This window comes from Hippoglossus stenolepis, chromosome 22, assembly GCF_022539355.2.
Source record: "Hippoglossus stenolepis isolate QCI-W04-F060 chromosome 22, HSTE1.2, whole genome shotgun sequence".
In the NCBI taxonomy this organism is placed as follows: Eukaryota; Metazoa; Chordata; class Actinopteri; order Pleuronectiformes; family Pleuronectidae; genus Hippoglossus; species Hippoglossus stenolepis.
The window spans coordinates 17,968,234-18,111,935 of NC_061504.1; the positions used below are offsets into that span (position 1 = coordinate 17,968,234).

The following is a 143,702-nucleotide window of genomic DNA, read 5'->3' on the forward strand; positions in this document are numbered from 1 at the left end:
CACACACACACACACACACACACACACACACACACACACACACACACACACACACACACACAGAGACACACACAGACACACACAGACACACACACACACACACACACACACACACACACACACACACACACACACACACACACACACACACACACACACACACACGATGACTGCTCTCTCACCCCCTCCTGCACCTCTCTCATGACATGCATGAGTGTGTTATTTGTGTGTGTGTGTGTGTGTGTGTGTGTGTGTGTGTGTGTGTGTGTGTGTGTGTGTGTGTGTGTGTGTTTGTGTACACATTTAAGCCTTAACATATTCAATCCATACACACAATGCATATTGTAGATATGTACAGAGTAATGTACAGTGCTGTGGTCAGTTACAGTCTTTAGCCTGTTGGTGGTGCTGTTGAGGTTCTGAGGTCAGAAATCAGAATTTATATTTATTAATTATAATGAAGTGTTTGATATCAGCTAATTCATTTATACTTAGTCCACTGACCAGAGGGTCGGGGGTTTGATCCCGGATCCTAACCCTCCTCCGCTGCGTGACAGTGTGTGATATTCAAAGTGTTGTGTATAGAATCTGTGTCTATACGAGTAAAAAGAGCTTTAGTCTATGTCAATACATTTATCATTTGAACATTTGTCAGGATCCTCGTCTGAATCAATTGATGCTTTATTGGGTTAAGAGCCAATAACACAATGAGATCAATGAGTGATTGTCTGAGTGGATCGATAACTGTCTTCAAGCAGCCACTTAAATGATCAATATGATGAAGAACTGACTTTATTCTTCTTCTCTTTATGTTTGGCTGTGTATGGAAGCCTGGAGGGACAAACACAACCAATTACCAGAACATCAGGGTATGGCAGATAAAGAGTGACTTACATCATCTCAGTGAACACAATGATATTTATTATGTTTAAAACATCCATCTTTTATATTAAATTTCCTCTCATAGTAGAAACAAAAGCTAAAACATCTCTTATCATTTCATATAAAAGCTCATGTGTGGTTTCTTCTTCCCATGAAACCTGAGGACCAGTAGATCCTGAGTGGTGGGAAACTGGGATGAAGATCTGGTGACCTGCTCCTGTGACGTACGAATCAGAAGCTCGGACTAAAAGTTTCATCATGTTTGAGACCGGAAACGTTACGAAACGAGGTGAGAGCGTGTGAAATGGTTCTGAACATATTTAAATCCGTGTTTGATGTGTGATGATGTGTAAGTTTGAGTTTGTTAGAAACAGGACGTGATGGTCGAGTCCCCCGAGGTTCCACATGATGTGAAAGAGAAATTATATAATGACTCTGAATGCAGCCGGAACACAGTGAGAAGAAAGGGAGGCTAAACCTGTGAGTGTGTGTGTGTGTGTGTGTGTGTGTGTGTGTGTGTGTGTGTGTGTGTGTGTGTGTGTGTGTGTGTGTGTGTGTGTGTGTGTGTGTGTGTGTGTGTGTGTGTGTGTGTGTGTGTTCTCACTCTGGTTGTGAATTACATTTGCAGGACAATGTTTCCTCATGCACAAAAAATCTGTGCTTCCTTTTCTTGTTTCTCTCCTGGGGTGTGTGTGTGTGTGTGTGTGTGTGTGTGTGTGTGTGTGTGTGTGTGTGTGTGTGTGTGTGTGTGTCTCCGTGGGCTCTGGAGTCATTTGCCTAAACGGACTCTTTAACTTCACATTTGTAGCTTTAAATGTTTTATGATCTTATAGATTTTCAGGAGCAGGTTGTGAAGTTATAATAATAATTATAATAATATTATATAATCATATGTTTCTTACCCTTTCAGCTCCTCGTTTCTTCTCTTTCACTTGGTTCAGTTTCACTGTTTAATAACAAACGTGTTAAACGTGATATTTATAATTTTAGAGTCTAAAAACGGTTATTGATGAAATTATGAAGTTGAATCACAGATTCTAACAACACACACAACAGAGTGTGAACAAAGATGGACGACATCATGGCTCCCAAAGTTAATCCAAAGTGTCTTGATCGCCCCCTGGTGTCTGGCTGCAGTATAGGTCATAAACCCCGCCTCCTCCATGTCAGCAGATGATTTAAAAACGTCCAGGATCAATTCATCTCTGTAAACGTAGAGTCGGGCTCATGTCTTCATTTAACGTTGTATATGAAACGTGTTCCGTCACTGAACAACGAGCCGTCTGCAGAGGTCAGATGTTCGTGGTCCTGGTTTGTTGTTTGTGGGCGGGAGCTGAATTAGTTTGAGAGGAGCCAGCAGGAGAAGACTGTCCTACTTTATCTCTCATTAAACAGGTCAAACATCAGGGACGTGACTCAGTTCGGGGGGCGAGACGGAAGAAAGAACAAGTGAACTGGACTCAAACGGTTGTAGCACCAAACGCGGCCCGGAGGATTTTCTTGGCCTTATTTTTAACAACCAGCGTCTTTGTTTTTTTTATCAGATTGTATTTTTCTTATCGTCTATAAATACTCCCGAACACCGGGGGGGATTTCTCTCTTCCATCGTTTCACTTCCTCTCTTATCCGTCGTTTCTTCACTGTTCGTTTTCTCCTCCCTCGGTCTTTTGACATCTCCGCCTCTCTTCCTCTCACCGGTTGGTGGGTTACCATGGCAACACACAGTAGCATTTGCCTGTTGCCAGGGCTCGTCTCCATGTGAACACAGCATCCCCCCCACGGTGAAGGATTGTGTGTTCCAGAATGTCTCTGTGTTCTTTCATAGAAAACGTCAAGGTGTGGTGCTGAGGAGCGGCCACAGGGGGGAGCCGGAGGCCTGGTGGTGGGTTTGAGGGTATTTCATTTATGTGTTTATTTAAGATCAGATCTGACTTTATCTGTTTGAATATTACTTTATTTAAAAAAGAGCAGTTTGACATTTTGGAGAATATTAGATTGTGTTTGATGTAAATTAAACCTTCTTGTGGTGTTTTCAGACATGAACTCCTCACATGTTCCTGACATGTTCCTGACATGTTCCTCACGTGTTCCTCACATGTTCCTCACATGTTCCTCACGTGTTCCTCACATGTTCCTCACGTGTTCCTGACGTGTTCCTCACATGTTCCCTACATGTTCCTCACGTGTTCCTCACGTGTTCCTGACGTGTTCCTGACGTGTTCCTCACGTGTTCCTGACATGTTCCTGACATGTTCCTGATGTGTTCCTGACGTGTTCCTCACATGTTCCTGACGTGTTCCTCACATGTTCCTCACGTGTTCCTCACGTGTTCCTGACATGTTCCTGACATGTTCCTGATGTGTTCCTGACGTGTTCCTCACATGTTCCTGACGTGTTCCTCACATGTTCCTGACGTGTTCCTCACATGTTCCTGACGTGTTCCTCACATGTTCCTCACGTGTTCCTCACATGTTCCTGACGTGTTCCTGACGTGTTCCTCACATGTTCCTTGTTCTATTATTTTAAAAAGTGAAGCGTCTCATTTGGACGACCTTCCTCAGCCACTGACTCAGTCCTGTCCTCTGCTGACGTTAAGGTGACACCAGCTCATTCAGCTCTTCTGTCCTCTGAAGACAATCCTCCAAACTGTCCTTTTGTCCTGAAGACCATTGTTTTGACGTATTATTCATAGCAGCTATTTTTAGACTTCTGTCTCCGGCCTTAAAAGGCAGTCAGATTCTTACAGTATGTGCACTTACACAAGCAGAAAGCCAGTAACCGCTGTCAGTGCGAGTTAAAGACACGTCGTCCTGTCCCGTGGACGGCCTCGCTGCAGGGCGGTGAGACAACGCCAAGCAAACCAGAGACAGAGGGTAAAGAGGACAGGCTCGTGTCCAGGACCTGGAGGCCGGACGGCCAGAGGACGAGGTGAACGCACCGCGATACACTTTCCATAATGTGGTCGTTAGAAACTCAGGAATCAGGAATAACCCAAACTGAATCTGCATAATCGATGACAACTGTTAGATAGAACATAAATCTGACATTTATCAGTTATTGAATTTTACAAACACAAGATGTTTGATCTATTGAAAATAACATCATGTTCTTTGTAGAATGAATAAAGTTTTTCTTGCTCCACATATGTTCAAATACAAAAAAAACAAATGTTCCTGAATGACTTGATGAATCTTCATCTTCAAATCGTGTCTTTATTCATGGGAGTGATATTATTCATTGAAGCATTTGATTCACACAAGACATCAAGTTCTTTGTTTTCCTGAACAAATGATATCATCAATATCTCAATGTATTTAGTATATTGAAGCTATGGTGATGATCACAGTTCTCCTCACTGTAATAATCTCAATCCTCCTCTTGTCTCCATGTTTACTTCAGATTGTGAATCTGGATTTTCTCCAGGGAATATCTGTGCCTCATCTGCCCCCTAGTGGACGAACTATGTTCGCACAACTACAACAGTAAATTCCTCTCTTTTTATTTCCGTCTCATCTTCTCACACACAGTTTGTTAAATGTTGTTCTGCAGGAAATGTTCTTAACTCCTTTTATATGTTGGTGCTCGAGTTCATATTAGTGTTGGACTGTTGTTGCTCAGTAAGCAGCTCTGAGTTTGTTGTGTAACTGTGTCGCAACAAACACACAAACACACAAACACACAAACACACAGTCTCAAGTGACTGAATCAGCTGTTGGGTTTTGCACTTTGCACCTTGTAACTGGAGTGTGTGTGTGTGTGTGTGTGTGTGTGTGTGTGTGTGTGTGTGTGTGTGTGTGTGTGTGTGTGTGTGTGTGTGTGTGTGTGTGTGTGTGTGTGTGTATCATCCATCATTTAAAGGCCTGATTTAAAGAGCTTTGTTTGGTATCAATCATTTAGTCTCGTCCTGCCGCCAGCGGACGACTTCCTGATCGCTGCTGAGGTGTAAAACCACAAACACACGACACACGACCCGGACGCCGAGGAGGCAGCGTCTCCACACGTGTGTGTGTTTGTCAGCAGGATTACACAAACAGTCCTGAAGCAAATCTCTGACACACCTGATGGATGAGAGGTCGGAGATAAACTCGAGAATTCCTGGAGCAGCTGCAACAAATATCTCGGTGTAAAAATAAGTTTGTACAGTTTGATGCAGATCCTCAGCCTCCTCGGTTCATATGAAGTTCATATCAAGCTGATGACAGGTTGTGAATGTGAGACTCGTGTTGTAGAAACTAGAGGAGACGACCGAACGCTCATCTGCTGCTGACGAATCTCAGGTGAAGACGATCTGATGGCAGCAGGTGAAACATCAGTTTGTATCTGTCACTGTCGCTGTTGTGTTTCCTGTTTGTCGCTCAGTGTCCTTGTCGTTCTGTTTTCATTATTAAAGCATCTTCACTTCCTCTCTGTCTTTGTTTGTGTCTGAGTTTGTTCCAGAAATCACTGAACTCTCACACAAAGGAAACCTGACACAGGAATCAGAGCCAGGAGCTGAAAGGCAGTTTAGGGTCCAGACGTCCAGTCGGCTGAAGGTCGCTGACCCTCTGAGACGTCTCCTCTTACTCTGCTGCTACAGTCCAGGACTCAAGAAAGTGCAGATGTGAATATTTAATGAGCTCATATGATCCATGACGGGAACAGGACACCAGCAGCTCCGTCCACCAGGCTGCCCACTGACTCCAGCTCCTCCGCTCAGGGGTCCGCTCCCTGTGGGACGCTCCTGTCCACTTGTGTTGCTTTTGTTTGTCTGCACACACGTTTGTTCCTGTCGCCTTGTGTTAACGTCACCGAGGGAGGGATGGAAACACAAATATTCCCTGTGCTCCTCCGTGAATTAACTCGTTTCAGTGTTTTTAAAATGAGAGGATCTGGTTTGACGTCAGGAAGAGGAGACGTGTCGTCCATCTTTATTTACAGTCTGTGGAAAGAGATGAAGCTGACGTCTGATCAGTTACTGACTCGTGTGGCTCCACTGATCCCTCACACAGCCACTAGAGGGCCTCGTCTTCTCAATGTGAACATGTGCTCTGAACAATGGATGAATGATGTCATATTAATATGTGCTGTTATCATCACTGCTGCGAATAACCAGTGAAACTGTGGGTTTCATCTTAGTGTAGAGGAAACTGTTCCTGACCTCCTCTCTCTCTCTCCCTCTCTCCCTCTCTGTCTCTCTCCCTCTCTCTCTCTCTCTCTGTCTCTCTCTCTCTCTCTGTCTCTCCCTCTCTCTCTCTCTCTGTCTCTCTCTCTCTCTCTCTCTCTCTCTCTCTCTCTCTCTCTCTCTGTCTCTCTGTCTCTCTCTCTCTCTCTGTCTCTCTCTCTCTCTCCCTCTCTCTCTCTCTCCCTCTCTCCCTCTCTCTCCCTCTCTCTCTCTCTCTCTCTCTCTCTCTCTCTCTCTCTCTCTCTCTCTCTCTCTCTCTCTCTCCCTCTCTCTCTCCCTCTCTCTCTCTCTCTCTCTCTCTCTCTCTCTCTCTCTGTCTCTCTGTCTCTCCTCTCTCTCTGTCTCTCTCTCTCTCTCTCTCTCTCTCTCTCTCTCTCTCTCTCCCTCTCTCCCTCTCTCCCTCTCTCTCTCTCTCTCTCTCTCTCTCTCTCTCTCTCTCTCTCTCCCTCTCTCTCTCTCTCTCCCTCTCTCTCTCCCTCTCTCCCTCCCTCTGTCCCTCAGAAGCCTCCTGATCTGGCCGTGGCCTCTTCACGCTGTGAGTCCATATGGACGCAGGCGTTGCCCCCAGGTAAGAGTTGGAACGCTGCAGTGGAAAATGAAACTCGAGGAGACGGCCGGGCCGTGAGGTTAGACTGTATGAGCGAGATGGAGGATGATGCCTTGCACGTGGGCGGGTGAAGTGGGTGTTGGCAGCTTGTGCCAATGATGCATCCACCTGAACCCAGTGAACGATTTCCAGCTTCACAAACTCAGGTGGTGTCGCTGAGCATTGAGCAACACACAGATTCCAAATGTGTTACCAGCGTTTGTTTGTTAGTCAGCAGCATCACACAAAAACTACACAACAGATTTCTACAGAGCTGCTGGAAGGATGTGACACAGGTCAAAAGAGACACGGACTCAGACATTTGTTCTAACATACAGAACCTCCAGAACCTGTCAGGAACACGTCAGGAACACGTCAGGAACATGTCAGGAACACGTCAGGAACATGTCAGGAACACGTCAGGAACATGTCAGGAACACATCAGGAACATGTCAGGAACACGTCAGGAACACGTCAGGAACACGTCAGGAACATGTCAGGACTTCAGTGCAGGTCTGAAACAGCTTCTCCTCCTCTTCCCGTTTTCCTGATCTTTCTGTGTGTTGTGTTCTCGTCCACCCACACTCACCCAACATGCTCTCTGCCCTGGGCTGCCTCTCTCATGAGTCTCACTAACATCTACTGTAGCACTGCAGTGCTGCAGCAGCCTCACTATGATTCATACAAACAAAAATCCTCCCTGTGAAAAACAGAAAAATCAACAGGATTCAGATGCTGAGGAGAGAACTGAGAACAGCTTCACACGTAGATGAGAAAGAACTGTACAACATGTGCATGTGAGAAACCATGAGGCGTGACGCTGCTGCAGCTCATACGTGTGCAGCTTCATTCTTTAAAAGCCTGGTCTCCACACGGGGAGAAGCTGTGGAGCCGTGCTGCAGAGAACACACTGAGTCACAGCAGATTCTCCACTGAGCTAAGAATACGACGGAAACAGCTTCAACAGACACAAGAGCTGCACAACAACACTGAGAGGCCTCACGCTGCATCGCCGCGCTGCAGCTGCCTCCACCAGACCAGCGAGGGGCCGAGGGCCCCGGAGAACCGGAGAACCGGAGAACCGGCCCCTCACCACACTGTGGTTCAGCTTCGTGACAGAAACAACCTCCGTCCACTGAAACTCACCTGGGAACACGTCACATGACCTCACAGAGTTCCAGACAACATCCAGAGCAACACGTCCTTAACTCCGCCTCCCCTTCTTCTTCTTCTGTTCTTTACTTCTCTACTTCCTCCTCATCCAACAGGGACGTGTTGAGGACGACTCAGTTTCTGAATAATTGATGGTGGAAGCTTAAAGAATCATTAATGAGTTCTTGGTTCTTTGACTGGATCAGAAACTGATCTATTTATTTTCCACATTAGAGTCTGTTGCTCTTCCTGTGGCGTGTCAGTGATCATGCCGGTGCAGTCGGCCCGGGTCAGCGTGTCCTGACACCGAGCTGCTTCACATGCCAGACTATTTTAGTAAGGTCACATTTACACGTGCTGCTGTTGTGCTCCAGCGTTTGTTTGCTCCTGGACTTCGACTTGGTGTCGTCCTGAAGCGTTTCTGCATCTAATCAGAGGAAAGTGTGAATCTTCTGCTTGGATTCTGTGAAACACCTTTTCCAACCTGCACAGATTGTCCACGCAGGTCTTTGTCTTGGATTAAAACACGACGACTGTTGTTGCACCTGCATGAAGAATGTAATTGGATGGTTGTTGACCACATGACAGTTCAGGTGTAAACACACAGAATCACAACAGAGGGAACCAGCTGACCAATCAGAGCAGGGCCTTTCAGGAGGGGGGGTCTTAAAGAGACAGGAGCTAAGACCTAGTGAGACAGAGGCTGAAGAGAGGAGCTGCAGCGACGGACAGTCTGAGGACATGTTTGATTAGAGCATGAAAACATTTTACAGTTACAACAGTTTCCACCTTGAACCTTCAATAATCAACAAACAGCAGAGTCATATCTTTCAAAATTTATTGAAACTGTTGTAATATGATGACGTCAGAATGGACATAACTTGTCGACTAACCTTGCATAGGTTACAGACGATGATGCCTCACCAACAGATGACAGACACTGCGCACGGCAGCGAGAACCATGAAGAAAGAGAGTGGACTGCAAAGTGAGCGACTCCGGGGTTTTAAACAACCCAGTGATGAGCACATTTCATTTTTTACATATTCATTTATTCTCTTTTCTTGTTTCAGTCGTCGTGGTCAGGACGAGACTTTGGCTTCTCACGGTGAGTTCGGACGAGAGGGAACAGACGAACTGAACCAGCGAGTCCCGAAATAAACCTCCGGCTAAAAATAGAGCCTTAAAAAAACGATGTTCTGAAGAGAGAAACCGTGGAGCGACGATAACACTGATGATGACGTCTCATCGCAGCAGCGCTCATTTATTTTAATGATATGATCATGTCCCTCGTGCACGATGAGACGTCACTTTGTCTTTGCACCTCAAGACTATTTTCATACCTGAAATTCGTCTGTGCATCATCATCATCATCATCATCATCATCATCATCATCATCATCAGAGTTGTGACATTTAAAAAAACTTCACTTTGAAAACTTGTGAAACACGATGCACAGTTTCTTTTTTTCAGAATTTCTCTGAAATGCTGAAATAAAAGTGTCAGTTAAAGCTGCACTAATCTTTTTTACTCTTATAGTTTTTCAATTGATTGATGAATTTCCCGGTTCTTCCATTTACAGGTTTGCTAAAATCAACTAATGCAGCTTTAAGTGATTTAAGTGATTCCTACAATCTTTTCTTCAACTCTACATTGATCACACATGTCAACAATGAAAAATGATTTTCCAAATATCCTGTGAACAGAACACGTGTAGGAGAAGTGGTTGATATGCAGCCGATCAGAGATAAATCACACGAGGAGAAATCGATTCAGCAGTTGACACTTGGCAGTTGAAAGCTTGTAAAATGACAATATTCTGTGTAAATAAAAATCCTGGACTTTAATTTGAAAGGGCCAGTGATTTCCCCTGTTTGCTGCATATCAAACAAAATGATTTTCTAAAAAAGAAATGACACACGAGCGTCCATCTACAAAACGGTTCCTGTTTTGTGAATCTTCGTCCGTTGAGCTGCTCTGATGATAAGAAACGACTAGAAAACATTATTTGGTCCCTTCAGTGTTCTACAGTGAAAACACCACGAATGTGAACAGACAGAAATTAAAACCACAAGACGGCCGACTACCCTGATGTGGATTCGAGTCACGAATTTGAAAGAGTTGTCAAGAAAATGTGAAGTTTCTAATTTGCCCTCCTGTGGAACGTGTTGAACACGTAGCACCTGGTTTTATTCTTTACTTCTTTGATTAAAGGGATTTTTTTCATCACACGTTCAACAGCAGTTTGTAGAATGGGCCTTTTCAACAGGTTGATGACACACAGCTGATTCTCATTGCACTGGCCAGTAAAACCAGTCAAACCACACGTCCCAGTTGAGATGAACATGCACGATGACGTCAATCACTCACAGCAGCTTCACAGGATTTACAGATTTCACAGGATGTGTGTTTCCATGGTTACGTGACAAAACGTGGTTAACGTTGGGAAACAGTCGCGGATACACAATGTCACCTGACTTCCCTCTTTGCTCCTGTCATAACAACTGCAGCCACTAGGGGTCACCAAACAAAATACAACCATTGTTCATAATAAGCTTCCGCACAGACAAGCTGCAGGACGGATCCAGAGAGAAGTGGTCCTCCAGATCTTTTGGACCCTCTACATGAGGTCATGTGATAATAGTTCTGTTACGGAACAATTCAAATCCTCAGTTTTGTATCAACTTCAGCACAGAAAGAATTATATGACACCACTGAAAAAACCTCCAGGAGCAACAAGTCATTAGAGCTCATCTTCTTACTAATCCGATAGGTTAAGAAATAAAGATGTCCTCCCTGTAAACAAATCCCTACTTGAGTTTAGAGAAGTCAGAGGTGAATTAAAAGGTCACGTTGATAAAAGTGAGCACCATGAAAATGTGGAACATTCAGGATGAACACATAAGAGACAGTTTCACTCCAGCAGTGATTTGCACAAAATGGAAATGTAAGACACTAAAGCACATTCAATGTGGATTCCTTTAGTTCACGTCAGCCTCAGTGAGCACTGAGTGTCTCAGCAGCTTCAGGGTCAGTGATTCCATCGTCTCGTCGTCCACAGGAAACTCCCTCACACAGACATGTGCTCCGCTCTCACTGCAAAACAACACAGCAGCAGCAGCAGCGCCATTTTGCAGGCGTGTAGAGAGACTAGCGCCTGTGGTGATGTTCAGCAGCTCTGCAGAGGAAACACCGACCCTCACGTCCATCACATCTCTGCACAGCAGCAGCATCCTTCAAATCTCTTATTGTCTCATTTCTTCAGCCTCGATCGCTGAGCTGCCGAGTCGGGATCACACGTCACTGCAGCTCTTTCTGAGAAGCAGCAGCAGTGAGGGAGATGAACCACAAAACAGCTCGTGACTCAAGACTCGTGTTTGTGACCCACACATATTAGCATGTGTCCAGAGGATTCTACAGAGAGCAGATCTGATATTCAGCAGAAGATATTGGTCCCAGTAACCAGACAGTGGCAGTGTTGAGAGCAGCCAGGGGGCGCTGTTCAGCTCAGCTCACAGTCGCCTCCGGCAGCGAGAGCAGGAGAAGCTGTTGCTGCTGATTACGCTGCAGATCTGAGTCTGTCTCTAAGTTTGTTGAGCTGAGGACGCTGAGGTCATGTGCAAGTTTTTGCAACTGACAATATTTAACGTTAAAAAATATAAATCTGGTGACATTTCAAAACATTCCTAACATTTTAAATGTCGTGTACAGAGTGAAATCCAGTACAAATATCAGAAACACAGATCAGTGATCAGTGACATGCTCCTTCATCACCATGAACACACACACTGCTGCTGCAAATCCATCCACCACTGAAAATAGTCCCCAGCACCATCAGCAGAATGACGTACTGGGCCAAGGTCTCCAGAGCTCTCCAAGCTAACTCCCATTAGTCATTTCAAATTGTCCAAGTGAAGTAAAGACAGTAATTAGGAGCCTGAATTAGCTTCAGAACATGATCTGAACCATGTTAATCCAAACAGCTCAAAGGACCCAACACTCAGCTGCTGTCACAAACCACACAAAACCTCTTAAGACTTTTAGATTCTGAGTTTTACTTCTGTTCAAACAGAAATCTGCTGTCAATCAAATGTTGATCATGTTAAAAGCTACCGGCTCCTATCAGCTTCTAGTTCAGGGGCTAATGTCGGTTTCTACTTTGGCCTGAAGTCAGTGACAAGACTTTAAATTGGTAAATTGCCAGATGGCTAATAAAACAGCTAGCTTCATTAGCCAATAACCAGATTTCTCAGTAAATTGCTTCGCAGTTAGCATCTGTCAGCTACAACAGCTGATCCAGCAACTGACTCATGTGTCTGCTTCAGTTTGGACGACATGATTCATGTAGAGTTTGAAGTTGAAAGTATTCGGAGGCTCCCGGTGTTTGTGACACACTTTGCTTCACTGACGTTTACGACGTCTCTACCACGATGATGGTGACGTGTCATCGTCACAATTATAATACTGAAGGAAATAAACAGAGAATCTCCAACTCACACATGTGAGAAAACAACCTTTGTCTTTTCAACTTCCTGATTTGAAAGCATCGGTCTGTTAATCGTGCTCCGCAGCCGTGTGTCATCAACCAGGAGTTAGGTCCAATAACTGTGGCCCATGAATAAGGAATATTTTCATAGTGTACATGGACCCCTCTTGTTTTCCAGATGTGCAGGGAGTAGTGCATCTTGATGGCAGGAGAAGTGAAGCTGCACACTGTAAGCTCTTTGTCTTCTGTTGTAACGGGAGGCACTTTAGTCAATTCAATAATGAGACGGGGTTGAAGGCACTAGAAACTAATTTTAGATAATATCTCTGAAATTTGTTAAACACTACTGCTTTCCTTCTTGAAACTTTTTAAATAAAAGATCAAATGGCAAACGAGGTCACAAATCACATCAAATGATCCCATGCACTTCATCGTCAAAGATCAGAGCTTTAAACAAACCCAAGAGGAGGATGTAACTTCTGAAATGTCTTTTTTTAAAGAGATTTGTCTCTTGTGATTTTTTTGTTGTTGTTTTTCTCTTTTTTGTCCCGTCCGGCCTTCAGCTCCGTCATGCACCATATCCTGTTGTTAGCTTGACAATAGTGAGGAGCAGGATCGTCCCCAGCTCCGAGGTCCCTCCACAACTGCAAGCAATTAAATACTGACATCATGCATTGAGTATACGTAGCTATACCATAGCTAATTAGGCCATAATGCTTTAGTATTCTGACATGCCGTGATCTTCGAAAAAGAAGTGTTCCTGTTCCCATAATGATTTTTAACATTCAACACTTAAATGCTTTGAAATAAATTAAACAATAATAAATAGCAGTGCACTTTGGTGAAAACAAATGAGAGAAAAAATCCGAAAGGAGAAGATGAAGGTCAAAGAAGAAAGGACTGTAAAAATAAAAATGAGGTAACATCTTGTGCATGCCGATATAAGAGAGAAGAGAGTCTCCACATGCTTTTATATAAAGGAGCGTTGCATGGCATCGTACAGGGAACCTCCAGCCGACCTGTAGCAGCAGTGCAGATAATCCTCCGCTCGGCACACGTCTCCTTTGTGTCTCATAAGGTGCCTGAAACACTTCAATCAACATCTGGCGTCGAGGTAAAAGTTCCCTGGATGTGCCGCAGAAGAACACGTGTCCACTGTAATCCACTGCAACGTGTCTCCTCCGGGAGTCGTCCTCCGACAGGTTCCTCACTCTCAGCTGGGCCTCGTTTCATTAGCACGTCTTCTTATCCTAAAGCTCCAGTCTGTGGTACAAAGCCAGGAAGGTGTGGAGGAGATTTACTGATAAATTATTGTGTTCAACAGTGAATAAATTCATCAGACTCTGAATATTCAGATTCTCTTCCTCACTTTGGTCATTCAAACATTTAGTTTTTCTCTTTTGAATCTTCTAAATCACACAAACTTGCTTTTATCGTCTATTTTACTGTTGTTAAACCCTGTTTGTGTGTTTTTACGTCACTTTGTCTCTTGTATCTGCTCTTTATGCCTTTTTGTCACATGTAAAGCACTTTGAAGGAATTGTCTTCTCGTTAAGAGGCTGTGCAGATATACACTTGCATTATCTTGTCTGAATTGGTTCCTTCAAGTTTACTAGCGCTTGTTTCTTAAATGATTTATTCTGCTCCTTTTGGTGCATCTATCTGTTTCCACAAATAGCTGCAGAGAAAAGGAAATTGAGACTTTGACGCTAACACCAGGTTGTGTTCAAACACTCTAACTTTAAAGTAAGTCCACGTGCAACATGGCCAAAAATACCCTGTCCCTGGTCAAGGTCACATGACGTTATCAGGCTTCTTTCCTTAGGACTGACCTCTGGAGGTCATGGAAACTAACAAACTGGTCGTTCCTGTGCAAAACATGTTGTTCAGCTTTAATTCTTTTTGCAGAATTAAGGATTTCAAAGGTAAAAGCAACTAAATAAATAGAATAATTTATCAAAAATCTTCCCTGACACCTGCCGATCTTTGTCCTATTGCCAAACTAATCCCTTGTTAGTTTTTTTTGGATGAAATTACTTGTACAAATTTACCATGTGAGCCTGGAAACTATGAGTCTTCACACATGTTTGAATGTATCTATGCAAAAGAAGAGAATAAAATGCACCAATGGAGATAAAGCATCCAGATATTTCTACAGTATTTACACTGGTGCGACAGACGCGGCCTCACACGTCGGTGAGAAGTTTCCCCTTGTTCACACAGTTCTGGCTCGGAGCCGTGCAGTTGGCAGTTCTAAGGTTCGCTTCCCTAAAGTTATCGATGCTGTTGTTCATGTCCTCGTCTATCTCCATGTACTCCGACTTGCTGACCACCGACGAGCTGCGGCGACTCGAGTTGGTGTCCGACGCCAGGTTCTGGTTGCTAACGTTGAGCAGCTGGGCCTGTTCCTCGCCTTCCGTCTCCCGGTGGTAGAAGTAGTTGAAGTTGGACACGATGACCGGCACCGGCAGCGCGATGGTTAACACGCCGGCGATGGCGCACAGCGAGCCCACGATCTTCCCTCCGATGGTCACGGGGTACATGTCCCCGTAGCCGACGGTCGTCATAGACACCACCGCCCACCAGAAAGCGTCCGGGATGCTGGTGAAGAACGACTCCTTCTCCTCGGCCTCTGCGAAGTACACGGCGCTGGAGAACAAAATCACGCCGATAAAGAGGAAGAAGATGAGCAGGCCCAGCTCCCGCATGCTGGCCTTCAGAGTTTGCCCCAGAATCTGGAGCCCCTTGGAGTGTCGGGACAGTTTAAAGATCCTGAAGACCCTCACCAGGCGGATCACCCTGAGAATGGCCAGAGACGTGGCCTGCTCCCCTCCTCCTTTACCCTCCTTGTTCTCTTGGTCGTCCGCCAGCTCTGTGCCAAGTGTGATGAAGTACGGGATTATAGCCACAATGTCGATAGAGTTCATCATGTTTTTAAAGAACGCCGCTTTGCTGGGGCAAGCGAAAAAGCGAACTATCAACTCAAAGGAAAACCAGATGATGCACAGCGTCTCCACCACAAAGAACGGGTCCGTGAGGACGTTGGGTTTATAAAATACAGTCGTGTTTCCTACCACCTGCATGCGGCCGCTGGCGTCCTCCTTCAGCTCAGGTAGTGTCTCCAAACAAAATATGACTATTGAAATAAGAATAACCATCACAGAGACGATGGCGATCCCCCGCGCCGGGCCGGAACTCTCCGGATGCTCGAAGAGGAGCCAGATCTGCCGCTGGAACTCCTTCTCCGGCAGGGGGCGCTCCTCTTCCCGAATAAACCCCTCGTCCTCACGAAATTTCTCCATAGCCTCTGCGCCGAGTTCGTAGAATTTAATCTCCTCTGAGAACATATCCAGAGGCACGTTGACCGGTCTTCTCAGCCGTCCCCCGGATTGGTAATAATACAAGATGGCGTCAAAGCTTGGTCGGTTCCGGTCAAAGAAATACTCGTTTCGTAAGGGGTCGAAGTAGCGCATCCTCTTCTTAGGGTTCCCGAGGAGGGTTTCCGGGAACTGGGCGAGGGTTTTGAGCTGGGTCTCGAAGCGCAGCCCCGAGATGTTGATGACGACCCGCTCGCAGCAGTCGTGGTCATCGTGGTCGTCATCGGGCGGGTAGAGGTCCTGTGGATGACCCGGGAGGGTGGAGGTCTCATCCATGTTGTCTGTGGACACCACAGTCATCCTTCCTGGGGGGGTTGGGCAGACAGGAAGAGGAAGTGGTGTGAGGAAGTGGGGAGGGAGGTGGGGCAGGTCGGAGGGCAGAAGCTCCTAAAGAGACCAGGAGCTGTGCAAAGCCTCCCTCTCCATCACCATCATCACCATCATCACCATCATCACCATCATCTCCATCATCTCCGAGATGAACATCCTCCCCTCACAGCTTCATCTGACCTGGAACAAACAAACCATCAGTCTGCTGGTTCTCATTCATTCTCCTCCTGCTCCTCTGCAGAGCTTCTTGTTTGTCAGCAGCAGCAGAATCACGCAGCAGCTGCATCTGCTGTATTTTTACCGCATACATCAAGTTTGCGGGGCCGCTGCGCTGCTTCTGCGCGCACGTCAGGTTTCACTCATGCATCAAGTACAGTCCGGGCACATGAAGGTTTCACACATGAACACATGAATTCAGTCTAAACACAACATCCGATGCTCAAAGATGGAGACGTCAAATAAAAGCGTACCTGCGCTGAGGTGGAGAACAGGAGGTGGAACGTCCGCCCCGCAACTTGGCTTTAATTCTAATATCGCTTTACAGTATCTCTGAAATATTAATAGACTATGTTGTCTTGGTCAACATCCGTATCCTCTTGGTGTTGGTTTTCAGCGTCGAGCGGAGCAGCCCGCAGGAGGAGGAGGAGGAGGAGGAGGAGGAGAAGGAGGAGGAGGAGGAGGAGGAAGATCCGCGGCTCCGCAGCAAAAACCCGCACTGACAGCTTTTAATGAAAATCATGCTGGAGAGAAGGAGGACGCAGAGAGAGAGAGGGAGCGAGAGGAGCAGGATGGAGGGAGCAGAGAGGAGCGGACTCTGCAGCATCAGCACAGCTCAGCGGCTCCTGGGGTTTTCTACTCAAAACACCGAGAACCGGGGAAGAGGAGGAGGACTGCGATCATTTAGAAGCATATTGCAGGAGGAGAGGAGGGAAGGAGCGAAGGAGGGAAGGAGGGAAGGAGGGAGAGGGAGGGAAGGAGGGAAGGAGGGGGTTAGAGAGAGAGAGAGAGAGAGAGCGAGAGAGAGGGAGGAGGAGGTGGGGGGTTCGACGCAATGCAGACAGACTGTAACACAGTCACTTCTCCAGTCGCTTATATACGAGAGTGTGTGTGTGTGTGTGTGTGTGTGTGTGTGTGTGTGTGTGTGTGTGTGTGTGTGTGTGTGTGTGTGTGTGTGTGTGGAGCAGGTTGTGCACGATTCATCAAACATCTATGATAAAGAAGCTTCATGGTCACAAACATGATTCCTCTGCATCAGGTTATATAACGACGAGTTCAATATGTTCCTGCAGCTTCTGAATCTGGTTCTCCGGTTCTCCGGTTCTCCGGTTCTCGGTTCTCCGGTTCTCTGGTTCTCTGGTTCCGGTTCTCTGGTTCTCCGGTTCTCTGGTTCTCTGGTTCTCTGGTTCTCCGGTTCTCTGGTTCTCCGGTTCTCCGGTTCTCGGTTCTCTGGTTCTCTGGTTCTCCGGTTCTCCGGTTCTCTCCGGTTCTCCGGTTCTCTGGTTCTCCGGTTCTCCGGTTCTCCGGTTCTCTGGTTCTGATTGGCTGACTCTCTGACTCCTGGAATCTGCAGCAGGAAGTGGCTCACACTCTCTGTAATTGGCTGCTGAAGCACTTTGCCTGTTGGTCTAACTCTCTCCATGTTGCCATGGTAACGGGGAGAAAACAGCAGGTCCATTTTTTATTTTTTTTTAAGCATCAATTTGTTTCTCTGGTGTTAAAGTACGTGACGGGAGGATTGAAGTGAGCTTCAGACTGAAGGTGGATCAATAACATGATCAGCTGATACGAGGTTCAAGGTACGGAGGCCCAATGCTGCCAGAACAAAGGGAAACAGGACAGGAAATGTAAGGAGGGACTAAATTAAAATAAAAAGTCAAATCGACAAGACAACAGAGCTTCAATCAAACTCACTCATAGATATCAGTCCTCTGATTTACCTATTTCTATAATTAAGATGTATTCTTCAGAAATCAAGTAAATCAAACTAAGGCCACAGATTTACTTCCTGTTTCATAAACGACCAGAAGCAAAATGATGGTTCACATACCATCTACACATGTTACAGGAGTACTCCACTAGAGGGCGCACCACACAACGCGGAGCTGGATATGCACTTTGTGACTAAAAACAGTGGAATTCACGTCCGCCCCTACACTGCCCCCTACTGTTCCTGTCTGTATTGCATCTTGCTGATGTGTAGCATTAATTAATCGGATACACCAATAAAAATTCTTTGTTGCTCATATAAACCATGAATAAACGTCTGATGCAGCTTGAGTCCATATGTCAGGGTCGTCCACTTGATTTGAACACGCAGCCTCGTGTGCTGATAACTGAGATAACGAACTGAGGATTTACTTCAGTATAAAACTCAAACCTGGAGACGCTGCGAAGCTTCAACTTTATCTGAGCTTCTGAGACTCAGCGTGAATTCACAGGACGTTAATCTCACCTCTCTTGTGAGTCAGGTCGGACGAGTGAGCGCAGCTCTGGGATGTGACGCTCAAGTCTGAGACGCTCTGTTCACAGGAGATATGTCTTTTACTGGCAGAGGATTTATCAACCGTCTTCAAAATTCAGATACGGAAACTCGTGTGTTCACGAGGCTTAAAATAGAAATAAAGACGTCAGAGGAAAATCAGCAGGTTTTAGTCAGAAGCTTGACTTTCATTTAAGAACTCTCCTCTGCGTTCAGTGCAGCTCTGAAGCTCCTGTACAGAAGGAGTCTGGTGTTATCATATTATTTTCATACAACAGATTTATGGGCTCAGAGCCACAGACGTGGCTCTGAGCCCATCGATTCCTCTCTATTGACCCTGAAGACAGTTTTTACAAGGCTGCTTTAAATAAAATTAATATTCAACAACATCCTCATTAAACCTGGAGACAAGTTGAATTTGAGGATGAGGTACATTTCTTGTTTTACTGTCCCGTTTATGATATGAAGTGAATTCATGATGACTCCTGATGAGAAGCTGCTGAATGGAGCTCGAAGGGTTAAAGCAGAATATTAACGTGAGAGCTTATTGATCCGCTGTTCACTGAAGGTTTGAACATTGGGTTGAGCTCCAAAATAAAAGCAACACAATCTGTGTAAGAGTTTATTTTATTGTTTTTTTTTATTTTACAGAAAATCATTTAGTTTTTCCTGTAAAAATAAATCAGTGATGACAGAAGGAAGCTTCAGGAGACCTTTGACATTCAGCACCTCGGACAGCTCCTCCTCCGACGTCTCGTGATGGTTCAGTTTCTGTTCTGGTTCAGTTTCGTTCTGTCAGTTCTGTTCTGGTTCAGTTTGTTCTGGTTCAGTTTCTGTTCTGGTTCAGGTTTCTGTTCTGGTTCAGGTTTCTGTTCTGGTTCAGGTTTCTGTTCTGGTTCAGGTTTCTGTTCTGGTTCAGTTTTCTGTTCTGGTTCAGGTTTCTGTTCTGGTTCAGGTTTCTGTTCTGGTTCAGTTTTCTGTTCTGGTTCAGGTTTCTGTTTATTTCTGGTTCATTTCTGTTCTGGTTCAGGTTTCTGTTCTGGTTCAGGTTTCTGTTCTGGTTGAATCCTGGTTCTTCGGGCAGTTGGACATCAGCAGGTCAGAGCTGTTTGTTGGCAGCAGGAGTGAAGCTCAGCAGACGGACGAGCGGTCGGCAGGAAGTCGGGAGATCAGCAGGAACCGTCCCAGTTTTATTAATAACACAGAAACAAAGATGGATGAAGAGATTCTTCTGTTCAGATGATGAAATAACATCTTTACACCAAATGAGAGATGATTTTAATTAACTTCTGTAGTTTTATCAACCCTTAAGTTTGTTAGGCTTAATAAGGATTTTTTAAATGTGTTAAAGTTCATATTTAAACATTTTTTGATGTATTGATACTTTTTTACGAAAATAAAGTCAAAGCGCCTCCATCGCCCCCTGGTGGCTGGCTGCATTATGGGTCATAAACCCAGCCTCCTCCATGTTAGCAGATGGGACATGGACCAAAGAATCTCAGGGCCAAGCAGCCGTCTGAATAAAGGTTGAATGTTTTCTAGTTTCTTTTCGTTTCCCTGAATCGTTTGTTAAACCTCCAACGACTAGTTTGGCAACATTTCAAAACAAAGGTTCTTCTTCAAATTAAAAGCATCTAGCAGGAAAGGAACAGAAAAGGTAAATATGTGTTAAAGTGTGTTTTGTGTAACAGGAGTGTGTCCTTGTGTGTGAGTGTGTGGTGCAGATGAAGGTTGTGACTGAACTCTATTTGTAGTTCCAGTGTTAGTTTGTCACTGGGACTGTCCGACAGCTGGGAGACGTTCTGCTGCGCGGCTGCTCCAACCAAATGTCGTCTGCATGAAGTGGTGAATTCCTCAAAACTAAATTTAGTCCGAAGAGACGCCAGTGGAACAGAACTCATCTCTGAGTGAGCAACACACAAATAAAAGTCATTGAGGATCCGTAGTGTTTGAGACATGTGGAGTTCCAGGACTCAGCAGCACCTGTGAGCTGAACAATCCTCCACACGTTGGACCCCCGGCTCCAGAGTAGACGCATCGTGTAGTGAACAGAAAACAAAGGGCTTGGTGTTCGCTCAGCCGTGTGCAGCCAATCTGCAGAGAGCAAAGAGGAATGAGGAGCTTCAGTCCATATGTTTTCATCACCTTTGACCCCAGAGGCTTAATGTGCAGGATTATAATCCACTTTGAGCCAATGTCTTTGTCAGGAATCCCACAGATGTGGTTCAGGCTGAACAGAGGATGTAGAATCAGCTCTTTTACCAAAGGTCAGGAGTGTTGACTCCAGAGTCTCGTTAGTTCATCAGACGGCTGTGTCTCAGTCTGAGGCCGTGGACGAGAAATGTCCTGAAACTCTGCATCACTAACTGTCGTCTGGAGATCTGAAGAGAACAGATGCTGCTCAGCTGCATTATGGGAAATGTAGGTTAAAGACCTTTTGGGACTTTTGACCCATATTAGATATAAAATGTCCTGATATCTTGACCTCGGCTGCACATATTCTTATTTGTTGAGTCCACAAACTTCATATCATCATCACCTTTGCCAGGGAGCTCGTGTCTCTGTCAGTTTGCTTGTTTGTCAGCACGATTGCACAAAAACTACAAAACTGGATCAAAGTGCAGATCCAAGATCATTTTGTCTCTTCTTCAACATCGTGTGATCAGATGTTTTTCAACATTTTCACAGATTTCTTCATCTCAGTTCTTAAATTGATGGATTTTGATGAGAACAATCAGACACAGTCAGAGGACGGGCGTTTACGAGTGTGTGTGACTTGGTGAAGATCCAGAGGATTTCCATGTGGTTTCATCAGGAGACTTGGTGAAGGGGTGAGTTGTCCTGAGTGATGTTCTACTTGTCTCATTGTTTTATCCTGTGTTTGTTAGAAGAGTCACATCTGTGATCAACTGTCCACAGGTCAAAGTCCACAGTGAGACACGAGGGATTAAAGCAGCTGGACGACGTGTTGGAAACAAATGAAAACAACAACTAAGACGCAGGAAACACGACGGTGACGTGGACCAACAGCTGACGTCGTGCTGAACACACACATTCACACATGGTTTCATCCCTGTGGCGTTCCCTGAAACACGGCGCTGCCTGGCCTGTGTTTTATCTCGTGTTAGATGATCCGTGCAGAGCGCTGCGGCACAAAGGACGAGAAGCTGCCGCCGCCGCCGCCGCTGCTATAACCGGCCGGGTGTCGGATTACAGCTGCTGCTTCACCAACCCTGAAACTGAAGATGGAAGACAGAGCCGCACCGAAAATCCAAGTGGAAAGTTTAATGTGCACTTGAACCTTTGAGAGCGCTCTTAGCCCCTGTCCTCCATCTGCTGCCCGGCCAATCAGCAGCTGACGTTGGCAGTGAGTAAGCTCCTGAAGGCCTCAGCTTCCTCTGCTGGGAACCAGTGATTGGCACCGATGGGCGGAGGATTAGTTTCTTAATTTACACTGCGAACACCAGCGCACTGTTTTGAATTCCAGCTTGTTAGTCGGTCACTGAGAGTCGCTCTGTGAACTTCACCTGCTCACACCGATCCGCTGCTGATCACAGGGACACGAAGCTTTAGAGGTCAATCGACCAATCAGGGCGACTTTAAAGTTCTTATCCCAGACAAATTAAATCAACATCCTCTGTAAAAATGATCACGTGTTGTGGTTCATGAGGTTTGAGAAACTCTGACGTCAAGATTCACATGAATAATTAGTTTATCCCCAAAGACCTGAAGCGCTCGTCCTCACTCCTTCTGTCTGGTCAACACGGAACATTTCACTGAGTTCAGATGAATGTGTAGCTCATTAAATTCAGACGTTTTATTAAAGAGTTGTTTGAGTTATTTTACATTCAGCTTCTTTGTGAGAGTTGGATTAGAAACATGAGAGAAACCTTCCTGTGTGTGAGTGAAGAATCAAACTATGAACTGAGGAGTCTCCGTCCGTCCGTCTTTAGATTTTCTCGACATCTGATCATCTTCAGGTTTTGTAGCTGAGGACCTGAGGAAGTTTTCTGTCCGTGTGGTTCTCCAGAAACATCACACAACGTTTTCCTAAATGTTACTTCAGGAAAAAGGTGAAACCACTTTACAACGGCAGCATCCAGGATATTTGAAGTTGATTAATGTCCGGCGTTGGTTTGGCCTGAGGCACAACGATCAATCCTTTTATCTCATGTCGTCACGGAGCCGATAACTGACGCCATGTTTGAGACGCCTCATGACGTCCAACACAAAGACAAGCATGTCCGGCATTGACCAATAGGAGCAGCTGACAGCGCTCAGTCAGAGGAGAAGAAGCCGTTTCCTCTGGTGACGTCTTGCTCCTCGTAAAAGACGGGAAGCAGTGATTGGTCGGAGAACATCATGATGTCACCAGACCACAACACAACAATCTGTTTATTCTAAACAACTTTACACAGTGAACATCTAAACTGTTCAGTCTTCAGGCCGAGCTGTGGACTCTGGTCTTTATGCATCAGGGGAGGAAGAGGAGGAGGAGGAGGGAGAGGAGAGGAGGAGGAGGAGGAGGAGGAGGAGGGAGAGGAGGAGGAGGAGGAGGGAGGGAGGAGGAGGGCGAGGAGGAGGAGGGGACGAGGAGGAGGACGAGGAGGAGGGAGGAGGGGGACGAGGAGGAGGGGGACGAGGGAGAGGGGAGGAGGAGGAGGAGAGGAGGAGGAGGAGGGAGAGGAGGAGGAGGAGGAGGAGGGGGAGGAGGAGGAGGAGGGAGAGGAGGAGGGGGACGAGGAGGAGGAGGCGAGGAGGAGGGAGAGGAGAGGAGGAGGAGGGGCGGAGGAGGGAGGAGGAGGAGGAGGGGACGAGGAGGAGGGGACGAGGAGGAGGGGGACGAGGAGGAGGAGGACGAGGAGGAGGAGGAGGAGGAGAGGAGGAGGAGGGGACGAGGAGGAGGAGGAGGAGGGAGGAGGAGGGGGACGAGGAGGAGGGCGAGGAGGAGGAGGAGGAGGCGAGGAGGAGGGGGACGAGGAGGAGGGGCGAGGAGGAGGAGGACGAGGAGGAGGAGGAGGAGGAGGAGGAGGAGGGGAGGGAGGGCGAGAGGAGGAGAGGAGGGGAGGAGGAGGAGGAGGAGGGACGCCTCTGCTTCATGCAGACCGACACTCCATCCCCCACGGCAACACGCCGTCCTGTCATCTCCTGCTTCGTGCTCGTGCCAGAATCAGGGGCAACATACTCATTAAGCCTTCCTCCTTTCCACGGGCTCTTCATCGCTCTCTCCATCCTCCCCCTCTCCCCCTTTACTCTCTCCACAGCCACCATCTCGTCCTACATCCCTCTCATCTCCTCGCTCTCCACCTCACAGAGAAATCCTCAGGAGATGGAGAGAGAGAGGGAGGAAGGTGAAGATGGAGAAAATCTAATGTAACCACATGAAATATTAATCAGATAAACCCGCTGCTCCAGAACAAAACACTGAGACACGATTCAAACATCACGCACCTTCAGATCAGATGCAGCTCTGACAGTGGATTCATCAGTTCCTCTACAAATGTTCCTTCAGGTGAACTGCTTTGTTTTCTGTGGAATTAAGTATAAACAACAAAGTTCGTCTGAAGAGCTAAACAAAGTTTTCCTTCATATTCAGAGTTTATATCTATATTTAAAAATCAACACTGATTCAGCTTTCCTCTCTCCTGACGTCAGAGCTCAAGTTGTTTCTGAGGTGATGAAATGAGTGAATTGTATTTTCTGTTCTTCATATTCACACGTGGATGAGTGAGGGGGTGTTACAGCAGCAGCTGCAGGACTTATGAAGGGACCCGGCAGCCCCCCCCCCCCCTTCATGAACTCACAGGATGCTTATATAACACCTATGCAGATCCCCCTTCTTTCTCCACAGCTATTTATAAGTAGCATGCAGGGGAAAGAGCGTGGCCGATTCATGCAGTGCCCTTCAAGACCGGCACACGGCCCTTGGGGGCCCGACTTCAGGGAGCTATTATTAGAGTCACGTCATGGGAGAGCCGGCGAGGAGAAGAGGGAGTGACAGATGGGGGAGGGAAGAGATAACGGAGCCGAGCGACGCTGCTGATGATGGAGGGAATGTGAAAGTAAAGGCTGAGAAAACACTGATGTCATGTTTCAGGAATGGAGGTTTGAGCTGTGACCAATGAGAGAGCTCCAAACGCTTCACCTCATGATAACCCTTCTGAAATAAAAGCTCGTCCTCCAGAACCCGAGACAGATTCACCTCAGGTGTCGTCACAGCGGAAAAACATCGGTCAATGATTCCATGTTCGCTGGTTTCATATTCACTCTGGACCTCTTGGATGAAAACGCTTAGCTACAGGTTTGAAGTTGAAATGACACCAAACTCAAAAACATCTTAAAATATCGCATCAGTTTTGTTGCAGCCTCAAATCTATTAACTTTCTAAATGATGGTCAGAGGAGGTGTGTTTGATATCTGTGGGACGAGGCCCAGGGCAGCACAGGAACTGTTATCTGATTTATCTGCTGTCGTCTGGATGATTTATCATCTGTCATCGAGACGTGACAATCGTCTGAAGGTTCAGTGTAAATAAAGAAACATCATCTGACCACATCAATGTCCAAAGAGCAGTTTTATCTTCATAACATTGACCTGAGAGGGACACGTCGTCAATGAGCTGATCGATGGGGACGCTCGGGACGGCAGTAAGTCAGCGAGCGGAGCCTCGTATCCACGCCGGAGGAGACGAGTCTTCAGATAACTGCAGAGGAGGAAGAGCAGCGAAGAGGAGCAGCAACACAATCAAATGTCCATAATTATTTTACTCCAAATAAAGAAGATATTTCATCAGAGTTGTTGTAGATATTCACACAGAGAAGGAGAGACTGAGACGTGGAATCGTCCATTTTCAGAAACGTTCCACACTGAATAAAATAACATCTCTGAATTATTCAGGACCTGTGGCTTTAATATGGAAAATCCTCTTTTGTTCCAGTTTGTGAGACATTAGCGGAGATGAGATAAAACCGTTGTACAGATAAGCAACATCTAGTGCGAGATAAAGTCTAATACATCTTAAATTAGACTAAATGAGATTTGAATCTAAAAGTGAGCGAGTGCACGGCAGCGTTTGATGAGCTTCCTCCTGAAGGCTGCTGCTGGACCCCCCCCCCCAGCTGGAGGACAGGACGTATTAACACCATCATTAGCTCCTATAGGAGCGGAGGCTTCACACGGACACTGCAGCAGCTGGTCATAAACCACATGTATAGAGTTATATTCTATAACATTATACATACGTGTTATAAAGGTGTTGTTCTGTCTTGAGGACCAACAGGATGTGATTAGCTTAGCTTAGCATAAAGACTGGAAACAGGGAGGAGCTGTTCTCACATCTGGACGACGACGTGTAGACAGAACAGCAGGAAGCTAAATGAAACAGCAGCTGTCAGAGGCTTTTATTCAGAGGAACCTCGTGTAATCTGCGTCAGATATTCATTTCTGAATGTAAATCATTATCCTTATTATTATTATTATTATTAATATTATAAGTACATGTAGCCACTAGTTGTTTTTTGTACGTGTTTGCTCCTGTGTATGTTTGCACATTTCTTCTGACAATAAAGCACCAAACATGACCTTCAGGAATCCCGTGTTGTGTGTGTGTGTGGTGTGTGTGTGTGTGTGTGTGTGTGTGTGTGTGTGTGTGTGTGTGTGTGTGTGTGAGATCTATTTTTAGAAAGCTCCTCTTTCTTTGAGGGGATTCTGGCAGGTTGCACCATCTACCATCCAGTGGGGGTTAAAGCACCAGTGCATGAAAACGTATGAAATCAGTCCTGTGTAGGAAATCAGCTGCTGTCTGCGTACGTGTGCACGGTCGGTGAAGAAGCATGTGCTCGGCTGTACGTGCCCCCCCCCCCTGTTCACTGATGGTACGACCCAAAACATCCTAAGAACTAAGAGATCCCTGCAGTCTGTGTGAAGAGAGGAAGTGACCTTGATCTGCACCTGAGCAGTGACACGTCCTGTTTCCTGCTGAGAGACTCGTGTCATCAGGGATCTGTTCCTTATGTTTATATTCTGCTTTTATATGAAACAAAAAACATCAACTCTTTATTTGACTAAAAAAATTTTTAAAGTATGTAATTTGTCATAAATAACACAGGAAAATCTTATTTATGAGACATTCCATAGGAAATTTCAAACTTGTTTCGTAGAAAATAAAACAAACTGAATCTATTCTGAGGATATTATACGTCTGAAACATATTTACAAGTGAAAACATTAAATCTGCCAAGAAAACTGATTTGACAGATTTTCATCGATCCAGATATTTGCCTCGAAATGAGTAGAAATATAGTTTTGACAGGAAAAAGATCCGTGGTCGTCATGTGACCGCGAGTCCGCTGACGAGGAGCTTCCTCCGAGGCCGAAGAGAGCAAACGAGCCCCGGTGACTTCTGGGTAATGTGACTGATGAACTTTCAGGGCGTAACGCAAAGATGCTACGTGTCACAGCCGCTCGTACACGGACACAACCCCGAGAGGGCGTAGATAAATCTGTGGTGAAGCTGATCCTGATTATACTGATTGATTTAATGAAATAAGACTCAATGAAATTCAGACAGAAAGAAAGAGACTAACAGAGGCTGTATATAGAGACAGAGGCTGTATATAGAGACAGAGGCTGTATATAGAGACAGAGGCTGTATATAGAGACAGAGGCTGTATATAAAGACAGAGGCTGTATATAGAGACAGAGGCTGTATATAGAGACAGAGGCTGTATATAAGACAGAGGCTGTATATAGAGACAGAGGCTGTATATAGAGACAGAGGCTGTATATAAAGACAGAGGCTGTATATAGAGACAGAGGCTGTATATAGAGACAGAGGCTGTATATAAAGACAGAGGCTGTATATAAAGACAGAGGCTGTATATAGAGACAGAGGCTGTATATAAAGACAGAGGCTGTATATAGAGACAGAGGCTGTATATAGAGACAGAGGCTGTATATAGAGACAGAGGCTGTATATAAAGACAGAGGCTGTATATAGAGACAGAGGCTGTATATAGAGACAGAGGCTGTATATAGAGACAGTGACTGTATATAAAGACAGAGACTGTATATAGAGACAGAGGCTGTATATAAAGACAGAGGCTGTATATAGAGACAGAGGCTGTATATAGAGACAGAGGCTGTATATAAAGACAGAGGCTGTATATAGAGACAGAGGCTGTATATAGGGTGAGGGTGAGGCCCCCCCCGGCCTCACCCTCCTTAATGAAAAGTTAACAGTGCAGAAAATTCCACCTTAAAGAAGAACATAGGTTTCCACCTTAATAACCGTGGTTCACTGCTCTGCCCTGTGCAGTGATTCCTGCAGGTCACCAGGAGGACAGTGTCCTCACATTGTCCCCAGAGTGTCCTCACAGCGTCCTCACAGTGTCCTCACAGCGTCCTCACACTGTCCTCACATTGTCCTCACATTGTCCTCACACTGTCCTCACACTGTCCTCACATTGTCCTCACAGAGTCCTCACACTGTCCTCACATTGTCCTCACATTGTCCTCACAGTGTCCTCACACTGTCCTCACATTGTCCTCACATTGTCCTCATAGACACAGTGATTGGTCCTCTCAGACCTGCTGTATCTTCCTGTTATTGTCCCCTCACGAGAGGACAAGTGAAACCGGCTCAATAATGAATGAGCAGTGCAGCTGAGTTTCAGAGACAAAGGACGACAGCTCTCGTCTCTCAGACGGACGCTGATGCTGCAGAGCTGCAAGTTAACACAATGCATTGTGGGAATCTGTGATGAAACTTTACTGGAGATGTTAAAACAACTCAAATTCACATCTTGTCTGTTTTTACCGAGGTTCACTCTTTCCTTCTGTTGATAGAATGTGTGCTAAGCTAAGCTAAGCTAAGCTAAGCTAAGCTAACGTTGACCTTTGACATCTAATCAGTGCATCTGTGAGTCCAAGTGAATATTTGGAAGGATTCTCTGGAGACGTTCTCAAGGTAACGACATGTTTGTGAGGTCACAGTGACCTTGACCTTTGACCTTTGACCAATAAGAATTTAACATCTTTACCAGATGTTAAATTCCCTTCAGCTGTTCATTAGGACACATGACGCCTCCGGCCACTAGGGGTCAGACACAAAGTTCTATGTTTGAGCACAGATCATTTATTTATTAATCATAAATGTAGAAACATAAAGCCTCGTTAACTTTATATACATTATGTCATATGATACAAATCATTTACAACATTGCAGGACGTCACAGAGAAAGAAAAGGCCTCATGAAACACAACCGGTTTGCAGAATGTTGTGCAGAAACAGTTTGTACGATCCCAAACCAAACACACACACATATATATATTACTTTATTATTTAACTTTACACGCATCATACAGCGACACACACAGATATGACAAGTTACCAAAAATAAAATCTATCATTTGAGATTTTCAACACGAGCTGAGGTTTCACAGACGTAAAGTTATTTCGTTGTATCAGCTGTTTTCAGGACAGAAGCAGGAAGACGAACACGGAATCGAACACACGGGACAAACTGCAGCTGTTTCACAATAAGAGTCTTTATGAAGTCGACCTTGTTTCTTCTGAGTCCGACTTTATTCAAATAACATGATTGAGTTTGTTTTGGTTCAACACACTGACGTCGATACTTTCTACCTCTTTAACATCCAGTCGGAGAATTTCCTCTTCCCAGAGCTTTGATTTTCATCTCATGTTTCAATTCTTACTCAGGTTTCAACAATTTTTTCACGTTTTCATTTTTATTTTAGCGAGAGAGAAGAAGATGAATTGTACTTTTATGCAAATATACGTTTACTTATATTTAGATATTGTTAAAAAGAATAATCGGCCGTTATTTAACAACTGTTAAATAATGAGACCGATTTAAAAAGAATATGAAAATGCGATGAATCGTTAAATGACAGTGAAACCGGCAGGGGGGGGGGGTTCTTTACTCCGACCTACGGAAGCCCAGAAGGACCAGATTTCAGGAGCTCGATCCCAATATCACAACTTAATAATCCTGAGGAAACAGTTTCATCAAGATCATAGAGTCACTTTGTTTCAGGGTGTTTTTAAGTGTATTAATACTTATCAACACAAAATACTGATACTGGAAAGTCTGATTAAACTTTACGTGTTATTTTACAAAAGTAAATTCACCTGAAGATTAAACAGCGATGTAGCAACAGAAGAAGATTAGACTGTGAGCTCGGCCTCTCTGAGCTTCCGTAGAACAGTCGGAGGTTTTCTTTTCTCTTCCAGACTTTGAGCAGGAAGACGAAACGTTCAACACGTTAAAGTACGACACTATTTCTAAGCTCACAGTTCTAACACACAGTAAACACACATGTTCCTGTTCCACGCTCCGGTGCGTCACGCAGGTTATTCACTGATCACGTCATGTTTAAGGCACAGTGAACTTTTTTATGCACAAACAACTCAACACGTCACATTTGCTGATGATGCTGTATTTTTCATGCATTATTGCTTATTAATGAATAACTGAATGTCTCTGGTGACTTCTGCTGGTTTTCTTTCTGCAGCTTCACCTCACATGATGAGTCTCTTCTCCAACATGTCACACAATAGTTTTATGAAGAGATGCACGTCTGTAAGTTTGGTTCAGAAGTAAAGAACAGAAATATAAAAGAGGACAAACATTCAAACATTGATTCTCTCTGTCGTCTTTTATGCTTTGTTGTCTGAAATGATGATATCATGAAGAGAAAGAAGATTTCCTCTGGTTCTTTTATATTGACTTTTACCTCTGTCATTCTTTTGTGCCTCATTCTGGTCAAACGTTGGTTTCAAGCTGCTGGAAACTCGAGATCAACAAGTTCATCTCAATATCTTTGTTAATCTAGATATTCTCAGGATTGTATATTGGAAAATATCTAAGTGTTTTTATGTGGCTGCTCATTGAGACAAATTGAAAGTCACACACAGAATCCATGTTGGACCTTGTAGCAGCTGCTTCTGGGCTTCTGCCTTAAAGATGAAGACGATGAATTAAATCAATGAATGAATTAAACCTCAAAGACGTGGATGGTTGTTTCTTTCCAAACGATTCTGTTTGTTGCAGCTCTACAATCGTACCTTGAAGAATGTACATGAAAACCACCGTGTCGTTTAATCTCCTCATCAAGATCCTCTCAACTTATTATTACTTCATTTGTAGTTTAATTATATTTAAATATTAGATTCAGTACCATAAATCTTATTGTTCCCATGAAAACAGTTTCCTTACTGAACTCACCTGAAAGTTTATCAAACCATGAACAGATTGTATTTGGAGTCAAAAAGAAAAGGAAACTTTAAAACCTCCTTAAATTCACTGAGGATGGATGAAGGAAACACACACACACACACACACACACACACACACACACACACACACACACACACACACACACACACACACACACACACACACACACACAGATGGGAATGTCGATGAAAACACACAACAACAGAACAGGACTCATCATGTGCAGTCGTCTGAAACACATGAAGATCCAAACTGATCAGGATTGAAGTTTTATTTTATCAAAAATAGATCACAATTGAGGATTGTCAAAATAAACATGGCAATAATCAAAAGGTGGAAATGAAAACCAGGAAGCAGCTTCAGCTCCGAAGCTCAGGAAGCTCTCGCTCTATTGCTTTGTCTCGTCTCTGCATGAAATGAGAGAGTTTGGTGAAAAGGTCTGATGATGATGCATGAAAATAAGATGTGATGGAAACTGAGCGTAGGTGGATTTGTGGAAGTCTTTCATTATTATTGATATTATAATTAATGCACACACAGTATGCAGAACAACGAGCAGCTCACGTCCAGCGACAGCTCATCACTGCCTCCGTCAAACCTCCACTTATTATCACTGAGGACCAAAGAGAGGACGAACTAATGTTTCATGATGATTCAGAACAAAGTTCAACACTTTGGGAGAAGGTTGTGTTCAGATACAAGTTAAACACAACCTGGATATTTGAAGTGATTTCCCAAAATGTGAAACTTTTCCTTTAATTGTCTGAACTTTGTGTCTGATACACAAACCATCATCACCTTCCAACGTGTTCTTCTGAGTAAAGTGAAAAACCTTAAAACTGAATCTACACCATCGGTCGACTTTATGTTTCATTAAAGAATAAATCTTCTTAAGTTTGTGAGGAACTGACTCCGCCTCCTTGGTTCGATGGCAGGAAACCATCTGAAATACATTATTGCCTTTTAATTCAATATCACTGACATTCAATCACACTGACTTATTAAAAATAAGTTAATAAAATGTGCAAATAAAATATAAAACCCAAGTTTATACAACCCAGTTAATTTGATGATCATACATTTTCATTTTCTAAGTTACTAAATGGCAGTTTATCGATTATTCGACTTGATTTAGTTGCACCAGAAAATCACAGAGACATTAAAACCCCAGGTCTGACGACTGTGTTCAGATGACGTCATTAAAGCTTCTGTCGATAATGAGCAAACACTGAGGTAGATGATATTGATTTAACAGATTTTACAGCATTCTGATAAAAAAAGAAAAGAAAACACACAATCAGAAACATTCAGAATTATCAAACAAAGTGTCGGTGTCTGCGATGAATTTCATTCCAGCTGCTTCTTTCCTGTTCTCCAGCACATTCGTCGGTTTCATCAGGAAAAACACGTGTTTTCATCTGAGCTCGTTTGTTTTTACTGAAGCGAAAACATTTTTTTAATGCTTCTGCAAAAATGTACTAAATAATTCACAAGTTAACCGATTTCTCTCAATATAAAAAAATAACAGTATGATACTTTAAAAATATAGATTTAGAAACTCACCCCAGTGGTCGAACAGAATTATTTGAGTAAACTTGATATCGATGAGTTGATGTCGATGTTGTTGTTGTTGTTGTTGTTGTTGTTGTTGTTGTTGTTGTTGTTGTTGTTCCCATATTTCAGATCAGTGTTGTTGGGTTGAGCCGTCGACACAGAGTCCAACTTGTTTCCCTCTGTTTCCGTGCGTTACTTTCCAGACATGCAGTAACAAGTCGTGGTTTGAACACGATATGCAACAGACAGTTTCTCAGTGAAACATCTGGAACATGTGGACGACTCCGTGTTGTAAACACACGATGATTCAAGTAACGCTCGTTGTACCTCAGAGTCCTAACGTCGCTCTGTGCAAAGACCAGTCAGGAGGTCCTCTTGTCGGAAGGCGTCTCACAGCTGCGTGTTTCCTATGAGTGCGTTGTTTGAATTCACGTCCGTCAGTGGAAGAAAGATGAAGATGAAGAAGAGGAGGAGGGACAGAAGCAGAGGTGAGGAACTCGAGACGTGAAGACAAAGTGGAGGACGTTCTTCACCTGGAAACAAAAAAGAAGATCAGTGTTATTCAGAAGGTATTTTACTGTGTTTTGTTTTTATCTGTTGTTTCCTTTTCTATGATTGAAAATCACTTTGGCTCAACTTGTTTTTTAATAAATAATGAGGTGACATTAATCAATTATTAATAAGTAATCGACTGATATGAAAATTATCCCCCAGCATAACACGTGTGTTTATGCATTTTAAAGATTTACTGTCATTTAATGTTTATTAAAACATCACTATAACTGTTACTGATCAACAGCGCCCCCTGCTGACACACACACGGTGATTCATTCTGTTGTGGTTCAGGATTCTTCATGTTTTAACAGTTTCCTGCTGAATATTGGAGATAAACTCTGGTTTTTAATAACGTCTGAGTCTTTTGAACTGATCTCAGTTCAGCTTCACTCTTCAGCTGGTTGTGTTGAAGCTGTGACTCTGAGTCAGTTCCTCTGGAACCACATTCTGACTCTGACTCCATACGAGCTCATAAACGTGTGTGTGAGGAAAACTGATGTGAGAATCTGATACTTCAAGGTTCTAGAAGCAGGTTACAACATTCACAGTGTGGACATAAAGGACACAACTGGACTCTACACACACAGACACACACACACACACACACACACACACACACACACACACACACACACACACACACACACACACACACACACACACACACACACACACTCCAGGCCATCTTCATCACCACAGTCACACGCTGAGGAAGCTGCAGCCAAGGACACGACCAACCAGCGGCCGTCACTTCCTGTTTATTGTATCTTGATTGATACTGTACAACAACAACAACAACAACAACAACGACGACGACGACGACAACGACAACGACAACAACCATGAGAGTAAATATGTGTGTACATGAATAAAGTTGGTTTAATCAAAGTTTTAAATAATGAGAATCAACAGTTACAAACTTATTAAAGAGACATAAGAACAGAACCAGACTTTACACTTGAAACTCCCTCGTGTCTGAATCACTTCAGGATGATGTCATGTGGGTGTTGTGATCCCGTCACCATGGCGACCCGCGCTCAGCAGCAGCTGATGGTTTCATGTTTTGCTGCTCAAGGTTTTCTGGGATTCATCAAGTGTAAGTGACATAAGAGTCTTTAAATAAGTGTGACCTCTGACCTGGGGGAGCACGTCACATGGAGCTGGTGGACAGACACATGGACACATGGACACACAGACATGGACACACAACACACACACACACACACACACACACACACACACACACACACAGACACACACAGGTTGCACAGTGTGTGGAGACACATGCTCTTGGTCCACTCGAAGCTGCCGGACAGATTCTCTCATCGCTGACAAAGACGCTAACAACAGCTGTCAGAGTGAAACATGTTGACCTCGACCTGCGTCCCCACGTGTTCAGAGAGGACATGTGGGGGGGGACACGGTCAGGGACGCCGTCATGTCTCCTGCTCTCTGTTATGTCACAGTAACATGTAGGACGAGGAGCCGGTGGTTCCCTTCATGATTGTTTATGTTACTTATAACGATTGTGTTGTAACTGCTTCCTGTTTTATTTTGAAATCTCTTACCTGTTGTGTATAATGTCATTTTACGGCTTTCTCTACTTCCTGTTTGACTCTGATCAGTTTTGTCTGCGTCTCATTGTTCGTTCCTTCAACCTGTTCACGTGCACACACACAACCTGCACACACACAACGTGCACACACACAACCTGCACACACACAAGCTGCAAACACACAACCTGCACACACACAACCTGCAAACACACAACCTGCACACACACAACGTGCACACACACCCTGCACACACGACCTGCAAACACACAACCTGCACACACCCACACCCTGCACACACACACCCTGCACACACACAACCTGCACACACACACCCTGCACACACCCACACCCTGCACACACACCCTGCACACACACAACATGCACACACACAACCTGCACACACACAACGTGCACACACACAACATGCACACACACAACCTGCACACACACAACGTGCACACACAACGTGCACACACACAACCTGCACACACACACCCTGCACACACACAACCTGCACACACACAACATGCACACACACGACATGCACACACACAACCTGCACACACACACCCTGCACACACACAACATGCACACACACAACCTGCACACACACAACCTGCACACACACCCTGCGCACACACACTCTGCAAACACACAACCTGCACACACACAACCTGCACACACACAACGTGCACACACACAACCTGCACACACACAACCTGCACACACACACCCTGCACACACACAACGTGCGCACACACAACCTGCACACACACAACCTGCACACACACACAACGTGCGCACACACAACCTGCACACACACAACCTGCACACACACAACCTTTAGATCCTCACCTAAAAGATGCACAATCACTTTTAGGCTCCTCCCTCACAGGCTACTATAAAAAATACCTGTGTTTTTATTTTATATACAAACTTTCTTAAAGTTAATTTGTGACCGATAATAAAACTTGTACATCATCCTTCTTCGTCCTCCTTGTCTAAAACCAGATGTCATGCAGCTGCTGCCATCTGCAGGCCCGCAGTGGTACTGCTCCAGAGCAACATCAGGCCTGTTTGAAATGAGTGAACGAACATCTGGACACGTCCCCCACGAGTCTAGACAATAAAATAAATGAAATGTGAGTAACTGAGGAAAAAGATGAAATATGAATTCATACAAACATCAACACAACATGTTGATAAACCTTTTGTTGTGACTCACCTCAGTTTGGACGAGTCGTCGTCTGTCGTCCATCAGATAATAATCCAAACAGGAACATGTGACCATGTGACCATGTGACCATGTGACCTTCACAGTGGAAAAACGTCTGTTGTTTTTATTCCGTCAGTTCATTTTCAAAAATTCCATTTTTTTTATCAGCAGGTTTGGTTGAGTGATTTGTCTCTGGAGTCCAGATGTGTCCAGATGTGTCCGGATGAGGAAACCTCCCAGACGACATGTGACCTGTTGGTTGTTTGTGTGTTTTCAGTAAATTAAATCCTGAAGAAATGAACTCTTGGTTGATTGAGGCAGAAAATTAAGTTTGTGATTTTTGAGTGTTTTTAATTAATCGAATAAAAAGATAAGAGTGTAACTGACACATGAGCTGATTTGATCAGTTGTGATTGTCAGTATTTTTTTTGTCTATGGAATCAACATGAATTTTATAACTAAAAATTTAACATTGAACTGGAAATTTAAAAAATCGCTCTGAAATATGAACTTTGAAAACATCAATTTGAATTTTATGTGGATGTGATTCTTTATTTATTATTTAATATTTTCAACATCAGAGGCTGAATAGTTTAATCACAAAGTCAATTTCATTTTAACAGATTAAAGAATTAAGTTTGTCCTTATTTTTCTTCTATACACATACATATATATGGATATATAGAGTTTTCATGGTTATGAAGCTAAATATCAAAGTTGTGTTGCTTTTTCACTGCGTTTGAATTTAAATAAATACTTCATGTAAACATCTGAATGAGCTCAGTGTTTGTTTTTCTCACATCAACGTCTGTACAGTTCATATTAGTTCAGATCCTCAGATCCTGAATCACAGGATTTTATTTTTCTTATATTTGAATCCTGTTTGTTTTTTTCTACTAAAAACACAGGAATTAAAAACCTCAGTTTGATCTCTGTGATCTGTGATTATCATTATTTTTGTATCTATTTAAATCCTAAAACACAGATGATTCTAATATCTGCAGCTCAGCGTGGATCGTGTGTATGATTCATATTCTCCGAGTGAATAAACTGCAGCTTCAACACGTCGACTGTTTGTGAATATGACATTTGACGGTTTTCAGTCGACGGTGGAAACGACGTCTCGCTCCTCAAACAACATGGAGGCTTCCACAACATGGAGGTTCCCTGGCTCTTCCATCCTGCGTCCTCTCGCTCCCGTGGCAGACGATACAGACCCGTCTGGGAGGTTGCTATAGAAACTGCATCCGCCAGAAGAGGATGCAGGGTCTGTTCTCCTCCACGAGGGGGCGCTCCTGGATTGGAGAAGCTGCGCCTGGTTTTCATAACAAACAGGTTTAACCTCCTGAAGCCTGCGCACGTGCACGTCAACAACAGAGTGCGTCGTTAACAACAGCGTGCACGTCAACAACACAGTGCATGTGGCCCTGTTGTTGTCTCGCAGGCTCTTTGTGCAGAAGCCTGATTCGAACCCAAACATGGAGTCACAGGAGAACCGGTTCCGTCTGATCCGCCTCTGAGCCGGACTGGAAAGTACATGAGGCCGAATTAACAGGTGTGCATGTGCGTGTGCGTGTGTCAGCCTGTAGCTCCGGATGGAGTTGGTCCTCATGCGTCTCAGCTGCAGAGCGACAGGAAATCAAGTGTAAACTTTAAACCTCATCTCGAGGGTCCAGAGACTGAATTACTAAGAGAAAAGACAAAGTGCTGCACGTGGCGGGTCCGCGTGGAGGAGCGGGGTTCCGGTTCCCTGCTGGCAGAAGGAAGGAGCGGGACCAGAGCGCACGGGTGTTGGTGATGGCACGGACAGGCTCCCTCTGCGCGCCCCGGTGGCGCGTGCTGTGGGCTCGGTCACACGTCGGTGAGCTTCCCGGTGCACGCCTTGTGCGGGCTGCAGTTGGTGTGTTTGATGGAGTCCGCGTCCTCGCTGCCCCGGTAGTCGGACTTGCACAGGGACGGTTTGCTGTCGCTCCTCTTGAACTCCCCGAAGCGCGGCTGCTGCTGCCCGCACGTGACGTGCGTGTACTGCAGCTGCTCCTCGTGCTCCGTCTCCCGGTGGTAGAAGTAGTTGAAGTTGGACACGATGACCGGCACCGGCAGCGCGATGGTGAGCACACCGGCGATGGCGCACAGGGAGCCCACGATCTTCCCCCCGATGGTGACCGGACACATGTCCCCGTAGCCCACCGTGGTCATGGACACCACCGCCCACCAGAAGGCGTCCGGGATGCTGCTGAACCCCGACTCCGGGTCGTCGGTCTCCGCGAAGTACACGGCGCTGGAGAAGAGGATGACCCCGATGAAGAGGAAGAAGATGAGCAGGCCCAGCTCCCGCATGCTGGCCTTCAGGGTCTGCCCCAGGATCTGGAGCCCCTTGGAGTGTCTGGAGAGCTTGAAGATCCTGAAGACCCGCACCAGGCGGATGACCCTCAGGATGGCCAGGGACATGGCCTGCTGCCCGTTGCCCTGGTGCTCGGCCAGCTCCAGCCCCAGGGTGATGAAGTAGGGCATGATGGCCACGATGTCGATGGTGTTCATGATGTTCTTGAAGAACGCGGGTTTGCTCGGGCACGCCAGGAACCGGACGAGCAGCTCGAACGAGAACCAGATGATGCAGAGAGTCTCCACGATGAAGAACGGGTCCGTGAACGGGTTTGGCTTCTTTACGCGCGCGGTTCCGTTCACCAGCAGGTGCTCGTCCAGCGCCCGCGCCTCCTCTCGGAACTCCGGTAAAGTCTCCAGGCAGAAGATCACGATGGAGATGAGGATCACGAGCACGGACACGATGGCGATGCCCCGGGCGGGTCCGGAGCTCTCCGGGTACTCGAACAGGAGCCACACCTGCCGCTGGAACTCGTTCTCCGGCAGCGGGCGCTCCTCCTCCTTGATGAAGCCCTCGTCCTCCTTGAAATTCTCGATCACCTCTTCCCCAAGTTCGTAAAATTTAATCTCCTCCATGAAGATGTCCACGGGCACGTTGACGGGTCTGCGCAGCCGGCCCCCGGACTGGTAGTAGTAGAGGATGGCATCGAAGCTGGGTCGGTTCCGGTCGAAGAAGTACTCGTTCCTCAGCGGGTCGAAGAAGCGCATCCTCCTGCGCGGGTCCCCCAGGAGCGTGCACGGGAACTGGGCGAGCGTCTTCAGCTGCGTCTCGAAGCGCAGCCCGGAGATGTTGATGACCACGCGCTCGCAGCAGTCCTGGTTGTCGCCCCGCTCCGGGTCGTACACGTCCTGGGCGGACAGCGCGGCCAGAGCCACAGTCTCATCCAGGTTCTCCCCGGGCACCACTGTCATCTTCCCCCCGCCCCCCGGGGCGCCGCTCCCCGCGCCGCGGTCCGGCTCCTCCGCGCGTCTCTGGGAACCAGGCGAGCGTCTCCGCGCGTCCCCCTCTGTGTCCTCCCGGTGCCGGCGTCACGTCCGCGGGTGGACCGGTTCCTCTGACATGTTCGTGCCCCCCCACCCGCACTTTTCACGCTCACCTTTCCGTGCACACGCTGCTGTCGTCTGGACTCCGCTGTCACATTCACTGCATTTTAAGCAGGCTTTGCCCTCCCCGAGCTGACGTGTGTGTGCACGCTCTCTCACTGAGGGGGGGGAACAAAAACACACACGCACGCACATATGCTCAACATGAATCCGGTCCAGATATTCAGCAGCGAGCCTTCACAACACGATGAATCCATTTGAGACACGATATCCGCGGTTTGGAGACAGAGACGCGTCGTGCGTAATGAGCGTGTTGTCCCCCGCGTGGCACAGCCTCAAGGTTATCACATGTGCGGCTGTGGACGGGGACACATGCGGATGTGGACCTGCAGTTTCAACGCGTAAATGCGCGTTTGGAGACGTGGAAGAAGGATCTCGCATCTCCTGCAGGAATCGTCTGATTGAATCCGCGGTGAGAGGAGAACCTGTGGCTCCGGGCTCCGTCGCCTCTCTCACTTGTTTGTGTCACGCTGCAGCCTTTTCAACACCAAACCTTTCTGACGTCTCCACATCAGCCCCGCACGAGCCTGAGCGGATCCACAAGTGGTGCACGACTCACAGGATCCGGGTCAGATACACGATGTGCACGAGAAACAACAGGTTCGTGCTGGATCTCAGGAGTTGAAAGCAACGTGTCAGGGACATGAAGGTGAAGCCTGTGCAACAAGTCGAGGGAGCAGAGAAGCTGCAGGATGGAAACCAGGGAGAGTTTCTGGGCTGCAGCTCAGAGCAGTGACGTGTTTTCCTAAAATAGCTGGATTTCTCCCAGGGCCGCAGGAAAAGTTTCTTTTCCCATGGAATGACCCGAGGGAGCCGCAGAGGGACGATGGAAACACGAGGCAGAGAGAAAGATGATGACATGAAAACTAAAAAACAGATTCAGCCCGAACAGAGACTCACTGAGAGTCATTCAGAAAATATGAGTCAGGCAGAGGAGAAAGAAAAGTTCACCTGATCCGGAAAAACAAGAAGAAGCTCGTGTTCACTCAACAAGAAACCAGAGAAACTTCACTTTGATGGAAATGAGACTTTTTGATGCAACAAAACTCAGCTGAAAGTTTTCTGATTCACAAACTAGTTCCCCACAAGTATTGTTTTAAATATATTATGAGAACTTCAGACTCAGTTCAACAGAAGAACAAAGTCCTTCATTCAACAACATGTTGCTGCTCCAGAGGCGATGACACTTTAACACTGGACCTGATATTAATAACCACATGTACACACCCTCATTATAATAATGTGTTTTATTCATATACACATTCCAAAACACACACGGACACTTTGCAAAATAAGATCCACAGCAACAGGAAGCAGATAAAGTCCAGTGTCCTCGCTGCACCAGGAGACAGGAGCAGAACATCCAGAGGTTGTGGTGACGCCTCGTCCTCCATGAAGAGGAAGGTAAACATCTGGACAGGTGAGGAGGCGTCAAACCACAGTTACCAGTGTTTCAAAATGAACGAGGTGTTTAACTGGGAACCAGAGCAGCTGCTGAAGAGTCTCTACCCGGACGTGTAGAAGAAGGATGTTTGTGATCTCCTCTGATTTGATCACGTCACTGTTCGGACCCGGCTCATGAAGGACAACATGAGTCCAAGTTGTTTATTGAAGGAGGAAATCCAGAGTTTACGTTGGTTCTTCCTCAGGAGAATCTCTTCACTTTGAGTTTCCAGCTCAGAGTCAATAAACAGGAGTTCAACTCTGTATCAACAGATGATGAGCGACAGTGAAGTCAAACACATCTGTAGTGAAGTAACATTCCAGGTCATCATTAAAACACTTGTTCTTATGAACCCTTTGTTTCCTTTGTCACTTTCTGTTCATGTAAATATTGTGATGTTCCAGATCCTCAGCTCCGCCTCCTCGTCCAATCACAGAGCTCTTTAAACAGCCACAGGGGCAGAGAAGGGACACAACCTTATTATCGCATGATGCAACTTTTCCACTTTCAATATGAGCGTCTCGTGCCCCCACTCCTCCCTGAGTTTGGCTGGTCATGATTCAGTCCCTGAAACCAGTCGACCTCTGTCTGGCACTGCGTCGCTTCCTGTTTCCTGCTGTAACTCACAGTCGCTGCCTCCTTCTCCTCCTCTCGTCCACATGTTGATCAGCTCTGAGGCTTTCAAACGTCTGGATTCAGCTCATCGTCCTTCTCTCGCTCCAGGTTTCTGTTTCCTGTTGGACCGGCGGCGAGGCCTCGAGCGTTCAGGTCTGGGCTGAGGTCTCCTCTCACGTCACAGTCAAAGCGTAAAGGAAACATCAGACTCCTGTTCAGGGAACGAGCAGGTTCAGAGATTCAGTCTCTAAAAGAAAGAATCTCATTTCTGTGTTTGCTCTCAGGTCAAAAAGCAAACAACATTTCAGAAACCAAATTACTTCTTTAAGAAAACACGACATTTTAAAAGACACGTTCCGTCTTTTCGAGAACACATGTTCTGGTTTTGAACACGTTTAAGTGGCACTGATGTTTTTAAATGTACATTTTTTGAAGAAATAGTCATAATCAGTTTCTAGACATAATCTGGTTACGTAATCCAGTGCTGCTGCTGACACTGATTATATGACGTTGTATAAATGCTTCCTCAGGAAATTGTGTTGAGTTATCAGTGGATGATGATAAGTATTAATCAGTAAATGTTCAGCTGATGAAAGTAAACAAAGAACCAGTGGTTTGTGAAGAACAGATTCACAGAACGAACTTTCCCATGATGCCCTGATGTCTGCGGCTGTGAACCGTCACCGCCTCACACAGCGAGGACGTGCTGGACGCCACACGTGACCCGGTGCTCCGGTTGTTTTCGGACGTCAGCGTCTGGCTCCGTGAGACACGTCAGCAGCGCTGGGATCCACAGAGTCGAGCGGAGCCTCCGTCACCGACCAGCACTTTGAAAACATAAATACCTTCAGTCTATGGAGGAGTTTCCCACATTTTAAGTTTTTCACTGTCAGAATAATTGATGAGGTTTTTTTCTGGGTCATTGAAAAATGTCCAAACTCTTGATGGTCTGAAGATAAAAACCTTTCATGTCGTCGCTGACGAGACCCAGAAGCTCGTCGCCTCTGAAACAACAACACACACATTTACATGTCTATCACCGTGTCACACAGCATGAAGTCGTGGGACGTGTTTTCAGGTGTCAGTGTGGACGGAGATTATTTAAACACTCGGTTAGTTTTAATATAAACGTATGAACGTGGACGTTAACCTTAACCCTCATTTACCATTTGACCAACTTCCTCTTAAAGCTGCTGAAAAGCAGAATGAGGATTAGACTTTGTATTTGTGCACGATCAAAGAAAACAAGAGTCGTCTTCTCACAAAGACTGAAGGACCGACGGACATGTTGGTTCGAGCTGCTGATGAGATAACGAGCAGAAAGTGGGTTGATGTTTCAGGGAGCTGAAACTCTGGGGAATCCACAGGAAGACTTTCCCATCAGATCTCACAAAGACCAGGAAAGTGTCTGTGGTGCATTTCTCTGTGGTTGTAATGTTTGTAATCTCCTGATGGAAGAAGCTTTGATATGTGTCACTGCCGACGTGTCGTGAAGCTGCAGCCGCAGCGTCAGGGCGCTCGTATCTCTGGAGAATAATTGGTTCTGTGCATCAGGATTTCACTGTTATCTCCGAGTGAGAGAAGAGAGTCTGACATTTATTCTTAATTGAAGTCACTGACACGTTCAGGTTCGTTAAAGGCCGTTCTTCTTCTTCTTCTTCTTCTTCTTCTTCTTCTTCTTCTTCTTCTTCTTCTTTGTTCAGTCTACGTTCAGTTGGCAACCAATGTCAAGGTCCATTCCACCATCTGCTGTGTTGGTGCATCTCATTTTAATAACAACAAAATCATCACAGTTAAAAAAGAAGAAGGAGAAGAAGCTTGAATCCTTTATTCTATAGGCTGCACAGCCCTTCAGAATAAAAGCCCTCAGTAAAATATCTGCTGACGTGGAGGACAAACACAAACACACAGAATCGTCTTCCTGCGGCTCAGCAACATGAATCCAGATGTGTGTGGACTCTGCACATCTGGGTCAAGGTGACTCTGCAGAGTCTTCACATGTTGTCACAGGAAACATTAGGAGATTAAATCCTTCACGACCACTGTCTCTGCAAAGTGATGAGGTCACTTCCTGCTCGCCACAGCAGTTAGTGTTAGTGAACGTGACGGGACTCGAACATCTACGAATGTACGGTACGACCACGTCGGCTGCAGCAAGATAAAAATACATTGATTAAAACTTTATTATATTATATTATATTATATTATATTATATTATATTATATTATATTATATTATATTACATTATGAAGCACTTACCAAGCATGACTCAACAACAATGACTCAACAACAATGACTCAGCAACAAAGACTATTTCACCTGTGGAGGAATATGAATTCATTGGTTTATTGATTTTCCAAAACTTAGTTTGACTCTTTCCAGATTTTCACTTGTGATGATTTGTTTTTCTTTGTTTCCTCATGTGCAGCTCATGGACCTCCCTCCAGACTCTATTAGCATGGTGGATGAAACGGCCAGACGACCACACACCACTCAGAATAACACACACACACACACACACACACACACACACCGACGTGCACCTCGTGGAGAGAAGTGCACGATCTCAGAGAACGAAGGGTCAGCTGTGCTTTAATGTGCAGGGTTGAGGTGTCGCTGATTTACAGCTCAGACACTTTTACAGCTCGGGAGGAAGTGAACTTTAGGAAGTGAACTTTAGGAAGTGAACTTTAGGAAGTGAAAGGTATCTTCAGGTCGTCTCTGCACAAACTGCTGCTCCTCGTTTCTCTAACGTGAGAAACCGGAGCCGTTTGATTACAAGATGACAACAGATTCACTGTTTACTCTGAATCGACCTGTTGAGCTGCTTTGTCTCAAAAAGTGTTGGTCATGTGAGGTTTGAGGGAACTGATCGACGACAATCAGCTGATAAGACACGTGTGTGTGTGTGTGTGTGTGTGTGTGTGTGTGTGTTCTGCAGTCTGACCACAAGCAGCTGATCCAGATCAGACCTGATTCCACAAGTGAAAGGAGAATCCAGATCTGTCTGTTTTCCTGGAAGCCTCCCTCCTCTGTTTGTGTGACACTTCTCACGCTCGCTGCTTTGAGTCTGATCGGCCATGACACCCTCACATCAATACCTTTTATCCACAGCAGCACGGATGAATGATGGATCTGGATTCCTGCTCCGGTACGAAAGCAAACAATGAATGTCCTGAAAAGCCTGCTCTTATTTTTAGGGTCTGACTGTGTTTTACGTAATGGGTCAGGGTAATAAGAATAGCTCCATCAATCACAGGGGCAGCGCCGTCCAAACGCTCTGGGAACGCTGGGATCAGAAAAACAGCTCGTTGTGCCAGAGCGACGGCCAAGACCACGTTTCTACATCCACAGATTCCAGAGGAGAAAAGTAGATTTACTGAAACACTGATCGGCCTCCAGAGCAACAGTCGACTGCAGATCCTCTGATTCAGCAGCTTCACGGCAAGTGAAGAAGATATATCTAGTATGTTCTCGGTTTGCACTTAGAACCTAACTATTGTTTTTCTGTTAATATATATATCTATATATAATAGGAAACATGTTGGAAGTTGATGCTCAGTAATAAACAGAGATTTAATATCTACACTGCTCTGGTCTAATCTGCATGTGAACCTGAACTGGTCCAGGCCATCCTTGGTATTGCTGTGGCTCACTTGCTGTCCCCCCCCATGTACCACAGACAACTGCAGCACATTAACAGGTCTGTTAAACTGCTCTGACCCCCCGAGTCCCAACGGGCCTCCAACCTAAACCCGCTCTGCTGCACGCCTGTAATTCACCATCTCACCAGCTGCAGGAGGAACCAGGAACAAACGAAGGAGGGTCTTACCTGTCGTGCCAGACTGCCGGTAGCCATGGCAACGTGGGCCTCGCCGTCTCCTGCAGCGGCGTCGAGATGCAGAGCAGCGGAGATTCACCTGTCACATCCCATCACAGTCTGGAGACATCACACAGAGTCAGGACGCCAGGTCGGTTCTGCTGGTCTGACCCCACACACACACACACACACACACTGACACACACACACACACACACACACACACACACACACACACACACACACACACAGACACACACACACACACACACACACACACACACACACACTCACACACAGATACAGATACAGATACACACACACACACACACACACACACACACACACACACACTCACATACACGCACACAGACACACACAGACACACACACACACACACACACACACACACACACACACACACACACACACACACCTAAATGTGCCTTGAAGCTGGTTGAAGTCTCTTCTGATACTGACACGTGCACAGAGAGAACAGGACGCCACCTACAGGCGACTGGATGTGTGTCCTTATATGGACGACACCTCGTTATAATTACTTCTCTTGAAGGGCTTGATTGGGGTCATCTCACTGTGGCTAATTGCTATAATTGTATTCTCCTCTGCTTATTATGCGAAGCAGCGGCGGCAGCGTCACAGGCGAGGACAGGAACCAGCAGAACGTTTTCACTGGTCACCGATCACTCATTTATCTTCCTGTTCACCGCGGGAATTTATCACTCAGTTTTATTATTCCCTTTTTACGGCTGTATAATAGAAAAGGAAGGTCGCTTAATCAAACATAACACTTTCATTAAAAATGAAAAACGAGCTCTCGCCGTCGGTGACCAGGACTTTGTGTTGAAACAAGAACGGACACAACCGAGTTCTAACCTGATAACTGATCGATCCACGACTTCACATGAAGACCATCGGAGACCAGGGCTTTGAATCTGTCAGTCTCCTGAAGGATTGTGGGTAAAAGACAGAACTCGTCTCCAAGGCTCGTGTGAAGGACTTTGCTGAACGTCTAAATCTCCGCTCTCAGGGGCCGACTTCCTGTGACATCAATTAATGAGCAGATAATGAAGTAGAAACAACGGCTGAGTGAGTTCGAATGAGGTCAAACGGTTTTTAGAGTTTCTCCACAAACGTCACTTCAGACTTTGACTTTTTAAATGTTCTGTTGGTTTCAGTGAGTTGAGAAGACGTGACCGAGTGAATCCAAGGTCCCTTCCAGATGAAATGTGATAAGTTTACAATGTAATTTAAAACCAGAATCGTGGTTTTATTTCTGTCCCTTGAGCTGGAAACTATTAACTGAAGTGTAAAGACGATGTTTTATTATAAACTGAGTCATCAGTCAGGATTAGTGTTGCTGGGCGGAGGCTTGGAGCGGAGGGGGGGGTCGCTCTGCGTCCACCTGCTCCCTCGCTGTCACTCGTCTCAGATGTCTCACACCAATGAAGCAGGAACTTTCTCTGGTCTCGTTAACAGCTCGCAGGTCAGAGGTCAGAGGTCAGAGGTCGACTGCTAACTGCTAACAACCCGAGCAGGAGACGATGCAGCAGGTTTAACGGGGACAGAAAAGTTCTCTAACAGAAAACTAACAGAAAGTTTTCATTTACTTATTTCATTTTACTACGATATTTATATATAAATGCTTTGTTCTAGTTTTCCTTTTACTTCCAGTGTTTCTACAGTTTCTAATCATCATTGCAATCTAATGTCTTTATTTATTTCTCAGTGGATTTGTTCATTAAACAAAGTGTTTGCTGACGAGAGGCTGAAAACATTAAACCAGTAATAAAACTAAGAAATTCTCTCAGAGCCTGTTCCCTCTGCTGATGGACCATGGACCATGTGACCTGGTGTCATTGTTTCAGCAGTGTCCCCGCTCTGTGATCTGCGTCCACCGGAGACGCATCAATCACAGGAGGTCGCCTCTGACGGGCCGTTACAGCTTCTATTACCCATCACGCACCGGGCTCATCAACAGCTCGTATCATCCATCAGAAACCAGCGGCTCCTGGTGCGGGGGCCTCGTCCCACGTGAGGAAACAAACGCACACGTTAGCAGTCATGTTGAGGTTACAGGCCCCGTCAGAGAGGGGGGGGGGCGGCCAGTCGATAACCATTCCTCCCCTGCACAGAGTAAAATCTCTCCAGGCTCCGCTGTGCTGATGAAGCGCATGAAAACACAAACATGTGGTCGGAAAACACGCCACAGAGCAGAGAGCTCGACCACGATTAGTGCTGAACAGTAAAAGGCCCCGGGAGGAAGAGGAGGGAGGAAGAGGAGGGGGGGGGCTGATCCCTGTGCAGCCACACACAAGGGGAACCTGAGGGTCACGTTCATGGATGATACCACAAGAGATGGACTCAGACGAGGAAGCGAAGCACAGGAAGGAGCTGGAACATCTGAGACAACGACCTGGAGATGATCATCGCTGCAGCTCCTCTTTTCAGCCGCTGTCTCAAACCTCCTGTCTCTTTAAGACCCTCCCCCTGATGAAGCCCAGTCTGCTCTGATTGGTCAGCTGGTCCGCTCTGTTGTGATTGGTCCACTGCTTCCAGCACGTGTAGGAACTGTCGGCCTCGCTCTCACTTTACCTGCTTCGTTAGGGGGCGTGTCTGAGCATTATGCAAATACATGGCATGGTGATGTCACAACATATCAGCTTGATGAGGAAGTAGTGACGAGATGTTTCAGGAGAGTTTCTCCCTTTAACGAAGAATTTTAGCTTTTTAACATCGCAGAACTTTTACATTCCCAAAAAAATCTCTAAAACACAATTTAAAAACATGACATGTCTCATTAAATATGAAAAACTCCACGATCTTCTCATATCGTCTCCGTCACTGCAGGTTTGATTGTGTTCGTCCATATTTAAAGGTTAAATTAGTCACTTGTTCTTATCTGAAAGTGATGAATGATAAACAACTGGAGCCTCAGAGTCGACTCAGTCACTTTGTGCATCAACACTCAAAACCAGTAAAAACACCATTAACTCTCCAGAGTGGAGTTCGCCCTCGGGCCAACAATCACAATTATCAAGTAATAGACAAACACAACCTGACGGCTGAGAAGAGCTGACGGCTGCAGCTTCCAGTCGTCAGCTGGGTCCCTCACTGCTCCTTCAGGTGCACGTGAAGGACCCAGCGTCCAGTCGTCAGCTGGGTCCCTCACTGCTCCTTCAGGTGCACGTGAAGGAGTTCCTCCTGTGGCAGAAGGAAAGAAGGACCTTGTGCTTTGTATCAGGAGCAGCTGCACTGTGAGATAAGACAAACTGCTTCTGTGGAACCCAATCAATAAGCTGCTGAGCCACTCAGGACCCTCTCTCCTGTTTGTCTTTCAGCCTCATGAAGGCTCGAACTCCAACTTAGAGACTTTACACTCACAGCTTCAAGTCGTGTCAGTGTCTCACTGACACGTTTTGTCACATGAACACATGAACTCTAGAAAACCTCTGTAAAACATGTTGTGTAGTTGGTGTTTCTCCTGTGAAGCAGCAGCAGCACCAAAGGACGGGGTCACAACAACCTTACGAGCTGAAGCAACGTGTGGAGAAGTTCTGTCATTAGAAAGTTCAACCTGAACGTTGTGTGTGGAGTTCATCAGACACACGGAGGTTCTGACTTCTGTCCTCAGTCTCCTGATTACAGTTCATCGAGCGGCTCAGAGAAACGTATCGAGCCGATCACTCTGCTGCAGAGGTCACCGAGCGGAGAAACCCTATCAGCGCTGGTTCCTGTCGTCCTTCCTCCTTCACTGTCACTCCCACACTCGACTCGTCTCAGGTTTGTCTTTCACCTCCTCACCTCCGTCTGGTCTCCAGCAGGAGACGAGCTGAAACTCCAGCCCTCGGTCCGATGAGTCACAACGAGAAACCTGCTCTGGATTAAACATGAAACGATTCTTCACCTCCACACTCGACCTCCTGCTCAGCTTTTATGAGTTTCAGCTTCTGGACTTTTGTAGTTTCAGACAAATTCACAAACCAGATCTGATCAAGATTCTTTGGACTCGTTCACACCTTGTTTGCCATTAAGAGTCTGAGTGGTTTTCAACGGGGACTCGACAACAGACTGTTTGTTTGGAATCAGTCGAGCTCCCATCTTCTGCTCGGCCTCTTTTCCTGTCTCCTCTCTGATTCTCTGTAATTGTTCTTCAGGCCATGACGAGCGAAGCTACAATTAGTCCTCCTGGGCAGGATCTTCTTGTCCAGAGGACGATAATTATCTGAGGCGCAGAGACGTCGCTGCCCTGTGTCATTACAGAGACACAACAAGTGGAGGAAGCAAGAGAAGCAAAGGCTCAAGGGAAATCAAACCTGGTGTTAGCATCTCATGCTAACTGTCACTCAGCAGAGCTGCCGGTGAACGTGTGCCTGCTGGAGGTGAAGCGTCGTCAGTCGGACCCTCGACCCGGAGACGCCCTCGTCCTCCAGCTACTCAGCAGTTTCAGGCCTGCGTCAGGTTGGGGTTTCCCTCGTCTCAAAATAGCTCGGACAAATATGTGCGGACCCCCGCCAGTAAATACTCGTCCTGCTGCTTCATGACTGAGGAGGAACCACGTCCGAGCCCTTGAGGACCAGAACCAACAGAAGAATTAAGAAGTTTAGAATCATTGAAAAAGTCAGAACTTCATCAAACTGTGGATGAAACAGATCAAAGTTTGAATCTTTTGAACTTAGCATAACTAGCTGCTATGCTAACACTTTGCCTTAAAACTGTACATTAGCATTGTTATAGTAGCACTGTACATTAGCACAGTCTAATAAAGGATTCAAGGCCTCGAGCCCCCCCCCAGGTTTCAAACATATATTTAACACTTGATATTATAACGACCACTGAGCTGTCGCACAGGATCGATTCAGGAGATGACAACATAAGAGGTTATCCCCCCCCCCCCCACCCCCTCTCTGTTCCTGCTTTAAGTAATTAGGTCCTTGACAAGGACATGGAGCCCCCTCTCCTGGGCGACACCACACTTTGCCTGTGACGATAAAACCCTCCACACATCAGCAGCTTCCTCCTCTGCTGCGTAGAAACAGAAGACGTGTTTGTCCAGTGCGACACTTTATTATGAAACATCTGTCACATCTGTCAGCGCCTCCTCCTGGACAACAGAGGGAGGCGTAGACAGCTGTCACTCAGGGGCAGCCAATAGAAAAGCAGTTCCATCTCATCACAGCTCCCCGGTGATAAAGTCCTGTTTTCATCACCAAGTCTCTCCTGCCTCTGATCAGCTGGTCCCAGATCAGCTGCAGGAGAGTGAAGCACCATCTTCTCTCCGTCTAATGTGATGTGACATGTCTTATTCCCATGGAGTCTCCAGGTGAGTCTCCAGGTGAGTCTCCAGGTGAGTCTCCAGGTGAGTCTCCAGGTGAGTCTCCAGGTGAGCAGGACGCACACGTGCACCTGCAGCCCGGAGGCCTTTAAAGTCCTCGATGCTGTAAGTCACAGTGACAGGGCCTCGTTATGGAGGGGGTCACTAACAGCAGATGTATGACACGTCTAATGGATCTTTTAGCACAACAATTATCGTCTAATTCTGACTTCACACTGAGACGTGTCCCTCAGCTGCAGTGATTCATGTGGTTATAGAATATGACGACTCCTCTCTATAGATTTTCTATCACATGTGAACAGCTGGGATCAATATGAAGTCTCTGTGCGTATTACAGACACTAAATACACAAACATTAAAATGCACTTGACTTCTTCACCTGAGCATCATCCTGTTGTATGACCTGTGACCAGTGAACACCATGAAACCAGTTAGAACCAGAGAACTGGTCCAGATTTAAAAAAACATCTTCAGCAGTTTTTTTGTTGAAGTAAACCTCGGAGGTGTGATCAGTGTCCTGACGGGCGGGGGACAGGTGCAGCATGCAGTCAGCCCTCTAACTATAGACTGAACCCCCTCCCCCTCCACCACCACCACCAGAGCATTCCTGCCGCGTCTCTCGCTGCGAGGGATAATACAGCAGCTCAGATGACGGACAGTGGAAAGCCTCCCGCTGTCACAACGCCAACCCCCCAACTTTTTATACGTCTGATTTTAACGAGTTACAGCTCAAACATTTAAGATCGAGGCCTTGAATTCCTTCATTAGAATTCTGATGTAAAAGGTCAAGGGTCACTGTGACCTTGTGATCATGTGATAACGCTTTAAAATAATTCTTTCAAATTTGTCACAAATGCTCAGTTAGACTCACAGATGTGGGGGATTGAGTATTTCCTCTCCTGTATAAATATGTATTGCCACCTACTGTAATCTCCTGAATTTGACCTTGAACCATCCACAGCCCGAAGCTGCTTCACGGAGGAAACGTCTCCAGCTTCCTGTTGATCTGCGACGAGGGAGAAGCAGTGAGCGCGTCAGACTGAAGGGGGCGATGTGACATGATTCATGTGCATTTAGATTGAAAGTGAGAGCACGAGCCGCTGCCCCCCACCTCCCTGCACCGAGCACACACATGTTCATGCATACACACATGAACACACACACATGAAGACACACATGAACACACACACACATGAACACACACACATGAACACACACATTACGCCTGAGTGTGATTGCTGTTATGCAGTGGAGCGTTCAGGAGAGTCGTCCTTGTCTCACTGCAGCCGCTTTATATCCTGACAAGAAGCCTCTGACTTGGTGGTGGAGGGCGGGGGTGGGGGGTGGAGGGGGGGTGTAACGGCTCTTCTGCGGTCAAAGTCAATTTATCACCATATCTCTGGGCGAATGGTAGAAATCTGAATAAATGGCCTGTGTCCAGAAGACGTTGGGGGGTGAAGCTGATTGGATGAGCTGGAGGACTGGAGGTTCACACGTCTGCTCCTTGGTTCTTTAGATGGATTCATCTGGAGGTGTAGGACTGGAGAGAGAAGGAAGGATTGTGTCATCTTCATCACGATGCACTGATGTTTCTATAATAAAGAAAATCTGTTCAACATCTTAGATTCATGGTGTTTGATCCGGGGGAAGATTGTAGAATTAATTGTAGAAATGTTTTCCTGCTACGATGGTTTAAATATTCTCGTGAACTCAGAAGTGACGATGTTAAGGATCAATGACTCGTAGATGTTGGTGTTCCACAGGGCTCTATTCTAGGTCCACTTATAGTCCTATCATGTTCGAATGTATGCAGATGATACAGTGACATATGTACATCAGAGAAAATGGAGGAGGTCACACATCTATCTAAAGGCTCCTGCTGTTGATCTGTTAATCATAAAGATTACTGGATTTCTCATTTCTGTTCAGTTACAGGATATACATTTTATTTTATCAATCTTTAAATATAATTATCACATTGAGATGAATGTCTGTATTTGACCTGAAGCTGCAGGACAATGAAACAGAACATCTGTGTGTTTTATTAAAATAGCGTTTGGTTTTTATATCATTGTATTGAATGTTTAACGTGTTGTGAGGATCTGGAGCCTTTACTCTTGGATCAGGTCTCATGCAACCGGATGGACATGCGACACATTTACAGTTTATAGCTACGAGCTGGCGACATCACACAGATATTAACTGATCTTCCAGATGCACGTCTCAGATCTGCTGCTGTCATGTGAAGTCGTTTGTTAGCTCACGATGCAAAATCTTATCTGTGTGTACAAACCTCCTCCTTCTGACAACACTGAAGCTCCACACACCCACACTCTCTTTCTAAGTAAACTCGTCAGGCTCCTTTATTCTTTATCTTTTTTAGGACATGGTTGACTTTAGATAAAGACGTTTATCAGCTGCCAGTAAAAAGCAACGTTCAGTTCTAATTTATGAGATGGTTATAAAGGAATTTGCAGAACAAGTGTAAAACAGGACATGAAGACACACCTCTGTGGATCCTGGTAATCATCTGAACATCTGAAGGAAGGTTTGGCAGCAAACCTCCACCGATCGAATCCCAACCCCCCCGACAGGACTCAGCTGCACAGAGAACGTTAACACCCTCAGGAACAAGTGGGAGGAATATACTTTTGAAATAAATTTAAATGTTATAGATTTTAGCTCGGGACACACATTTGTACCATTTCCTGCTGATCTCACCGTCAGATGATTCAGACAAACATTAAGTACATGTAGTGTTGGTGGTGGGATCATGTTGCTTTAATCTACATCCTGATCAATACCTGAGGCCATGGGGGAAACTGAGCTCTACAAACAAAATCTATATTTATAGAATTCATAATTAGTACTATTATAGATTGTTCTGAAACCTCTTTTACATTTTTAAATGTGTCCTGTTGCTTCAACCTGTTTCTTCTCCCTATGAAATGAAATCCAATGAAACGTTTCCTGTGTCTACCTGCAGGAGTCTGGGGGGCGGAGTCAAAGCTGATGAGGTAGATGAATGTCAGCTGCTCAGATGTTAAAGCTGCTGTCAATCATCGGCTCTGATTCTCTCTCCTCCTCGTCCCTTGGGTTCTGTCTGGTTCCATCTTCCACTGTTCTACCTCGGATCTTAATTAAGTTCATCTTCTATTTAGTTGAGTAAAATGAATCTTCAGCTCGATTAATAAGAGCTTTGCCCTTTTTGTCCGTCTCGGGTCCAGAGTGACGAACGTCTCTGCGCTGCTGAGAGACACATTGAGCTGAAATGATACAAAACCAAACCTGCAGCTTCTGTAAACTGATTGTTTCTGTGTCCTCAGCAGAGGAAACATCAGCTGCTCGACGCAGAGACAATCCGACGTGTGAGTCCTCACCGAGCAGAGAGACGCCCGGGAGAGACTCTCTCAGAAGCAGAAGCTGGAGGAGGGAAAGCAGCTCTGAATGCAGAGGCCCACTCACGCTGCCCAGGGAAACGCTCTGGTTGTAGTTAGTGCACTGAAAACCCCCCGACAGGAGTTTCACGTGTGTCTAATATCAGGCACATATGAGGTTTTTATTTGTGCTCACACACACAGTTGATTAGCGTCTGATGGTCCACTGAAGACTGTCCACCAGGCAGGAACATCTCCGTCTTCACTTCTGTCTCTTTACCGCCTGAAACACTGAGAACTAATGGTTTCCAGCTGGAACCGGATTTCATACGAGGAACTCAAACTTTCCTCAGAAGTTTGAAACTGTAAATGTTAAGTCTTTTTCAGATTATTGAAGCTGCAGACAAAAGATGCTCAGGACAACATGACACGCCTTGTTGGTTTCAGACCTTCATCTCCAGATCAAGAGAAGCTTCAGAGTCTCAGAGAAAACGTCCTGATCAGTCCGAGGTCAAGGGTCGTGTTCCTAAATGGTCCCGATGAACGACGACAGAGGAAACTGAGCCCAGTGTTTCTTCCCCTTTTCAAACGGTGACAGACACGATGTGGTCGTCAGTAACAGTGAAACCTAAGTTCACGCTCAGCGGCCGTGTCTCTGCTCGTCTCCACGTCCTCACGCTCCAGCTGAAGTTTCCGGCTCAACGTGTTCAACGTGTTTCCGCGGGAACACACCTCCAGTTACACTTTATTATTCTGATTGAAGGATTCAACTGTTCACACGGTTTGAAGCAACTACAGTTTTCTTTGAAAATCATATTTTAGTCCAAACATCTGTGATCGTGTTTGAGACGCAGCATCAGAAGTTTTGACTGATGGAGGCTGATAGAAATCATTGAAATCAGATTGTTCCTGACAAGAAGGTAAACAACAACCCCCCACACACACACACACACACACACACACACACACACACACACACACACTGGGCCCATCATATTAAAGTTCAGCTCCACTGAGGGGGGAATGTTGGTTTCCAGGCAACACACACTCACAAACTGGACGCAGGAGCAGGTGCTGAGGACTTGTGCTGGTGGGTGGCGAGCGACTGTTGGCACCAGCCTCCCTGTTATTGGTCAGTGTGGCTATTTTTATCAGCGAGCCCGTCCCATGTAGAAAAACATGGCTCAAAAATCAAGGTTCCACCCTGATGACGAGCTGCGGGCGAAGAGGTCTCAGCTCCGACCGCGATAACGCGTGAAGACCGACACTCTGACAACTGGAACATAGAAACTATATCAAAACTAAAACCACTGCAACTTAAACAGGAAGTGATTCTATGAGTGTTGTTGTCATAAAAGACTTTGACATGTTACAGAAATGTTCTGGAGGTTCTGACATGTTCCTCACGTGTTCCTCACATGTTCTGCAGGTTCTCTATGTGAGAACAAATGTCTGAGTCAGTGTCTCTGGACATTCTCTGGATCTTCTCCTGCAGCCTCCTGGTAAAATGTCCTGAAGCTTCCCAGAGAGCGAGTGGACGTGTTGATGAGGTTTCTAACACGTGACGGACGTGAAACTGGAAGAACAAACATCTCAGGATGAAGAAGAGGAGCCGTACACGTAGAAGACGAAGACGTCAACTTGGAAACACGAGGAGATTCCAGATCTTTTGGTGCTGAGGGCCGCGGTGTGGATGAGCTGTAAACAACACTGATCTTTCCACAGCAGAGTTTATACGTCATGTCCGGCCTCCTGCTGCTCTACAGGCTCCGCCCCTGCTGCTCTACAGGCTCCGCCCCTCGCCTGGATGTTCCCCACATGTTCCTGTTTGAACGAGTCGGACCCGACAACCTGCTGCTGCTGCTTCACAAACACCAACTACACAACATGTCAGGAACAACCTGCTGCTGCTGCTTCACAAACACCAACTACACAACATGTTTTACACAGTTCATGTGTGAAATCCTCGTTCAGCTCCCAGCTCCGGCTGTGAGGAAGCTTTAGTTCTTTGGAAGCGTTTAAAGTGTAAATGTAAGTAATGTGTTGATGGTTTATTTAAATCAGAGCCACTCGGCTGCACTGACTCAGGTAGAACAAGGCCGCTCTGTCACAGCCGACAGGTGCTCTGTGTGCGCTGGAGCGCAGCCTGAGGAGAACTGCCAAATGCAACTAGGGCGCTCACTTGGCAGGAGGAGGCTGCAGCCGCCCTCGGTCCAGGATGGAAAAAGCATAATGAGCATAAATAAACCGGGAGCGCTGCGAGTACACACACACACACACAGACACACACAGAGGACAAACACCACGCTGCTGTTATATCCTCACACCAGCAGACAAGTGGCTGCTTCTCAAGAGCGTCCTCTTCCTGAGTCAACACCGTCTGAACCGACACGCCCAGTTTATTTCCCCAGTTTATTTCCAGTCAGCGGCGACGTTTCAAAGTGCAGCTTTGTCCCAGGAGCAGTTTCCACGCACGACTCCAAGGTCACGTCCTCACATCACAGGCTCCAGTCTGTGTTGAAGGGTTACACACTAATCATGTTTTCCACATGTTTTAATTATATTTATTCTACTGTCGATGTTAAATGAATGTAAGTGAAGTTAGATGATTTTGTTTTGTCCGGTGGTCAAATGAAATGTTCGAGTTCAGACCTCAGCTGTTCTGAAAATATACAAATATGAAGAATAAGCTACTACATGACAAAATATAAATATAAAATAAAATGAAGTTCTTCAGTAAGAAGTTCCAATAACACGGTGTCAAAGAGCAAATATCATATATATATATATATACATATATATATATATATACACATATATATATATATACATAATAACTACAGTGGTGAATCTGTATCAGTGGAGATGCTTCACTGGAGGACCTGGAGCTCGTCGTGGTTCGACAGCAGAAATAGATCCAAAGAGCTGAAAGTTGAGACGAGCTGTAATCACCGAACCCAGAATAGAGACGAGTGGTTTGAATCCTGCAGAGATCACGATTCCCATCAGCTTCCTGTGGGAACGAGCTGAGCCGGCGTTCTGCTGCTCTCAGGTCAGAGATGTGTGAGGATCATGTTCTCCTGGACGTGATGATGATGAAGATGAAGATCTAAGAAGACGATGATCGTCCATAACCTCTTTAGAAAGATCTCAATCATCCTGTCGATCATTTTATATCTTTAAATGAAACATTAACACGTTGTATAAAATAACAGTTCAGATATTTCAGCTCATATTCAGAACATGTGTTTGTGTCTCAGAAAATAAGCCTCAGCAACAGTCCAGCACGGTGTGTGTGTGTGTGTGTGTGTGTGTGTGTGTGTGTGTGTGTGTGTGTGTGTGTGTGTGTGTGTGTGTGTGTGTGTGTGTGTGTGTGTGTGTGTGTGTGTGTGTGTGTCTGTGTGTGTGTGTGTGTGGTGTGTGTGTGTGTGTGTGTGTGTGTGTGTGTGTGTGTGTGTGTGTGTGTGTGTGTGTGTGTGTGTGTGTGTGTGTGTGTGTGTGTGTGTGTGTGTGTCTCTGTGTGTGTCTGTGTGTGTGTGTGTGTGTCTGTGTGTGTGTGTGTGTGTGTGTGTGTGTGTGTGTTGTGTGTGTGTGTGTGTGTGTGTGTGTGTGTGTGTGTGTGTGTGTGTGTGTGTGTGTGTCTGTGTGTGTGTGTGTGTGTGTGTGTGTGTGTGTGTGTGTGTGTGTGTGTGTCTCTGTGTGTGTGTGTGTGTGTGTGTGTGTGTGTGTGTGTGTGTGTGTGTGTGTGTGTGTGTGTCTCTGTGTGTGTCTGCTCTTGTTTTTACACAACAACAAGGTTTGAATACATGAATTCAAAATGATTTATTTCTCAGCTGTGAGCGTCTGTAGAAGTGGTTCACATGGTTAGGGTTCATCCTCTGAGCACCACGACCATCAACACAGAATGTCATTGTCCCTCCTCATTGGTGGAGCCAGAGGAAAAGATCATATTAATATCAGTGGGGTTCATCCTCTGAGGATCCTGACAGGTTGTAATGTGTTTCAGCATTTTCCTGATGAACTGTGATGGAGGCGGAGCTTCTGAGGAACAGGATTCAAACTGTGGCTCGGTTCCTGTGAAGCTTCGTCTCAGTGATTTAAGAAATGAGACCGAGACGTGACTCTTTGAGTTCCTCTGCTTCAAAGCGTCACAAACACTGAGAGCAGCTTCATGAACTGAGCTCCAGTCTCTGAAGCCGGAGAAACGTCTGATGAAACACGTTAGAATCCATCATGAATCTGACCTCATGATGATGCTGAGTCTTTAACAGAATAGAAAATATGTGATGACCTGTAATCATCGGTCTTCATCCAGGGAGTGACGGAGACTCCTCAGAGGTTCACCTCCAAACCTCCTCATGTTCCGGTGACTCCTTTATTCGCCTCCTTCCTGAGCGTTAACCTAGAAGCTGCAGCACCTCAGGCCTCTGGCTTCTCGTCTGACGACGGCCGTGCAGGAGATTTGGCATTTAGCTCGAGCCGTGCACGTTGTCGTGGGAAGTCGTCCATCTGTCGTCCCACATGGCAGGGGTTGAGGATGGCTCGGGGGGGCCGGGGGCCAGGAGGCGGCGCACCAGAGGGGCCTGCAGGCCTGGCTCGGCCTCAGTGACCACCTGAGCACCGAGCGCAGCCCGATGGAGGCCGAGCGGCGGCTCGACCCGGAGGATCCTGTTCTGATGGAGGAACCAAGAGGTGGAACATCACAGCTCAGAGGGAAACTTACCACAAACTGTTCTTATTAATAACTTCAGTCAAATGTGCTCAGACACTTTCTGAAGACATGTCGACACAGGAAATACCGTCTGAGCTAAAAGGTAAAGTCAGAAGGCTGATAATGAAAATGCTAACATGCTAATGTTGCGTATTTGTTCATCAATTTGTACAAAATCTCTCATATATTTGTATTTCTTCATTTAAAATAGTGAGTTAATTAGTGGAATGAGTTCAGCAGGAATGAATGAGACCCAGTTTCCCTTCACACATTAAACCTGGTGAGTGGACGAACACTTTGTGATGTCGTCCTCTCGGAGGTGACTCCAGAGGGAAGGTCCCTCCAGGACTTGGATAAATCACGGATGGTTCGTCCTCTGCGGGACGTCCACTCCTCCGTCCTTCACACAGACACACAGCTCCGTGTCCGTCTCAGGACTCGGACACGCCGCCCGTCAGCGTGGCGTGATGAGTTGTCACCATGAGATGAGTAGAGGAGCTTTATTGAAGCTCCGCAGGGACGAGGACGCAGCGGCAGGATGTTCGCGTCCTGATCGATAAGGTGAGGCCCCTGCAGTACTCAGGAGACGCATTAACCTGCTGCGGTCCGGTAATGCGTCTCCTAATTAAGAGGCCTTGTCGCCGCCTCTGCTGTCGGCCTGCAGTGGGAAGCTGCCTTTTGAAAAGACTGTGACAAACTGCTGAGCGAATCCAATCCAGGATGTTTCCTCTGAGGTGCGTCCCTGTGAGTCACAGCCTCCGAGCCGCTCTGCGATGTGTCCGTCACGTGAGGCTGAACGAGGCCTGAGGATTCAGGCTTCAAATACACTCTGCATCTGCCTGGACACAAAGAGGCTGGAAGATTCAAATGTTCAACTCCCGAGCAGAAACCAGCTCAATGTGGAAAGAAGGTTTCCAGTTCTAAACACTGTCTCATATCAGGTTTGGTTTACACACGTTAACTTCTTGTTTGTTGAGAACAAACATCATCTGAGATATTTCCGTGCAGCCACTTCCTCCTGGTTACTCAACAGCTTCCTGTGGGGGGGGGGACTGATTCAGTGCTGCATGCAGTTCACCCACACACCAGGTGAGCAGGTCTCCAACAGGAAGGAGAGCTGACCTCCTCCGTCTGCAGCCGAGAAGCAGCAGCTCGGAGAGTCAAAGAAGGAAAGAGTCTGATGAGACCAGAACTGAATCCTCCAAAGTTTCAGTTTCAAGGAAAAATAAAACTGATGAAACGTCTGTTTGTCAGAATTCACCTGAAGAGTTTCAACAGAACTTATGTTGTTATTGATTTATTGGAAACTTTCAGTGAAGAAGCAGATTCTCTAAACCACTAATGTTCAATAACCAGTAAGAACCTCGCTGCCCAGTTCAGATGAATCTTTAACAAGCAGCAGGAGTCGGAGAAACTAGAAACTAGAAACTAGAACATCCCAACTGAGTTCTGCTCTAATTCACTGGCACCATTAAATAAACATTTCACATTCTTTGGCAGCGTCGCCACATATTTGAGTTTCGCTGCTGTTGTTCAAACAACTTCCCGAGTCGCAGGTCAGAGCACGACGAGGAAACGCTCAGCTGTCAATCAACTCTCTCTGTTTGAACTCATTCGAGTCTCAGCCTCTGGACTCACGAGTCTGACGTGCTGTTTCCTTTGTGCTCGATTGAGTGGTTCCTGATTCGCCCGTTGATGAATGGATGAAGTGGTGTTGGACTCTGCTGTGTTTGACCTGATGACTCAGACGAACATGTATTTCTACGAGCAGCAGCATCAGGATCAGTTTGGATCGACGAGCTCTGGAGCCTCGTGAACTTTAACTGTTGGTGTCAGAGTCTGAATCTGATCCTGAAGGAAAGTCTCCTCCGGTCGGATCCAGTCGTGAGTTCACAGCTTCAAGCTTCGTTATATTTACAGATTTTTCTTTCTTCATGTGCAGATTTAACTAAAACCTGAATGTTTCCAGAGTCATAAAGCTCATTATTTCAAAGACTAAATAAAAACCAATGTGAACATGTTCCTCCACCAGAGATTAGTCCGCTGCTGAAAACCGTCCCCGAGTTGTCAGGAGGAACCAAAGTGCTGAGCGGAGACGGCAGAAAGTGAATTTCAACATGTAAATAGCTACTAGATCACAAAGCCTCGTTTTCCCTGTTACCTCTGTAGCAGCCACTTGGTTTTATTAATAAAAGTAGTTTTTCACTTTGGTTAGTCTGTTAAACTTTGCATGTTCTTAAGATAACTTTTCTAATTTGAGCTTCTTTAATTGAATCCCCTCCGTAGAGGAAAGGTCTTAAAGCTTTAAATATGAAAAGCTGAATCTGGTCCTTTCTGTTTTGAGGGTCCTTATTGAAATGTAATCAACAATAAAGCTGATGACAAACACAGGAGCTGATGAATCTTGGAGTTTATCTTCATACAACGAACCAATCTCCACGAACACAGAGCGCCGCCGAACAAACCGCTGAACTGTCGCTATCTGCAAACTGCATCTGGTCGTTGCCCCTAGCAACAGATGAGAGGCACGTTCTCTATACATCAGTATCTCAACACAACTGTGTGTGTGTGTGTGTGTGTGTGTGTGTGTGTGTGTGTGTGTGTGTGTGTGTGTGTGTGTGTGTGTGTGTGTGTGTGTGTGTGTGTGTGTGTGTGTGTGTGTGTGTGTGTGTGTTCTTCTGCATGAATGAAATGACGTCACATTCTGAAACCTGTATTTTATCACATGAAGCTGCAGCGAATCCACGATATCATCACGACCTTGAGATTCAAAGGAAATGAATTAGGCGCTTCTGTAACGCTGGGGGCCGAGGGCCGAGGGGCCGAGGGGCCCAGGTGCTGGGGGCCAGGGGCTGGGGGCCGAGGTCCTGGGGGGCTGGGGGCTGGGGGCCGAGGGGCTGGGGGCCGAGGGGCTGGGGGCTGGGGGCTGGGGGCCGAGGTGCTGGAGGGCCGAGGGGCTGGGGGCTGGGGGCCGAGGGGCTGGGGGCCAGGGGCTGGGGGCCGAGGTGCTGGGGGCCAGGGGCTGGGGGCCGAGGGCCGAGGTGCTGGGGGCCAGGGGCTGGGGGCCGAGGGGCTGGGGGCCGAGGTGCTGGGGGCCAGGGGCTGGGGGCCGAGGGCCGAGGTGCTGGGGGCCAGGGGCTGGGGGCCGAGGTGCTGGGGGCTGAGGGCCGAGGTGCTGGGGGTCTGAGGGGCTGGGGGCCCCTCAGCTGACTGTCCCCTGGCAGAGCTCAGAGACTCATGTTCAACACCAGCACTTTTTTCTGTGATTTTTAGATAAATTATCCCTGAAATCACCTTTTAGAATAAATATATAACATTTTATAAAAAATGATAAATTCTATTGTGCTGCTGGAGCATTAATGTGAACAGAAACATTTCATCATCAGTCACGTGACCTCAGGAAGTCCGCAGGTCACAGCTCCACCAGGTCCTCTGCTCAATGTGGACCTCTGCTGGAGGCTGAGCTGCAGCACAGGGACCTGGACCAGGACCACAGGGACCTGGACGTGGACTAGGACCAGGACCTGGACCTGTACCTGGACCAGGACCTGGACCACAGGGACCTGGACGTGGACTAGGACCAGGACCTGGACCTGGACCACAGGGACCTGGACGTGGACTAGGACCAGGACCAGGACCAAAAGGATTTGGGTTTAATTGGTTTATTTAAATTTGAGTTGGACGATGTTTCCTGTTTTTCTCTCTAAAGACACAACAATAGATTAATTAACACAACGTGTTTCCCACCAGACAAACGATCAAGAGACAGAATCAGTAGAATATTAGATTTAAACCTCAGCCTCCGGCTCCGAGTCGGTTCGTCTCAGTTTGACTGAATCTTCTGAGATCAACTCCTCGTTATTCTTCCTCACATTTGGGTCACATCCCTGTCCCCCCCCCTCATTTACATAATCACACAAAACCACATCCAACCTCCTTTTTGTTTTTATGTCCTCAGACACACACTCTGCTGTGTGGTGCTTGTGTTGTTGTGTCCCTGCTGGTTGTGTTGTTGTGTGTCTGCTGGCTGTGTTGTGTTGTTGTGTGTCTGCGTGTTGTGTGTCTGTGTGCAGCTGATAGGAGCAGATTGTGTTGCCAGTCTCGTCCCCGGTGTCGTGTTTATCATCGTGAACACAAACACTGAACTGAACTGTGGCTGTCGAACGCTGATAAGAAGCAAACGAGAACTAATCTGTTGTTTCCTGAAAATTAAAATACAAAACAGATTTTAAAAGATAAAAAATACTGAAGCACAACGAGGATCTAAAATGTTCTGACTAGTGATGATTGAATGTTCATATTTTCTATTTATTGTTGGTTTTTATCGTCCTGATTTTCCTTCAATACAGAAATACTGAACCACGTGTTTCATGTTTTCAGGAAACATCCATGGAAATAAAAAGAGAACTTGAAATACTTGAATTATGAATTATTAGAATGAATTATTATGATTGTCTAGAACCTTGTGTTAAGTATTAAACTGTAATGCTCATGTTAGCATTTAGCTCAGATCAGCGCATCTTGACAATTTATCCTTTTTTTTGTGATTTTAGCAAAAACGTGGAAAATCTCTCTGGTTGTTCCTGTTTTTTTTCTGACATATCTTTTATTTTATATAATTGTACATTTAATATCTTTGGAACTTTTATTGTTTCTTTGACAAAATATTAAATTCTGACATTTTGACATTTCAAAATTCCACATCTGTAAAAACAGTAAAAATGTGTCAACCCCCCAAGTTTCAGCCGGAGAGTTGAAATCAGTACTTTTCAGAATCTGACAATTAAATAAATTCAGTTTAACATTTTGCAGAAACTAATGTTTGGTTCATCATCACTGAGCTGCTGTACTTCCCACTTCTGTCCAGCAGGGGTCAGGTTTTCACCACTTTACAGCAACACAACCTGATCTTCTCTTTGTTTGCACGTCTTCTTCTTCTCTTCTTCTCTTCTTCTTCTTCTTCTTCTTCTTCTCTCTTCTTCTTCTTCTTCTGCAGATTCTTGTTTCTATCTCAGCTGAAGTTCCTGTGAAGCTGGGACTCCTTTGATCTCTGTAGAATATAATCGAAAGAAGACTGTAGAGAACATGTGAAGATGAAAGAGATTTGTTATCATTTGAATAAAGAAATAGTTTCCTCCTCCTCCTCCTCCTCCTGCACATGCGCAGACCGTCGCTGCTCCAGTTTGAGGAAGTTTCACTTTTTACTCTGAAACTCACCTGAGCTCATTTGGCTGTTTCCTGTTTGTTTGTTTGATCTAAACCTCTGACACCACGTGGCGCTTCGACAGGTAAACTCGTGACGTCACACCGTCACTTAGTTCGATTAACGAGGTTTTATGTCTCAGGTGCGAGTTTAAAAATGTGACGTCATCATCCGTATTCCCTCTTTCAGGACGACGCAGATATGACGTCAGCATCTGACCTGGAGCAGCTCGCGGACATTGGTGAGTTTAAAAACACACAAGTTACACACGTGTGTGTCTTCATGTGGAACTGGTTGTGTTGTGTGTCTTTTTGTTGTGTGTGTGTGTGGTTCTGTGGTCTGTCTTCATGTTGAACTGGTTGTGTGTCTTCATGTTGAACTGGTTGTGTTGTGTGGGTCTGGATGTGTGTGTTTGTGTTGTGTGTTCTCTTGCCCTCTGATTGTTTCCTGTCTCTTATCAGATGATTGTGTTTATAAGAAACTTCCCTCAGAAAAAACAGCGTCTGATAATCAGAGGAATGTGTTTTGAACTGGTTTCATATTAAATCATGTGTTTAAAATATAAACTGGTTTTATATTAAATCATGTTTGAACTGGTTTTATATTTAAATCATCATGTGTTTAAAATATAAACTGGTTTTATATTAAATCATGTTTGAGCTGGTTTTATATGAAATCATGTTTGAACTGGTTTTATATGAAATCATGTTTAAACTGGTTTTATATGAAATCATCAGGTTACATTAGGTTTTGATCTGAGAGTTTTCATTTCGACGGAATCGTCTGTTTCTAGTTTGTTTCTGAATCAACCTGTGATGTTAATTTATTATTATTTATTAATTTTAGTTCAGAATCTTCTCGTCCAGGTTTCACTCCTCGTTTGACTTCCTGTTTTCAGTTTAAAATCATTTGTGTGAATTTTCCAGCTTCTTCTCGTCTGTTTGTCGTTTTGTTGTGTTTAACTGTGACAGAGCTGCAGAGGGAGGAAGAGGAGGAGGAGGAAGATCAGACGTGTGTCACAGACGCTCCATCGTCAGTCCTTCCTGACTCCTCCCACCCGTACTATGACGTGGCTCGACACGGCATCGTCCAGGTCTCAGGTCAGTCGAACCTGCAGAGACTCGTCACTTGTCTCAAACATTTCCTGACTAAAGCTTCTCAGATGTGATTATTTATCATAAAACCATTGAACTGAGATTTGCTGACGTTGACGTTTGTTTGGAATCAGGATCTTTGTTCTTCTTGCATCACAATCAATAAGAAACTGTTTCAGTGGAGGATGCAAAGAGTTTAAATAAAGTTATTTCTAACTCGTCCGTCTCCAGGAGACGACAAGTACGGCAGGAAGTTGATCGTCTTCAGCAGCTGCTGTTTGCCTCCATCGCACCAGCTGAACCACCGGCGGCTGCTCGAGTACGTCCACGAGTCCGGCTGCACGCAGGAAACACACGTGTGACGCAGAGCGGTTACTCACAACTTGTCTGTGGTGCAGGTACCTGAAGTTCACGCTGGACCAGTACGTGGAGATGGACTACATCCTGGTGTATTTCCATCACGGTCTGAGGAGCAGCAACAAGCCGTCGATGAAGTGGTTACGAGAAGCGTACAACGAGTTCGACAGGAAGTACGTCACCTCGCTGTTCTCCCTGGAACCCGAAGACGTTCTTAAACTAAAGTCCTCACTTTGTTTCAGATACAAGAAGAACCTGAAAACTCTTTACGTCGTTCATCCCACAAACTTCATCCGAATCTTCTGGAACATCTTCAAACCTCTGATCAGGTAGAAAACTTCTCACCTGTCGAATCGCAAACTCTCGTCACTTCCTCAGTTTCCTTTTGTTTCCTTCAGCCACAAGTTTGGGAAGAAGTTGACGTACGTGAACTTTCTGGACGAACTGAGAGAACACGTGAACTACGAGCAGCTCATCGTCCCGCCTGACGTCCTCAGGTACGAGTCACATGACCTCAGGTGCCAGTCACGTGACCTCAGGTACGAGTCACGTGACCTCAGGTGCGACCTCAGGTGCCAGTGACATGACCTCAGGTACGAGTGACATGACCTGAGGTACCGGTCACGTGACCTGAGGTACCGGTCACGTGACCTGAGGTACCGGTCACGTGACCTCAGGTACCGGTCACGTGACCTCAGGTACGAGTCACAACAAACAACAAACAGAACGGTGAGTTTTAATTTGAATCAGAATAATAATTTGTCTGTTTTTCTCAGACATGATGAAAAGTTACGAGCGGCTCAGAAAGGCGGAGCCCCTCCCTCAGTGAAGACGCCGCCGCCCCGCCCCCCCCTGCCCACTCAGCAGTTTGGAGTCAGTCTTAAGTAGTGAGTCTGTTCACTGACGCTTTTATTAAAATCACACAACTGATCCAAAACTAATCCATTAGTCGAACGTGTTTGTCTGAAGCATCAGAGAGAAGAACCGGGACGAGCTGATTCCTCCTGTGCTGCTTCAGACGGTTCGATACCTGAAGGAGAACGGTGAGACACCCGCCACCCCCCGAGTCTGATCGTCACCACAGGACAAACACACAAAGTGTATATCTGTATGTGGAGCAGTTTGTCTACACAACTGTTCCTGATCTCATTGTCTCTTTGTCTCAGTGTCTCTTTGTATCTTTGTCTGTGTCTCTAGTCTCATTGTCTCTGTGTCTCTAGTCTCATTGTCTCTGTGTCTCTGTGTCTCTAGTCTCATTGTCTCTGTCCCTGTGTCTCAGGTCTGAGGACAGAGGGACTCTTCCGGCGCTCGGCTCGTGTTCAGCTCATTAAGGACGTTCAGAAACTCTATAACCTCGGTGAGTCTTTATCTGCAGCAGCAGGAAGTGAAGATCTGAGTCTGTTTTACTATCAGCTGAGTTTTAAAGAACAAATGATGATAATATCTGTTTGTCTTTGTTTTGATTCATAAATCACTCAATTTATAGAGTTTTCTAATATATAAATATGCACGTATATATTTTTATCATTCTTGAAGGGAAGCCTGTGAACTTTGATCTTTACGGTGACGTCCATGTTCCGGCTGTGATCCTGAAGACGTTTCTCAGAGAACTTCCTGAACCTGTGCTCACGTTCCGAGTCTACAGCCAAGTCCAGGACATCCTCAGTGAGTCATCGTGGAGAAATGATCTATATTAGTTATTTATTAATCTTTATTAACTAGTTTATATTAATGTATGAATCGTTTTCTCCTGCGTCTCAGATGTGGAGAACATCCTCCGAGTGACGAGGTGTAAACAGATTGTTGAAAGTCTTCCTGAACATAATTTCATCGTGGTGAAGTTTCTGCTGAGTTTCCTCCACATGGTGAGTCTGATATAATCTGATTTAATATAATCTGATCTGATCTGATCTGATCACAATCGTTTCTGTTCAAGGTTTAAACATCGTAAAGACTCAGTTTCAGTCACGTGTCACGAACTCGTTGTTGCACGTGTTTGAAGTCATCAGTACTTCTTGGTTTTATTCTGTTGATTTAACGTGTTTGTGGGAAATCGATGATGAAACCGTCTGTGATTGGTCGTCTCAGGTGTCTCAGGAGAGCATCATTAACAAGATGAGTGCGTCCAACTTGTCGTGTGTGTTCGGGGTGAACCTGGTTTGGCCTCGTCATGGTTCCATCTCCCTCACGGCTCTGACGCCCATCAACATCTTCACCGAGCTGCTCATCGAACATTTCCACACCGTGTTCGCTTCTCGCCGTGCGGCTGGAGAAGTGGCGCCCTGAGGCAGCAGGTCGGTGCAGCTCTGGATCCACGGACACGTTTCTCTACATTTATAAAGATCTGCTTTGTGTCAGACTGAATAAAGTCTGTTCTCAGGATGCTTTGACCTTTAGCTTGAAAAAGAGCAGATTGACTGAACCCTCCTCAGCCGCTGTCTCCAGAGGTTGAACCCTCCACTCGGAGGCTTTGATGTTTCACTGTCGTGCTGCTATGAGCTTGTTAGTTCTTTGTATTTCAGGTGTTAGAGCTGCTTGTTTTCTTCACCTTCTCCACCCACATTTCATTCTGACAACGTCCAGTCGATAAACAGTAAAAACAAAACATGCCTTTAAATAAATAAATAGTCATTTATTAATGTTTTGAATTCACGTTTCAGCAGAACAGAAGCTTCTGGTTTGAGTCCTAATAAATAAAACCTGGAAATGTGATAGTTAATGTCTGGAAACGGTGACCTTTGACCTTTTTAATACCAAAATGCACTTGTTACATATGAATAAATCACCTGAAAGTTCAAAACGTGTTTGTCGAGGTCAGAGATTTTTATTGAAGTGAACATTTGATCTTAATTCTGTGTAAAAGACAAAAACTCACTGGAATCAAAGGTTTTGTTCTTGAATTTGTTTATTAATGATTCAATTTTTTGTAAGAACTTGGTACAAAAAAGTGAGACTACTCTTTAACCATTTACCAACGTCCATCCATCAAGTTTTTAATGCATCATAAAGAAGAAAAAACTACATTGGCATATTTAAGACAAACACTTTCCTATACACACTATCCACTGGACAGTCCCCTTGACAAAGAAACTTCTACTTCAACAGACATTTTCATTTCCATCTAAACGCCCTCGTCGTGTCGGCGCCTCCTTGTGGCGTAAATCATACAAAGAGTCAGAATGCAGAACCAGCAAACGATAGAAATGTTCTGTTCTTTTTTTTGCTCCTTGATAAAAGAATATAAAAATGTTCTACGTCTTTTTTCTTATTTGTTCAAATGTTGAGTTGTGTATTAAAATAGATCTGTTTAAGCACTGCACAGTTTCTCCCGGAGAAGATTTCTAGAAATGGATGACGAGGTCGGGGGCGGGTGATGGGAGGGGCCTTTTTTAACGGTTAATTTCCAGGGGGCGGGGTCTGAAGGGGGCGGGGTCGATGTGACAGAGCGCTGATATGGTTTTTTTAACGTCACCTGGAGCGTTCGCAGCTCAGGTGAAACTCAAACTGCATCACGTGGCGTCGCAGCGACAGGAAGCAGCTGCTCACTGATCAGGACTCCATTCGTCTAAAAGGCAAGTGAACCACAAACCGAGCTGGAGAAGAAACAAGCAGCTGATAAATAACTTTTGTTTCTTCAACCGAAAGTTTCCCACAGTTTTTATATGTTTCTTTATTATAACTTTGTTTTGAGCTTCTGATCCGAACAAAACAAAATGTCTGACGTCTTTATATTCGTCTTGATAATTAACAAACTACTTTAAAACCTTGACTCAGACTTTGTTCAAACACCAGGATCCGTATTCGGACTTTAAACGTTTCTATTTTATTTGTCGTAGTCGAGAGTTCGAGGTCAGTGAACCTTTAAATTAGAGGAGTTTAGTAAAACAGATTTCAGGTTCAGAGTTTGTTTACGTGTAGAATCGGTTTAAATTTAGACAGTTAAAGTTTGAATGAATCTGTTTCTGTCAGACAAAGTTTTAAAAAGCTTGGTTTTACTTTTGATATAGTTTGGAGACATTTTGGACTCGAAGCCTCAGTTTGATTAAAACAAGCAGAAGAATCGTCGGAGTCTCAGATTCGTGAAGTCGCTTCACCGATCGTCCTCTACACGACGTGTTGGACGATCTGGTTCATGTTTAACGTGGATTTCTTCAGGAATATTATCATGATATAGTTATTAGTTTAACTTTGAGTCGGACTTGTTGAACCAGGATTTAATTTCTATGCAGACAAAGTTTCTCCAACGACACGGATCAGTTCAGCATCTTCGATACGTCACAGAACAAACACACGATCAGGATATGATGCAATTCAAATAAAATCATCTCTAACATCACAAGTCTTTTCTCTTTTCTTGATAAAGGCATTTTCCTCTGAATTATTTCCACCATTTGTTCATGTTTGTGCATCAGCAGGTGTCAGAGAGCTGCACCTCCACTGTGGCGACCACAGCAAATAAAAAATGGACTAAATCTACGTTTTCAACATTTAGACGGAACCTCTCTGGACCAGCAGGAAGACTAGTGAGATCGGTGGAGCGAGCGAGACGTGACGGCGGCGCCCTGGTTCTGTTCGTCTTGTAACCGGGACGCCGTCCTCTGCGTCCTGCTCGTCCACCGACAGTCAAAGTGTTGTTGCAGTTTGACAGAGTTGTCCCATGTGTGAGTGACTGGTTTCTACAAAATGACGCAAACAAAGACGAAAACCCTGGATTGAGAGGATTTGTACTTGAGGCAGTGTTCATCTGTCGGTTCACAGGCTCGTCACCGTGGAAACGCTCCGAAACACCAGTAAAAAAAGATTCAACGCCAAAAATATAAAACAGGCAGGGAGGAGGGAAAAAGCACAATGGACATTGTGATGAACGATCCCAGTACAAAAACAAAGAGTTTTTGGCATATTTTCTATACTGGTTAAAGGGGGATGAGCGGATGCATCGCACGTGGACTGAACTCAGGCGTCGACGTGTTGTGTTCGAGTGCAGCTGGGAACAAACCAAACTGGAGGTTTGAACTGTTTGTTTCCTCAAACAAGAAAATGAGCTGATTCTTCTTTTTAGAAGCAGAAACAAGGAAATTACTGAAAAGCATCAAATCTAAATTTAACACGGAAACGTTTTCACCTTTCAGAAGAAAAAGAGGAAAAACGTATGAAATCACGTTTTAGATTTAAAGGAGACATAAGATGTTTTTCACTGTTTCTCTCCTCGTGTGTTTTAGTGAATTTAAACTTTCACTCTGTTCTCCTGCTGCTGGCTTTTAAACATTAGAACATTTTACACTTATTAAAATGATCCACCTGAATATGTCTCCTTCAAAGAATAAACGTCGACCAAATAAATGAAAAACTAATGAATTTAAATCTTAATCAAACTCATGTTCTTGTTTCGTCAGTTTTACAAACAGCGACTCGCTTCAGTTTCAGATGTTTGACAACCAAGAAAACCTGCGATGATGATATTAATAATCATAATAATCATAATAATAATACAACATATGTACAGTGATCCCTTTGAATACTCCAAACTTACATTTATCAACAGGCATCAGCATGAAAATACTAAAATCTCCACTAGAAATGCTAATTTCTGTAGTTTTATCTTAAATACTTTTTTCTTTGACTTTAACTCTATTAATACTGAAAAAAAGTTATTCTCTGTTTTTGTTTGAAGGCTCGTTTACATACACCATGAAACATCTTCCTGAATTATTATGGCAAAAAACATTGTTCATAGGAGAATGAGAACAAACATCTACTCAGATATATCAATGTACAGTCGTTCACTTGCATCCACGCTCGCTTGCTTCCTCTACGACGAACTCGACCGTTCTCTCTCGCTAAGCGCAGAACAGTTATTATACCTGTGTTAAAAAAGGGAAATATCTTTCGGAGCGCGCAGAAAAACTCCTGGTTTCCTGCGACGGCTCAGTCGTCTAACGTTTTGTAATAAATACATTAAGGCCAAGAACATGAATAAATAGAAAAGAACTTAAAAAAAGAAAGAAATCTCGTAAGCACTGTAGGTGTTGGATTTAAAAAAATACTTGAATCGAGTGGAGGGTCGAGGCTCAGTTTGTTTCGGCTCTCGGAGAAAAGATGGTTGGAAACTTTGAAAGAAATCACCGTCCTCGACGACCGCAGGGGGCGGGGCTAGTTGTTGACATTGTCCTGGCTGTGGGCGTGGTTCTTCTGCAGGGGCGTGTCCGACGGCCCCGGGGTGGCGGTGCTGGTGCTGGTGGGTTTGATCCAGGACTGGGAGAGCAAGGAGGCGGCGATGGTGGCCGTGGTCGTCATGGTGACCTGGATGAGCTGGTCGCGCTGGATCAGCCTGATGAGAGCCTTGAGGCGGTCGAGCGACGCGTGAGTGTCTCTCTGCTGATCGAGGAGTCGCTCCCTCACGTCCTGACATTGCTGCGGAAACAACACAGTCACTTCCTGTCTTTCACAGTCACATGACCTCAGGCTGCTGTTGTCAACTGTGGTCAAATCAGCTGATCTACGACTTCATTGTTCAGGATTCATCAGATAAAAGACCCGTTTGGTGTGTGTGTGTGTGTGTCTGTGTGTGTGTGTGTGTGTATTTACCTTCAGCGTCTGGTTGAGTTGTTCGTCTTGTTCCTCCAGATGAGCACATTCTTTCTTCAGCTCGTTGTTTCTTCTCAGGAGTCGTCGCTTCTCCTCCTGCCTCACTGCTCACACACACACACACACACACACACACACACACACACACACACACACACACACACACACACACACACACACACACACACACACACACACACACACACACACACACACACACACCATCAGAGCATGTATAAAACGACACACACACACTCATGTGAAGACAGATGCTCGTTCTCACCCGTCTTGTGTGTAACGTAGGACTGAACAAAGTTCTGAGGCCACGACATGTTTTCTTTGTTCAAAACCTGAGGAGCAGACGACATCATCATCATCATCATCATCATCTGTGTTCGTCTCTTTTTCTCTTTAAACTGTTCGATTGTTTAAATTAGAGAAAGATCTTGGAAACTGTTTCCATCTGTTTCCAGTCTTTATGCTAAGCTAAGCTAACTCTGTGAATGAAACTAACTTTTCATCTTTTCTTCTTCAGTTAAAATAAAGAACCACTGACGTCAGTGTAATAGGTGCAGTACCTTCTTCTGACACTTGGGGCAGTACCAGGGGCCCCTGGGGGGGGTTCTGAGGGGCGGCTGGAGGCAGTGGGGGTGGAAGGCTCGGGGGCAGTTGTGGCAGAGCTGCAGTTCTCCGTCCTCCTTACAGATGGCACAGTGGTCGTCATGCTCCACGTCCTCCTGAGGGGGCGCCAGAACACCGGTTAACCACCAAATTATTCAGATTTAATAAACTGTTTCTGTTTCGTTAAAACTTTTAAGTTGAGTCAGAAACATAAAAACTGTGAAATGTGAAGCAGCAGCAGTGAAATGACAAATTAGTTCACATTTAAATGTATTATTGGACAAAGTTAAATATTTAAAACTATCAGATAAAAAACAGACATTAATTAATATGACGTGTTCCCAGCAGCTGAATATGTTATGAGACTGAAATTTGGACGTATTTTACTCTGAAAAACTTTAGATTTCTTGAAAATCTTCAGAAGCTCAATTGTTGTTTTCTGAATTTCACCAAGTTTGAGAAACTTTGTTTTACTTTTCATCCACTAGAATTTGAGCTGAATATATTTTGTAACTTTTCAGAATTAGTGATAAAAGATGTTAGAAAGTTTTCCAAAGTAAAACATGTGGGTGTCATGTGACGTACCTTCCAGCAGAAATCCTCAGAGTCTGGCGTGTGAATGGAAGCAGAGCAGAGGTTAGTGGCAACACGCAAAGGTTAAAGGTTAAAGGTGAAGACGAGCAGCAGGACACACCAGAGGAAGAACCAGACAACGGTAAGGCTCCTTTCCTAACCACTAGATCATCTCCTTCCCTAACTAAATCATCTCCTTCCTAACCACTAGATCATCTCCTTTCCTAACCACTAGATCATCTCCTTTCCTAACCACTAAATCATCTCCTTCCCTAACCACTAAATCATCTACTTTCCTAACCACTAGATCATCTCCTTTCCTAACCACTAGATCATCTCCTTTCCTAACCACTAGATCATCTCCTTCCCTAACTAAATCATCTACTTTCCTAACCACTAAATCATCTACTTTCCTAACCACTAAATCATCTACTTTCCTAACCACTAGATCATCTCCTTTCCTAACCACTAAATCATCTCCTTTCCTAACCACTAAATCATCTCCTTCCCTAACCACTAAATCATCTCCTTTCCTAACCACTAAATCATCTACTTTCCTAACCACTAGATCATCTCCTTCCCTAACTAAATCATCTCCTTTCCTAACCACTAAATCATCTCCTTCCCTAACCACTAAATCATCTACTTTCCTAACCACTAAATCATCTCCTTTCCTAACCACTAAATCATCTCCTTCCCTAACCACTAAATCATCTCCTTCCCTAACCACTAAATCATCTCCTTCCCTAACCACTAGATCATCTACTTTCCTAACCACTAAATCATCTCCTTTCCTAACCACTAAATCATCTACTTTCCTAACCACTAAATCATCTCCTTTCCTAACCACTAAATCATCTCCTTTCCTAACCACTAGTCTACTATTTATTGACTTTTCGATCGCAGCCTAAAAACTTAAACTCAAGATGAGTCAACACTGCTTCCTGTTTACATCACATGACCAGCCAAAGGTCATGTGACATGTTTTCAGGTGTGTTAGTGTGGGCGGAGCCTCAACAGAAGCAGAAGTAATTGAATTATTAGTTTTATTTTATTAGTTTTTATTTTCTAGACTCGTTTTTTTATCTGTTTGCTGAAACTTTTACTCTTTTTTCTTCTCAAGCAGATTTCAGTTTTTTCTTTCTTTCTTAAAAACATGTTCATGTATGAAAGTTAAAAAATGTGAAAGTTTTATTCTTCTTTAATAAGTTTTTGGATAATTAATTGAAATGATAATTTCAGTTCTGAATAAAGTTTAACGTGTTTTACCTCGTGCTGACAGGAAGAGGGCGCTGTTCAGGTAATGTGACGCCAGTCGTTTACGCTGCAGAAACAAGAACATCAGTTTAAAATGTGCGACTTGTTTCCACGACACAGTTGAATCTCTGAAGTGAAAGTTGAATCTCTGAAGTGAAGTTGAATCTGTCATCAGTACTTCTCTGACCTCGGGCTCGAACATGCCGCTGTACGCCGGGTTGGCCGTGCTTCGCCTCTTCCTCTCCTGTCGCTTCGTCTGAATCTCTGCTCAAACAAAACACACAAAATAATCATTTAATAAAACAGAAACAAACGTTTTCTTTCTTACTGATGAATTATCATGTCACTTTTCAAACTTTGAACATCATGTGAATAAGAGTGGAGCTCCTGAACGCGAACTCACCCTCCAGATGTTCTGTGGTGACGAGGCCGAGCGCGACCATGAAGGAGATTTTCTGTCAGAGACGCAGAGAAGACGTTAGCGAAGCTGCAAAGAGTCAGAGCGTCGCTGTCGCTTCATTAATCAGTTTGAAGTTCTCTCACCTCGGGGTCCTCGTCCTTCTTCTGCGACGGGGACTTGGGAGTGGGCGGAGCCTCCTGTGGCGGCAGGTCAGCCTGGGCCCCCGGGGGCCCCTCAGTGCTGCTGGGGGCCTGCGGCTGGATTATTATCACCTGGAAACACAGAAACACACAGAATTAGTGAGATAAAACTTAGGAATCATTTTCTAAAATGTATCTCAATATTAAATCAAAAGAAATTTCACAAAACTGAATCGTTATTAAACCTGTTAATAATAAGTTTCTCTTTCAAAATAAAAGTATTTTTCTGTGTCAAAAAAGTTTTAAATCTGTGACGTTTAAAAGAAGCACGTCAGTCATCATCCTTCAAAATAAAGGCTGGTTTCAATTTTGTTGACTAAATCATTTTAAATCATTTTATAAATGTTCTGTTATAAATGTGACTTTAAATCAAAGTGTTGATCATTTCTTCGCCGTCACTGACGTCTGATCAGTGAATTATTTCAGCTCTGAAGAACAGTGGCTGCACCTTGACGGCCTCGCTGACAGCGGACACTCCGTTTCCTGTGGCGGGAGAAGCGGCAATGATGGCGTACGCCACGCCGGGTCCGGCTGAGGCGTGCTGGGCCGGACTGCTGGAGTCTGGGCCCCCCGACGGGCCATGGGGAGGGGCCGGGGGCGGCGAGGCGTCGCTCTGGCCGTTGGGCTGGTGGTCGGGACTGAAGGTGCTGTTGGCGGTGGGCAGGGTGGGGCCCTGGCTCTTGGGACTGACCACGGCGGTGGCCCTCTGCAGGCTGAGCGGCTGCAGCTCCTGACAGGGGCTGTGGGGAAGGCTGTCCGGGATCTGGGTCTTTGGCCTGACCTGCACAACGACCACGAGAAACTGTTAATGACTCCGACGGCTTCAGGACCTGAAACTAAACTTAGACTGGTCCCGTCTCTCTTTTACATGATCTGAAGATCTGTCTCTATGCAGGTTACCATAGTAACCACTGTGCGCTCCGACAGGATCAAACCTTCTCTCAACATTCACTGAAATACATCTGAACTTTCAAAATAAAACAAATAAACAGTTTAATAAAACTTCACTTGATGAACTCTGAAACTGAAAGTTGTTTTATAACAGCTGATAAGTTCCATTATAAAACCAGGCGCCCCCTGTGTGTGTGTGTGTGTGTGTGTGTGTGTGTGTGTGTGTGTGTGTGTGTGTGTGTGTGTGACTGTGAGTGTGTGTGTGGTGTGTGAGTGACTGTGTGTGTGTGTGTGTGTGTGTGTGTATGACTGTGTGTCTCTGTGTGTGTGTGTGTGTGACTGTGTGTGTGTGTGTGTATGACTGTGTGTGTATGACTGTGTGGTGTGTGTGAGTGTGTGTGTGTGAGTGTGTATGACTGTGTGTGTGTGTGTGTGTGTGTGTGAGTGACTGTGTGTGTGTGTGTGTGTGACTGTGTGTGAGTGACTGTGTGTGTGTGTGTGTGTGTGTGTGTGTGACTGTGTGTGTGTGTGACTGTGTGTGTGTGTGTGTGTGTGACTGTGTGTGTGTGACTGTGTGTGTGTGTGTGTGTGTGTGTGATGTGTGTGTGTGTGTGTGTGTGTGTGTGTGTGTGTGTGTGTGTGTGTGACTGTGTGTGTGTGTGTGTGTGTCTGTGTGTGTGTGTGTGTGTGTGTGTGTGTGTGTGTGTGTGTGTGTGTGTGTGACTGTGTGTGTGTGTGACTGTGTGTGACTGTGTGTGTGTGTGACTGTGTGTGACTGTGTGTGTGTGTGTGTGTGTGTGTGTGTGTGTGTGTGTGTGTGTGTGTTGTGTGTCTGTGTGTGTGACTGTGTGTGTGTGTGTGTGTGTGTGTGTGTGTGTGTGTGTGTGTGTGTGTTACCTGAGGTAGCACAGTGGCTGCTTGTCCTGCCAGCCGGTGCAGGGAGCTGACTTGAGGCACCTTGATGGGCACAGCAGTGAGAGTTCCCAGCATCTGAAACGAACCCACCAGTTACACCAGTTACACATGTGCAGCTGTTCAAACATCTGCACTGACGTCACACTGCCGAGTCTCCTACAGAAATTAAAGCAGCTTCTGATTTAACCTGAAACACATCATTCTGTTGTTGTAGTAACCAACATCCACCACCAGGGGAGCCCCACTGTGCTCCACACTACTGGAGATCCACGTTTATCATCAAGTAGAACAATCTGAGCCGGTGGAATGAATCCTGAGGTTTGAGCCGAGACTAAAGGACGTGTTGAGTCTCTTTATTCTGCAGCGTTGGAGTTTTCTGATGAAGAGAAACAGATTCAGTTTAATTCCTGTAGAGACTCAGTGAGTCTCAGAATCTCTGTCGGCTGCAGGCGACGTTAACACAGATTTAATTCAGTTTAACCTCTGATGGAACTCTGAGCTTCACTAAACCTCCTGAAGGAAACTGAAATCCTGCATTAAACCAGTTTCCTCATCACCAGTCAGAGCAGAGTCTCTTCCTCTCTCTCTGCACACGTCGCTTTGGAAATAAAGTAAAAGCAGCTGAAGCCTGAGTCTCTGCAGTTTGTGTTTATTTGTTTTAATCTGACCCCAAAGCTGATCAGCAACTTATCAATTACAAACTACAACTTTAAACCATTTTTTAAGACAATAATATGAATGTAAGTTATATTTTTAATCCTGTCTTAAAAAACATTTTGGTTGTTTCATTAAATTGAGTGTTTTATAAAACACTCAATTTAAGTCAATAGAAAAGTGGTCTCAGATTTTTGGACTTGTTTATTTGTACATGTATCTTACAAATCTGTTTTAAAAATCTGTTCTTTATTAAAAACTGAATTTTTCAACAACAGAAATTAAAACATATTTTACATTATTTCTGAAACGGCTAGCAGCAAACACGAGGCCACGCCTCTTTATATTTTTATGTATTTTTTGTTGCGTACAGGATCCCTCTGGTGCCATCTGGTGGTGGTGTCTCGTATGAAAGTAACACAAAGACAGTTTTTCTAAAAACTAAAAACTTTAAGAATAATAAGAATAATTAAAAACGTGATTTAGTAGCGTTGAGATTTAAACATGTGTGTTTAACACCGTGTGTAAATCTCAACGTTGCTGAACACTGAGCTCTTCTAGATTCTTATCAAGCTGTTTACTTTCCAGTTGCAGCAGCTTCCTGGTTCTGAGCTCAGACCTGATGTTGGCGTTCAGGCTGTAGATCAGCTGACATCGATTCAGCTCCAAGGTCAAACCTGCGCTGACGTTAACGTCTGAGCGGCACATAAACGACTGTGTGCTGGACAGACAGCCGAGAGAGACTGAGGACACAATCAGACTGAGAATCAAGTCTGAATCAAGAAATTACTGCTGATTACTCTGCTCGGTGATTTAATCATTAGTATTAAAAACATTCCTCATCCTCGTCTCTAACTTTCTCTCAGACTCTTAGTTTCCCTGCGTCGTCTCGACCTCTCATCTGCTCGTCTGAAAATCTGAAAAATGAAATGAAGGAAACTTTCTCCTCCCCCCTCTGGTCTCCCCCTCCCCTCCCTTCATTTCTTTGTATTGTGCTGCAGCCGCTCAGTGAGGTGGGGGGAGGAGGCGGCCGAGGCCTGTTCCCATGGAAACTGCAGAGATGAAAATTCTTGCAGTGCAGGGTCTTTCATTTTCGTAATTGCTGCTTCTTTTCCTCCAAACCCGAGCTCGTCTCTCCTCCTCCTCTCCAGTGGCGGCCGTTAACAAACCATGAAACTGTTTCTTATTTTATGATTGTTCTTTCTTTTAAATTCTAAAGTCCACACGTTGAGTGACAGACGGCAGCTCTGCAGCAAACACTCCACCCCCCCTCACAGAGGAGGGAGCTGTGTATTTACTGGAAACACATGAAAGTGCCTCATGCTTTCTGATGAGGCCGACTGAGGATGGAACCATGCTAACGGTTTCCCTTTGTTTCCAGTCTTTGTGCTAAGCTAAAGCTAAACACACAACTCGGACCGACTCGGCCTGATTCTGTTTCAGCTCTCGTTTGAAAACACGACACAACCAGAAGGACTCGAGTCGTCCATCTTGAAAATGTGAAGATTAAATCATGGAGGTAGATTCTCACAGTCAGTTATGCATTTTACATTTCCCTTCATCAAACAACCATAAGTTCAACATTACTCCTGTTACTGTCTTTTATAACTTATCTTTCAACTGTTTTTTTATTTTCTACAGATTCTATTTCTCAAACGTTCCTCCATGTTTGTGTTATTTCCTTTTTCCATGATTGTAAAACACTTTGGTTAAACTCCTGTAGTTTTTAATTTGCTATAAATAACTCTGACTTGAATTCATTGTGTTGAAGTTTCCATGGAAACAAATCTGTTGATAAACTATAAATGATTTGATTTATCTGGATGAAAATGTGAAGCCACAGAAACTCGACTTCTAACTCAGAGGTGTTTGTTCCTGCAGCCGCCAGCAGAGGACGCTGCCTGAGGCTCTGTCAGCCCTGACACACACACACACACACACACACACACACACACACACACACACACACACACACACACACACCATCTTCAGCATGAAGGTGTATAAAGAATCTTTTCATTTCATTCATGCTCTGAGCTGCAGGACGATAAACTGACTTCACAACAACATCACTGTTCTTTATTCTAACAAGTTCAAAATAAACCTGATCCTGACTCAAACAATCTGGATTCAAGAAGAACAAGACGGAGAAAACAACATCTGCACTAAAGCTGCAAAAACCTACTTTTATAAAAGAGAGAGTCTGAAAACGTGATTTAACTCTGATAATAAAATCTTCTCCGGGACCCAAACGCCTCCTTGTGTTTATCTGTCCTGTGATGTAGGAGACAGGTTTTTAAAACTTCATCAGGGAGCATTCAAAGTTCTGCAGGACGCCTTCAACCACCTTCATCAGCTGGAGCTTGCTCCTCATGGACCAGTGGAACGTCCCGTGCATCAGAACCTGTTTATCATCCTGAAACCTTATGAGGAACAAACAGAACGTCCTGAAGAGTCAAGTCTTGTTCCAGTTCCCTGCTTGGAACTTTCAGACGGAGCCTGCAAACATCTGGACCACCCCCTGCTGGCTGGCTGCAGTGCAGGTCTTAAACTCCTCCTCCTCCATGAATCCAAATGGCCTCAAAAAGCAAGATGGCAGCGATTTCAAATAATAGATTTAACATTAAAGTCTCAGCTTGAATTCAAACTAGTTCACATCAATGTATTAAGAACTGAATCGGAGATGAAGACGTTGAAACACGAATGTGTGTGTTCTCAGGTTCCTGATGAATTAAAGTGTCTGTTGCGTTCTGGACTGAACGGATTCATCCACCATTTCCTCCGTCGTTAGCTGCTCTGAGCTCTGAGAGGGAAATCGTCTGCTTGAAGGCGTCTCACCGTCCTCCAGCTCTGATGAGACTTGGAGGCGGATGGCGAAGACGACCTTGGCAGCTGTTTAAAGAGGATGAAGAAGTCTTCTGAGGGCGGCGGGATGAAGAGCCCCGGCACAGAAGCAGGATCAACGTTAAAGCAGCAGATTCTCAGACAGATTCAACCAAGCTTGTTTGTTCCAGCGCGTCAAGCTAACGGGCGCTAACACAACTGAATCTGTTTACAGCTCATGCACACCGGCGTCGGCCCTCATCGCCAAAAGCTTTGGAACCTCCTCGTGTTTCCAAGTTGACGTCTTCGTCTTCTACGTGTACGGCTCCTCTTCTTCGTCCTGAGATATTTGTGTTCTTCCAGTTTCACGTCCTTCACGTGTTAGAAACCTCATCAACACGTCCACTCGCTCTCTGGGAAGCTTCCACACATTGTCCTGCTGTTTCCTCACATGGACTCACTCTGACATGTTACAGACGTTTTACCAGGAGGCTGCAGGAGAAGATCCAGAACATCTGAAGCTTCACCTCTCACAGACGAAGACAAAGTCTTTGTTTATCACTAGATGAACACTCACTTGAACCTTTCCTATGTTCTCCTACAAAATAAAGCCATGAGCTGTTTGTTTCCAGATAAGTTGAGTTTTCTGTCCTTGACACATTCACCTTCATCCTCAACATGTAAACACAGAGATTAAAATCCAAACTGAATTTGTAAAAAGTTCATGTCCCTGAGTCGTGTTCCTCTTGTTTGCAGCTGCTCTCACTGACGTGTTGGGACAATGCAGCTTTAACTTGTGCACTCGTGCGGAGCATCAAACCCATTACACCTCATTATTGATCTCCAAATTAGCAGCCAGGTGGTCGAGAGGACCCCCCCCACACACACATACACCTCCTCTGCGTGTGGCCTCTGATTGGCCGAGCTTTTATGACTCTGGATTGGCGGAGGTGAGAAACGAGCAGAAGCCTGTGAGAGGATTTTCTTTTTACTGCTCTGTGATAACGGGTGAGCAGCTGGGTGAGGAGCGTTCAGACTGAACAATACAGTCATAAAGACCCGCCCCCCCACCCCCACCGTCCGACAGAGAGGGCGAGAGAGGCCGAGGAGAGCGAGGGAATGTGTCCAGATGACGGCTGAACGACGGGGGGAGTCACAGCAGCTTTTCTTCACAGACCTCGAGGAGTCAGGTCATGATGTGAAAACTATAAAAACACATCTGGGCTTTATTTCACTTTAAATGATTTGATAAATGAAAACTCGTTTCTGTTTTTCCTTCTCTACAGAAACATGAAAACAAACACGTTCCATCGTACGTGAGTCGCGTCGATGGACAGAATCTGCTGCACAGACTCATGGATCATGAACCAGGAGCCCGAGGGCCCCGGGCTCGGCCCTCCTCTCTCTGCAGGGTCGTACAATTACAGTCAAAGTGCGCAGGCTGCCAGAGCTGAGGCTGATCCTGGCTGTGAGCTGACGGGGGGGATGGAGCTGAATACAGAGCGGGAGGAGAACAGACTGTGGCCTGAATCCTAACAGACCAAGAAATGAAACTTCTTCTGTTTATCTGACACTTTCTCTCACTGTGTTCACGTCACATGATAGAACACCCGAGTGTTGATCTGCTGCGTCAGTATATTTGAGTTGTTTCATGAACCTACATCCACACACAGGGATCACAGGCTGACAGGTTCACCACCAACCGGACCTGGAAACAAGCAGGAAGTCGTTTCTGCTTCACTCAGCTACACAAACTGACTCTGAACCAATCACATGCCTCCTGTGTCTTTGGCTTTGATAAGTATGTGGGCTCAAGCTCCAGAGAACACGTGTGGAGATCACATGACCAGAGACACTGAGCCTTTGATCTGCAGTAACTGTGTTGATACGTTTTACAGGTGAAACAATCTGCTCACATCTGTATCGATATATATGTTTGTTATGGTGCAGATTCTACATGTTTCAGATGTTCTACATGTTTCAGATGTTCTACATGTTTCAGATGTTCTACATGTTTCAGATGTTCCAGATGTTCCAGATGTTTCAGCTGTTACCTGAGACGGAGGCAGCTCCCCAGCTCTCCTGCTGCTGAACGTGTGGACTCCGGTGGCCGCCACCCTGCCGGCGGTCTGGAGGTTGATGGGGGACGTCTGCAGCGGCTCCGAACTCGCCACCTTCTGTCCGTTGATGTGTGCGGTCACCATGGAAACGGGAGCCTTGGCCGGCACCACAGAGATGGCGATGCTCTGGCTGGGCGGCTTGATGAGGGACAGCGGCTTGGTCGTCCCTACAGGACAAGTTCTGACCGCCAGCTTCTGTCAGGAGAGAGAGACAGACAGGTTAGAACATCTGGATCGCCCCCTGGTGGCTGGCTGCAGTATAGCCTCCTCCACGTTAGCAGATGGGACATGGACCAAACTAAGTAGACGTTCACTACATTTGATCAGTTTAGGTAGTTGAGTATCTCACTGTTGTGTGTTCAAGTGCTCATGTTTCTGAAAACTTTGGTTTTAGTTATTTGATTAAATAAAAATAAAGTTGTTATTGGTCAAGCAGGTGTTTGGGGGGGAAGACGTGTGTGTGTCGCCTTGGAACATTTTCAATGCTCAACATTTAACCTGTTTTTATTTGATGTTTTTATCTGATTTGAAGTCAGTGGTTCAGTGAAATAGTCTCTGAACTTTATTAATATAATATGTCGTTAGAAACTTCTTACTCTTATACTCTGAGTACATTTCAGAGCCTGAACTTTAACTGGAGTAAAGATGCTGAATCAGTATTTAAGTCATTTTACTGCAGTAGAGAAGGTTTGTACTTTTACGTCCTCTGATGTTAATGCTTCTGTAAAACTGAAGCTGCTCATCTACTGAGTCGCCACACACACACACACACACACACACACACACACACACACACACACACACACACACACACACACACACACACACACACACACACACACACACACACACACACACACACACACACACACACACACACACACCCCTCCCCCACCTCCTCCTCCTCTTCAGCCTGGAAAAGAAAATACACCTCGAGTTAAGTACATCTCACTTTCCCCTCCGCTTCACCCTCGCTCTGCTGAGGAGAAGAAGCTCTGTAAATATTTCATATTCCATCCCACTGCCCTTCTCATCCCACCACCACCACCACCGCTCTCATGCTTTTCTATGGACTACACTGGGTTTGTGAGAGGAGGGGGGGATATTTCTTCTTCTCTGGCCGAAGCAGTTTTGTGCATCCGCTTTAAAAAATAAAAATAAAATTTACAGTTTAAAAGCATTTTCAGACCTGAGTGTCTTTGCTGCAGCGATTACCCTGAAGACACATCAGCAAAGAGGCCGACGCTTTGATTCACCACATCAAATACCAGAGAAGAAGTGGAGCACTCATACTATATATATTTATATATTATGTACGTGTGTGTTTGAAGGAAATAGTCCTGTGTTGATTATATTTTACATCTGCAGCTTCATTTGTTTGATTCCACAAAAGTTTCTAAATGAGCTGATTTCAGCAGATTTTTCCTCCTCAAAGAAACTAACACACAAACACACACACACAAACACACACACCAGCATTAGTCTCTATTATTCAGCCTGTGAAGGGGGAGGCAGCGGGGGGGCTGACGGACTCATTTCGGGCCTTGCTGCTGCATCACTAATCAGTTAGTCCTCCTTAAAAAACAGGCCAGAGACTTAAGGTGGAACTGAAGTGTTTTCAGAGGGTGGAGGATCCAGCGGAGGGGGAGGGGGGGTAATATAAGTTTACAATTCCTAATGTCATTTTATGTGAATAAAAACTGTGACAATATTCATTATAATCTTGAATAAAGATTCTTATGAAGTAGAGCACAACCAACATGGATTTGTGGGTCTGTTTCCGTTTCTGTCTCTGATTCAAGATGTAACTGAGGTTTGATATTTTACAGTTTAACCATAAACTTTATTATAAATATTTTTTTGAAATGAATTTACATCTTTTCTTCTTTAAAATTTAAGTTTTCATATCAGCAGATAACTGCTGATACTGATTCTTGGTTATTTAAGACTGATGACTCACAATGTGTCTCTGGGTTATTTTACTTTTCACAAACTCTTCTTCTTCTCGTTGGTTTCCCAGAAGCAGCGTCAGCCGCCCTCTTCTATTCTCATGTTGTTGTTTATTAACAAAGAGCCTGTCGGGCCTTTGTTTCACAGGATCAATGTAATCCACAGGCGGGCCCTGCACCAGGGCCGAGGGGCCGCCGCTCGCCATTCAGCGTTTGTTGGAGCAGGGCCACCTCTGATTGTCTCAAAGGTCACATCTCATCTACCGACCTCTCAGGGCTGAGAGCCGAACCCAGTCCCTCCTGGAGGGAGGTGACGGGGGGGCAGCAGGTATCAGAGAGACAACAAGATGCTCAGGGAGGTTTTATTCTAAAACACCTGGAGTTAGATTAAAAGAGAAAGTGATTCTGTGAATGTTGTTTTGTTCTCATTTAACCGATTATTCTAATTCTCTGATAAAAAAAGAAAGTAGTGAAAAATTCATCAAGATTTCCCCAAATTAACGTGATCTTTAAGTCTTTATTAGAAAAAACTAATTACTTATTCATATTAACTTATACTGTATGTTAACTATTTATTAAATTTTTAAAAAGTGAAAACTGTGAATTTTGGCCTTTATGCATAAATAAAAATACGTACAACAATTAACTGACAATCTTCTTCTAGTTTGTTTGTTAGTTTGATCAGGAAATAAAATGTGAAATGGTCTAAAACAGTTTTTATTATGCGGCAGATGAATATGTTCGTCCGGACGTACAGACGAGTGTTGCAGGATCCTGGAGGAACCTTCAAACCAGGATTAACTGCCGGTAAATGACCTTCTGGGTTCTTCAAAAGCTGCGAGGGATTTATCCTGAAGAGAAAACCTGTGACTTGAATACAACGGTAGCCCGACATCTCTCCCAGTAATGGACACGCTGAAATGAAACTGATATCCATCTGAAACATCCAACTAACAGGGGGATTTACTGAAATGTCAGAGAAACCTAATTCATTCTGAACCGGCCTCTGGCGACTTCAAACTCTGGTTAAATCCCGGAGAACGAGGTCAGAATGTCGGCTGACGAACGTCTCGCTGCAGCAGAGTCACATCATTGTGAGGCTGAACAGAATTTTAACGTTTTTCTTTCTCCTCAGTGTTTTCATCCAGCTGCCGAACTGTGAATCAAGTGCCGCTAAGAGAAGCATCGATTACTCGCTTACGGATTTTCAGATACAACGATGACGGACTAATGTTCGCAGGGTGCAAAAGAAAGACTAACTTTTCAACACAACGAAAAACCTGAGCAGACAAATGGTTTGAAAGCTGCTTCTCCACTGACAAATAAAAGACTCAGCTCCCGAGGTGTGTTCATCTCTGATGTGAATATTGTCTGAGCTGTTAAACTCTCAAACACGCAGTTCTCTACAAAAGCACAAATCCAGGGTCATAAGAAAATATAGACCTGTCACTGCATCACATATGTTAATATGTTTTTCTGAACTTTTATCCATCTCTGACCAAAAGTCTGCTTGATGAAGTTGTGGAGTTCCTCAGGGATCTATACTGGGGCCTCTTGTATTCTCTCTGATCATGTTTGTATTATGGAATATTATTGGTCAGTTTGACTGTTTGATGTCTCATAATCTTAAATCAGTTCTTTGACAGTTTCTAGGAGGACGTTTTATTTTGTCGGCTTCTTGAAACCTAAAGCACGTTTCCAACACCCAGGTGAACTTTCAGAAACATCTTAAAACCTTATGTTTTCGACACATTGCCAAACTAAACTAAACATCTTGACTTTTGTAATTCATCGTATTCCTGTTCATTGTAGATGTAGAGTTTTAAAACTGATTCACTCTCAAAGGCATTTTACTGTTGCTTTGATTTGTCCCAAGTTTGTCTTTAATCTGAAAACTACAGATAAACTAAGAAACCTCCGTCTGTTTGGTTAATTAGTGGAGAGAACTCCACAGTTGCATTATGGTCTAATACAGCTGCTGCTCATCCACCTATCAACTCTGGTTTCAGGACATTTTAATACCTGATTCTTATTAAAATCTTTATTTTATCTGTCAGCAGGAAGCTGCAGTACATCACACTGGCTCCTGATTGGTGGATCACGCTGACCCCTGACCACATGTCTGTGTGCGGAAACCATGACAATGTTTTTAAAAGGTTCCGCTTCCTAACGAGCCATTTTCTCCGTGTTCAGTTTCCGACTGTGTTAATTGGACGCAGGCAGCAGAGGCTTTCCTCAACGTCCACTCAGCGTTCACCTTTCATCCTCACGCTCTAATGACGGCCGGACGCCGCCATGCTTCAGCGTTGCTGAGCCCAATTGTCTGCAGCTACGTGCATCAAGAGCCGATGATTCACTTTGGTGTCGTCCCTGTATCCGAGCTGGTGAACATCAAACTGCCACAAATCAACCACCAACTGTGACTGGAGAGTCTGTTCAGAGCCGTTAATACGCTTTAACCAGACGTTTAACCAAAGCAGATGTTTACGGATATTTTAAAAACACGTAAACTAGGAGAAGTGTCAGGGAAACTTCTCCTGGTTAGGATTCCTTCAGTGATGGTTTTTATCAGGAGCTGAATTCTGTTTCCTCCTCTTCTAAACAAACAGCTGATCCAGTGAAAACAGTGAATAAAGCAGCGTCACGTTAAATATCAGTGTTTCTCCGATGCTGTACAACGTCTCTGAGCTGCTGCTAACTTCAGTATCGAGTTCATTAGAATAACTGTCCTGTGGTTGTTTGTTTTCACCAACCAGAGCAGTTCCATTAATATGAGCTCACTTTGATATTTGACCCAAATCTAATCATTTAATCAGTGAGTCTAAGTGACCATTTGTACCAAACGTGAAGAAATGTCCTCAAGGCGTTCTGGAGATATTATGTTCACAAGGACGGACAACACGAAAACATAAAACCTCCGGCCACTAGGTGTCACTGGTGCCGAGGAATGAAAAACATCAAGATCTAATAAGTTTATCGTCAAAATGTGACTTCAAACTGGATAAAAAGTCACTTTGAAAACCTCTGGAAGACAAACACACGCTGACACATGCACAAAGAGGATGTGACGCCACCGACAGGCGACCAGATGAAACGCAGCGTTACCTTGATGAAAACTACAGATTTTGGCAGGTTTGAAAATATATAACGTTAGAACACGTCTCAGCTACAACACAGGTCCGGTAGTTGAGTTACAGATTGAAGCATTCTGCTGTAGCGTCTCCTTCAGGACGAGTTTAACAGGATCTGTGGACACGTCTCTCGACTGGCAGAATCTAATTCGCTGGAAGGCCACAGTTAAGGTCATCCGTCAGCCCGGCGCTGTTTACTGCAGATCCAGCGAGCGGACAGGATTATCCACACTCATTATGTGCTCCGTTTTGATAGTGTGCCTTTGAGATAACAGCGCTGCTGAAAAACGCATTAGTAGCTGTTCAGATTTCCATCAGCGCAGCTGCCAGACGCTCTCTTTGTTTACACTCCATTTACCAGTGAGGCCCTTCACTCCTGAAAGGTGCTGAGGAGACGGGGCTGCAGTCCGTCCTTTTTCCACCAGTGAAGAAGAAAAACTCACATCCGTCACTTCAGGAGTGAAACAAGAGAAAAACACTCCATTAAAGGTGCAATGCACGTAAAGATAATCAGCTGTGAGAGTGTCCTCCAAGTGAGGACATGAATGGAGCTGACCAAACCCCCCCGAGGTCCATTTAGGAACAGGTCTGGAGCTTTTTATCACATCCCAGGTTCCTCATGGAGCAGGAGCGTTTCAAAGGAGTTAGTGGGCCCCAGGTAAAAAGGACAGAGGGGCCCCACATCCAACTAAAAACCAAACCGAAACAGAAAGTTAGCGGCATGGGGCCTCGTTAGTCTCCTGTAGATCTATTTAGAGGGCTTCTCTCAGGGGCCCCCTCTCAGCTCAGGGGCCCCCTCTCAGCTCAGGGGCCCCCTCTCAGCTCAGGGGCCCGTGTCTGCCTATTGCAACGCGACTGTTCCTGAGAAGCTACGAGATGGAGTTTATTTCTTCAGCAGCTGTTTCCAACGCACAACAGAGACATTTCAGTTAAAGGAGGAAGAAAGAATCTTTACATCTCTGCTTTATGAGACTGATTCTCAACTGCAGCAACAGAAAGATCAAATCATCTTTAATATCTGAGGTTTGATGATGCAGTTGGTTCAGTGGAAATAAACGTGATTTAAATCGTTTTCATCAGGAAGATATGATGAGATTCAACAAATATAAAATCTAAATCTTCAACAGGAACCAGAAACAGAAGCAGAGAGACTCAGAACCACCAGAACCACAGAGTTCAGTAAATGGTTTGTTCTGGTCCCAGGACCCAGCCCCCCCCCCCCCTGGCAGAGGGTCATCTTATCAGCAGGGGCACACGGGACAGAGTTTGGCCCCTGGCCCACAGCTTGGCAGACGGGGGCGTCACAGAGACAGAGGCCCCTGCTGCTCCACATGTGGAGGTGGAGGTGCAGCCAGGAAACACAGCGTCTGTCCGGGCAGCGGTGAGACCGGTGGCTGAGACCCAGCACAGGATCCACCGACCGCCTGTCCCCCTGAGACAAAGACTATCTTGACCCACTGGCGTCTGTGTAAATGTGACAAACTCCAGCTCAGGATGTGATTGTGAAGCAGAGCAGGTTCACCCGGCCGTGGATCATCTCATCATGAGTCTGCAGCAGGACACTCGCAGCGAGACGACCAGGGGACAGAGACAAGTCCAATAACGTCAGATTCATGCCTCAGATTAGGTTTGAACTGATGAATGTTTCAGTCCCTGAGCTGAGAGACGTCAACCTGTAGTTAAATATTGAAGCAGCTGGTAAACAGAATAAAAATCACATCTCGCTGCTCGGGAGACAAAACTCTGAAGGTCTGAAGGAGACAAATGTGAATTTAAACGACTTCACTCTCACCGAGAAACGACGCATTTTAAAAACTGCAGAGAAACAACGTTTAGAGACAAAGACGCTTCGTCCAGAGGAAACAGGACAGGACAAGTCGAACACTGTCAAACGTATTTCATGATCTCCAGCTTTTATCCAAAATCACTGACGGTAAATTCTAGACTTAATATTCTTTGTTTTCACTTAATAACATTTAATCTTATTTAACTACCTCCACAATCAATACTGACGGACTCCAGCACAAGATGGCGACACACATACACACATATATATATATATATACTATAAATGAAGTGTGGACAGATGAAACTGTGTCACTGTTCCTCTTCTGTCATCGACCACAGAACAAACATTAAAATGTTCATTATTCAGCTGCATCACAAACACGAGGAGGCGTTTAGTCAAACTGTGACGTTCTGTTCGCTGCACGACTCCGACTTCTCTCCCACAGGATGTGATCATGTGGTCAGTCTCCGCCCGTCACACCGGCAGCGGACAATAAATCCATTTAAATGCAAATCAAACACGCCCTGGGCTTCATCTCCCTCATGTTCACCGGAATGTGACACACACACACACACACACACACACACACACACACACACACACACACACACACACACACACACACACACACACACACACACACACACACACACACACACACACACACACACACACACACACACACACACACTGAACCCACAGGGGGAAATCTACACAACCAGGGCAGAGACAATCAATCAATGCATTGATTAATGGATCAATGACACCTCTGATTGGTAATTAAGTATTTTAGAGATGTTTAACTACAAACAGTCGATGGTCACAGATTCTCAAACCTGAAAATTAACTTTGATGTGATGGAAACTGAAGAAAACAGAATAAACAGTTGTAATATTTTGTTGTTTCCTGAGTCGAGTTGTTAAACGACCGAGACAGAAGCTTTAGTTACAGAATCGGATTCGGTGACGACGACTCTTCGATCGATCGCTGGCGTCGACACTAATCACTTTGTTTTTCTGACGACGTGCTGCCTTCAGGTTCTCTCAGGAACTCTCAGCCTCAGACTTTGATTTTCATCTCAATTAACTTTTCAGCAAAGAGCCCAGAAGACGTTTCACCAACTGAATGTGAAAACAGACAAAACTGTTTCTGAGCCGAGGCCGTCGCCACAGCTGCGGGTTTCCAGGCCTCGCCGTCGCCCTGCGGACATTTACATCATCGGTCTGTGTTGATTGGGTTTTCAGAAGTGACGGAGCGGCGGCGCCACACACATGGGCTGACGTTGATAAATGTTCTGTTGTAAAAAGTGTGGAACCTGCATGTTTCCGTTGGACCGGTCTGTGCTCTACACTGCATCAGTTAGCTGTCTGTGATCTGAGGCGTCCGTCTTTACTCCAGCGTCTGCAGCTGCACAAGCTTCTGGAGAAATGTTGCTATAGCGACGTGTCACTCGATCACGGCGGCGGTGCACGGTGGGAGTGTCGGTGTGTAAATGAAAACAACAAGAGGAAAACAGAGCGAGTGAAGTTTGATTTGAGTCGAGGTTTGAATCCTCCCGAGGTTCGTTAAAGCTTCGCGGCTCGGCCCTCGTTTTGATAAAAGCTCAGCGTTGTTGTTGTCAGGGCAACGTCTTCGTGTGCATGTGCATCCCGCTCCTTTCATTGCTTCACATCAGCCTCAGCGAGAGGAGGGGGTTCAACTCGCCCAGCAGGTGAGCAGGAGCAGGTGACTCTGCTGATGCTTTTATACTGAAAAGCAGCTCGCTGCTGCTTCCTGTTTGCTGTGGTTTCTTCTTCATGTCTGTGAATCACCTGAAGCTTTTTACAGTAGAACGTTGTATTTGGCTTTTAGCTCAGTTACATCACTTTTCATTTTTTAAATCTGTTTCTAATCAGTTTGTGTTGAAGCTCTGCTGAAGGATCAGAGTTATCAGTTAATCAGATCAGTGAAATGAAGTGATCTGGACGTCATGGAGAGGAATGTGTCTGGAGGCCGTAATGAAGACATCTGCTCCTCGCACACCTTCAGCCAGAGGATATTGAGCGGCTGCGACAGCCACAATCACAAAGCGTCAAAAGGTCAGAGTCTATATTAAGTGTAGAGTCGAGGAGAAGTGATGGCGCCGCAGCTGCGTCCGCTGATCACCTCGACTCTGCTCCTCTAATCGCTGATAATAGGGTCATGAAAAACGGCGGCGAGAGCAGCAGCGGACGTTATTGGTGCTGATTAAAAGGCTGGTGAGTGTCGTCTGAGCAGCTCGGCCACCGTGAGCCAGCTCACTCAGACTGAACGTTAACGTGCTCCCAGCCCGATTTGAAATCTATCAATTACACATCTGAAGAACCAAGGAGTCATTTCAGTGTGTGAGTTAATAAACAGAGAACATAAAGAGGTATGTAAGGAGGTGATTTTAAATCAAACCACTCATTTAACAAACTGATTTATCACCTGCACGTTTCTGTTGTTAAAACTGTGACTTCATAAATGATGCAGTAAAAAAATCCCTATTTTCTATCACCGCAGTTGTCATGACAACAGAATTTTAATTATGGGATTAAACATTACTTGATAAAATGTCCAATCAGTGAATTTAGTTTTGTCCCAGTGTGGATAAGAACTCGTGGATCACGGTGGAATTCAGATGTTCTTTCCTGATTCTGGATCGAAGGCTCATGTTCTCCTCTCTCCTCAACCTGCAGCTCAGATTCCAGCCTCACAAGCGCCACTCGACTCTTTCAGCCGGGACTTGGCAGAACGTCTCGGAGCTGAGAGCACTGGACCAGAACCAGAGGGCGTCTGACCGAGTCCAACTGGCCTGTGGGAAGCCCCCGGTGCCTGGGTCGCTGCCCCGCGCTCGCCGCAGAGACAACAAGCGTTTAACATGTTGGATTAGCCGGGATTAAGGACGTCTGCTGAGCAAAATGAGACCAGTGTGCTGGTTTTATCTTTGCTGCTGCAGGAGGAGAAATAAAGTCAAAGAATAAAATCATTTCTCTTACAGGAGAATGAAGGTTTTCACCTGCAGTGGATTTATCTGAGTCTTGTGTTTGACAACCGAGTTTCCAGGTTTACATTTAGTTAAAAGTCACAGTTTTATGAGCCTGAGCCGGTCACAACACTGAAACCTGCTGAGATCCAACTTTAATCTTCTTCTAAAGACATTTCACTGACACTTCCTGTTTATTTGTGTGGAATATTGAGACATTCATTGGATTTCTTTTAGAATCTAAGGACACAAACCTGGTGACTATTTATATTTACATGACAAAACCCCCATCGCATTATAATTATGAAATATGAATTATTAAGGTTAGGGGTCAATAACTTAAGTGTCAACTATTCACACTGTGACAACAGAATCCAGAAAATCGTCAGCAGAATAATCAAGAATAAAAATTATGATTCATCGCAGCTTAGAATGATGGATCTTAGAAAATATAATAACTCTTTGGTTTTGGTGCATTTTGATCACGACTGAAGCTGTAACCTGATGAGACTGAACTCACAGACATTGTGTCAGTTGTTGTTAAACGATAGAAAACAGGAATAAAGTTTCACTCTACGCTGACGATATTTGATTGTTTGTTTGTATTCTTAAAAATTTCCTCCCATAAAATCTCTAAAAAACTTTTTTAGACTTTCAGGATATCTTGAACCATATTCATCTATTAATTATTTTACTTATAATTATTTTCCACCTACAGAGAAACCATCGAATTAAACTGACGTCTCCTTTCACTCTACTGAGCTTGTTTGTGTGAATCACAATAAAGTGAATCTTGAGGACATGAAATCAAATGAGTAGATCAATAATAAATATTATATTAAATCCGTCTCCACTGAGTTTTTCTGAAGAAAACACAAAGCGAACTTTCTATAAAAAACAAAGTTCCTCCTAAACTAAGAATTAAACAACTATCCCAGGTCCGAGGTGATTGGTCGGATCCCTCCCAGTCACTCGATGGACGATCAGAGGCTGAATCCTGATCTTGTATCTGGTTTCATCTCTGCCCACATGGATCAATAATCACTGTCGTCTGTTTGAACTATTGATCACAGACGTAAATCTAAACCCATCACAGACATTTATAGCCCCGCGCCGTCTGCAAGGATCACAACCTCCAATTTCATCATCTCAGTTTGTGTGAGTCGACACAAAACACATTCAAAAGCCAGACATGAAAATACAGGGAATAAAAACCTTGTTTAGTGAAGCTGCAGATAACAATTGTTTTCATTATCACTCAGTCCATAAGTTATTTTCTTCATTTAACTACGATTCTTTAAGTTGCTGAAAGTCAGAAAAGGTTTTAAATTGTCACAAACTGTTTAGTAAAACACTTTTGTTTTGTTTTGGGATAAAATATTTAGTTTAAAATGAAGAAAAGACAAAGAGAAGCAGAAATTCTTAAAGTTTTAAAAACTAAAACAAGCTAAAGTTTCACTTGAAGTTACGTTAGAATTCATTGTGTTTATCACAAAAGCTGCAAAGTCTGGATTGAGATTTCATTTCTAATTCTGACCTAAGTTCCCACATGTTGAATTAAACAATATGTTAAAAGAAAGTGACTTACTGCTCAGCACCCGGCTCGTGTGTTGTTGTCTCTGAGGTTTAATCTGAAGTTAAAGTGATGAACGACTCTAACGTCAGTGACGGAGGAAGAGGAGGAAGAGGAGGAAGAGGGGGGGACAGCTGGGGCCACGCTGAGAGAGGGGAGGAGCCAGCGGAGCGTGGGGGTGTTCGCTGGAGGAGGGGGAGGTTAGCTGGGGGCCAGCAGATGGACGTCAGGGAACAATAGATGCAGACAGATGCAGCCACAAAGAACACACACACACACACACACACACACACACACACACACACACACACACACACACACACACACACACACACACACACACACACACACACACACACACACACACACACACACACACACACACACAGGCCTGTGGTAAAATGTACAGAGGCTCTGAAGTTAATCTCTGAACAATATGATAAATTAATTCGAGTGAACACTTAATTTCCTGGAAACTTTTTCAGAAATGTTTCTAGAAACAGACTCATATTTTTTAAAGCTGTAAATTCTCCGATCAACAAGAAACGTTGTCGCAGTTAAAGTTTAATTATAAGAGACGTGAATAAAATGTAAGTGATTAAATATCTGCTCGTTGTGTTGACGTCAGATTATCAGAAAACAACTTTAACTGTTTGTTTTCATCTCTTATAAATATATAGAGATAAATATGATGAACTTTGTTTGTCCTGTTGTTTCTGATTCTCTGATATATTCAGGTTTTTCATTTAACTTATCGTGTCTGTGTCTGTTTGTCTTCTGCTGAAGTAGAATAACTTATATCTTAATAAACGATGTGATACTGAGGAACTGAGGAAATGTAAAATGATTTTAAATCTTCATCACACACAAACACTTTCTCTTGATTAAATCAAACTTTTTCTCTGAACATCTGTCGACAGATTCTCGCTGCGTCTCGTCGGACATTTGAGAACTTCCTGTAGAGAGAGGGGGCCGAGGGGGACAAAGAAGACTCTGCCCAACCCCCAACACCCCCTTCATGCATGGATGTGTGCATGTCTCTCTCTGTTGTTCAATGTGATGTAACAGAGGGGGAGGGGCCAGAAGACATCACACACACACACACACACACACACACACACACACACACACACACACACACACACACACACACACACACACACACACACACACACACACACACACACACACACACACACACACACACCTCAGAGTAACAGCTGAACTTTTGCTCTTCAGCGCCCCCTGTTTCTAACCAGCAGTAATTATCTTAATCCTTAACCCGTCGGTTTTAAACGTGAACGGTACCAAGCCACAGACACGTGAACACAACACACGTATGTGATAGAGGAACATGTATGTGCTGCTGAACGGCCTCTGTGGGAGCTGCTCCCGCTCACCACAGCGGGGGCAGGTCGTCTCCACCTGCTCCATCAGCAGGAAGCTCAACGAGCAGGAAGTCAGGTCCTCGGAGGCGGAGGAAGGAGGCCCCCCCATCGTGTGCTACATTAACAACATGTTGCACCACCTCAGTAGCATTAGCATGGCTGTAGCTGGTGAAATGCTGGTGGGCGTATCAATGAAGTTTAATTACTTTTTGATTTCACAACTAGCAGAGATTTGTTATTTTGTAATGGTTTGATTTGTGGGAGGGGCTTCTGGTATGAAGCCAAGATGTCATCTTCAAATGTTCTGTTTCATCATGTGACATAAAAAGCTGGAAATCCTCAGAAGCCAAAGAATTCTATTTTAAGAAAGACTTTCAATAATTAATCAAGGATCAATATGGCCGCTGATTAGTAATTCACTGATTGAGTGTTTCAGCTCGACTCTGTTCCTTTAAATCTTGTTCTGGAGGAGGCGTGGAGCTCCGTCTCTTTATTTCACTGCTTCCTCCTCCTCCTCCTCCTCTTCCTCCTCTTCCTCTTCTTCTCGCTTCGCGTGACGACTTTCAATATCGCTGTATTTGGTTTGAGGCCGACAAGTAAATATTGACCGAGTGGATCTGAGTGAAAGACGCTGGCGGCTCCGCAGCGCTGCCTGTGAGATGAGTTTTCCTCGCCACCACCAGAGGAGGAGGAAGTGTGGGTGTTGGAGGAGGATGGAGGAGGATGGAGGAGATCCTGGTGGCAGCGTGAGGCCTCATTATCACGAGCTGCCGTCACCTCCGCTGGTTCGGATTCATCCTGAGACAAGTTTCTAAAATCGCTCTCTTTGCTCCGTCCTTTTGATTCAGTCCAACGCTCTGCAGCTCTGATTGGTTCATGAAGTACAGAACACAGACAATTACAGCGGCTGCAGCTCCACTCACTTCTCCACCATTACTGCTCATCCACAATCACTTCAAATTAGATCCACCAGTCGATACCAGAAGTCAATATTGAATCTGCTCAAAGCAGGTGGAGAGTTGGACGGTGACGAGGTGGATCCTCGGAATCACAACGACTGAGGTCACGAGGGGGGGGGGACATCGAGGAGGGACACGAGGAAAGTCCATATCAAAGATGGAAAACAACACAAAGACATTAAGAGGATCGGACGACAACAGACGACAAAAACTAAATCTAAAAGTGACTCAAAACCAAGAAAAAAGTCAAAAGAAAGTAACAAAAATCTTAAGGTTTCATGAAACGAGCGAAAAGAGAAGCAAAGCGAACACAAATAAACAAACAGTGTAAAACTACACAAACAGATGAACAACCACAAAGGAGACAGGACTGAAAACAAGTCGACTTTCTGCAGATTTCAGTTTTTCAAGCGTCTTCACGACTCGGAGCAGAATCCGAATCCGAGCCCGTTGTTTACATCAGATATCCAGCAGCAGAAGAGGTCTGATCCTTAATGAGCTGAGTCTCTGCTCGCTGCCACGCTGAAGCTCGTCTGCCTCGCTCGACGCTGACGAGCTGCTTAACAGCACCGAGCTCCTGAACGTCTCCTGAGATTCATTTAACAGCTTCACTCTGTCCTATTAAGACGTTCACCATTGATCTCGTCTTCAGTCTAATTACGTCTCCGGGAGGAAACAGGCGAAGGTGCTGCAGGACGACTCAGTGAGTCTAAACAACTTGTGTTTCTCTGGCGTTAATCTGAGTTCACATCCACACGACGACACAGAGAAGTGAGTCTTCAGACGCAGCTTCAATCAGCCCGTCTGCTTCACGGGAGTAAAACCATTCACATAACAAGCAACAGCTTTCAAACAGACGAGAGTCCAGCTACAAACTTCAGCCTCAATTACACACAACAACAACCTGTGTGTGTGTGTGTGTGTGTGTGTGTGTGTGTGTGTGTGTGTGTGTGTGTGTGTGTGTGTGTGTGTGTGTGTGTTGTAGCTGCAGAAAACACAGCAGCTACCACACCATAATAACATGTGATTGAACATGTGACATGTGTGATGGACAGATGTTGTCTCTCCTTCTCTGGATGAAACCACAGGAAACGTTTCCACTCTTCAGACTTTACCTGCAGCAACAAACCTCTACAGCTGGAAGCTTCCCAGAGAGCGAGTGGACGTGTTGATGAGGTTTCTAACACGTGACGGACGTGAAAGAACACAGATATCTCAGGATGAAGAAGAGGAGGCAAACACGTAGAAGATGAAGACGTCACACACACCAGCTCACAGCCTGAAACCTGCGGCTTTCAACTGAATCAACAACTCACATCAACTCTCAGATTCAGAACCTTAACGTCTGATTTGACAGATGTTGTGTTTTTAGACGAAGCTTCATGTGAGGATTGTGTGTGAAGAGGCAGGTTTGTGACCCATTCAGCTCTGTTATGTGTGACGCTGGTGTGTTTGTGTGTTTGTGTGTTTGTGCACAGATGAAACAGATCCAGTGTGTGTCTCTTACCTGTCCGTTCTGAAGCTCATTCAGGCCTTTACACAACGTCTGGTTCTGTGGAAGAGCAACAAGAGAACAGGAGTCAAATCACACGTTGATCTGGTTTAAACAACAACAACACATCAGTTACACAACTGACGAGTCACAGAGCTTCAACATCTTCAACTGTTTACATGTAGAAACCTGCAAATTGATTTACAACCAAGTTTGTTTCCCAGAAACAGATGAAAACTGATCTGATCTTCAGTCGATGAACTAACAACCAAACTTCTACTACACAATAACAAGTCCAAACCACCTTTTCAATTCAGAATCAGCTTCATGTGAACATTGAATGAACTGAATTGTGTAGAGCCTCACTTAACCTCACTTCTCTTTAATCCTTCAGTCGGATCTACTTCACACTGCGGTGACTCCTCCTCTTTACCCAGCATGCACCTTGAACAGTGAAACCTCAGGAGACACTGCCACGCTGCAGAAGAAGACGTGTGTTTATCTGTCACCTGTGATTTAACACATACGTGTTCAAACGTCTGGAGAGGAAAAACTCTACCGCCTTCATTTCTTTATTCCCTCCAGCAGGACAGGAAGAGTGTGTGTGTGTGTGTCTGTTTGTGTCTCTCTGTGTGTGTGTCTCTGTGTGTGTGTGTGTGTGTCTGTGTGTGTGTGTGTGTCTCTGTGTGTGTGGATGGTTGGGCAGATAAACAAGCGGATTCATTCTGTATGCATTGCTTTTCACACTGGGGAAATTTATAAGCTCAGAGCTGATAGTTTCCAAATCACGCCGGGCGTTCAACGGCGTTACGTAGAGACAGAGAGAGAGAGAGAGAGAGAGAATATATATATATATATATATATATCTAAAAATGGGGCAAGGAGAGAGAGAGTGAGCGATCTCCAATGTTTTACGTCGTCGACACTGAATCTGACAGTTTACTATGTCGACGATTGGCTGTTACATCTGTGTGTGTGTGTGTGTGTGTTTTTGTGTTTGTTTGTGTGTGTCTGTCGCTGCAGAGGATTTTCTAGTTTTCAGTTTGGTGTAACTTGATTCGTCAGCAGCCAATAAGTGAAGAGAGTGACCTCTGCGACGCCGACAGCAGCAGTGCAGGGTGGGTGTGTGTGTGTGTGTGTGTGTGTGTGTGTGTGTGTGTGTGTGTGTGTGTGTGTGTGTGTGTGTGTGTGTGTGTGTGTGTGCGTGCGTGTAAAACGTTCTGCAGAGTTTAGTAAAAGTAGAAAAGTTGAGATAAAGATTGTAAAGCAGCCTCCGTGCCAACAACCAGACCCGAGCTCGTACGTCAGAATCAGATCTGACAACACAAACAACACAACACAACTCCGCCCCCCCCAGCACCTGAACGCTGCAAAATGAAAACAAATGTTACCCCCCCCCCACTGAATATTTACATCCTGAGCATCTGTTCAAAACCCACAAACAGCCTCCGTCTGTTTCCTCCTCAGCTTCAGCACAGAGGAGGATTTCTGCTGCTGTTTGTTTTCCTGTGACCGGCTCAACTCTCAGAACCTGCAGCCGTGGAGACTCATGGGAAACAACCAGCACCGGCCCAGCAGCGGCCCAGCAGCCGACCAGCACCGGCCCAGCACCGGCCCAGCACCGGCCCAGCAGCAGACCAGCACCGGCCCAGCAGCCGACCAGCAGCGGCCCAGCACCGGCCCAGCACCCGACCAGCACCGCCCAGCACCGCCCAGCACCGGCCCAGCACCGGCCCAGCAGCCGACCATCACTGCCTCCCAACGCTGCGCTGACCCGAGCAGAAAAATACAAGATCTTGACAAACAAGAAGATAGTTTGGTTTCCAAGGAATGACAACCAAAAGGTCAAAGGTTGAATTAAATAGGATTAAAAGGTTAAAGAACAATGTGTATCCCCTCAGGAGCATGAGTATACTCAGCTAAATTTCACGTCAATAGTCAGTGATTAACTTCTGCAATTCAGTCTCATTTTCGTACAGAGGATGATCCCGTGTTCAAAATAGAAGGTTCGTCCTCTGGGAACTGAGAATATCTACAGAAAGATTAATATGTCATGGATGTGTTTTGATTTGAGGACGGCAACAGAAGAGCAACAATAGAAAGAGGGCTTCCTCTGGGGAGCATGAATATGTTTGGGCAATCTGAACTTTAAATTTTTATTTTCTAATATGGAAAAGATAAAGTTTTAAAAAATGTATCCAAATGATGGCAACTACAGAGATCACAAAAATATTAAAGATACATCTTCAGGGAACCATGACAAAGAACCTGAATCTAAACCATCAACAACAAATTCATGACTAAATTTAAGTCAGGATGAAATCATGTCTTGATGATTAAACTACAGAAAAGTGCAGAAGGTCATACAATCCTTCAGATTCAGCTTCTGAGGATAACGAATATCCAGAAATAATGTTTCAGCAGGTAAACTAGTTTTACGGGGTCCGGACCGTCTGACTGTCCGGAGCAAAAGGAGGCGTCAGGAGGCCATGAGGCCGAGGTGGAGGCCCAGCGAGGAGGAGGAGTCTGGTCCCCTCGGTGACGGCGGCTGAAACATGCTCCGACATGCCAGTGTTCAATTAGAGGTGTGGCCCTCACATCTCCACAGCTCCAGCAGGAGAAGGAGCCACTTAGAGTGTAGCAGCCTCGTGGAGGACGCCTGTGGATACTGTTTCTACATGTTAATTAAAGGAAGCTCCTGGAAGCTCCATTCACCAGCTGCTCGTCACGTTTTACAGAAAATACATTTTTCTCTTCAGCAGCAGGATTCTCCGACAACAGCTGTTTCCTAATAACAGACCGTTTACTGAGGGTTTTATGACCCTAATGGGTTCAATGGTTAATAAATAATGTAGCAGAGCTGTACACATTTGTTATAAGTTATTTTGAACAAATGATTTGTTACAGAGAAATGTAAACAGGGCTGCAAATAACAATTGTTTTCATTATCCAAAGCTCCCTGAAGTTACTGCAAGTAATATTAAATTTGTATCGTCTACAATGTCAGACAATAGTAAAAAATTATAATTCATGTATTTAAACATCTAGTTATATTAAAGCAACTATATTTAGTGAGGAATGAGGTGTATGAGGAAAAAATGGAGGTAATTCATTGGATCAATTAATTAATTAATTGTTGCAGCTCTACACATAAATATTACAATAATAACAAACATAAAGGAGGCCAAGGATGGAGCCTTGGGGAACTCCACACATTACAAATAACTAATAGCTTTATCACAAAGCTAATAAATATTTATCTTAGTTTCACAGCTCAGTTTTTAAGACATAAATAAGAAAAAACTTGAAGGTTGCCACGTTGTGAACAATCACTTTTTGCAGCACTCACCCAACATGTTGTTCTTGTTGGTTAACAACCAATAGAAACATTCAAAAAGAGAGAAATCCTGTGTTGTTGTATTAAACGTGTGTTTTCCTCTAACGGGTCGGGCTCTGCTCGCCGTGCTCCTCCTGTCGGACGCCGCCGAGCGGCGGCCTCTCACTTCACCTCCGGCAGCTGCAGACGACTCAGTCTGTTGTTTCTACTCTGAACCGACAGCGTCTCACTCCATCACTTCCTCCAACCAACTGGCTTTTCATTAGACGCAGGTAAATGAGATTGTCTCTGCTGCTGCTTCACATGTAAGACGGACGTTGTTTATGTCCAGACACAGAATCGACCTGGACAGACGAGCGTCAGAGGGAAACCCGCTGCCCGAGGAAACACCTCGGATGCTGCCGCCTCTTCTCAGAGACTCATCTGATTTTAGACTTTTATCATTGCACAGCGTCTTAAATTAGATTCATCATAAACAGATCAGTTGTTAAATCAAATAAAGCAACAGAATCCGTCTCAAATATGATGATTTGTATCACGTGAAGCTGAATATCTCAGATTTCTACATGTGCAGACGACTTGTTGGACATTTTCCACAGTTTAGAAAACCAATGATTCATTAGGTTTATCTAATATTTGAAGAGTATTAAACATTCTCTGGTTCCAGCTTCATATCGGTTCATCCTCTGCATCTCAGACCTTTGAATCCTGGTTAAATAAAACAAGACGTCTGCGGTGAATTAAAACTCACATTTCATAGATGAGACAATAGATCAAGAGGCATCGACTGATTGATCAATAATGCAAATATTGGAAGTTTCAGGCTGAATCTTGAAGAGTTGGGTCATTATATATTTTACAGGTTAACATCTCAAATCCCTCCAGACTCTTTATTTCCTCTGACCCAGTAGCATCTATTCCTTTATATAGACACCAGGATTATTAATATACATCCAGCAGCTGCAGACATTCACTCTACTCGCTGTGGCCTGAGTACAGTCCAGATTATAATGGGTTTACAGTTGATGAGATTCATGAGCAGCAGCAGCTACGTCTGTGATCCTCATATCAAACTCTTCATTGACAAACTGTCCTTGTTTTCTCAGCCTCACACACTCGTCCTCCACAATCTAACTTCACAGGGAGGAGTGATTTCCTCGTCTCTCTGTGTTTTTCCCTGCGTTACATTTCCATCTTTCAGAAACTCTTTATCTCCTCTGCAGAGCGCCTCTGCCTGGAAGACACTCGACAACCACCGGCTCTTTGATTCCCAGGTGATGAACCCGAAAGGTTCGTCTGCTCTCGACAGGAACAACAAAAATACTTCAGCGAAAAACAAACAGTTCCTGGAATCGGCAGCTTTGAGAGTTTCGAGGTGAATATTCTATCAAAGTCCACATATATAAATATATATAAATGTACACGTTCAGTCTGAGTCTCGTCTTTTCTCTGCGGGAGAAGATTTCTCAGTAAAATCCGCTCTTTGTTCCCCACGTTCACTTGTATAATAAGAATAATTCTTCAGGCTTTGATCAGTTCAGTGTAATGTTCCAGTAAATCATGTTCCACAGGTTCCAATTTCCACTGTGAACACTCGTCTGTCTCTTTTCTTTGTGCCACAGATTCTCTTGTTTGGAGCCTGAACCCTTCAAACCGTGTTCACACAGGAAACGTCTCCTCGGCCGCACGCGGCTCAGCGGCAGTTTCTGATTTCAGCCAGAACCGAAACGTTTACTTGACTTAACACCGAGACAGAAAAAGACGTCAAAAGGTCAAATCTCCAATTAGTGAAGACGAAATGTTGCAGAGCGGCAGACGGAGAAATAAACAGAGTTTCTGCAGGTTGAATAAAGAACAACGAACTGACATCCCATAATCTGGGATGAATAAACCACAGTGATTTACTGTCACAGGAGAGTCCGCTGGTCACTCTGCGGCTCCATGTCTGAATGAGACGAGGCCTTCCGTCCTCACGCCCTCTGCTGCACCGCTCGTCTGCACCCGTGTGTCTTTATTTATAATGCGAGCACAAGCCTTGTTATATTTGGCGTGTTGCTACGGAAACTGGCCTTCGTTTGAGAACCATTGTTGGCTCTCCTGCGAAGGGCAGAACAAACTGTGCTGAGCTTTTCTTTCATTTATGAAGTGGCTCTTTGACATGGAGCTCAGGTACCGACGAGAACAAACAGAAGGAAAAGACTCTGCGGCGGCCGAGTCATTATTTTTCATTAAGCAAAGCCGCACAGTAATCACTCTGCTTCCCGGGATTCAGCTGACCGTTGACTAATGCACACACACACACACACACACACACACACACACACACACACACACACACACACACTCATGACCAGAAGCTGTGGACAGACAATACGGATGCTCAGGCCTCAGAAGTAACAGCGCCCGTAGGCCGCGGCGCCGCGTCAGCTCGCTCCAAGTAACTGGGTTAACTTGACCATTTACTGCGATGATGCCGCAGGACGGCGCCTGAAAAGACGTCCGCCGCAGCTTCAAAGGGACAGGAAGGAAATTCCAGTCATTGTCTCCTCACCACTATGATAGAGGGGGGGGGCACTTCTGGAGTTTCAGGGGAAAACAGTGTTGCAGCAGAATCCAATACAACTGAAGTAACTGGTGATCGATTCCTCAGACGTAATAAAAGCTCATCATGTGGTGAACTCTTCCTTTAAGACAGAACTACAAACATCAACCAGCGGCAGCAGCTCCGACTGTTTCTGCCTCTATCTGCTTCTCTGCGGCTCTTCTGTCCAGACTCCATTTATTTTTAATTGCTTTTCAGCGTTTGTCCTCATCTTTGTTTACGTCTCGCCGCCTCAGATAAGCAAAGCAATAATGGGAAATTAATTTGAATACATTTACAGACGTAGCCTCTAAAATAAAACTGGTCGTATGTTAGTTTCTCCGCACGGTGTTTAGATTTCCACACACGTGCTCACGGAGCAGCCGGCGTCCCTGACGGACGCCATGTAAACACAGTGTAAGTCAGAGAGAGAGAGAGAGAGAGAGAGAGAGAGAGAGAGAGAGAGAGAGAGAGAGAGAGAGACCAGAGAGAGAGAGAGAGAGAGAACAGAGAGAGAGAGAGAGAGAGAGAGGGCAAAGAGGACGAGTCACAGCCGTCTGGATGAGGAGGAGGGGGGCGGGGGGGTCAGTCCCACAGAGTCAGAGCCGGAGAGGAAAAGGCTTCATGAGCAGAAATCAAGATTTTATCAGGAAGAGCTGAGACGACCTCTGGAGAAGAGAAGTGTTGTTTCCATCGTCTTGCAACCCCCGTATCCCTGTGGTGTTGGTTTTGTTTAAAAATTAGATGTACTTTATAACGTCTCAAATACACTACTCCTAATTGTCTGTTCATTTGATTAGATTCATGGAAAACATCTCAGTCCCAGCCCCTCAGTGGGTCCCCCCCCCCCTCGTCTGGGACCCACTGACTTAGAGGAACAGAAACACAAGGCAGCCGCCGCCCCGGAGATTCACCTCGTGGCTCCTCGAGGGGCCTCGAGCCACATGTGGGAACCCCTGATATAAAACATCTGTGTTGTAGCATCAAGATTCACTGAAGTGTCCGTGTGTGAAGACGCTCGTCTCACAGAACCGACCGTTTGATCGTGTGACACAAACTTTGGTCCAAACCTGAGGAAACTCATAAAAACTAGTTTGGTCTGGTTCTTGCTGTAAAAACTACAACATCCATAAACCTCACAGGCCTTGTTGCCATGGAGACTCTTGAGCATCTCTCAGGCCTTGGTGCTTTACTCCCTTTTCTTCTGTCTGACCCTGAACGTCAGATATGAAACGTCCAACAGTCAAACCACCTCCACTTTCTTCTGATGTGACTCCGTCCGACCACCTGCGGCTGTAAACCCTCGTCACCTCTGAGTCTGAGCTGCTGGTGTCACATGTCAACAGAAAGTAGTGACGAATACAACACGTTTAACACTTTATCCCTGATTTACATTTGTAAATTAAACCTAATAAATGACAGTTATATTTTAAACCAGGACAAATAAATCCAGACTTGATAATAAACAAACTTAAACCTGAATTCAACATTTAAGTGAATCAGAGAAAACCTGAATATCTAAAAACCAAACTGTCAATAAATCATGAAATCAGAATATGCTTTTGTCTTGATACAAACTGAAAATACAAACTGAATGTAGAATATCAACGCGTTCAAAGATGTTTTCAAATCAAAAGGATGTAACCGCTCCCGTCTCTGAGTCTTTCATCAGATTTACACCTGATGAAAGACTCCTCACAGATTAGTGAATTTTCCCAGCAGGAGCCTGTGATCCTGAAGGCGACGCAGCACGCCGCTGCGTTCAGGGACGTTTCTGAGGCCTTGACTCCTGTTGCTTTTGTTAAATCATGATTCTTAAGTCAACCACTTCCGCTCCACGTCAGTTACCAGGCAACTTGGCTGCACTTTTGTACATGAGGCGTGATGATCCGCCGCTCTGACGGCCCTGAGCCTGTTACTCCTGCTCTTAATTCCCTTTTTATCCAGGGACTGCGACCGCATGATAAAATAAAGTGTTGTCGATGGCGCCCTGCAGCCGAGGAAACGTGTCAGAAAACCGTCTCGTCAGAGGAGAAGGTGACGGCCTGAGTCTCAGCTCAAAGCAGGAAATCCCTTCTCAGCTTTAATCACGATCATGAGCCACTAACACGGCAATAAACTGTCATGTTGCTGCGTGTGCACGTTTGTTTCTCGTACAGTTCCCAGAAGCAGCAGTTTATTTACAGACTCACGCGTTTAAGAGAACGACAGATATTAATAGCTCCCTACTTGAGAGGAGACTGCAAACGAACCGTGCCATCTCCTGGCTGCAGCCGAGACGAGGAGCAAGGAGGAGGAACCAACACACGTTCACCAGGATATCACCGGCAGATAATCAACATGACCAGGATCAAAACTCTGAACCAAACTGTTCCACCGCATCGAACACTGACAAGAACCAGAAGTCAGATCCATCGTCTCCATCGTCAGAACAAGTCAACGCTCATTAAACGTGACTGTAGAAGGTTTTCATGCTCGAAGGTTCAGAAAACATCAGGTTCCTCAGAACGTCCATCGCTGCAGCTCCTCTCTTCAGCCCCTGTCTCAAACACTCTGTCTCTTTAAGACCCCCCCCCCGCCTGATAGAGCCCAGTCTGCTCTGATTGGTCAAACACTTCCAGCTCCTATAGGATATATACGACCTGCCTTTATGTATGAAAAGTGATGCGTCACTTTCAAATGATGTAATCGCACAGCCCACGCGTGTCCTGTACGGTCACATCCACTAGAGGGCAGCACAGGGTCAAGAGTTTTTTACAACAACAAAAATAGCGTAGAGAAGAACTGGTCACGTTAAAAAACGGTGTTCGAACTCGTCCACAAAAAGTTCAGCCGATTGTGAAGATTCTTCCTTGTGTCTTATGGTCGTCTCACTTGAGCTACACTGCCCCCCCATGGTTTCCAGTGGTACTGCTCTGTTTCCGTATTGAGCGTTGACCATAGATGAGCCTCTAGGGGGCGTGTCAGACGTGATGAGGAAGTCTCCTGCTGTTTCAGCTTCAATCAAACATGGCTAACAGAAAGCGACCATTTTGTATCAGGCCTGTGGAAGTTGCTCAGCGTCTGAACGCCACAGTGACGTGACCCCCCCCCCGACAAACATCAACACCCCCAAACGGCGGCTGCTTCCTAACGTTTCCAGCTGGAGCAGTGACTCACGGGTCAGTGTAACCGGCAGCGAGAGGAATATGGACGATATTTTTAGGTGCGTGACTCACACACACACACACACACACACACACACACGCACGCACGCACGCACACACACACACACACACACACACACACACACACACACACACACACACACCTCTCACTTCTTGACTTAACGTCTTAGCGGAGAAGTGGAGCAGTAATGAGTGAACACCGGGACGAGGATGAAAAGGTTCCGTTGTGTTTTCCTGAAGTGGAAAGCGTCTGGTTCTCCTGTCGTCGTGAACACAGAAAACAGCTCAGACAACCTGAAACTCAAATGAAACCTTCTCACATTTTAATCCATGAAACTAAGAGGATTCTTTTCTCAGAGAATAAAAACATCAAACAGGTTCCAGGCGTCCTTCTCCTGGGTTCTCTCCAAGAACATTAGATAACCCCCGACTGCAATGTACTACGTTCTATATTCTGTGTTCTATGTACCAAGCTCCAGGTTCTATGTTCCATATTCATAGTCCTACATGTATGTTCCACTCTGTATGTTCTGTATGTTTCTGTTCACACTGATCTGCTCTAAATGTTAATGTTCACTGTTCCTGCTTCTTCATTACAAGACTCAGAGAATCAACGTTCTGAAGTCACGAGGAAGAATATGAGGATTTAAAGGTACAAAGGTACATTTAAGGTATTTGTACATACTGTATATACAGAATAATAATGTATATACAGTATATGAAGTTGTTCTTGTTCTGTATAAATCTGAAACCTCTCAGCGCCCTGTTCAACATCAGAAACCAGTTTTTAAGACGTGGTTACGTTTCCGCCTGCAGACACTGAGCAGATCCTTTTCTCTTTCACAGACGTGTGTGTTCAGCAGAACACGGCGCCATTGTTAGTTCAGCGCTCGCCTCCTGACGAACCTGCGGGCAGCGAGTGGAAATACCAGACCTGGATATCAGTGTCGTCTGTTCGACTGCTTCTCTGTGACTGTCGCTCACTTCAAAGCTCAGAAACGTCCTGAACTTTGAAGCCGATCGGGGACGCTGGCGAGCGGCGGCTGGCGGTGGGAGGGGCCTGGATGAAGGCTGAGAGCCTCCCTAGAGGCTCATCCACGACCGCCAGTAAGAAAACACGCCTCACTTCAAAGCCTCACCGCCGCAGCTCCACGGCGTCTGACTGAAACTCCACCAAGCGGCCGGTGATCAGAGAGGAGACTTCACCTCTAACTCTACGCTTCGATAGAAACTAAATAAGATGACAGAGTCTAACATCCGGAGATTCAACAACATTCATGATCCTCAGAGGATGAATCCTGCTGCTCATGATCCTTCACTCAGTCTTTAAACTTCAAAGATTATTGGATTTATTTTACAAGGCAGTAAAAAAGCTTTTTCATAAACTGCGACGACTTCTGTTCTCATTAGATGATTTATTCTGATCCTTAAAGTCAAGATGAAGATGAGCTCAGCTGATGTTTGAGTCTGAGTCACAGACGCTGACGTCACTCAGACCCAAAGATCATCAGCATCATGAGATCACTTCCTGCCACACACACACACAACGTCCTGTTTGTAAAGGAAGTGAACTTCCTGATGACAGTGCTCATTTCTTCCACATAAAGTAAACTTCGAGACATTTCTCCTGAGACGTCACATCCGAGCAGCAGGAGAAAGACTCGCTGGCATTTTGCCGAGTTGACTCTTCACTCGGCCGTTTTCCAAGACGCTGTTTGTGTCGCTGCTGCTTTGATTAAAGGGATTTTCAAAGATTATATTCCCCACAAACCAGAAACATATTATCAGTCTTAAAGCAGCGACGCCTCGAGCTGCAGATCTGAGGAGGAGATCAGATTTGAGAGGGACGGCCGGATTAGACGCACAGAGGCGTTGACCTGACAGCTCATCACGGCTTAGGAGAGGCGTGATCCCGAGACGCCGCCGATATGCCTCCATGCATCCCTCCATCCATCCATCCCTCCATGCATCCCTCCATCCATCCATCCTCCATCCATCCATCCCTCCATCCATCCATCCCTCCATGCATCCCTCCATCCATCCATCCTCATCCCTCATGCTCCTCACACCCTCCATCTTGGCATCTTTCCATCCATTCCTTCATCCATCCCTCCATCCATCCATCCATGCATCCCTCCATCCATCCATCTTCCTCCATCCATCCATCCCTCCATCCATCCATTCCTTCATCCATCCCTCCTATCATCCTCCATCCATTCCTTCATCCATCCCTCCATCCATCCATACATCCATCCATGCATCCCTCCATCCATTCCTTCATCCATCCATCCATCCCTCCATCCCTCTATCCATGCATCCCTCCATCCATTCCTTCATCCATCCCTCCATCCATGCATCCCTCCATCCATGCATCCATCCATCCCTCTATCCATGCATCCATCCCTCCCTCCATGCATCCCTCCATCCCTCTCCATGCATCCATCCTCCATCCATGCCCTCAGCATCCTCATCCATCCATCCTCCATCCATGCATCCCTCCATCCATGCATCCTCCATGCATTCCTTCATCCATCCTTCCATCCATCCCTCTATCCATCCATCCCTCCATCCAGCATCCCTCCATTCCTTCATCCATCCCTTCATCCATGCATCCCTCCATCCAACTCTCTGTCACTTTAAATAACTTTAAAAGTAATTTTTCATGTTGTGAAATATTCATCTCATTATTATATATGTATTCAGTTTAATTAGAATATATCATTTAGTTTCTATGACAGAACAACAGCAAACGCTCACATGTGAGAAGCTGCTAAAAACTTCCCATTTCATTCTAAATAAAAAATTTAATTAAAGAAACAATTAACGCATTTAAAGTAGAAATCATTTGTAAAAACAGCACTAGAGGAATTCTACACTTTACTTATTAAATATAATATAAAGTATAATTCCCACCATCTTCTCCTTCAGGTACATGAACCAGGTTGTTCTGGTTTCATGTTATTAACCTGAATCTACTTCAGCTACAAACCTGATCAATTTTTCAGAAGATCTTTGAAGTCAGAGTCCTACTTCCTTTGTGGGCGGGACCTCTCCCCCTTCTAAGGACGCCACTGGGAGACTCAATAATGCATTAAGAGGAAGCAGGGCATTGTGGGACGGCGGCCTCGAAGGAGAATGTAAACGAAGCACTGGACTCCTCCCACATTCTGGTTTAAAATGAGTCCATGAGGATTTTCACTCAGTTTGAAGTTTGTGTTTTTCACACAAAGCTACAAGATCAGCAGTGGTTGAGATTTGCAGACGTCCAATCAGAGTGCGGCGTGGAGCTGGAGTCTGAAGCAGTTTCCTGAACAAAGACCAATCAGCGCAACATTCACACATCTCGCTTTTGTTTGGCCTTTTTCATAATTGACCTCTTTCTGTTTAGCTGGCTGAGCGAGTCCATTGTCTGTCCCTGACGAAGAAGCACTTCCTCACACACACACACACACACACACACACACACACACACACACACACACACACACACACACACACACACACACACACACACACACACACACACACACACACACACACACACACACACACAGCTAACCAGAGAGCAGTGAATGAGCAGCAGGGGCTGAGAGGGAACCAGCTGCTGAGGGAAAGACCATTTGTCTCTATCCTCCGCTCGACGTCTCACAAAGACAAAGACCTCGGAGACAAACTGCCGCTGCAGAGACTCAGACTCCGTCTCCGACATGTTTACACTGAAAACACCAGGAACATCATCACAGAGAAAAACTCTCTGACCCGCGTGAAGGTTTAAAAACTGTTTGCTCTCGTTGTCGTGAGTAAAATAAGTTTGTCGACATAATTTCAGTTTAATAGTTAATAATTAAAGACATTTACATGCACATGAGTTTGAATCACTTCTTGTTCACGTGCTTCTTAACAAGGTGCTTGAAGGTAAAACAACTGAAGGAGGAGAAGAGGAAGAGGTTTAACTTTAATGACTTGTTTCTCATATTTATTTAAATTAAACATTTTACTTAAACCATTAACCTGTAACACGTTAACCTGTTAACATGTAAGATGTTAACTTGTAACATGTTAACCTGTAAGATGTTAAATCTGTTAAGATGTTAACCTGTAACATGTAACCTGTAAACCATTAAGATGTTAACCTGTAAGATGTTAACTTGTAACCTGTTAACATGTAAGATATTAACCTGTTAAGATGTTAACCTGTAACATGTTAACCTGTAAACCATTAAGATGTTAACCTGTAAGATGTTAACTTGTTAAGATGTTAACCTGTAACATGTAACCTGTTAACCTGTAACATGTTAACCTGTAAACCATTAAGATGTTAACCTGTTAGATGTTAACCTGTTAACCTGTCTTAATTACCCATTGAACAAAGACATCTGAGCCAATCAGAGCTCAGCGAGCTGGTTCAGCAGCTTCTTTAGTTTCCTTTAACATTTTCTCTCCTTCAGTCTCTGAACGGAACAACTGATCAACTCAACAACTCTTTGCTCCTGTGGCTCTGACACTTCTTCTTCTTCTTTTAAAGATGGAAACTGCTCAGAGTTCATCAGTACGACCTCTTTAAATCACAGGATGAATTAAAGAAGAAGAAAACTCACAACCAGAGACGACTGCAGGAGTCTGACGCTCCGAGACAACGACTCAGATCCACAGCAACAGGAGCAACAACAAGAAGCAGCAACAGCAACAGCAACATCAGACAAGACGAGTGAGACGCTCAGAGACGTCGACTCAGCAACTACAGCAGCAACAACCACAGCAACAACCACAGCAACAACCACAGCAACAACCACAGCAACTACAGCAGCAACAACCACAGCAACTACAGCAGCAACAAACTGGCGTGGAGCCTCAGTTTCTTCACATTCAAAAGCTCAGCTAACAGCTAATTTTAGCTCCTGTTAGATAAGACAGGGCGGTGAAGGAGCGACGTGACGTAGCTGCAGCGTCGCCGACTGATTTATTTTATTCAACATGAATCTTTATTTAAACTAAACTAAAAGATGGAGGTTGGACGTCTTGGCCTCGTGGTTCAGGGGAGACACACGTTTCAGTTCGGTTTGAGACGATGACAGAAGGAGGAGGAAGAAGGTCTGGACAGAAACAGGTTCTGGTGAGCGTCAGGATCCAGAGCAGCAGAGAGGATGGAGCTCGATGACTGTCAGACAGATGGAGGTGAGGCGGGTCAGACGCCCCCCCGCCCTCTGCGTCCCGGACAGGATTCTGTTTATCTGATCAAACTGCTGCTCCGGGGACGCTACAACCCCAACGACCTCACTTCCTGTCCTGCTCAGGAAACAACTTTCTTCATTTGCTTTTCTTTATTGGAAGCCTGATTATTATCTTCTTATTATCTTCTATTTAGTTAAGTTAAATTACTTCATATTTTCCTAGACAAGAAGAGTTTTTGTTCATTAATTAATACTTTTGCTAAAGTCCTGTTTTATTCTGTGTGGTAAAGATGATGTAAATCCATATGTTCATTTCTTAACTTATAAATAACATTTTCAGGGGATCATTTTGTATAATATCTAAAAAGTCGGGGTGTGACTTCCAGGGATGTCTCTTCTCATCGCTGCTGTCATGGTAACTGTCAGAGCGACGTGGCCCACAGCGGCAGAGATGCTGCGGCTCAGCATTTGATGATGAAGTGGCTCTTTTGGCGAGTCGGGCTGCTGACTGTGCACAGCGGCGCAGTCGGCTGCTGACCGAGCCTCGGCACGCCGCTCGGTTATCTGCACAGAGACGAGCTGGAAAACCTCATTGAGGGCAGAGAGAAGAAAAGTCAATACGGCCGCTGCTGCTGATGACGTGACCTTTACAGGAAACCTGATTCAACAAGTAGCTGATTCTGATCTGAGAGAAAAAAGACCGAACTGCCCTTTTACTTACAGCAGGTGAGTTCATCAAGTCACTGAACGAGTCACCGGCCGAGTCTCGGATCGAGTCTCTTCACGGCTCTGCCTCAGTAAAACACTAAAACTAAAGATTCAAAACAGGTTTGATTCTCCTTTTTAAAGAAACTAAACTGGACCAAAATTATACCAAAATAAAATCACAGCCAGGATTAGGATTTCCTGTTTAAAGGTAAAACACCAGTTTCCTGTATAGACTGTTGTCCATTGATTGACAGGTAGGTAATGTCTCTAACCTGAGCTGAATTCTGCTGCATGAGAGCGTGCACGTGCACCGGGCACTTTGTGTCAAGGAATTCACTCACAGACAGAAATTATTCATCCGTCAGCAGACGACTGGCGAAGAAAACGACTGAATATGAACCATATGAATGACGACGACCCCGGCAGACTACACACACACACACACACACACACACACACACACACACACACACACACACACACACACACACACACACACACACACACACACACACACAGCAAGGCCCAGGTGACTGGACGGTAATTAAACGTGTTGCTACGATACAGAGACATGTGAGGAAGTTCATTAGGCGAATGACAAGAGACTGAATGAACGAGTTCAGCTTTTTGTCCTGCAGCTCATCACACACACACACACACACACACACACACACACACACACACACACACACACACACACACACACACACACACACACACACACACACACGATCAGCTGACCGTGTCAACCTGAGTTTAATTCACTGTGGACTCTTTAGTAAAATGGACACGTTAGCCTTAATGTTGCTAAGCTAAAAACATGATGTTTGTCTGATGGGCGGAGCCAGAGTCCAAAAGGTCGTAATTGCGTTACATTGACAGAACTAATCCCGTTTCGAAGGCTCCTTCAGCAATAGAATCGAGTAACTTCCCTCCCTCTACAGCAGAGAGAGAGAGTGTGTGTGTGTGTGTGTGTGTGTGTGTGTGTGTCCGCTGACAGTGAGAACACTCTGACGTCCATGAAGCTGCAACAATTAACTTCAGGTCTGTGTGAAATTGAGCGATGTCACGGACTCTTGCTGAAAATAGCAGCAGCACAAAGGGCAGAAGACGACGCCCGTAAACAACACCTGCACATTACTGAGCCCCAGCATCACTTTGTGGACACAAACACTCGTCTTCAGAAAGAGGAACAGGCTCCGTGCAGCTCCTGAATTATTACACGATTTCACGGCTCTTTGAGGAAGATAATCCGGCCGCTGAACCTCCTGAAGGGAGAAATGATGAAGGTGAGGATGTTTCCACCTGACGAAGACGAAACTCTCTGGAGACGAGAGAAGAAGAAAGTGTAACACGAGGCCACAGCATCAGTGTGAGTCTGCTGCTGGTGTCTCGACACCTGGGAGGAGACACGTGTGGTCCTGACGAACATCAGCCAAGATATTAAAACACCTCAGATGATGTAATGCTTGTTTAAACTCGCATTATTAAAAGAAAAAAGTAAAGATATTTTACAAAAGAAAGGTTTTAATATAACAATGTCAAAATGTAATTATTAGGGTGAAGATTAAAGATATGACAAAGTCAAAATACTTAGAAAATATGGTTTTCATTTAGCTGGAAAGTCAAATTGTCCCATTAAAACATAAATTCATAATAGTTTTAAGTCATTATATTATTTAATATGTTGATAATTTTGAGATAGTTATAAAATACACGGTGCTACAGGTTGTGGTTAAAGTTATTTGTATTTCATATTAATTATCTGCTGATGTTTCATTGTTCATTTGAATCTGAAACTAGAAAATCATCTGCAGATTCAAACTGATAATAAAAATTATCATTAGTAGTTAACATCACAGGTCAAAGGTCAAAACAGAACGGTCCTCTCTTTGTTTTACATGAATGTAGAAAGTCTTCGGTGTTTGTCCAGTAAAAGAATAAAAGAACATGAGCTGAAATATTTAAATGTCAAGTATTAAGTTAGATTTCACTTGTAATAAAGATAAATGTAGTATTTTAAAGGATTTGCCGTGTGAAGCCTGGTTGAGGTTAATTCTCTGGGAAATGATACATCACATGCAAATGTGTTGGTGAGCGACTGACACTGTGAGTTATGTTGTATTCATCCGTCTGTACAGCGCGTGAATTATGACCTTCCTCAGATTTAAAAACAGAAGATTTAGTGTTGGTCCCGTTTCTCTCCAAACTGTTGCTGTGAGCAGAAAGATGACAGAGTGTTTAGAGGGAAGCAGCAGCGCAGCAGTCAACACGGGTTAATTCATCGCAGCCTCTCTGCTGCTGCGGCGGCGGCCGAGCCACCTCAGCACTTTCCTCTCGGTCTCTGGAAATCACTGTTTGCTGTTGGGTAATAAGGAGCTGTCACGCGACGGCTGCAGGAAGACACAGAACCAGGCCGACGCCGCGGAGGGAGGGGCTCGGCAACCTGTTCACCGACAACCGAACACTCAGTGACGTGTCCGGCGCTCGGTGACGGTCCGACGGCCTGATGGTACGTTAACGATTCAAGATCTGAACTTCTGTCAATCTCATTATAGTGTTTGAATCAGACTGTAAATAAAGACTGACGACTTCCTCCTGCTCCACACATATGACGCCAAAGTACCTCGGATACAGGCGCCGCCATCTTGTGTTGTTGTCGTCATTTGAAGTCTGAGCAGTAGTGATTGTGGGGTGGCGCCGTGGTATCAAGGTCCCGCCCACACAGGCACCTGACCAATCCTGAGTCAGTCTCAGCTGTCAATCATGACGTCCCAGCTGTTTTTGTATCACATAACTAATTCAAACCAAACTGATCAGAAACACTTAATAAACATCAGTGAGATAACAACAACAACCTGAAATGACAGAAACAACTTTACAAACATTTATATTTATCAGATGAGATGTTTCCTGACAAACTGAAGATTTAACGAGACGTAGGAAAACGTCTTTACGACCTTTGTAAATAAAGTTTTCAAACATTCTTCCTCCTGTGAGGTTTTTAAACGGGATGTAAAGACGCGGGTCGTGTTCGTCGTGAGCAAACGGAGCAGCAGCGTGACGCTGAGCAGCGCTGCCCCCCCTCAGGAAGAGTCATCGCAGGGTTTCCTGCCACGTTGCTCTTAATTAAAGCCGAGCGCGCCTCCAGTGATGATTAAAAAGTCTGCAAACAAAAAAACTACAAGAGGATGAGTCGCTGCTGCCGTGAGAGAGAGCTCAGACTGAGCAGGTTCATGAGCTGATGATACACAGCAGGGTCTACGTCATGTGACGCTGCCTCAGTCACGTGTCCAGTCAGAACTTTAAACTCCTCCTCCTCCTCTTTAGCTTCAAGTTGAGTTTGAAAGTTCAGTCTCGACCTTGGAGAGAAAGTGAGTAAGTTGTAATGAGCAACAAACACAAACTGAGAGACGCTGCGATCAGGAAATATTTTGTATTTTTATATTTTAAAAAGACTCAAAAAGAAGTTGATTCCTTGTGAATCATTATTGATCCAGAAGGACTCGACTGTCGAAGAAGCTTCTTGTGAATCATGAGCAAAGTCGGATGCTGGATGTTAAACACATGATCTGTGACCATGAGACAAAACCTTCAGCAGGAAAACATCTTTCAAAAGTTGCATCTAACAGCGGCAGAAACTCTCCTCAGCTCTCAAAGCTTTTCACACTTTGTAATAACAAGTCTCAGGAGAACTGAACTCAGAACTGTCCACTTGGGACCGGGTCACCAACCCACATGGAAACAGCAGGTGTGAACGAGGCCTGGACGACATGTGACCAATCAGAGAAGAGAAAGTCGTCATGTCCCCAAATCCCACATTCAGACAGATTATCCTTCTGTCCTGAAACTGCTGCATCTAAAACAAGCACAACAAACTGTGTCTATTCCACAGCATCTCTCTGTGGACACCAGCTGCTTTTCACAATGATACTTATAGAATATGACGATGACTTCAAAGTATCCAACAACAAACAAATGTTTCTACCACATTTAAATTCAGGATTTTTCCTTGTAATCGAGTATTTTTACTGTAAAATGTAATATTTCTATGGTCCGGTGATGTAATGGAGTATTAATATGTGGCAGTATTGTTACTTTAACTGACTGAAGTAAATAAAGTAGATGATGTGTTTGAGGAACTTTATTGTGTTGTAAAAAAACTGTTGAGGTTATTTTCCTTCAGTTTTGAAATGAGAAGAAGAAGAGTCTGAATCGAGAGAAAGATTCGGTGTGTGTGTGTGTGTGTGTGTGTGTGTGTGTGTGTGTGTGTGTGTGTGTGTGTGTGTGTGTGTGCCTGGAGGGATCCTGGGTAATTTACTAGCCTCCGCTCTGTAGAACCAGGAGTTAGTCCAGAAACAAATCCCTGAACCTGCTGCTGGTTTAATCAGCGCTGCAGGAGCCAGTAATGAGACGTCCTGGGATTAGAGTTTGGTTTCAGTCGCAGAGAAAGTTCACCTGCTCACTAGCGACCATGAGAAACGAGCTCATCCTACGTCTGAGCGGCTGAATGTGACATCACTTCCTGTAACGTTTACCCCTCATCCAGCAGGAAGCGACCAGCAGCTTCTCAAACGACCAATTACAGTGATAAGAGTAAATGAACGACAGGTTTGAGGTTCAGACAAACATTACTGAAAAATGTCGGAGCAGAAAGAAAATGAGCTCAGGCGTCGTCTTGAAACGACTTTTCACTGCAAACTGTCCAAGTTACAGCAGATTTAACGTCACAAACACAAACGATATGTCAGCGTTCAGTTTCCTGACGCCTGTCACAGATCCTGAATAATTCTCAGAGAGACGATGACCTGCAGATAAACTTCACATAAACCACGTTACTTCAGTTCATGTTCACTCATCCTGCATTGACCTGGTTTCCTGTGTGAACACGCTGGCTGACGTCCCACAGAGCGACACACAAAGGAAGCAGCTGCTCACAGCTGGAAAATAAAGAAACACAAATCATTTTTGTGAAACTGAACATATCTGTGCTTTAGAGCGTCTGAGACCAGCGTGGAATCTGGACACCGTCTCTGAACCAATGACCATGAGCTGACACGGGCAACGTCCACCAATCAGACGGCTGTTTTCCTCTAAACAGATCCACACAGAGGCAGCTTTTAATGTTTAAATGAATTCCACTCAGTCCCTCTGCAGAGAAGCTCGTTTGAGTGAGTTACACCTCAGCACTGCTCACATGTCATATATACATATATATATATATATAAATAAAAGAAAGCTTTAATGAGCTTTACTCTCTGAATGTGTAAGAAGCAGGCGTAGCCATGGTTACAGATGCTGCCTCTGATACTTTACTACCGACATCAGAAATCGTTCAAGTCAGGCACCTGAGCTCTTAAACACAAGAAACACGACGACTTTACTCCAGAAACTGAATAAAACTAGTTTTAAAAACATGTTTTGAGACATAAATTCACTTAAGAAGCAGCTAACACACTAATCGATGACGATCTGCTTGAGGAATGAATAAAAAGACGCCTGCAAACAAACTGCAACCAGAGCAGAAACGATTTTTAAAAGAGAAAAAGGAGGAAAACAACTTCTCTCTCCACCTGAGGAGTCGTAAAGAACTGGGCCCATGATGCAACAGAGAGCAAGTGGAGCAGAATGAAAAAGAATCAATGAATCCATTCTTCTTCAAGGGCCAAGAACACGACGATCAAGGACGAAGGTCGATTCAGACCGAACGGCACAGAGAGGAAGAGAGAGACCTTGATAGTGAATCTGAACATGTGAGGAGGAGAAGGAACAAAACTAGATTCAACACCACGTCCCATCTATTTCTACTCTGCTCCAGTTTATTCAAACTGTTTTCAGAGCTGCACAGATGACATGTTCCTCACGTGTTCCTGACATGTTCTGGAGGTTCTGTATATGAGAACAAATGTCTGAGTCAGTGTCTCTGGACATTTTCTGGAACTTTTCCTGCAGCCTCCTAGTAAAATGTCAGATGGTAACACACTCTGCACATGGCTCTGGTTCTGTGATGTTAACATTCAGTTAACTGGCAGCACAACAAACTCCAGTCGACACAACAACAAAATACCCAAAGCTAAACGGTGGAAGTGTGTCTGCAGTGACAGGATTCAGACACATGCAGCAAACGTTTGAAAAGGATTCAGTGTAAAGGGAGAAACACGATAAACCTAATGAAGCATCGGGCGACAGAGAAACGTTTGACAGCAGAGCGACGCTCCGTGTTTGACGTGTTCACGTGACGAGCACATCGGCCGGTGGTGTGAGCACCGTGTTCAAAACTTAAACTCTTTTGAGTTAAATTATTGTTGTTGTTGGTTTATTATTCAGAAGTTGTACAAGTGCAGGAGACTGGACTCACCTCTCATCCCAGAGGCTTCCTCACTTCTGGTATTACATTACATTTAATGGAAATTTGTTAAGAGTTGGGGATTTACTAACAATTGTATATTTAAGTTTGTTTTGAACTGTTCACAGTTAATGTTTCAAACTTCAACTTCCACAACAGAAAAGATGTTGTTGTTGTTAACCGTCGTTTTCTGTGTTTGCAGCGGTATCGGAAAAAAAACTAATGTTAACCAACTCTACTGTCTCAGTGTCACATGTACAGATCGAAGAAGAAGAAGAAGAAGAAGGAGGATGGTTGACAACATGGACTCCACGTCCAAAGCTCAGAGAGAAACTTCCCTCGATCACAGGCCTCAGACTGTGACCATGAAACGACCTCCAGGCCTTCGTCTCCCTCGTCTCCCTCGTCACACGTGTCTAATTATTTATTTTTCACTCGCTCTCTAATGAAAGTTGGAGGAGAGTTCAGTTTATGTTCTTCTGATGAATCTGAGGTTGTGTTGTCGGACGTGGATGTTCACACATGTGCGGAGGAACAGTAAAGGTCACATGTTCTGCTGCGACCACAGAAGGAACAGAAAGACGGCAGGAGGAGTGATTCAACGCGAGGTGGCCGAGCTGCTGCTGACTGGGCTTTCTGTGTCTCTCTCTTTTCTCTCCGCCTGCCTCCCCTCCCCCCCTCCAAACCAAAAACAGCATCAAAGCAATCAAAATGGTAATGTTCGGCATGAATGAGGCCCATCCCCCCCTCCTCCACCTCCTCCTGCACGAAACTCTGCAGACTTTTCTCCTCTCCATGTTGGAGGGGGGGACAGGACCACCCCCTTCTCTCTCTCAAAATGGAAGCTTCCACTACCAAAGTGAAAGAAGAAGAATGAGGAGAAAATACTACAACACAAACATCAGGAATCAGGGGGAGGAGGAGGAGGATAAAAGAATAATAAAAGAATAGAGGATGAGCGGCTGAGCTGCAGCTTCTAGAGAGAAAGCGAGTTGAATGTGTTTAACTGCAGCGAAGCAACAAACTGCATTCCACAGGAAATGGCTCCGCTTCCAGTGGAGCACAGCGAGCTGGGCCTGAGCGGTTCCGACCCAACTCGACCCAACTCGACCCGACGGCTGAATAAACGAGTCGCTGTATCTCTAAGAGCAGCTGAGGGGAAGTTGGGTGCTCTGCTGTCGGGCCGGGACCGACCGGCGGGGCGGTGCAGCGGGGCGGTGCAGCGGGGGAAGCTGGAGGAGCTGACCGAGGTGCTGAACACTGGCGCAGCCTCCATCCAGCCTCCAGCTCCGGCTGCACCTGCTCCGGGAGCCGGGCACCGGAGCCGGGCACCGGGACCGGGCACCGGGCTCCGGCACCGGCTGCAAACTTCCCGGAAACACTCACAGGCCGTGCGGGTAAAACGCAAAGGGGAAAAAAAAAAAGTGAAAGCGTAATGTGGGCGAATCCAAAGGCACCGAAGCGATCATGTGACCGAGCAGAAATAACAGCAAAGTGTGAAGTAACGAAGCTTTTTAACGCAAAGAATAAGACGCAGAAATATTCAGATGCGATAGAAACGAAGCGATGAGCGTCACCTTCAAACTTCAGCCATGATGCCGGAGTCACACTCAGCTGATCCACACACACACACAAAATGGACGCTAACATTTCTCAACATTACACAACTTTGAGCCGAGGAAGAAGCTGCAACACAACAACAACACAACCGTGAAGCAGGAGGTGACCTGCTCTCTGAATCTAGCTCAGACACACACCTCCTCTTCCTCCTCTTCCTCCTCAAGGCTTCAACACAATAATAAAAGTTGACGTTAGCAGCAAAGTGGCCATGAAGAAGAGGAGGATGAAGATTAATGCTGGTAAAGTTTCCTGGCTCCATGTTACCTGTGGGTCCTGCTTCATCTGTGCAACTAGTTCACGGGCCTGACGGAGCAGAGGCCGGGGGAACCAGCTCAGGACCCGGGGAGGCTCCGAGGGAAAGTGCCCGAAGTTTAGTGTGTGTGTGCGGGGGAAACAAAGCGGGGCTGACGGCCACAGACAACCAGAGTCCTCATAAATATTCAGGTCGCGTCCTGATCTCCACACACCACCACCACCACCACCACCTCCTCCTCCTCCTCCTCCTCCTCCACCGCATCACAGCTTCACATTCCCCCAGAAAACAGCTCCCACCGCCGGGCAAACTACTCCCCGAAGTGGCCTGGACCACCGCGGAGGTGCAGCGCGGCGGTGAGAGCGACCCGCGGCCGCCGCACACGGAGCCGCGGCGGCGGCAGCGGCAGCTCCGGGAGAGCTCCCCCCTGCCTCCCCTCTGCCTCCCCTCTTCCTCCCAGGAACAACACCATGTTTCTTTACCTGATGACATTGGAGCTCCACTTTCAGCGCCTCGCGCGGGCCCTGTACTTCCATGTCCCCGCCACAAAGACACTTTTCTCGCACTTTCGCCGCCGCCGAGTTCCCGCGGATTGAAAACAGTTTTCCGCCACAATAACAAGAGAAAGACCAACTCCTCAGCGCAGCGGCAAGTTCTCTGTTCGCAGCCCAGGACTCATCACACACTTTCCGCCCCGCGCTCAAAAGTGCTCCAAACCCGGCGAGAGCAGCTCCGCGCCCGGCTGGATCCTCCCCGGAGCTCGGCCCAACGTCGACGGGTCCCGGCGGGCGGCGACCGGCGGGTTCCGTCGGTAATTTTAAGTTGAAACGCGGGGACTATATTTTGTCCGAGTGCGCGGCTTGATTTCACTTTGCCTCAGGAAAAGTTGCGCTGCGGCTGTCAATGGTAATTCTGAAGTTCCCGGATGTGAGAGGGGGAGAGAGACACAGATAGACAGATAGGCCCCCCCCCCCAACAGACATGCGCAGTGAGTCAGTAAAGTGTTTAAAATTAAACTATTATTATAAAACTACAACACATTTTGTTCTGAGTTGTATTTAAGAGATTAGATTATTATATTATACCAGTTCCACGATGAGGAAATGTTCTGGAGAAGTAATAAGAATAATAAAAAGCAAACAAACAATATAAACATGGGAAATGTAGAAAATGGAAATAATATAAACACAAACAAACAAGATATTGAAAACTGCACAGATAGAAAATGGTGACATATTTGGCCTTTAATCCCCATAATGACTTATTTTAATAAACTTTCCTCTTCCTCTATTTAACATATTAAAGTATCTTCATTCAGGAGTCAGTGTGAAAACTGTCACACAACATGACAATATACAATATACACAATATGCTTAAAAGTCAACAAATATATGGTTACGATGAAAATAAGAGTAAAGACAAAAAGAAACCAGTGTAAGAAAAGTACATTTAAAAGTAAAACACAAACATTAGTACTGTTCTCTAACATCTTTTAACAGCCTCCTGTACATGTGCATTTATGAAAAGTTATAAACAGGACAAATGAGCTGCTCGGTTGGACCCATTACTTTGTACAGAGGCCACATATATAAGTATTATACACACGCAGAAGTCACTTTATTAGGTACAGCTGTAAAATCATATTAAATGTCTTTAATAAACAGAGTTCCTCTGTTTGATGACACTGTTGTAACATTTGAGTTTACATTCAGGAGACTAAGTTATCTTATCCTCATCTTATCTCTTAGTTGAAGACAAAACAAGAAAGAAGCAACAAATCACAACACTGGCAATAAAACTATGTGCATCATAATCCAGACTGACACGTGTGTTTATGGAAACAGTGGATTTAATTGTGCTTATATGGGACATCAGCACGACATGTTTGAAATAAATAACAAGATTTGATTGTGTTTCTGTATATGAACGTTTGGATATTTCACATTAATGTGAGACTGGTGCTGGAACATGAAAGATGACACATCTGGAACATGGAGCAGTAACATGGCAGCTTCAGACTGAACTGAGGCAAACAGAAGAAGAAAAGAGGGGATGAAGAGAAAGAAGAGATGAAGAAGAGAAACAACATCTTTCAGTTTGTTTCCTTCTTCATCTCCTCCTCCTCTTCCCGCCCTCTGGACACACGCTGAGCTGCTATTGGCTGAAGCTACTGCTTCATAGCGCGAGAGGAGGGATGAGCCAATCAGGAGTTGTGAGTGCGGAGTGACGGGTGTGAGGACCAGTGAGCGTTAGAGGATGCTGGGTGTGGGCGGGGCCGCAGGCAGCAGAGTGAGAGTTGATGAAGAGGAGAAACAGAACAAACCGGGTTTGAACTGTGATGAAGCTCAGTCAGTGTGGACACAACATGGCGGCTGATGGAGCCTGAGGTGAAGTCAGCTTCAGAAGCTTCCACTGCGCAAACCAAGTTCACTCCATGAGCGTTACCGTAAAGCCACGAATAGCTGGACACACACACACACACACACACACACACACACACACACACACACACACACACACACACACACACACACACACACACACACACACACACACACACACACACACACACACACACACACACACACACACACACAGCTGCTGTCTTTCAAATATTTTTCATCAGGTCCCTGAATTATTCTGAGAAATCAGTGAAAATGTCAGAAAACAATGCAGAGAAAGAAAGATAAATAATTCCTCTCTTCAGGATCAGCTCTGAAGTTTAATGAGTTCTCTCCTGACTAAAAAAGTAGATCAGAGAACATTAGAACAACCTCAGACACAACAAACATAAGTAAAACCATATACAAAGTAAATAATATAATAAAGGTGGTTTGAGGAGTTGGAGCAGTGGATCTTCTTCACCGACGAGCAGCTCGTTGTCAGCGTGATGAGCCGGCGGTTGGAGATTAGAAGCTTCTTCATTATTTGTTCTGAATATGTTCTGCTCTGAGCTGCAGTATAATTAAGAGTCGATAGAAGCACAGTCTCACAGTAAATGAAGATGAGGAGGAAGGAGGCAGTGAGTTTATTTCCAGATGAATCTTCTCGTCATGTCATTTAGCTGCAGGAGGAACCTGCTGCACACAGAACTCTGTATGAACATGTGGCACAAGCAGGTCCACAGCTGAGGCCTGATATCAGCACACACTCCATCACTGTAGAGCTGACACTTTTATTTGTTTCCTCCAAATGGATGATTGGCAAACTGCATCGCTGCAGCTCGCAGACGCAGCCGCGGCCAAGAACTCCTCCTTCACCGCTGATGAGAAGATACTGTGACATTTGTGAGGATCGTGTCTTTGGGCTTAAGAAAGCTTTGACATAAATGTCAGCCAAGAGCAGTCAGAGCGCTGGCAGCAGAGAAATCACTGCATTCCTCGCCCAGGAAAAAACAGGCCTGCTGTTAAAATGTGGAGAAAGACATGATGAAACTATGGGCCCCTGAACACAGAGAGGGGCCCCTACAGCAGGGCCCTCACACTGAAAGAGACTAAACTAAGATGCAAAGTGATGCAAAACAACCACAAACGTAGTCTCAACATGTCGCTGTTGGAGGGTTCGGGGCCCATTACGCGCCTGAGTCCAGGGGCCCGTTGTCTAATGCACCGTCCCTGAGAGTCGCCTCTTTCCAAACACTCATTTATTCTGAACCAATAGCTGCTGTGTCGTTGTGGTTGTGACCCAGTTTTCTCACGCAGAGCTTCTTTCAACTGAACAACAATAAACACAAGTTTTCAGCCTGGACTCGAGCGATTCCGCAGCACGAGTCGAATCTGAGTAGAAAGGAGGCGGCGGCGGAGCCATTCTGCTCCTGGGAATGGGAGAAACATTCATTGTTCAGCCGGAAATTGTCATGCGGAGATAATTTGCTGACATAATAATGACTCACTGTTTTTGTGTGTCAGAAACACGCACAGCAGCAGGACTGAAGACTATCTCTGGTTTTATTACTTTAAGAAGCTGCAATGATTCACAAAGAAAAACAAACATGGAGAGAAAATCTGCTGAACTATAATTAATGAACAGGAGCTCCACACGACAAGTCATCAAAACAACTGTTAGCACCAACATGACAGGGAATCTACTTCGAAACACCAGCGACAAACTAGGTAAGAATCATCAAAATCATTCTTTATGGTGTTCGTCTAAAGAGTTTAACAATTAATCAGTTAATCAAGGAACAATTTAATTATCAGGTAAAACAGCTGAATAATTACTGGTTCAATCTGAAGAGAGAAGACAACAAGACTGTAAATAAAGATGGACGACATGATGGCCCTCAAAAGTGAAGCCAGGGTGTGGATTGCCCCCTGGTGGCTGGCTGCAGTATAGGTCAAAACCTTCTCCTCCATGTTAGCAGAGGGGACACGTAAGTAGACGTTAAATAAATGTTTGTAAAAGATGGTCTCTGTCATTTTAGGTTCTTCTATAATGTGGTAGTTATTAAAATATGATTTCTCATAGGGTCAGATAACAAAACTGATATATTGTGTTCTAGTCTCATGTAAAAAAGAAACATGAAGACGTTACCGATCAAACAATGTCTCATACGTGTATTGTGACCTCACAGCTCTTCTGCCATGAGCCTCTAAATTTGGGTAAATAGACAAAAATGACGCTTTTAAACTCGAGCTGGATTTTAAGAGGTCGAGTGAAACAGGACGAGTCTTATATTTGTGAAATTAAGATCAAATTAAATGATATTTGAACATAATCCTCTTGAAGTAGATGAATCCCTGAGCGTGAGGATGAAAACATTAAGAGAAGTCGTATTTCAATTCTTCATTTTCTGTTCAGCTCAAGGTCACTTGTATTATTTCAGACACAGGCTCACAGAAATTGAACGTTATTGTTTGATATGAGGATTCTGTTGTTTTTATAACGACTCACTGACAGATTTAAAACCTCTGCAGCCGATGACTGGAGCAAGTGAGAGGATTTAATAGGACTCAATTATTAATCAGTATAATTCAGTCATCTCAGTGGGACTGTTCTGTTCGGTGTCGGCCGAGCCGCTTCACATCAAACCGAACCGTTTGCAATCAGGCGGTTTTAAAGATCACATGGAGATTTCCCAGGTGAAGAAGCAGCGTCACAGACTGAGAGGCTCGGAGCAGCAGGAAGCAGCGAGCTGGCAGCTCCGCCTCCAGCAGGGACACATCACACACTTCATACATGGATCACACGTGAGGAACCAGAACAGGCCGCTGGTCTGTCAGGGTTCATCGATCCACTCTGCAGTTAAGCTGCAGGCTGGCGGGTTTAGGGATTTCCCAGCATGCAACACTTTACTTCTGACCTTTGAACCTTCAGGTTGGTCTCTGGAGCTGAACTTTTCTAAATCTCAAAGAAAACCAGGTGAAACGATGCTGGTCACCATATCAACACGGCGGCCATGTTGCTCTGACTCCAGCAGGAGCTTCATGAATATGACAGATGGAAACAATGAGACCTTTTCCTCAGACGAGTTATTAAACTACAAATAAAAACTCTGTACAACTAAAATTCTAATTCATTAAATTCCTTTTAACAACAACAACAAAATACTTCTATGACCTCCACCGAGATTTAATAACATGTCACCACCTTTTACCATTTCACAGCCAATCAGGCTTCTTTTCAAACATCTTAATATAAGATACGACTTCCGACGGGTCCAGTGTAACAAGCATGGGAGCACTGGTTTATTATGGGTGAAGTCAGTTTAGTGCATTTCTCAGCCACTAGGAGGCATTACGTTATTTTCCTAATCCAGAAACTCAGAAGATTAATTAAAAACACATACATCAGATGATTAAAACTTGTCGTCTCACCTTTTCAAAATGGAGATGGTATTTTGGGATCATTAGGAAACATCAGTTCTGCTTCCTTTTAATTTGTCACTGTACTAATTACTGTCAATGAATTCAACCTAATTATAGCTTCATTTGCTGAGGCCTAATTGACACACAGATCTGTCTGCTCAACGGCCAATTAGAGACGAGACGCATGAAATAAAACGACAGACTAAATGTGGAGGTCGACGATGATTATTAAGAGAGGAAGAGATGTTTCCTTTTTACACAAACAGAAAAGAGAAATGTCCACAGAGCTACAGGAAAAATTTAAAAATGTTTTAACTAAAGTAAAATGTATTATTTAGTCATGTTTATTCTTTCTTCAACAAACAGGTATAAATAAATGAAGGAATGAATAAATCAGGGACTGTGATGAATGAATGATTGAATGAATGAACAGATGAGCGACTCTCTCTCTCTGCTGATCAACAGTTTTATCGTTTCTCTTCCTCTCTGGGAGCCGTCGGCTTTGATTCTGCTTCCAGCTCCGAGGGCCCGACTCGACCTGAGCCCAGCAGCTGCTCCAGACATCAGAGGCACCCCGCTGAGAGGGGCCCCCCACACTGAGCTGAGGGCCCCTCTCCATCTCATCACTGTAATTCTCTGTACGCAGCAGGAGGAGCCGCCTCTGATGGTGAAGCTGCTCGACAAGTTCTCAACACAGAAGCTTCTACACTCATTTAATCAGGAAGTCATTATCTAAGAAATAAACTAAAAATAGTGACAAACGCCAGTTTCAGTTTTCCACGGTTTCCCTCCACTTCCAGTCTTTATGCTAAGCTAGGCTAAACACATCCGACACATTCATCTAAACAGAGAAAATGGGCTTTTTCCAAAATGTCGAACTGCTCCTTTAACTAGTAATAATGGTTTGATATAGTGAATATGATAATTATACACCTTGGATTTTAAAATTTAAAGTGCTTCATAGTCTTTGTTGTTGAATCAAGTTTAAGACATTTCAGGGCTGAAATCAAAAACATGTTCATTTGTAATGAATTATTTGGGGAGAAAGTATAAATATATCTCAGGGATCTTTTGTGGACACTTTTCTCTAAATGTGGTTGATAGTTGAAATCCTCCGTTGCTTCCTGGGACCTTCATACAAACGTGGTTTCAATAAGATTTGAACTAATCTCCCATCATGCACTGTGCTGTGTTGGTTCTGCCTCTTCCTTCTACATTATACAGGTTCTCTCTCTTTTCCGCTGCCAACTCTTTCCATTTTCTCCTCGCCAGCTGGTCAAGGGTCTCCTGCTGCCGCCAGGGCCCACAGCGCACTTCCTACTTTCTCCAGCACCTGTTCCTGTTTGGCAAAGCCGAGCGGGATCCTGAAAGCTTGGAGACGAGCCATCTGCTGCCCAACTCTGCACCATTTTACCCCCAGTTTCCCCCGAGCCTCAGCCTGCATCCATTAGTTTTCCTCTCAAACACACAAGGCTGTGAAAGACGAAGGGGAAGTGAAACACTCTGTAAATCCCAGAGTCATCGTTTAGCTGAGGTTAAAATCAAAGATGGTCGTCTGCAGAGCAGCCGATTTACCAGCTGCAGGTTGACTGACTGAGAACCGTCACTTCACATCACACAAAGTTACTCTGACCTTCAGTCTCCAAAGAACAAGGCAACAGAGGACGTGAAATGTCGTGACTTTTCACTGCACATGTTCAGTTCATTCAGAAACGTATCGTTCTGATCTGATGTATTAACAATTCAATGTGCAGCCTACGTTGTATAATTCAGCTTCATTAAAATATACTAAATATGAATATGAAGAAATTAAACAATCTTTTTCATCAAAGGATTAAAGGATAAAAGGATAAAACATCCTAATTAAAATGTACTAAATATAAAGAATTCATCTTAAATCAAACATAATTGACGTCATGGTCAAAATGTACTTGATTTAAAAATAGATCAAATAAAATCAGAGCGATATGAACAACGTCTCCATTTTTAAATCTGTTATGGACTACATTTCCCATGATGCACCACCGCTCCCTCTGCTGCGCATGCGCAAAAGGGCGGGACGCGCGAACCCATGCGGATGTTCCGCTGCGTAAAATGGCGGCGTAAGCGAGACTCGATCCAAACTCTGAGCTTTATTCGGTTTATTCGGTTCATTTCTTTTCTTACCTGAGCTGTTACCGGAGCCGGTGAGCCGGAGCTTCTGCCCGGAGCAGGTTCGAGTCTCTGCGTCTCCAGGAAACTAAAGTCCGCTCCAGGTACGTGACCAGCCGGCTAACGGCGAGCTAGCGTTAGCATCCGGGCCCGGTTAGCATCGACACCCGCCGCTAGCTCAACGGCTAACGGCCACAACATGGAGGCTAAACAGCCGGTTAACTCGTTAACTGACGCTCTACCCCGGGTACAGACACATTTAACTGACCCAGTTAACCACTGACGAGCAGAACGTCAGTGGTTAACTCGCTAAAGACTGTTAGCATGAAGCTAACTGAAGATTCACACTAAAGAGAAACTTAAATCAGTTGTTTAACGGGCCGCGGAACGAGACGTTTAAAGAGCTGGAGGGTTTCTAAATGTTCTGGATGTTTCTACACAGATTCAGAAGAGTTTCAAGAAACTACGTGAAAGCTGCGTCTGGTTCTGGTGAGTCAGACAGGAAACTGTGTCAGGAGCCATTTATATAGATGAGGCCCGCACCTGCAGCCAGGTGACCTCATCAGGTGAGGAACATGAGGAACACAGAATAACATGAGAAGCACATGTGTCCTCATCAGGAGAGCAGCACATACAACATGAGGAACACAGAATAACATGTGTCCTCATCAGGAGAGCAGCACATACAACATGAGGATCCAGAAACACATGTGTCCTCCATCAGGAGAGCAGCACATACAACATGAGGAAGAGAGGAACACATGTGTCCTCATCAGGAGAGCAGCACATACAACATGAGGAACACAGAATAACATGTGTCCTCCATCAGGAGAGCAGCACATACAACATGAGGAAGATGAGAAACACAGACTAACATGTGTCCTCATCAGGAGAGCAGCACATACAACATGAGGAAGATGAGAAACACATGTGTCCATCAGGAGAGCAGCACATACAACATGAGGAACATGAGGAACACAGACTAACATGAGAAACACATGTGTCCATCAGGAGAGCAGCACATACAACATGAGGAACACGAGATAACATGTGTCCTCCATCAGGAGAGCACAACATAGAAGATGAGGAACACAGACTAACATGAACGTCCTCATCAGGAGCAGCACATACAACATGAGAAGATAAACAGACATGTGTCCTCATCAGGAGAGCAGCACATACAACATGAGGAAGATGAGGAACACAGACTAACATGAGGAACACATGTGTCCTCATCAGGAGAGCAGCATGAGGAACACAGACTCACATGTATGAACATATGACAAACACTCTGGTGTAGAACCAGGTAGAGGAAGCTGAGAGATGATCTACAGAAATACATTAAAAACGATTTGCACATTTTAGCCATAATATTTCCATAGGAATATTAATTAGTAGTTGAACTGAACAGTGTGTAACAGAAGTGATGTCATCAGGCCTCTGGTTTTATTTGACCCTACATGAACTGACGTGAAGAAGAAAACATAATGTAAGAGGGTAAAATACAATAAGTTGAAATCAGATAGAAATGCACTGTGACGTGTGCACGTTGGTAATTATTTGTGAATTGGCTCAATAAGCTTGACCCACCTCCAGGGACGGGGGGGGTCAGGGAACCTGTCCTTCACATCACTACCTGTCATGGTTCCTTCTATCTGACACATTTCTACATGGAAGTTCTGAACTGTGACGTGACGCTTGTTCTTCTGTGTTATAGAGCAGGTGGGATGGCGAAGAGGATCGCTGACAAGGAGTTAACGGACAGGAACTGGGATCAGGAGGAGGAGGGAGAGGAGGTGAGTCTCACACCAACACAGGAACTGAACAAGGTGTGTGTGACTGTGTGTGTGTGTGTGTGTGGTTTTCTTTGGATGTTTCTATCTTTTTTATTCATATTTTTATTTTAATAACTGACGGCACCAGGCAGAGACAAGAGAACTCAGAACTTCATTGCATTGATAACTTGTTAATTTCTGCATATGACAATAAAACCTTTGAACCTTTTATAATGTCGTCCTTCTGCCAATGTAGTTCAGATCTGTGATTTATCTCCGTTTGGATTGTGATGTATTAACCTGTAGGTCTAATCTTGATTATAGGCCGGGCAGTTTTCAATTGCAAGTGAAGATGTGTTGAAGAGCCGAGTGGTTAAAAGGGCCAAGCGCCGCAACGTTGGAGCGGAGGTAAACATCAACTTATACTTAATACAACTTGTGAATGAAAAACATACTAAATACACCAGGGTCCAACTGTGATTTCATTTAAAAATGTGTTTGTGGTAAAAGTGATGTTCAGCCTGTTTTCCTCTGTTTCAGGGCGAGAACAGCGGAGCTTTCAAAGGGTTTAAAGGTTTTTCTTTGACCAAGCCGGCGGCGAGCACAGCCTCGCCTTCCACGATGTTTTCTGGGTTTGGTAACGGAGGAGGATTTCAAGGCCTCGGCGGTCTGACCAACGGAAACAGCATCGGTCCGTCGTTCGGAGGCTTCTCGTCTCCGGCTGCATCCACTGTGACGCCAGGTGAGAAGAAACACAGTTTGTTCAGGACACGCTGAGCTTTGTGTTGATGTTCTGTGTTGTTACAAACACATTCTTTGTGAAGCAGTTTGTATTCACAAAAGAAACCAGATGGAAACACCGATGGGAGCTGTCATGTTTTGTCTTCGTTTGTTACGACGACTTCAGGTTCTCATCGTAATGGTGGATTTTCCTTTACGTGATAATTAATGAAGATGGTTTTATTTCAGGTCGTAGATGCGTAGCAGTAAAACACTTGTTGTCATGAATAGACACGGACGGTTTAGAGGTTTTCTGGTGAAGCTGCGGTGACGGATTTAAAACTATTTTAAATAATGAAAACAGCAGTTTGGTCTTTTATGGTCAGACTGATCAGCTGAGCGACGTCACGTTTTCATGTTCAGTTTGAACCTGAGATGTTCAAGTTACAGTTTGATTCATTGATTAAATGTCTCAGATCTTTGATGTTGATCAGACATAATGAGCATAATGAAGATTTAGTTATATTTGTCTTAGTGATATTTAAAGAAAATCAGTGAGATTTAAAAACAGATTTGTTGGTTTCAGTTGATGAAACTTTTCCCGTCATCCTTTGTTCTTCAGTCTTTTGTATTAAGGGACAAATCCGATCCTTTGTGTTGCTGTAGTTTTGAGTTTGAACAGATTCAGGTGGTTTCTCTGCCTCGTGTCGAGTCAGCGTTGCTCCGTGGACGTCGTTCAGTCGACGTGTAATGAAGTGAAACTGCTTCATTGTGGAGGGTCTTGTTTTGGCGTTGGTGTGTAATGGAGCTGAATCAGCGTCGCTCTGTGTGTTCGCTCGTTCGTGTCGTGGTGTAGCTGCAGGGCAGGAGGGGGGGAGGGGGTGCTGCTGCATTACAGGGGGGAGGGGTCTCTCTTCCTCTCTGCTTCATCCATGTGTAACGTTTCTCCCTCCATCATCTCAGGTCTGACGTTCAACAGCCCCTCCTCCGCAAAACCCTTTGCTGAAATCACCGCCAAGCAGACCAATGGCTCCTCCCCAAGTCCGGCTCCAAGCTTCGGCAGCATCAGCGGCATCAGCAGCGGCAGCGGTGTCGGCAACAAGGAGTACAGCCGGCAGCTCACGGCGCTCAACTGCTCTGTGCGCGACTGGATCACCAAACACGTGAACGACAACCCTCTGTGCGACCTCAACCCCATCTTCAGGGATTATGAGCGACACCTGGCCAGCATCGAGCGGCAGTACGGCGCCGGATCAGCTGCTGCGGCTGACGGAGGCTCGGAGGAGAAGAAGCAGGCAGGGACCACCTCATCCACCCCTCCTCCTCCCTCCTCTTCCTCCTCCAGCAGCCCGGCGGCTCCGGCTCCAGCCGCCGCCACTTTGTTCTCCTTTGCCAAAAAACCCACAGATGACTCGACCCAAGACAAAAGCTCCACCACCGCTCCGATCCCCGCCGGCATCACGTTTAACTTCGGTAAGAAGGTGGACAGCTCCGTCCTCGGATCCTTAGGGTCCAAATCCATGTCCCCCAGCTTCTCCTTCTCCTCGTCCTCCAGCGCCTCCTCCAGTCAGACCTCCATGTTCGGAGCTCCAGGATCTGCTGCTCCTCTGTCCTTCAGCGGGACGAAGGCTGAGGACGCTCCGCCTGCAGGTACGACACCACATTTATATTTGTCCCTGAATGTCTGGAGGAGACTTTATGGATTTACTCTTCAGAAAAACGTCTCTGATCAGAGCATTTGTTCTTTTCCATTTAAAATTTAGAGATTAAACATTTAGCTGATTGAAAAAAATGATTTCTGACCGAATTTAATAAAATGTTGAATATTTGGTGTCAGATTTCATTTGTCTGGTATTAGACACTAAACTAAATACATTTTTAACAGTTGGTCACAAGCTTCTGCATAACCTCAGTTTGTGATACAGGAAATTGTGATGAGCACTTTATTAATGATTCAATAAGAAAATCACATGATACAAACAGAATCTCTGAATTGATTTGTTCTGAGACAAAGTCCGAATGACGGACGGAAGCTGAAGATGTTTAGTTCACGTCCGAGATAAAATGCTTACATTTATTATTTTGACTAAATACATTGACTTTATTTCAGCTCTGAGGACATTTTAAAGCCACAGTTTTTTTTATTAAATATGAGAAATTAACAGATTTTAATTCAGTTAACTGTCGCATTACGGAAAAGGATAAGAATAAAGATCTCTGTTGTCAGAACGTCGACACACGGTGACTCTTAGTTTCGATGTGAAACTGAAGCTTGATGAAATGTTTTGGTTTGAACTTTCAGTGGAGAACGGAGAGGAGGAGTCGGAGGAGCCACCGAAACCCGACATCAAAGAGGTGAAAGAGGAAGATGCTTTCTTCTCCAAGAAGTACGTACCACTTATTATTAACGTCTTCTTCATGTCTATTAAGTGTCTATTAAAAGGATAATAAAACATTTTGACAGGAGAATCTAACATCTGGATAAATGTGGTCAGTAACAGTAGCTTCAGAGTTTAATTTGCTGTTATTACTGCAGACAAACTGTCGTGTGAATATCTTTAAAGATGTTTGGTCTATTTTCTCTGCATCAGGACGATTGTTAAACCAAACTTCAGTAAATATAGATTTTAACCATCCGACTGATTTTAATCCAAACGTCCGCTACACAGACGCTTTAATCAACTTGTTTCTGTCCTCAGGTGTAAAATGTTCTACAAGAAGGACTCAGAGTTTAAAGAGAAGGGAGTCGGAACTCTGCACCTCAAACAGGTCGAGGACGGGAAAACTCAGATGGTCATTCGGGCCGACACCAACCTGGGTGAGAAGATTAATCTGTTCTTGGTTTGATGATTGAAGAAAATCAGTTTAGTGGACGAAGCTCGATTCCGACGGGTTCACGTCTGTTCACGTCTGTTTCTCACAAACTACAGGATCAGTGAAGTCTGACAATACAAAGTCAAACAAGTCCAGTTTATCAGAATTACGCTGAACGACTGTAATGATGATTCCAGTATTTGAGGGAAAGTGAAACTCGGGATAAAAGTAAAGTTGTTAATTCAGCTAAAACCAGACAAATAAACTAAAAATAAGAAAAACAAATATCTCTCTACATCGACTTTGTTCTGTGGAAGATTTCATTTAATAGTAAATTATTTAAATTTTAAACATGAAGGGGTTTAGTAATTCAATTTGAAATTGAATATGAACAAACAGCTCCACCTGCTGGTGAATCCGAGGAACTGCTGCCTCCTGATTCTGTAGCAACATGAGCCAGTGCAGTAAAACACATGAACCAATGTTTAACAGCTGATCTCCACACGATTAACAAACTAAACACTTTCTACTGATTGACCAGATCCCGTTTTTCTTTGTCACAGAATCTGATTCATGTGCAAATGTTTAAAAAAAGATTTAAACGAGACACAAAGTGATTTTTATTTCATTTAGATTTTAGTTTTCCTGACACATGAACAGCTGGGAAGTTGAAAATCAGAGTTTTCTTTGTTTGTAAAGTTTCTGACTCTTTTCTTCTTCTCTCTTTTTCTCTCCTCATCAGGAAACATCCTGCTCAACATCATGGTGTCGGCGTCCATGCCGTGCTCTCGAGTCGGTAAGAACAACGTGATGGTGGTGTGCGTCCCGAACCCGATCATCGACGACAAGAACCCCACCTGCCCCATCCCGCTCCTCATCCGGGTGAAAACCGCCGAGGAAGCCGACGAGCTCCACAAGACGCTGGAGGAGAAGAAGGGCTGAACCCCCCGAGCTTTTAGCAGATTCCCTTGGTCGTCCTCAGATTTCCTCATCACGCCGGTTTTCCCCCACACACACACACACACCGAACACACGCATGTCAGTGTAAATAACTCATCCTGGTAAATCCGCTGTTTCACCACAATGAATTGGTCGTCATACTGTGAACTATTTCTGTTTTGAAACGTCAGAGCAGGTCGTTGCTCCTCGAATCCGCCACATTCCTCCGCTCGGACGCTGCTGCTGTTAAAGAAACAGGACGATGAATCTGATCAGCTTCACTTTTACTGTTTTAATTGGGTCCCGAGCGACTGAACGTGTGAATCAAGGAGAATCATCATAATTATAGTTATAGGATCGTGCAACACCTTCCATCGTCACCACCGAGGGTTTGGGGGGGGACTCCAAACGAAGTCCAGTCGATTTGGTTTTACAAATTAAACACTCGCAGTAACAGTTAATTTTTATTTTTTTGCTCTGGAAACTATTTATTGCGTCGGCGGCTTCTTAAAGTCGCCGAGTGGATCTGGTGTGAATGTTTCCTCTGATGAGCGTCTGCAGAGAAGACCTGTAACTTCTCTGTTTTTCTGTGAACACGGACTCTGTTGTTTTCTAAGTGTCCTTCGTGTGGCCTTTGGTTTCGGCCTTGATGAGTCATGCTGTCATCGAACATTTGTAAAGAGGAATAAAAGGAAACAAACTCTCGCTGCGTCGTCCTTCTTCAACTTCGTGTGGGATCAAAGTTTCAAACAAAGAGTTGTTAGTTTCTTTAACATCATGTTTACTACGAACAGAAAAATGTGTCACGTGTCTGATTCCTTCTGTTTATCAGGCAAAAAAAGACCAACACGCGCGTTCACCGGGGACGATACGTGTTCAACACGTGGGGACGATGCGTGTTCAACACGTGGGGCGATGCGTGTTCAACACGTGGGCGATGCGTTAGCACGGGGCGTCGTGTTCAACACGTGGGGCGATGCGTGTTCAACGCGTGGGGCGATCGTGTTCAACACGGGGCGTCCAACAGCGCGTACGGGCGTCGGTTCAACGCGTGGGGCGGTGCGTGTTCAACACGTGGGGCCATGCGTGTTCAACACGTGGGGCGGTGCGTGTTCAACACGTGGGGACGATGCGTGTTCAACACGTGGGGACGATGCGTGTTCAACACGTGGGGACGATGCGTGTTCAACACGTGGGGACGATGCGGTTCGTTCAACGGGCGATCGTGTTCAACACGTGAGACGTGGTGTTCAACACGTGGGGACGATGCGTGTTCAACACGTGACGATATGTGTTCAACACGTGGGGACGCGTGTTCAACACGTGGGGCGGCGTGCGTGTTCAACACGTGGGGCGATCGTGTTCAACACGTGCGATATGTGTTCAACACGTGGGGACGGTGCGTGTTCAACACGTGGGACGATGCGTGTTCAACACGTGGGGACGATGCGTGTTCAACACGTGACGATATGTGTTCAACACGTGGGGACGATGCGTGTTCAACACGTGGGGACGGTGCGTGTTCAACACGTGGGGACGATACGTGTTCAACACGTGGGGACGATACGTGTTCAACACGTGGGCGTCGTGTTCAGCACGTGCGTCGTGTTCAACACGTGGGGCGATGCGTGTTCAACACGTGGGGACGATGCGTGTTCAACACGTGGCGATCGTGTTCACACGGGGGCGGTGCGTGTTCAGCGTGGGGACGACGTGCCGTGGTGTGTTGAACACGTGGGGCGATGCGTGTTCAACACGTGGATAGGTTCCGGCGTGCGGTTCAACACGTGGGGACGATACGTGTGTTTACCAGTTTTGAGACGCGCTGCACCAGCATCCTACTGGTGTTTAAGGGGTGTGACCAAACCATGTAACCACACCCACACATGTACGACTCATTTCAGATGTAAAGTTTAAGTTGAGTTTGTTAATTATAATAACTTACAGCAGAGTCATAAAATTGAAATATCAGGATTTGAAACTGACAATTTCTCGTCTGAGAACTGAAAAAGTTAAGTTTGTCCTGAAGGTGGCGCCACACCAAAGTTAACGACCACGAGCAAACGGAACATTTAATGTAAATTAACCTTTTAAGTGTCGTCATAGAAACCAGTGACAGGTTTTTCTGATAATATGTATTTTAATAAATAAACAGGAAAGTACAGAGTTTGTAAAAGAAGAGAATCTGAGAACGTGCACAACGACTGTGTCTGTGTACAAAAGCCATGACGATGCGTTCAAGTGACGCAGGAACAAAGGGTTTTAACAAACAGCTTGAAAAAGGTTCTAAAAGCGTTTTACAGTGCAAACTGTCGTCGGTGGACGTCTTTGAATCGATCAGCGTGGATACATTCAGCTGGAGAAACCATGAGTACAAGAAGAAATCAATACTTCACGTTCAATACGACACGAAGAAAAACACTTTGATCGACGACGGCTTCGTCTCCGAGTGCAAATCTGAGCTGAACCGATGAAACCAGTTCAGTGACGCGTTTCTAAAGTTTGAAACTGGTTTAAAGTTCATCACAACTTTCAGTCCAACGATTCAATACAAGCAACGTTAGAGGTTTCTGTCAAACGTCGTCTGAGTCATGTTCCTGTTTTTTATTTACTGACAACAACCTGGTTTCAATTCATCACTTTTTATAACTTTAGGATTTTTCTTTTAGAAATATGAATTTCAGTTTTCTTCAAACTTGTTAAAAGTCGAAGATGTTGAGTCTGAAGTGAATTTCTACTCAGCGATGATACAAATGAATGTTAGTAATACATTTGTAAGTAAATATTTTTACTGTGAATAAGTCAGTTAATTATTAGTTTAATTAATAATTGGAAAAGTAAAATGATCAAATTTTTATATTTATTTGTTTAATAAATTCAGGTTAAATCGAGTTAAACATCAAACAGTTTGAGGGACAAAGTTTAAAAACATGAAAGTTGAATTAATATTTAATTAGTTTGAACAAAAGAATCAACATGAATTAAAGTTGTGATGAACATGTAACAAAGTGACTGGAACTGAGCTGTGATTGGTTCCTTAGTGAAGTGACCTCATCAAACGTCTCGTCGCCTCGGTGACCATGAAAGGAGTGTGTGTGTAACGTGTGTGTGTGTGTGTGTAACGTGTGAGTGTGTAACGTGTGTGTGTGTTGTGTGTGTGTGTGTGTGTAACGTGTGTGTGGCGTGTGAGTGTGTAACGTGTGTGAGTGTGTGTGTAACGTGTGTGTGTGTAACGTGTGTGTGTGTGTAACGTGTGAGTGTGTAACGTGTGTGTGTGTGTGTGTGTCGAGGCGTCTCAGTGACAAAAGCAGCAGAATATTTACACAAGAAACAAACGTTGTTCCTGATCAGAGTTCAGCCAATGCCTGCTCACGCTGAGGTCATGTGATCCTGTCGCTGGGCCTGTTTCCATGGAGATGACCGATCCACACAGCAGGAACTGAGAAGAAGAAGAGGAGGAGGAGGAGGCACTTCCTGAATGGCTGGTTTGTTTGTTTGTTTGTTTATTTGTTTGTTTGTTGTCGTCCCTCCGGCTGAAGCAGGTGTGTGTGGCGTCTCCCTCTGGCCACCGGAGGGCGCTGCTGTGTCTCTGGAGCCTGATGCAGGAGGCACTTTAGAGTCTCGACCGGCCGCCGCCGCTACGTCATCAGGATCGGCTTCTGCCGCACCTCCAGGATGTCTGACACACACAGACACACACACACACACACAGAATATGTTTATTTTAACAAACTGCATTTCCCATCAGCCCCGAAGGTTCAGACTAAATGTCACTAAATTTAAATATTAAATAAACTATTTTTCTCAGTGTCTGTTTATTTATACATTTATATAAAATATATGTTTTAAAGTTGCATTAGAAACTAATTAAAAACGTTAAAACTGACCGTTGAATCTGATGTTTAAAAACAGATGTTTTACAGATGATTTAATTTGATTGTAATTCATGTAGAATAAGGTTTGCCCTCACCTGTGGTGATGCGGTGCAGCGGCAGCGTGACGTACGTCAGGTGCGAGTACAACAGGAAGTAGTCCTCGCTCCGGTTCAGTTTGAGCCACGAGCCGACGAGCGAGCGGCCGGTGCCCGAGAGCGAGCGCGAGCGAAGGTTCGAGGTCGTGTGAAGATCTGAGGAAACATGTTTATTAGATGTTTTGATTTTAAACTCGTGTGATTAATCAAATAAATGGTGATGAAGATGATTTCTTGTTTTACCTTCGTCTTCCTCCTCCCTGAAGAATTCCTCGCTGTCATTGGCCGAGTGAGATTTCTTCATCTCAGCGATTCGGTTTCTCGGAACCTTTCGTCTCAGAGACGGCGAGAAGAAGGAGGGGCGGTTCCTCTCCGGGGTGGGGGGGGTGCTGAAGGACGTCACCTGGTGGACAAACACAGAAACACGGAGATCAGGTTCATGGTGAAGTGATGAAGTGCTTCTTCAGTAACTACACAGGTGTAGAGGTACTTTTACTTTAGTACTTTTACTTTAGTACTTCTACTTCAGTCTGAGAACTCGAGCTGTGACATGTGACGCTTGTCTCTCGTTCTGGATCCTGATTGGCTCTAAAGTCCTGATGAATCTTTCAGGTCCAGCTGACGTGTTCGTCTCATTATTGATCAAGTTGGTTTATTAAGTATGAAGTGTGAACAGAAACTTGTTTTATTTTGTTTTAATTATTGATGAACTTCTCACAATAAAAACAAAACAAATCCTTTCTACCTGAGAAGTTGTCAGTGACCAGCTGACTTGGTAACCTTGGTAACAAGGAGTCTGACTCACATCTGGAGGACGAACTGTGAAACGATGAATAATCCAGCGCAGCTTCATTTATTATTGATCGTGACCTGATTTCATCTCGTGAGTCGTGTTCGAGTCTCTGAGCCGCCGACGTTTCTCTTCTGCTTCAGCGAATCAGACGAGAGGAAGTGAAACTAAACTCGTTGCCACTTCTCCACGTACAAACATTGTTATATTTGGACTTCCTGTTTTCAGAGGATTAAGATACTTTTTAGTAAAACTCTGCCTCAAAATCGAGTTTAAACCAATTAAATTAATACAAATATAGCCTTTTCTTACATAATTTAATTCTACAAACAGTGAGACAGAAAAAAATATATAAAATAATTATATAATAAGATTCCATTGTTTTATGTCACAAAATAAAATAAAAATCTCAGCTTCAGTTTTTTCCAGGCAAATAAATTACATTAAAATTAAATTCGAACATAAAAGAAGGAGAAATGTCCCGAAGGTAAATGAGCAGAGGCTCCAGAACGAGCCCTGAGGAACGCCCACACCAGAACTGCTTCGCTGAACGTATGATGAATGAAACCTTAGAATTAAATGTATTAAATATTTGTTGCTCAACTGGCGATCGACCGAAAGCAACAACTTCCTGCAGCTTTATCGTGAACTGTGATAAAATCCACTTTAACGTTAACAATCCAGTCTCTAGTGTTTACAACGGATTTATTAGGTTATATTTTTATGTGTGAACCCAGATTGTGATGTTTTTCGTCCTCACCCTCTCGTGCATGGGCGACACCTCCTCCTCCGTGCCACAGGGGGAGGTGTCGCCCGTCGGGACTCTGCTGACGGCCATCTCTGCGTGACCTTTGCCCTGCGGACCCTTCATCCTCACGAACTCCATGTTGTTGTACTTGTAGAAGCCGAAGGACATCCGCTGGGCCATCTTAGCAGCGACGCTCACCTGCAGGGACGCGTACGAAGAAATGAAAATGAAACGTACGAAGAAATGTTTTAAGTTTCTTCTGACGACATGTCGGGTTCAGCTGGAAACTGGAGTCCAGTGTTTAAATGTCACAATGTTGGTTGAGAACAAACGAGTTCAGTCGATTTAGCTTCGTAATCATTAAATTTAATCGTTTCTTTGGTTTTTATTCGTAAACACGAAGTCGGACATGTTGAAGCTTTCAGCAGAATCACATGGATGTTGATTCAAGCTCAGCTGTTTGTGATGCTAGCATTAAAGCTAACAATAATAATAATAAATGATTAAGATCGACTTATTAGCTTCTATAAAAAAGCGTCTTCGGGCTTTTGACCACAGCTCATGGTCTTCTTCTTCTTCATGATCTTCTTCTTCTTCTTCATGATCTTCTTCTTCTTCTTCATGGTCTTCTTCTTCATGGTCTTCTTCTTCTTCATGGTCTTCTTCTTCATGGTCTTCTTCTTCATGGTCTTCTTCTTCTTCTTCATGGTCTTCTTCTTCATGGTCTTCTTCTTCATGGTCTTCCTCTTCTTCTTCATGATCTTCTTCAGCAGAGCTCAGGTCAAAACTTTATTTTCTTTTGGATTCATTTGTGACACAAAATCGATCAAATTTAAACGAGCCTCCGTCTCATTCACGAACATCTTAGCACTGTTGGTTCTTTGCGTTAACGAGCTAAAATGCTAACGTGGTTCAGTTTAAGGTGGAGCCCCAGATTCAGACGAGCAGAACTTCCTCACCCGGTTGTCGTAGACCTTCTTCAGCGCCTCGTAGCGGATCGAGCCCTGGAAGATGACGCCCTGGAACGTGTTGCTCTTGTCACTCGCCACCAGCTCCACACAAACCATCTCGCCCTCGCCAACCGTCATGTCGCTGAACACCTGCATCAGAGAAGAAGACCTTCACTGCCACATTTCCCCACATGACTCTCTCAGCTTCTGGTGTTTGTGGCGACACGAGTGAACGAACAGCAGCTGGAAGCCGCTGGTTTAGCATTTAATCCTTTTTTAATCCCGTTATTTCACGTCATATTTTCATTTTCAGGACAAAAACACGCGTCACACAGAACAAACATCGCAGGTAACACAGAGTTAATAAAGATGGACGACATGACAGCTCCTTAAAGTGAAGCAAAATCCTCTCAGTCGCCCCCTGGTGGCTGGCTGCAGTACAATGTCACAAAATAAAAAGTTGTTACCTCATCAAAGTTGTCGATCATGAAGAAGATGTTCGGGTAGCTCATCTTTGACTCCTCCCCTTTACTGTCCATAGCGTGTTTGCTGGGGGAGGCAAACACTTCCTGTGGGAGGAGGAAGTTAGAGAATAAAGATGGATGCCGCTGTGAGACATGATGAGTTTCAGCCGTGGTCGTGTCTCACCTGACATTTCTTCTTGTGGATGTGGATATCTCCTGCGTCTGAGCGCGTGCAGACGGCGCAGGTCACCACGTAGTCCAGCTGCAAGAAAGAGATCAGACACGTCAGCCAGATGTTCAGGGAACGTCTGGAAGGTGCAGCGGCTACATGTGATGCGTTCAGGGACCATCTGTATATTTCATATCCAGACAGTCTGTAAGCAGCGAGGTGGTTGATGTTTCACCATCGTCACCTTCTGCAGGATGAGGTTCAGGTAGACGCTCTCCTCCCAGTCGATGTCGGGGTCACCGAGGCCGGGCAGCTTCTTGGAGTCCCTCCTGTAGACCTCCACCTCCACCTGGAGACAAGAGGACAACATGACGCTCCTGACCTACATCACGTGATCGGCTGCAGGCGCCTGGTGAGCGAGCAGCTGAGGATGGAAGCTGACGGGTCGGAGAGAAAGGCGGTGAACAGGAAGCAGGACTGTGGAGGTCACCTGTCAGTTCAGGTGAACGTCAGGAACATGGAGGAGGCAGCCGGTCAGACCGGTCAGACTGTGTTTGTGTGTGTGTGTGTGTGTGTGTGTGTGTGTGTGTGTGTGTGTGTGTGTGTGTGTGTGTGTGTGTGGCGCCGTCGTCAGTCGGAGACTAAAATCTAGAGATATTAAATCCGTTGTGTCTTTTTCTCCGCCGCCTCCTCGACTGTTCAGAGGTTAAACGTCTGCGAGGAGAAGACGTGAAGTCGCCACATGTCGAGATTCATATCACTCACAAGCGGTGTAAGAGCACAGGGCTGGTTGCCATGGCAACACTGTTAAAATATGAATGTGCACGATGGGAAATATCCGTCCTTCATCTGATCTGTATCTGAACAATAAGAGATGAAGATGATGATGATGAGGGGGGATGTTTAACCAACCTGGACACAGAACAATAATGTGTAACCATGGTGACCAGGGACAGATGTAGGACAAAAGGCAGACGAGAGCTGTTCAGAGGATGTGATTAGAAAGAGGAAGAGGAAGAGGAAGAGGGATGAAGCCACAAAAACTCTGGGGACACGTGACGTCCTCGGTTACGTCTTCCACAATCTTTATTTTTGAAATTTATATTCTGACTCTTTAAATCTGTCTAATTATTTTACTAATAACATGATTTTAATCCTATTAATAATGATATTTGATACTTTTTCAGTTTAACTCTGACCCCATGAATCTGTTTCTTCTGTTTGTCAGAATCGATTTATATTAAATTTGTCTGTATTTTAAACACAAGTCGTCTCGTCACCTTTTTGCCGTCGGCGGTGTCGGTGCTGACGTAGGCGAGTTTCCTGCGGACGTAGAACAACATGTCGTCCTGACGAGGAGCCAGCTTCTCCATGAAGTAGGTGGAGAACATCCAGGTCCAGAACACGATGCGGTCGTCCTTAAAACAGCCTGAAGACGACAAATAAAACTGATCACTTACTTCATTCAACACAAACAAACTTAAACTATTTGATGCACTTGTTAATGTGCAAAGAAAAAAGTTTAAAACAACAATTAATATATTTCCACTGGTGCTTCACCAGTAACATAATAAACATTAGAGTTTGTATTTTTCATATCTTTGATATTAAGTTGATATTTTATTTTTCATAATAGGTTCATATCTTTTAAATGTCAAACAAACATCACACTTCTGAGGAGGAAGCTGCTCCAACAGGAAGTGAAACCTTAACGCCGTGTCATCCTCTGCCTGGTTGCCTGGCGACAGTTGCCAGGCAGCAGAGCACCCTGAGGTGACGAGGGCAGGTGGTCGCCCCCCCGACACTCCGTCCGTCCATCACTCCACTGATCGGCAGCAGCTTTTTATTATCTGATCTTTTTCAG

The 143,702-nt window shown here is 45.0% G+C and overlaps 6 protein-coding genes and 1 long non-coding RNA gene across 17 annotated transcripts in view; 3 read left to right on the plus strand and 4 right to left on the minus strand.

Annotated features, from left to right (window-relative positions):
- Positions 1 to 8,602: 8,602 nt before the first annotated feature.
- kcna1b (potassium voltage-gated channel, shaker-related subfamily, member 1b) lies at positions 8,603 to 16,908 on the minus strand. Its single transcript, XM_035147795.2, has 3 exons — positions 16,443 to 16,908; positions 14,431 to 16,152; positions 8,603 to 13,528 (listed from the first exon to the last, which is right to left on the minus strand). The coding sequence occupies exon 2, from the start codon at positions 15,940 to 15,942 to the stop codon at positions 14,452 to 14,454; it is 1,491 nt and encodes a 496-aa protein (XP_035003686.1). The 5' UTR covers positions 15,943 to 16,152; positions 16,443 to 16,908; the 3' UTR covers positions 8,603 to 13,528; positions 14,431 to 14,451.
- Positions 16,909 to 20,734: 3,826 nt separating this feature from the next.
- LOC118101800 lies at positions 20,735 to 21,792 on the plus strand. Its single transcript, XR_004694589.2, has 3 exons — positions 20,735 to 20,872; positions 21,140 to 21,282; positions 21,371 to 21,792. It is a non-coding gene; the product is annotated as an uncharacterized LOC118101800 (long non-coding RNA).
- A 9,175-nt stretch (positions 21,793 to 30,967) lies between these two features.
- On the minus strand, positions 30,968 to 40,024 carry LOC118101771 (shaker-related potassium channel tsha2). Of its 2 annotated transcripts, XM_035147753.2 has the most exons (3): positions 35,602 to 40,024; positions 32,275 to 32,798; positions 30,968 to 32,148 (listed from the first exon to the last, which is right to left on the minus strand). In XM_035147753.2, exon 1 carries the CDS (start codon positions 38,884 to 38,886, stop codon positions 37,444 to 37,446), a length of 1,443 nt encoding a protein of 480 aa, XP_035003644.1. In that variant the 5' UTR covers positions 38,887 to 40,024; the 3' UTR covers positions 30,968 to 32,148; positions 32,275 to 32,798; positions 35,602 to 37,443. The 2 variants fall into 2 exon arrangements, with proteins under 2 accessions (XP_035003644.1, XP_035003643.1); XM_035147752.2 differs by having other exon boundaries at positions 30,968 to 32,798.
- A 23,364-nt stretch (positions 40,025 to 63,388) lies between these two features.
- On the plus strand, positions 63,389 to 68,303 carry LOC118101991 (rho GTPase-activating protein 8). 2 transcript variants are annotated; one of them, XM_035148113.2, is made up of 13 exons: positions 63,391 to 63,686; positions 63,791 to 63,842; positions 64,573 to 64,701; positions 64,927 to 65,014; positions 65,094 to 65,225; positions 65,295 to 65,381; positions 65,451 to 65,549; positions 65,829 to 65,939; positions 66,022 to 66,095; positions 66,332 to 66,409; positions 66,589 to 66,717; positions 66,814 to 66,917; positions 67,141 to 68,303. In XM_035148113.2, the coding sequence occupies exons 2-13, from the start codon at positions 63,803 to 63,805 to the stop codon at positions 67,336 to 67,338; spliced, it is 1,269 nt and encodes a 422-aa protein (XP_035004004.1). In that variant the 5' UTR covers positions 63,391 to 63,686; positions 63,791 to 63,802; the 3' UTR covers positions 67,339 to 68,303. The 2 variants fall into 2 exon arrangements, with proteins under 2 accessions (XP_035004003.1, XP_035004004.1); XM_035148112.2 differs by having other exon boundaries at positions 63,389 to 63,686; positions 65,094 to 65,381.
- Positions 67,940 to 121,413, minus strand: phf21b (PHD finger protein 21B). Of its 4 annotated transcripts, none has more exons than XM_035147717.2 (14): positions 121,024 to 121,413; positions 97,374 to 97,418; positions 82,026 to 82,283; positions 76,477 to 76,569; positions 75,137 to 75,469; positions 74,632 to 74,760; positions 74,492 to 74,543; positions 74,276 to 74,352; positions 74,101 to 74,155; positions 72,844 to 72,866; positions 72,216 to 72,374; positions 71,921 to 71,987; positions 71,638 to 71,741; positions 67,940 to 71,463 (listed from the first exon to the last, which is right to left on the minus strand). In XM_035147717.2, exons 1-14 carry the CDS (start codon positions 121,075 to 121,077, stop codon positions 71,203 to 71,205), a joined length of 1,710 nt encoding a protein of 569 aa, XP_035003608.2. In that variant the 5' UTR covers positions 121,078 to 121,413; the 3' UTR covers positions 67,940 to 71,202. The 4 variants fall into 4 exon arrangements, with proteins under 4 accessions (XP_035003608.2, XP_035003607.2, XP_035003610.2 ...); XM_035147716.2 differs by having other exon boundaries at positions 82,026 to 82,286; positions 121,024 to 121,412; XM_035147719.2 differs by lacking the exon at positions 121,024 to 121,413 and adding an exon at positions 120,553 to 120,912.
- Positions 121,414 to 128,383: 6,970 nt separating this feature from the next.
- nup50 (nucleoporin 50) lies at positions 128,384 to 135,452 on the plus strand. Of its 6 annotated transcripts, none has more exons than XM_035147641.2 (9): positions 128,384 to 128,603; positions 128,942 to 129,065; positions 130,217 to 130,328; positions 130,599 to 130,682; positions 130,815 to 131,016; positions 131,958 to 132,644; positions 133,297 to 133,381; positions 133,694 to 133,812; positions 134,551 to 135,452. In XM_035147641.2, exons 3-9 carry the CDS (start codon positions 130,227 to 130,229, stop codon positions 134,748 to 134,750), a joined length of 1,479 nt encoding a protein of 492 aa, XP_035003532.1. In that variant the 5' UTR covers positions 128,384 to 128,603; positions 128,942 to 129,065; positions 130,217 to 130,226; the 3' UTR covers positions 134,751 to 135,452. The 6 variants fall into 6 exon arrangements, with proteins under 6 accessions (XP_035003532.1, XP_035003535.1, XP_035003530.1 ...); XM_035147644.2 differs by having other exon boundaries at positions 130,217 to 130,295; XM_035147639.2 differs by having other exon boundaries at positions 128,942 to 128,988.
- A 2,780-nt stretch (positions 135,453 to 138,232) lies between these two features.
- kiaa0930 (uncharacterized protein KIAA0930 homolog) overlaps positions 138,233 to 143,702 on the minus strand; it is a 10,335-nt gene continuing 4,865 nt past the window's right edge. The window contains exons 2-10 of the mRNA XM_035147903.2: positions 143,119 to 143,267; positions 142,083 to 142,187; positions 141,854 to 141,931; positions 141,673 to 141,774; positions 141,215 to 141,355; positions 140,268 to 140,453; positions 138,961 to 139,120; positions 138,718 to 138,873; positions 138,233 to 138,426 (exon numbers count right to left, since the gene is read on the minus strand). Of these exons, the coding sequence (XP_035003794.1) occupies positions 138,386 to 138,426; positions 138,718 to 138,873; positions 138,961 to 139,120; positions 140,268 to 140,453; positions 141,215 to 141,355; positions 141,673 to 141,774; positions 141,854 to 141,931; positions 142,083 to 142,187; positions 143,119 to 143,267 (1,118 nt within the window). The 3' untranslated portion in view covers positions 138,233 to 138,385. The remainder of the gene's footprint in view (positions 138,427 to 138,717; positions 138,874 to 138,960; positions 139,121 to 140,267; positions 140,454 to 141,214; positions 141,356 to 141,672; positions 141,775 to 141,853; positions 141,932 to 142,082; positions 142,188 to 143,118; positions 143,268 to 143,702) is intronic.

Coding starts and splice junctions, on each gene's coding strand:
- kcna1b (XM_035147795.2), bottom strand. CDS start 15,942: ATGACTGTGGTGTCCACAGACAACATGGATGAGACCTCCACCCTCCCG.
- phf21b (XM_035147716.2), bottom strand. CDS start 121,077: ATGGAAGTACAGGGCCCGCGCGAGGCGCTGAAAGTGGAGCTCCAATGT. Junction 74,353..74,491: donor CACCACAGAACATCTGGAGG/GTGAGTTCGCGT, acceptor TTGTTTGAGCAG/AGATTCAGACGAAGCGACAG. Junction 71,742..71,920: donor CTACGTTACACACAAGACGG/GTGAGAACGAGC, acceptor GTGTGTGAGCAG/TGAGGCAGGAGGAGAAGCGA.
- LOC118101771 (XM_035147753.2), bottom strand. CDS start 38,886: ATGACAGTGGTGCCCGGGGAGAACCTGGATGAGACTGTGGCTCTGGCC.
- LOC118101991 (XM_035148112.2), top strand. CDS start 63,803: ATGACGTCAGCATCTGACCTGGAGCAGCTCGCGGACATTG. Junction 65,382..65,450: donor ATCTTCAAACCTCTGATCAG/GTAGAAAACTTC, acceptor TGTTTCCTTCAG/CCACAAGTTTGGGAAGAAGT. Junction 66,718..66,813: donor CCAAGTCCAGGACATCCTCA/GTGAGTCATCGT, acceptor CCTGCGTCTCAG/ATGTGGAGAACATCCTCCGA.
- nup50 (XM_035147641.2), top strand. CDS start 130,227: ATGGCGAAGAGGATCGCTGACAAGGAGTTAACGGACAGGAACTGGGAT. Junction 133,382..133,693: donor GATGCTTTCTTCTCCAAGAA/GTACGTACCACT, acceptor TTCTGTCCTCAG/GTGTAAAATGTTCTACAAGA. Junction 133,813..134,550: donor TCGGGCCGACACCAACCTGG/GTGAGAAGATTA, acceptor TCTCCTCATCAG/GAAACATCCTGCTCAACATC.